This window comes from Nerophis lumbriciformis, linkage group LG13, assembly GCF_033978685.3.
Source record: "Nerophis lumbriciformis linkage group LG13, RoL_Nlum_v2.1, whole genome shotgun sequence".
In the NCBI taxonomy this organism is placed as follows: domain Eukaryota; kingdom Metazoa; phylum Chordata; class Actinopteri; order Syngnathiformes; family Syngnathidae; genus Nerophis; species Nerophis lumbriciformis.
Window position 1 is genome coordinate 25,720,682 of NC_084560.2, and position 121,896 is coordinate 25,842,577.

A 121,896-nucleotide genomic window follows, 5' to 3' on the forward strand; every position below is an offset into this window, starting at 1 on the left:
CACTTCAGAGTGTTTACAAATATATACATCATTTACTGACCTTTTTATAATAAAATAACATCTGTGAATTAGTATATACAACAGTTTTGTAATATGTAATTAATTAATTCAGTCATTAATATACTGAGATGAAGAATATCTTATTTTCAATAAGGTTGAAAGTATTTCTCATAATTCTTCTTTGTACTTTATAAGCACTATTAATTTGAACAACCTCTTAAAGTGGATCATATCAGTACAATGTTTAACTTCATTACTTAATCTATTCCATCATTTAATTCCACATACTAATGCTAAAAACTTAATAACAGACACCCTCGTCTTCACATTCAGCTAATTTCCCCCCTAAATCTATGCTGTCTGTCCCTCATTTTCCCTCCAGGACAAGGATGTGCTGTCATTCCTGGAAGAGGCCACACTGATGGACCCCAGAAGGTTTAGATACAGACTGGAGGAGGATGTCGTCAAACCTATCTGTGTGACTGTGCGCTACAGAACATGATCCTCTGCTTGTAAACCAGCAATGACACAACGTGACGACGACGGGGGTGGGGGGTACCGGTACATTACAGAGGCGGTATAGTACCGAAAATGATTCATTAGTATCGCGGTACTATACTACCGTAATACCGGTATACCGTACAACCTTAGAGGAAACCAGGCACCACTCATCACCAGGCCAATACCATCCCTACAGTGAAGCATGGTGTTGGCAGCATCATGCTGTGGGGTTATTTTTCAGCAGCAGGAACTGGGAGATTAGTCAGGACAGAGGGAAAGATGACTGCAGCAATGTACAGAGACATTCTGGATGAAAACCTGCTGTAGAGCGCTCTTGAACTAAGACTGGGGCGACGGTTTATCTTTCAGAATGACAACAACCCTAAGCACACAGTCAAAAGATGTCCAATGAATGGCTTCAGGACAACTCTGTAAATGTCTTGAGTGGCCCTGTCAGAGCCCAGACTTGAATCCAATTGAACATTTCTGGAGAGATCCAAAAATGGCTGTGCACTGATGATTTCCGCCCAACCTGATTGAGCTTAAGGCCCCGTTTACACTAAGCCGGATAAGGTTATCCAGGGTACATCTCAACTAACCTTATCCGTGTCCACACACAACAATGCCACCGATTAAGACCCCCCCCCCCCCCCCCCCCGTCCACCAGCGAACCACGACCTAATATGCATGCGCAGAAAATGCGCACGTCAGTCACCTCCAGTGTTGCTTTGTGTGCAAGTTCTTAAATTTAACTTATCTGAACAATATCCAGTGTTGTAGTAATGAATATGACCACTGTTTAATCATGTACTTGGTATCGGACTGATACCCAAATTTGCGGTATCATCCAAAACTAATGTAAAGTATCAACCAACAGAAGAATAAATGATTATTACATTTTAACAAAAGTGTAGACAGAACATGTTAAAAGAGAAAGTAAGCAGATATTAACAGTAAATGAACAAGTAGATTAATAATTAATTGTCCTTAATAATGTTGACAAAATAATAGAATGATAAATTACACCAGTGGTTCTCAACCTTTTTTCAGTGATGTACCCCCTGTGAATTTTTTTTTAATTCAAGTACCCCCTAATAAGGGCAAGGCATTTTTGGTTGAAAAAAAGAGATAAAGAAGTAAAATACAGCACTATGTCATCAGTTTCTGATTTATTAAATTGTATAACAGTGCAAAATATTTCTCATATGCAGTGATCTTTCTTGAACTATTTGGAAAAAAAGATATGTTTTTATGTATATTTATAAAGGATTTTTGAATTGTTGCTATTTTTAGAATATTAAGAAAAAAATCTCACGTACCCCTTGGCATACCTTCAAGTACCCCTAGGGGTACACGTACCCCCATTTGAGAACCACTGAATTACACAATATGTTACTGCATATGTCAGCAGACTAATTAGGAGCCTTTGTTTGTTTACTTACTACTGAAAGACAAGTTGTCTTGTATGTTCACTAATTTTATATAAGGACTAAATTGCAATAAACATGTTTAATGTAACATACAATTTTTTCTTAAAATACAGCCTTTAAAGCATTTTTTTGTGGTCCCCTTTATTTATAAAAGTACCGAAAAGTATCTAAATAATTTTGGTACCGGTACAAAAAATATTGGTATCGGGACAACACTAATACAATGTGTATTAGTCTTCAGTAATGCGGACACTGTATCGATCCGTTGTGGTGAAGAAGGAGCTGAGCCGAAAAGCAAAGCTCTCAATTTACCGGTCGATCTACGTTCCCATCCTCACCTATGGTCATGAGCTCTGGGTTATGACCGAAAGGACAAGATCACGGGTACAAGCGGCCGAAATGAGCTTCCTCCGCTGGGTGGCGGGTCTCTCCCTTAGAGATAGGGTGAGAAGCTCTGTCATCTGGGAGGAGCTCAAAGTAAAGTCACTGCTCCTCCACATCGAGAGAAGCCAGATGAGGTGGTTCGGGCATCTGGTCAGGATGTCACCCGAACGCCTCCCTAGGGAGGTGTTTAGGGCACGTCCGACCGGTAGGAGGCCACGGGGAAGACCCAGAACACGTTGGGAAGACTATCTCTCCCGGCTGGCCTAGGTACGCCTCAGGATCCCCCAGGAGGAGCTGGACGAAGTGGCTGGGGAGAGGGAAGTCTGGGCTTCCCTGCTTAGGCTGCTGCCCCCGCGACCCGACCTCGGATAAGCGGAAGAAGATGGATGGATGGACTAATACAATGTTTGATCACCTGCTGTGCCGTTTCTACTCGGTCGTTCTCCATGTGGAGCATCTGGAAACCTTTGAGCAGGACGTCTTCCGTTGAATCGGGCACAGTGGCGGTGAAAGGCGGCTGGAGAGAGCGAGATGACAGACTGCCCAGGTCCTCGATGGGTAACTGCACAACAACAGTCTCTTTTACTAAACAAACATTGACTTACAAATGAAGGGCATACAGATTAAAACGCACCACTTTTATGGACTATCACCTTTATTAAATGACTTAAGAGTGGCTTTCACACACTTGAATGTTAGTATAAAGTAAGTTAGCAACATTGCTAGCACGCTAGCTCCAGCCGAGCTACATCTCACCTCTGAGGGGATAGCAAGCGCCTCAGCAGCGGTTCGTATCTCCAACACAGAGTCCGTTTGCTTCTCCGTAAGCGGAGCCATGGCGTCCGGGCGGCAGTCCCACTGTGACAGCTTCTCGCGGGTTTCTTTATCTGACTGCTCTGTGGACGCCATCGTCAGCTTCAACGTCAGCAGCGACACGAACAGGAAGCCACTTCCTGTTCCGGGATGGTGGCGGTAGGCGGGGCTTAGTGAAATATGGCGCATGCGCAAACACAATAAATCTGCCCTAATATATTCCATTTTTACCTCTCACAACCAAAAAGCTGTGAAAACTGTGATGCTGTGCTCCAAATTTGGACTATTCACGGAACTTGTGTGAGCTAATGACTTTACACATTGCTATATATATATATACATATATATATATATATATTGCATTCTACTGCAGTTGTTTTATTGAGTTTCCAAACCCCTGGTGCTGTTTTGTACTGTTGTTGTTCATATGTTTGTTTGTAAATGTTGATGATTATAAATAAAGATTTATATATATATATAAAAAAAAAAAAATGTTTACAGGGTTTTTTGTTACTGATATTTTGATAGTGTTATGCACTCCGTGTGTACACTACTGCAAGCACATCAATCAATCAATCAATGTTTACTTATATAGCCCTATATCACGAGTGTCTCAAAGGGCTGCACAAGCCACAACGACATCCTCGGCTCAGATCCCACATCAGGGCAAGAAAAAACTCAACCCAATGGGATAACAATGAGAAACCTTGGGCGACCGGTGCAATGGACGTCGAGTGCATAATATTGTGAGAATTTTGAGAATACTTATTAATACCTCTCTGACATTGTTAATTAAAACCAAAGCATTTTGTTTGTTTGTTTTTTTATAATCATGCTGTGATCAGTAACACACTAGCATGTCCAAAGTCAGGTGCAGTGGCCATTTGCAGCCTGCAGATTCGTTATTAAATGCATTTATTATGTTGTTTATTATGTTTATGGCCTCACAGAGGGCTCTACCTGCAAATATACAGAGATGGTCCACATGAACTCAGGGGTGTCCTGAAATTCAAACATAACATGATAAATTCCACATTCAAGGCTCAAACGTTATCTATAGCGGAGGTGAAAATGTGGGACAATGTGAGCAGAGAAATTAAACTGTCTTCTAGCCTAAGAGTGTTCAACCTTGCGGTAAAAAATGTGTTTTTAGGAAACTATCAAAAACATGACTAGTTGTTTGGATTATCTCAACTGGGGGACACAGGTGCAAAAGAACTCACTGTGGAATAAGGGACATAACACACCAGACAAGGCTTCAGAAGACAAAAGATACCCAGGCAAGATGGAGCTAATCTCATGGTCACTCAATGCTATTGACAAAGTGTTTTACAGCAGGCGTATGGGCCCGGGTGAGCCGACCTGTCCTGATGGGACCTTTGGCCGGCTACACAATGGATGGCTGGAACAAGAAGAAACATGAATTGGACATCATGTGGATAAGAAACAAACAAAAAAAAAACTTGTCATTATCATCCATTATCATATTTTATACTTGTTCTGAAATTGTCATGTATCCATCAAATCTGCTGTTGAAACTCGGACTATATAACCAACATATATAACCAGCATATAAATTGATTGTAAATTAGGGCCGGCACATGGATAAGCATTCTTGCTTTTTTCCCGTCTCCCTATATGTCGTTGCATGTCTGTCAAATTACGAAGAGTGATGAAGTGTTGCTATATATGTCTGTCTGCCGGAATAAATAAATAAATAAATTAATTCATTTATTATACATATTCTAAACAAGTAAACACAGAACATGACAAGTATTTGCTTTGTCACTTACAACACAAAGTATTGTTGTGAGCTGATTGTCTATGTTAAATGCTGCATATATTTGTGGAGGATATTAGAGATGTCCGATAATATCTTTAAATGCCTTAAAATGTAATATCGGAAATTATTGGTATCGTTTTTTTTATTATCGGTATCGTTTTTATTTTTATTTTTATTTATTTATTTATTTTTATTAAATCAACATAAAAAACACAAGATACACTTACAACTAGTGCACCATCCCAAAAAACCTTCCTCCCCCAGACCAAAGGGTTATTTCTTTCTGTTATTAATATTCTGGTCCCTACATTATATATCAATATATATCAATACAGTCTGCAAGGGATACAGTCCGTAAACACACATGATTGTGCATGCTGCTGGTCCACTAATAGTACTAACCTTTAACAGTTAAGTTTACTAATTTTCATTAATTACTAGTTTCTATGTAATTGTTTTTATATTGTTTTACTTTCTTTTTTATTCAAGAAAATGTTTTTAATTTATTTATCTTATTTAATTTAATTTTTATTTTTTTAAAGTACCTTATCTTCACCATACCTGGTTGTCCAAATTAGGCATAATAATGTGTTAATTCCACGACTGGGGCTTCACGGTGGCAGAGGGGTTAGTGCATCTGCCTCACAATACGAAGGTCCTGAGTAGTCTTGGGTTCAATCCCGGGCTCGGGATCTTTCTGTGTGGAGTTTGCATGTCCTCCCCGTGACTGCGTGGGTTCCCTCCGGGTACTCCGGCTTCCTCCCACTTCCAAAGACATGCACCTGGGGATAAGTTGATTGGCAACACTAAATTGGCCCTAGTGTGTGGATGTGAGTGTGAATGTTGTCTGTCTATCTGTGTTGGCCCTGCGATGAGGTGGCGACTTGTCCAAGGTGTACCCCGCCTTCCGCCCGATTGTAGCTGAGATAGGCTCCAGCGCCCCCCGCGACCCCAAAGGGAATAAGCGGTAGAAAATGGATGGATGGATGGATTCCACGACTGTATATATTGGTTGATATCGGTATCGGTAATTAAAGAGTTGGACCATATCGGAATATCGGATATCGGCAAAAAGCCATTATCCCTAGAGGATATAATAAAATGTGACCTCCTGCACTTGCCCTCGGTGGAAGAAGCTTGGACACCCCTGTTACTGACAATGCAAATACTGTGTTGTACTGCATGAGGCATATGTGTTACTCTATTGTACAGTGCTGTAAATTATACACTATATCAAGTGGAGCTCTGGAAATCCTACATTCTTTGGCACAAGCCCAAATATTTGGACACCGGGAGTGGCCGTGCTACACAAATATAACAGAGGATGCGACATAAGTGAAATATAAAAACAATTTGATTATGATGATTTGTCCCCAGAAACGACAGGTTTAAATTGAATTATTATTATTAGCTTTCTGGTATCTTTTATTGTATTTATTTGCACCGTTTTCGCTTCACCTCGGCGAAAGCTGCGGGCACAAACAACTTTAAAGCACTAGAGGTACAAAAAAACATTGACATTTTTTCTGTGCCAACAAATTGAAGCATCACTGTAATATAAAATGAATTGTTAGAGCTTTAAGGCATGTGTTTATGGAACATTTTCTGCAGTCTATTCTTATTTTTTATTAAGTGCAAAGCAGACTCTTTCACAATTATATTAGAAGATGTTGTGTACGGGAAGACGCCTTTTCCATTAGCTGTGCTGTTCAAGTATAGTCATTAAGTTGTTTACATTTTGAACAATAGAAAAGAGACACAAGAAAAACAAAAATTGTGGGGCTTGACACAAACCTGCTCCTGACAAGTTGAGGCAATCTTTTTTTTTTTTTTTTTAGTCACAAAAATAGTCCCAACTTGTGAGTTTTAGTTAACGGCCTGTAGTATTTGTTGATACATCTTAAAGCATGTGATGCAGCGACAGCCATGTTTCTGCAGGGGGTCTCCCCAGGGAGGAGGTTACGGATAGTTCAATTTATTTAGTGTTTTGCTCTTGTCTGTTTGAGTTTAAAAGGAGACATTGTGCAGAGTTCAAGGAGCGTTACACCAGCACAAAAAGGCAATGTCAGAGCACATCACGTCACAAGCTACATGTTGGCTCACATGTCCTTGAAAACACACACACACACACACACACACACACACACACACACACACACACACACGCAACAAATGTTTGTTTAAGCTTTAATGAGAGATCCTGACTTTATTAAATGGCAAGCAGGCGTGTATAACTGTCACATTAATGAGATACGTGTGTACAACAGGACAATGGAACCTTCAAAAATGAACTTTAAAGAAAATGCACATTGCAAGAAGTTATTTAAAACGAACATTATTGGGAAAAAAAATGCCCACAGCCACCAGAACGCATCAAAAATTGTAATTCAAATAAAAAAATTGAATGTTAGTAAAATAATAAAATGATACTTGTTGCTCACAAAAATCATTCATGAAGTTTGGTTCTTGTATTAATTTATTATGGGTCTACTATAATGTGACCAAATCTGCTGGGTCAAAAGTATACATACAGCAATGTTAATATTTGGTTACATGTCCCTTGGCAAGTTTCACTGCAATAAGGCACTTTTGGTAGCCATCCACAAGCTTCTGGTTGAGTTTTTGACCACTCCTCTTGACAAAATAAGAGTAGTTCAGCTAAATTTGTTGGTTTTCTGACGTGGACTTGTTTCTTCAGCATTGTCCACAAGTTTAAGTCAGGACTTTGGGAAGGCCATTCTAAAACCTTAATTCTAGCCTGATTTAGCCATTCCTTTACCACTTTTGACGTGTGTTTGGATTCATCGTCCTGTTGGAACACCCGACTGCGCCCTAAAATCATCACCCCGGAGAATGATGATTTTAGGTTGTCCTGAATAATTTGGAGGTAATCCTCCTTTTTCATTGTTCCATTTACTCTCTGTAAAGCACCAGTCCCATTGGCAGCAAAGCAGGCCCAGAGCATAATACTACCACCACCATTCTTGATGGTAGGTATGGTGTTCCTGGGATTGAAGGCCTCACCTTTTCTCCTCCAAACATATTGCTGGGTATTGTGGCCAAACAGCTACATTTTTGTTTCATCTGACATCACATGGTCAAAGAAAAGACCTTCTGGAAGAAAGTTCTGTTTGACAGTATGTTCTTTACAAGTGTATGTAAACTTTTGACCACGACTGTATATACTTACAGCATGTATATAAAACCTTGATGGAGGTGTTTGGATGATTTTTTTAAGGGCTTTGTTTACAGAGGGCAGCACGGTGGAGGAGGGGTTAGTGCATCTGCCTCACAATACGAAGGTGCTGAGTAGTCGGGTTCAATCCCAGGCTCGGGATCTTTCTGTGTGGAGTTTGCATGTTCTCCCCGTGACTGCGTGGGTTCCCTCTGGGTACTCCGGCTTCCTCCCACCTCCAAAGACATGCACCTGGGGATAGGTTGATTGGCAACACTAAATTGGCCCTAGTGTGTGAATGTGAGTGTGAATGTTGTCTGTCTATCTGTGCTGGCCCTGCGATGTATATATGTATATATATTTCACACCATATTCATTGCACTTCTACATTTTTTATATTTTTATATATTTGCACATTGTTTTTCTAGCATGCACACATCGCACTGTATGGAATGGCCTCAATCTCGTTACCTTGCGTAATGACAATAAAGCTGATTCTGATTCTGATTCTGAGGGGGCGACTTGTCCAGGGTGTACTCCGCCTTCCGCCCGATTGTAGCTGAGATAGGCTCCAGCGCCCCCCGCCACCCCGAAGGGAATAAGCGGTAGAAAATGGATGGATGGATGTTTACAGACTAGTGCAACCTCCAGAGACTCCGTTGTAAGCGGACTTTTGCTCGCATTACAATTTATAATGCATTAAAAAAAAAACATATGCGTTCTTTTCTTACATAAGGATTGTGAATGATAGGCAAAATTCCCCCCAAAATGTTTAAGCCCAATCCACCAGGAATATGCCTGTTTGCCCACCAAGTGCTGAGTCTGTAACCCGACACGACGTCACATGCATATCAGGTACTATCAAAGTATCAAATCCGGTATCCCTACTTACGACAGTGATCAACCTTTTTTGTACACGAGTATGAAAATTAGTAATATAATTAATATTAATATGAATTCATAATTTATTTATTTTTGATTAGTTATTTGCAGTGGCGGTCCGTGCGTTTCCCACCTAGGCCTTCAGTGATGTCCGACTTCAATGATTACCTCTCAAAATACCATAATTGATGTCACCACATGACCATTGCTGGAGAAATACTATACAGAAACACATTTACGTCCTACCCGGCGTTGAAACACATCAACAGTGTACAAAACGGGTTATTTTCTGGCACATTTAAAAATCAATAAACACGCATCAGCATTTGAAACATATCTTATGTGGTACTGTCAAAATTAAAATTGTAAAAAACATTAAACGTGAAAAAATAAAGAAATAATATATTTGAACTCACAATTTGTAGCACCCATTCAGCGCCGTATAAGCCAGTGGTACCGCTCGTAGTCGGTTGATTCTCGTGTAAACGGCGGGCATTTCCCCATTTCATCGCCGGGACAGCGGAGCTAGCTTCTACGGTTGGCTGGCGTCATCTCACAAGATGTAGTTTCTCTTTAAATATCCTTCTTGAAAATGGTCTTAAAATATGTATCTGCCACCCAATCAACGTTTACTTCTCTTTCTTTGTGGGTTAAAAAAGTGAGTATTGGTGATTTCTCTGCTAGCCCGGTATGACTACGCTGCTTCAGTAAATTGCAACCTGTGATTGGATTTGGAGTGAGAAGTGAGTATCTAATCACAGTCTCGTTAACGTCAGGCTACCAACGACTTGTGATCCGATTGGCTATCGCAACTGTCTATCAACTGTATGTGTTCTGTTCGTTTACACTGTGTTGATTCAGAAGGCTACGGCTGAATTCATAAAGCTCTGGCAACAAGCAAGCTGACTTCTGATTGGATAAAAGCTCGAATGTAAAAAAACAAGCAACACTGGATGGAGCTTGACATGAAGAGAATATGATCAATACTTTTATATACAGTATCTCTGAAAAGTAATTAATCCGCTACCGGTCCCGGGTGTGGCTCTGCTTAACTGCATAGCACCGCCACGACTCAAACCAGTGAGTATCCAATCACAGGAGGCGTAAATGTCACGTTCAACAACTCGTGATTTGTTTGGCTATCGCAATTATCTATCAATTGTATGTGCCCGCATTGTTGATTCTGAAGGCCCCGGGCAGATTTCGCACAGCATGGCAACATAAGCTAGCTGACTTCTGATTGGATAAAAACTCTAACCTAAAAACAACAGCACTAGAAGGAGTATAATATGCCATGAAGAGAATATGAATACTTTTAGATATTTAGGGAGGATAAATAAAAAATCACTTTTATCTTTAATTATGATGGTTAGCAGAGAAGGCCTTGCTGGCCCTAAAGGCCCACCGCTTGTTCTTTGCTGAAAAATGTGTTTTGAAACCTGAACAAACCAGTTTAAAAAAAAGTAAGTGAAAAATTAAATTATCTTTTTCAAGCGGCTTTATTATACTTTTTATTGTGACACTCCTTGTGTCTTCCCAAAGTGCAACACACATATCAAAAATATACATTTATCACATAGCGTTCCAAAAACAGCACATACATGGATAAAAAAAATGCACAAATGAAATGTACAACACAGCAGAAATTCAAATTTTTTTTTAAGAAATGTCATAATCCCTTGAAATGATCCAGCGGAATAATGTACAACATACATGTGCAAAGTAAAACGCTTGGAAATAATGCAACGTTTGAGTTCGATTCCCCCCGAAAAGGTTTGCAACATTGTGGTCCTGTCAGTTGTTGGACTCTGTCCCCTCAAGGTGATCCGGGATGGGCAGCCCAGTGAGGATGGTGACACATCGGTTCCACACGTTGAACACGGGGCAGACGGGCTGTGCAAAGGCGATGTCAAACGTGTACAAGTGCTGGGAGCCCACGGCGTCGTAGAAAGACAGGAAGCCAGAGTCGTAGTCCAACAGCACGCCGAGACGCCGCAGGTGGGGCGAGGGCTCCACGGGGGTCTCCTTGCCGTTGTGACGGGCCACCCATGAGTTGTTACAGCGGGACAGTACCCAGGAGGCGGAGTTCTTGCCCGCCCATTCGTGTTTCGGTGCCGATTTGTAGGCGATGCCCACGGCAAACCTCCAAGGAAAAAAAGACAATGGCATGAATAGTTTTTTACTGGATGACACTTACAGGTTTACAGTGCTTGACTCGATTTGGGCAGTTTTTCCTTGCGCCATTGAACGCATCAGTCATGGTATCCTTTATTCCAGGGGTGTCAAACGTACGGCCCGAGTGCCGGATCAGGCCCTTGAACAGATTTTGTCCGACACGCGGGATGAGTTTGCTGAGTATAAAAATTAACCTGGAATTTTTGAATGAAAGAAACAGCTGTTCTAAATGTGTCCACTAGATGTCGCAATAGCAATTATTTGTATCTTTGTAGATGATGCTAAATATGTACAAAATAAACCACATGATGTTAGTACATCAGTCTAGGAAAATGATCAAACTCCCGTACATAAATAACATCCTGTAATTTGATTTTGATATAATATTTTTTATCTTGATGGATTGAAAATTAACACCAATGAGTTGACTGATGAACATTATCAAGTAATTTATTCAGAAAGTATAAATAACGGCAAATAATCATCGAGAGAATGCCAAGAGTGTGCGAAAAAGTAATCAGAGCAAAGGGTGGCTATTTTGAAGAAACTAGAATATAAAACATGTTTTCAGTTATTTCACCTTGTTTTGTGAAGTACATAACTCCACATGTGTTCATTCATAGTTTTGATGCCTTCAGTGACAATCAACAATGAAAATAGTCATGAAAATAAAGAAAACACATTGAATGAGAAGGTGTGTCCAAACTTTTGGCCTGTACTGTATATATCAGAATCAGAAATATTTTATTCATCCCCGAGGTGAAATTAAGTATACAGTGTATATATATATATATATATATATATATATATATATATATACAATTTTTCAACACATCCAAATTATGATTCATATTGCAGTTCTGAATAAATTTGAAATTTAGAAGAATGGGTTTTTAAAAACACGTTTTTTAGACCATCTCCGCACTTACTTGCTGTGCGTATACCTCATACATCAGCAGTCAAGAGGAGTTTTTGTAACCATTTAACCTGTTTTGAATAGTAATTTAAAAAAAAATATGTTAGTGTTGTCAATTGATTATTTAAAAGAAATCTGATTATTCACAATTTTAAATGTGCATTAATCATTATTAATCACAGGTTATTACTTGCTTGCATGGTCTAAATGTACGGAAAACAGATCCCAGTATTTGGACAGAAATGCAATTTTGTTGTCAGAATGTCATCGAGGGACATTTTTTTAAATGTTTTCCTTAAATGCATTTCATTTATTTACTCAAAATTGCCAACAATTTTATCCAAAGACCAGTCAGGGTTTATTTTGAAGTGAAATTTGCCAGTGAGCACACCAGGCACAGTCTCCTCACTCATCTTCGCACTGGTGTAGGCATTGATCTGACCACTGACCGTACAACCCGAGCCTTTCAGGTAACCATCTATGGTTAAAGTAAAAGCGCATGTAGCGTCAAAATAAATCTGTGTATATACATTATTGTTGCAATATTTTTTTTGTGATTAATCACATTAGTTAATTTGTTATGTTGGACATCCCTATAATTTAAATTCCAAATAACGGTAATATATTGCGAGAATTGGTTTGAGTCAGGAATCGTGTTGAATCGATTCTAAATTGAATCGTCAACCGACAAACCGGAATCGAATTGAATTGTAAGTTATTGAATCGTTCACATTCCTACCAGTGAGGTTGGCACTCAAACAGAGAGGCGCCAAACAAATTAAATTGCACATTAACATGTGAGTACATTTTCATATCGGGAAACACAACCTATGAGAGCTACTATGGTGTACTACTTTATAGGATTATAATAATAATAATAATAATAATTAGAGATGTCCGATAATATCGGACTGCCGATATTATACGCCGATAAATGCTTTAAAATGTAATATTGGAAATTATTGGTATCGGTTTCAAAAAGTAAAATTTATGACTTTTTAAAACGCCGCTGTACGGAGTGGTACACGGACGTAGGGCGAAGTACAGAGCGCCAATAAACCTTTAAGGCACTGCCTTTGCGTGCCGGCCCATTCACATAATATCTACGGCTTTTCACACACACAAGTGAATGCAATCCATACTTGGTCAACAGCCATACAGGTCACACTGAGGGTGGCCGTATAAACAACCTTAACACTGTTACAAACATGCGCCACACTGTGAACCCACATCAAACAAGAATGACAAACACATTTCGGGAGAACATCCGCACCGAAACACTATATAAACACAACAGAACAAATACCCAGAACCTCTTGCAGCACTAACTCTTCCGGGACGCTACAATATACACTCCCCGCTACATACAGTTCATCCAACAATACAGTAACAACAGTGAACAGTGCGCAGGTATATCAGTTAGCTATCCCAATATCGCACTCCTTTTTATTGCATCTGGTTATCACAGTAGTTGTCTGTTGTTAAGTGCTTTGATTGCCAGTGGGACAAAGGAAAACCTATACGTGTTGTGTTTGTATGTTGCTGTTCTGTACCATTTACCATTTGGCATCAACACAATTTCCCTATGACGTATGTGGTGTGGGTCAAGGGCATACTTGCCAACCTTGAGAACTCCGATTTCGGGAGGCGGGGGGCGCGTGGGGGGTGGGGGGGGCGTGGTTGGGGGTGTGGTTAAGAGGGGAGGAGTATATTTACGCTAGAATTCACCAAGTCAAGTATTTCATATATATATATATATATATATATATATATATATATATATATATATATATATGGATGGATGGATATATATATATATATATATATATATATATATATATATATATATATATATATATATACATACACACATATATATATAAGAAATACTTCACTTTCAGTGAATTCTAGCTATAAATATATATTTATTTTATTATATATATATATATATATATATATATATATATATATATATATAAGAAATACTTGACGAAATACTAAGTCAAGTATTTCATATATATATATATATAAGAAATACTTGACTTTCAGTGAATTCTAGCTATAAATGCATATTTACTTTATTATATATATATATATATATATATATATATATATATATATATATATATATATATATATATATATATATATATATATATATATATATATATATGAAAAAATAAATACTTGAATTTCAGTGTTCATTCATTTACACATATACACACACACACATAACACTCATCTACTCATTGTTGAGTTAAGGGCTGAATTGTCCATCCTTGTTCTATTCTCTGTCACTATTTTTCGAACCATGCTGAACACCCTCTCTGATGATGCATTGCTGTGTGGCACGCACAAAAGTGCTTTCATCAAATGCACTAGATGGCAGTATTGTCATGTTTAAGAGTGTCACAACATTGCTGTTTACGGCAGACAAACTGCTTTACGGTAGACAACAACGTGACTGTTATTGTTGGGTGTTGGGAGGACGTTAATGAAACTGCCTAACAATAAACCCACATAAGAAACCAAGAACTCGCCCTCCATCATTCTACAGTTATAACGTGATTGGGCAGGTACGCTGTTTATATTGTGGGTTAGCGGACTCAGGTCCGCCTGAATTTCGGGAGATTTTCGGGAGAAAATTTGTCCCGGGAGGTTTTCGGGAGAGGCGCTGAATTTCGGGAGTCTCCCGGAAAATCCGGGAGGGTTGGCAAGTATGGTCACGGGTGATTTTAAGACCCTGCTTCCTCATGGTCTTGTCGAATATTTCTTGAGAGGAACAAGGGGGCTGCATGCCAATTATTTTACCAGCCCTCTTGATAAGGTTTTGAAGTTGGGTTTTGAGTTTGACAGACAGATTTCCAAACTATGTGGAGATGCCGTAACGGATGACAGATTCAATGTTTGCCTTATATAACAACATCGTGATAATTCTTGCTACACCGTGGACCCTGAGCCTCCTTGGTTAATACGGGAGCAAACAGAGTCAACTTGGTTGGACCAAGTTAATCAAAACAATATATACAGGAGTAGTGGCTTTGTTGCAAAGTGATCTGGAATTTCCCATCAGACTAACACTAGAAACAGAAGTGTATTCACCATGTGCTTCCTCCTATCAGAGCCTCCCAGTAATGGCGTCCGCTGTCGATATAAACGTTCCCCGTGACGCCGTAGCTGCTGTTGCTGGTAAATCGGTCTTGACTGTGGCTCTTCTTTGACGACGTCTCATCCCTCTCCACCGTCAGATTGTCATGGGAAACCTTTAACTTCCGATGAGCGGACTTTGGATCCAGTTTGAAAGGTTGACCTTAAGACAAAACCAGTAATTAGCTTTATAGAAATGTGTATTGTGTACTTAAAGACATACTGTTGGTCTTGAGTTTCCCTGGTTCACTGCTACGGCTACCGGCCTGGTTGATGGCTTTTACGATGAAGGCATACTTGGTACCGCACTGGAGGCCGTGGACTGTGTAGTTGTTTTGTTTGATGTTCGGCACGATCATCCAGCTGTCAGCGGAATTACACAAACCTGCAGCACAGAAACATAGAAGGTGACTGACAATGAAAACAAGATTTGAGCATAACATACAAAACCCCAAACCAGTGAAGTTGTCACGTAATGTAAATCGTAAATAAAAACAGAATACAAAGATTTGCAAATTCTTTTCAACTTATATTCAATTGAATAGACTGCAAAGACAAGATATTTAATGTTGGAACTGAGAAACTAATTTTTTTTTTCTCGCAAATAATCATTAACTTAGAATTTAATGGCAGCAACACATTGCAAAGAAGTTGGCACAGGGACATTTTTACCACTGTGTTACATGGCCTTTCCTTTTAACAACACTCAGTAAATGATTGGGAACTGAGGAGACCAATTTTTGAAGCTTTTCATGTGGAACTGTTTCCCATTCTTCCTCGATGTACAGCTTAAGTTGTTCAACCATCTGGGGTGTCCATTGTGGTACCTGGACTACAGGCAGGCCAGTCTAGTACCCACACTCTTTTACTATGAAGCTGTTGTAACGCGTGGCTTGGCATCGTCTTGCTGAAATAAGCAGGGGCGTCCATGATAACATTGCTTGGATAGCAACATCTGTTGCTTCAAAACCTGTATGTACCTTTCAGCATTAATGGGGCCTTCACAGATGTGTAAGTTACCCACGCCTTGGGCATTAATACACCCCCATACCATCACAGATGCTGGCTTTTGGACTTTGCGCCTATTACAAATCCAGATGGTTATTTTCCTCTTTGTTCCGGAGAACATGACGTCCACAGTTTCCAAAAACAATTTGAAATGTGGACTCGTCAGACCACAGAACAATTTTCCACTTTGCATCACTGCATCTTAGATGAGCTCGGTTTCAGCGAAGCGGGAAGCGTTTCTGGGTGTTGTTAATAAATGTTTTTCGCTTTGCATAGTAGAGTTTTAACTTGCACTTACAGATGTAGTGACGAACTGTAGTCACTGACAGTGGTTTTCTGAAGTGTTCCTGAGCCCATGTGGTGATATCCTTTACACACTGATGTCGCTTTTTGATGCAGTACCGCCTGAGGGATCGAAGGTCACGGGCATTCAATGTTGGTTTTCAGCCTTGCTGCTTACGTGCAGTGATTTCTCCAGATTCTCTGAATCATTTAATGATATTACGGACCGTAGAAATCCCTAAATTCCTTGCAATACTGGTTGAGAAATGTTGTTCATAAACAATTTGTTCACAAATTTGTTCACAAAGTGGTGATCCTCGCCCCATCCTTGTTTGTGAATGATTGATCATTTCATGGAAGCTGCTTTTATACCCAATCATGGCACCCACCTGTTCCCAATTATCCCGTTAACCTGTGGGATGTTCCAAATAAGTGTTTGATGAGCATTCCTCAACTTTCTCAGTCTTTTTTGCCACTTGTGCCAGCTTTTTTGAAACATGTTGCAGGCATGAAATTCCAAATGAGGTAACATTTGCAAAAAATAACAACGTTTTCCAGTTCGAACGTTAAGTATCTTGTCTTTGCTGCCTATTCATTTGAATATAGGTTGAAAGGGATTTGCAAATCATTGTATTCTGTTTTTATTTACGATTTACACAATGTGCCAACTTCACTGGTTTTGGGTTTTGTAAGTATTGTGGTAAAAAGCCTCCAAAGCTCCAACTTAAAGTCCCCACTCAAATTCCTCTCATATTGTCCAGCATAAACGCCTCATTGGTTTTGCACTGCTTTCTTCAGAGGGGGCTAGTGGGTCCAAATGCAAGACACAAAGAAATACCATGCGATATATCGATCAAACCTATAACGCTACAGAAACACAAGCCAAGCAAACCTGGCTTTAAAAAAATGTATTATAAAGAAAGATTATAAAGATAGATGGCTGAAAAAAAATCAAAATAAAACTATAATAGTACACAATATAGAGCATATAAGATTGTACTAATAACAAAAATCGGGGGAAGGGGCGTGGAGGGTGGAGCTGTATTTGTATTTGACTCTTCAACCGCAATGTGGTGGTGTCAGTTTCTGCAATTGGCAATCTGTCAAGAATGAGGCAGTAGATGAATGGATCTTGCAAGTAGAAAAGCAAGGGACCACATTTGGTTCCTCACTTAAACCACATGCATCCCTATTAATATTTTACCTAACCAATCAAAAATAAGACAATAATTTATTAGTGATTGTTGTGAAAGACAAGTATATGATGCTGTTATTTTTTTTATATATATAAATGCGCTTCATAAATATAATATAGGTAGTTTTTTGGGGGGGAGAGACAACTTACCAAATAAAAAAAAAAATAAAAAAATTGGATTTCAACGAGTGCTGTATAGAAGTAAAAACAAAACATACCGCTTAAATCATAAGGTTTAACTCTTTTGTTTAATGTAACAATGCCGCATGTCGGCTGTTGGCGGGCATGCAATATTATCGTAATAATGCAGAAGTTGTAATAATAATATCATAATGCGATAATATAGTAATGATGTGTTAATGTAATAATAATGGGATAATAATTGAATGATGTATCAACGTTTTAATAAAGTAATAATAATGTCTTAATGCAAGAGTTGTAAAAACAGGTTATTAATAAAGTAATAATAATGTAATGATGCAATAATTATATAACATATGTAATAATAATGGAATAATAATGGAATGATGTTTGATACATTATTCCATTATTATTACATATTTTTATATTATTATTGCATTATCAATGTAATAATAAAACAATACTAATGCAGGAGTTGTAAAAATAGGTTATTAATAAAGTATTAATAATGTAATAATGCAATAATAATACAAAACATATGTAATAATAATGTAATTGCGAAGGAGTTTTATAATAATGTAATAATAATGTAATAATATGTTGCTCCCAAGATGCAGAGAAGGCAAGCGACGTGCAGGCAGAAGATGATTTAATTAAGTACCAGGCAGAAGCAACATAACACGGGTCGAGTAGGAAATCAGGAATCCACAAAACACTGTGGAATACGCTAGATAATGAACCAGCACTGAAGGAGGGAACAAGGTGGAACACATTAAATTAATTGACAATGAGGAACAGGTGTGCTGGCAGGCAAAGTAAAGTTGCTACAAAACAATGATACCAAACAGGAAATACTACCAAAACAAAAGCTTCAGGACATGAAATTATATACAGGAAAACAAAGAATACAATCCAAAGTGTCATCTCAGATTATGACAATTCTAATTCTAATATATTCTAATAAAAGTGAAATAAAACGTCATCTTAATGTATTTGTTTTCCATTTTTTTCTGCTTGAGATTCAGTCCTAGGCTAATTGTATTTGTTTTTAAAGGGGAACTGCACTTTTTGGGGAAATTTTGCTTATCATTCACAATCTTTATGTAAGACAAGAATCTTTTTTTTTTCTTTTTTTAATGCATTCTAAATAATAAATAAATGTGATCAAAAGTCCGCTTACACTGGAGCCTATGGAAGCAACTCTATTCTGCCTATAAAACCCCTTAAAAAACATCCGGACTGTCAGGCAGCGTCTGCGGCAGATCCACTGGAGAGGATGACGGCAACTACGGCAGACCCACTGGAGTTGCGGGTGGTGAATGCAGCAGACCCACTGGAGTTGCAGGTGGCACCTGCGGTAGACCCACTCCAGTTGCGAGAGGCGGCGGCCGGGCTGGGCGGGTAGCTGGCAGCGGAGATCTCACTGAACAAAGGACAGGAAGTGGCGGTCTTGGTGAATGTAGCTGTGCCTTCACAGTCACACAGCTACCAGCCAAAGCCGACCCTTCAGAAAGCAGATTCCAGACGCCGTCACTGGTTTGATGGAGGAGCGTTTGACTCTTGACCTTACTGGGAGAAAAAGACCAGAAAGCTACTTGGCTCCCACATCAATGTCTCTAGTACTTCAGGAGGGTACCGCTGAGTCTCTGTCTTGTTTTCAGCCCCAAAAAAACTCTCATAGTCCTTGTCTGTGAAATCATGTGGTCGGGACATTGTTGAGTATGTTGATTATTCTCTCCATGCTGAGGTCAAGTTTTGTACACAGTCATGTTGGAAGAGGAAGGGGCCAGCTTCAAATTGTTCCCACAAGGTTGGGAGCATGGACTTGTCCAAAATGTTTTGGTATCCTGGAGCATTCAAAGTTCCTTTCACTGGAACTAAGGGGCCAAGCCCAACTCCTGAAAGACAACCCCACACCATAATTCCTCCTCCACCAAATTTCACACTCGGAACAATGCAGTCCGAAATGTACCGTTCTCCTGGCAACCTCCAAACCCAGACTCGTCCATCAGATTGCCAGATGGAAAAGCGTGATTCATCACTCCAGAGAACGCGTCTCCACTGCTCTAGAGTCCAGTGGCGACGTGCTTTACACATCCCACGCTTTGCATTGGACTTGGTGATGTATGGCTTAGAAACAGCTGCTCACCCATGGAAACCCTTCCATGAAGCTCTCTGTGTACTGTACGTGGGCTAATTGGAAGGTCACATGAAGTTTGGAGCTCTGTAGAAACTGACTGTGCAGAAAGTCGGCGACCTCTTTGCACTATGCGCTTTAGCATCCGCTGACCCCTCTCTGTCAGTTAACGTGGCCTACCGCTGAGTTGCTGTTGTTCCCAAACTCTTCCATGTTCTTATAATAAAGCCGACAGTTCACTTTGGAATATTTAGGAGCGAGGAAATTTCACGACTGGATTTGTTGCACAGGTGGCATCCTATGACAGTTCCACGCTGGAAACTACTAAGCCCCTGAGCGCGGCCCATTCTTTCACAAACGTTTGTAGAAACAGTCTCCATGCCTAAGTGCTAGATTTTATAAACCTGTGGCCGGGCCAAGTGGTTAGGACACCTGATTCTGATCTTTTGGATGGGTGGCAAAATACTTTTGGCAATATAGTGTATGTGATCGCTGAGTACGGCTTAAACAGTCAACGGTTTTTGCACAGTTCCACTCCAAGGGTGGTGTGTTTTTTTTTTGTGTATTCCCTTTAACAAACAAAATGTATATCAATAAAACAATATGTCTTTCCATTACGCTTTTGCACTTGGTGGAGGCACCGGGAAATAACACAACAGCAGACTTACTGACGACATTGCAGTGACTGGTGAAGATGGCGTACTGAAGTTCATAGGACACGACGGAGAACTCATCATCTGACGTCCAGTGAACTGTGATGGTGTCGTATGAAGCCGTGCATAATTCCTCTCGGATTACCGGTGGATTTGGCGCTGTAGCCGGAAAACAAAAACAAAACAAAACAAATGTTGTTGAGAGATTAGCATCAAAGATGAGCTGGCTTTGCTCCGAGGGTAAAAATAGCAAACAAAAAACAATTAGTCACAGGGATTAGTGGTGCTTATTAGCATCAAGTCTTTTGTGTTCTTTTTAAGCAGCTAACAAGTGTAATTCAGATGCAGTTTTCAATCCCGTAAATTCAACACAGACACATAAACACATTTTACATTTACATATTTACAATTATGACCTATTTTTCAACCTCTACTAAAGTGGAGGGGTTGAGTAAAACTTGTAAACTGTCACAATATATCCGTTCAGACGTCTTATGGAAGATTTATTCCTTTGTTGCTGTGCAACAAAAAGCAGTCTGTTGCTAGTGCTAATCCATTTCAGGGTCATTGGTAAAATGGAACCTATCCCAGCTGACTTTGAGGTAGAAATACATGATTTTCAATGAGCTGCGCTACCATGGGGGATTGATGCAAAATTGGGTGCGCTACCGAGTGGGGAAGTTGGTGGATTACAGATTCATCAACCCTTTGAAAGCACTGTATATGTTACACTCAATCAGTGGCGGGCCGTGCGTTTCCCACCTAGGCTCACCCCTCAAAATACCATCAACTCCACTGGATACCCATCAAACATTGCATCCACTTTAAAATAATTCTCCTCACTTTCAAAGCCATCCATAACCTCTCTCCATAATAGCTCTCTGACCTGATCCATGTCGCCACGCCCTCACGTTCCCTAAGATCTTCTTCATCCATCCATCTCACTGTCCCTTTATTTGAACTGTCCACCATGGGTGCCCGAGCTTTCAGCCGCTCTGCCCCACACCTTTGGAACTCTTTACCACCAGACCTTCGCAACTTAGAATACATATCCCTCTTCAAATCAAGACTCAAAACACACCTATTCCTGACTGCTTATTCATTGTAATCATCTTTTCTTTTCCCTTTGTTGTTGTTGTTGTTGGGTTTTTTTTTATTATCCAATTTGATTTTATTGTTGTGATTTTGTACGGTGTCCTTGAGTGCCCAGAAAGGCGCCTTATAACTAAAATGTATTATTATTATTATTATTATTATTATCTTTGATGTCACCACATGACCATTGCTGGAGAAATACTATACAGGAACACATTTACGCACTACCTCGCATTGAAACACATCAGCAGTGTACAAAACAGGTTATTTTCCGGCGCATTAAAAAATCAATTAAAACGCAGCAGAAATGAAAACATATCTTATGTGGTACTGTCAAAATTTAAATTGCAAAAATCAAATTAAAAATGAAAAAATTTCATATTTGAACTTACTATTCAACGCCGTATAAGCCAGTGGTACCCCTCATCGTCGGCTTATTCGAGTGGAAATGGTGTGCATTTCCCCATTTCATCACCAGAACAGCCGATCTAGCTTCCGGGGTTGGCCGACATCGTCTCACAAGGTGTAGTTTGTCTTTAAATATCCTTCTTGAAATTGGCCTTGCAAATATATATCTGCCACCTAATCAATGTTTATTTCTCCTTCTCTGGTATGGCTATGGTGCAATACTTCCTGCTTCCTGCTAAATTGAAACTTGTGATTGGATACTCACTTTGGAATGACAAGTGAGTATCCAATCACAATCTCGTTAACATTAGGCTACTTGGATAGGCTACTGTCAACAACTTGTGATCTGATTGGCTATCGCAACTGTCTATCAACTGTATGTGTTCTCAGATTCATCCGTTAACAGTCCCAATGAGTATACAATCACAGGACACGTAAATGTCACGTTCAACGTGAGGCCAGCTCGAAGGACGGGCTTCACAGTGTCTTGGCTGAATGAGCGTGTATCGGACGCCTCAGTCTCCTTGGACGCATCCTCGTTCATCCATGCGGACTGGACACTGGCCTAGAGTTAGTGGGCGGCGAGGGTGGAGTAGGCTCTCTTGGTTGCTTTGTTGGGTCTGCTCCTGTCTCTGGCCATGCTCCCCTCACCCCAGCAGACGATGGCGTGGAACACCGCAGAGGCCACCACAGTGTGTGTGGGTGTTGAAATTATGTTTTTGTTTGGTTTCTTGTCTGTGCATGGTGCAATCTTGTTTGCGCAATGTATGTTATTGGTTGATTTTGTATTTTTTTTGTCGTCGCTGTTTTACTTTTGTAGCTGCGTGTCAATGTGGCACTGCTGGAGTGGCAGCTGGTTGCATCAGCTCTGCTCTTTTAATGACTTTATTGTCCTTTGTGTTCTTTGATGTTTCCCTCTTACACACATGCTTATGTGTGCCATGGCTCTGAGGTTTTTTTTCTTCCTTGGCCTCAGTCTGGACCCCCTCTCCAGAGGCCCAGGCTTAGACTGATTTTTTTTTTCTCACTCCCCCCAGCGTTTACCTGTTTCTCACCTTTTTTGTAAGGGGTGCCAGAAGTTTGCAGATCAGCGATCCTGTTCTGTCTCCCTGTAATGTTTGTCTGCTCTTGAATGGGATTGTGCTGAAAATCTTAATAAACTATTTCTGATTCTGATTCTGATTCTGATCATTTATCTACCTTTGCATTCGTTTTAAAATATTGGTTGCGCTACCCGGCTATTGCGTGTTACAATTGTTGTTGTTTACAACAAAGTCATCTGCAATATTAATGCTGACCAAGCAAGTACATGTATTACAACATTGGTTCTGTTGTTGCTGCTGTGTTACGTAATACTAAATAGTTAATAATTGACCATAATGAAGTATTAATAAAGCAACAAAAGTGTTGAACTTCACAAAGACTTACCTGTGAGATAATCTAAACCCTCTAACATTTTCTTTTCCCTTGAAAAGTCCAGGGCGAAAGTGTCAAAGGTGTCATTCAGGTTTATTTCCGGTAGCAAGATCTGAGAGGACGTTGTTGCCATGGAGACTCTGTTGTCAGTAAAAGAAGGATGCACAATAAGACATTTTAAAACTTTCCCAAGGGTGGTCTTGGCGTCCTCTCACCGCTCACAGACGCTTTTGGCCGACTGAAGGAAGCGAGTGTGGTCCGTCTCTTTGAGGGTGTGGTCAGCCTGAGTGATGAGCGAGGACGACCTCTCGATGCACTGCTTGCAGCTGCCTATTTGTTGGGCTAACTTCCTCAGGCGCACAGTCTAATTGGACAAAAGCGAATTGACAAAAATCTTGGCAAAATTAAATTGCAGATAACATATCAGCCATATATCATTTGTTCATGCAGTGTTCCAACAGAACAGTCTGTTCTGGTGTGAAGTTGCAGATTCTCATCTTGCCAGAGGGTTGCAAGGTTATCAAGATACAGACAGTGACAAACTGTACCTTTCCCTCCTTTATCTTGGTACCGATGATTTGCCGCCTCTGCTGTATGATATTGATCAGTAGGTCACACTCCTCCAGCAGCTTGTTTTCTTGCCTGGAAGCGTTTATCTAGACATGGCCAGACAAGTCCAGATAATCAACAGTCAATAATGGAGTGGAGTCAAGTCAAGTGCAGTTTAGCCTACACAAATCCCACACAAGAGACTCGGCTGGCTTAGACTACCGATAATGCAATTGAATTTCTGCTCATTCCACGGGGAAGCAAAACAAGCAAACAAGAGTTTACCTTGAGTCATTTTCACTTCAACAACATTGCTGGGAGAAGAGTTAAGGATTCTTAAGTGTGGAATGCATGGTCGATAAATCTTCTAAAGATCATCATGAAGCAACTGAATCGGGATGGAGTGCACTACTTGTCTGCACCCAGCAGAGGCATTCAGTCTCAACTAATCTGCTGTCTAAAGACGAAAAGGTGTCAAACAAACAAACCTAACGCAATAATAACTGATTAACTGAAGAACAAACTGACTGACACTGAGTAACCACCATTGATTTACTAAAAGGGAACTAACTGAAAAAACTATATATAACAAACTTACAAAGTTACTAACCTGCTTACTGACTGACTGACTGACAGGCTAACCAACTGACGAAAAACCAAACTAAACAACTACCTAGTTAACTGACTGACATACAAACTTACTGTCTGTCAATTGCATGAACAAAATAACTTACTATTCAGCTAATGAAATGAAAAACTGACTACAAATATTTACTTACCAACCAACTAACCACCCAACTAATTTTAGACAACTACTGAAACTAACAGACTGACAAACCAACTAACTGATAGAATAACTGAATAACTGACAAACTGACTAAAATATATTCTAATTGGCAAACTAATTAACCATCCAACTTACTGACTAACTTACTAATCACAAATGGGTGACAAAAAATGTACCCATTTACTGAAATTGACAAGGCAAATAAGACTAACTAACTTACCATTTAGCTAATTAAATGAGAAACTGACTGACTACAACTAATGTACTTATTACACTTATACTTATACTAACCACCTAACTGATTGACCAAGGAACAAACTAACCAACTGGGTAACAGAAAAAAATATCTGACTACTGAATCTGACTAAAGAACTAAGACTGACTAACTTATCAGGCCCATTTAGCTGATTAAATGACAAACTGACTGACTAACAACTAATTTACTAATTTACTAATTAACTAACCCCATAGCTATCTGACATAACTGACTTAGTGACAGAAAAGTATATAACTACTGAAACTGACTAGATGACTGAAACAATGACAAACAAACCAACTAACGAATATAGCTGAATGACTGACAAACTGAAAAACAAACCTACTAAGCAGCTAACTAACTAAATAAACATCAACATGACTGAGGAACTAACTAACTGTCTGAGTGACAGAAAACATATCCAACTCCTGAAACTGGCTAGATGACTGGAAAGGTAACAGACTAACCAACTAACTGATATGATAACTGAGTGACTGACTGATAAACAAACTTACTAAGCAGCAAATTAACTAACTAACCATTGAAACTGATAGTTTAATTAACTAAGTAACCGATGGAGTGACAAAGAAAGTATCTAACCACTGAAACTGACTCGATGACTGAAAAAGTAACATACTCACTAACCAACTAACTGATAGAATAACTGAGTGATTGACCAACTGAAAAACAAACTGACCAGCTGACTAACTAACTTACCAATTCTGACTCATGGTTAGTTAGTATTACATGCATTTTTATGTAACTGTATCTTTTGTTGCCTCAGGGCCAGGACTCCCTTGAAAAATATGTGTTTTAATCTACATGGGACTTTCCTGGTTAAATAAAGGTTAAATAAAATAAAAAGTAACTACACTATATTGCCAAAAATATTTTGCCACCCATCCAAATGATCAGAATCAGGTGTCCTAATCACTTGGCCCGGCCACAGGTGTATAAAATCTAGCACTTAGGCATGGGGACTGTTTCTACAAACATTTGTGAAAGAATGGGCCGCTATCAGGAGCTCAGTGATTTCCAGCGTGGAACTGTCATAGGATGCCACCTGTGCAACAAATCCAGTCGTGAAATTTCCTTGCTCCTAAATATTCCAAAATCAACTTTCAGCTTTATAATAAGAAAATGGAAGAGTTTGGGAACAACAGCAACTCAGCCACCAAGTGGTAGGCCACGTAAACTGACAGAGAGGGGTCAGCGGATGCTGAAGAGCATAGTGTAAAGAGGTCGCCAACTTTCTGCACAGTCAGTTGCTACAGAGCTCCAAACTTCATGTGACCTTCCAATTAGCCCACGTACAGTACGCAGAGAGCTTCATGGAATGGGTTTCCATGGCGGAGCAGCTGCATTTAAGCCATGCATCACCAAGTCCAATGCAAAGCATGGGATGCAGTGGTGTAAAGCACATCGCCACTGGACTCTAGAGCAGTGGAGACGCCTTCTCTGGAGTGATGAATCACACTTTTCCATCTGGCAATCTGATGGACGAGTCTTGGTTTGGAGGTTGCCAGGAGAACGGTACATTTCATACTGCATTGGTGGAGGAGGAATTATGGTGTGGGGTTGTTTTTCAGGAGTTGGGATTCCAGTGAAATTAACTTTGAATGTTTCAGGATATTAAAACTTTTTGGACAATTCCATGCTCCCAACCTTGTGGGAACAGTTCGGAGTGGGCCCCTTCCTCTTCCAACATGACTGTGCACCAGTGCACAAAGCAAGGTCCGTAAAGACATGGATGACAGAGTCTGGTGTGGATGAACTTGACTGGCCTGCACAGAGTCCTAACCTAAACCCCATAGAACACCTTTGGGAAGAATTAGAACGGAGACTGAGAGCCAGGCCTTCTCAACAAACATCAGTCTGTGACCTCACCAATGCGCTTTTGTAGGAATAGTGGAAAATTCCTATAAACACACTCTACAACCTTGTGGACAGCCTTCCCAGAAGAGTTGAAGCTGTAATAGCTGCAAAAGGTGGACCGACATCATATTGGGTTAGGAATGGGATGGCACTTCAAGTTCATATGTGAGTCAAGGCAGGTGGTCAAATACTTTTGGCAATATAGTATAACTGACAAACAAAATGACTAAGTAACATACTGACTCATGGAAACTAAGTAACTGACAAACAACTAGAATGTAATAGAATGTAATGTATGTATTGGTGTTGTACAATAACTTATTAACCAAATACAAATGATCTAACCACCCACTCACTGACAAATAGGTAATACTTAACCAATAGATAGATGTTGTAGACTAGACGAGCATGTTGTAAACATTGATGATGATACAGTAAGAGTCGGTGTGGAGTTGATAAAGAGCATCACCTCCACGTGTTGGCACGTTTGGATGAGTTTGCCCATCAGTGTTTCCAACTCGCTGGTCCTCTTGATGAGATTGCTGAGGTTGGTGTCCAGGGCGTGCTGAAAAAGAACACAAAAGATTATAGGGAATATTTAATTACGCGCTGGCACTGCCGTGATAAGCTTCGAAAGAAATAAACGTTGCGTCGTTAAATGAGCGCCAGTGTCAGCGGGCAGGAATGAGCACATTTGGCTTCCGGTCGGTCGGCGGCCTCCGGTCGTCCCCGCACGCCAAAGATCCCATCACGCCGCCTGCTGAGGCCGTGAAGCTTAGCCCAGCATCTGTCTAACTAAACCCTGGCCATGTTCATCAGCCACTCCGATCAAAGGCTTATGTCTCCAACTTAATCTCTCGCTGTAATTGGGTGCCATAATGACTCCTCCATTATGAAACATTATTGCTGCTGAATTAAAGATTTATTATGTGTCATTACATAAAATTAAATGGAGCGATGGAGTGTAGAGGAAGACTTAAATGCTAAGAAGGTGCTGCCTGCAAACCAAGCAAAGGGTGTTTTAATCAACAGGACTGAAACTAGATTAGCAGGACATTTAGATAAGGTTTGGTTTTAAATCTCAAGATTGCAAATATTGATATCAATATGACATAGAACAGAACACAGTTGTACAATCTGAAGTACAATATTTGAAGGACTCAAAAGCCACATAAGAACCAAAGTGCCATCATAGATGTGTTTTAATTTAATTTGGCTTTTTGCATTTACTTTGACACTAAATAAGAAACATGTCATGACAACCATAGAATATAAATGGAACTGATTGAAAGATGTATTAGGTAGTAGTAACTGAGTAAGCAAAGTAAAGATCTGCTGATGAATCAGCCACCGATCAGTTTCAATTAAAAAGTATGTGATCGCTATTGCCAATTAATGCATTTCCATGACGATCATTATTCATCTTCTCAATCCCCGAGTTAAAAGGCTAGCAGCTAAAAATATATCCGCATAAACAGTGTTGAGCCACTCCTTTAATCTACAAAATAATTATCTCTATTATGGAAAATAAACTGCATTTTTTAGGATCAATAGTATTATTATCAGGTAGCATAATCACTGGAGGACGAGGTTAAACATATTACACACCGAGAGCAAGTCTGGAGCAGAAATGCTCATCGCTAAACTAACTTTAAACAACACCATAGCATGTTTCGTTTAGAGGTTTATGCAGCCAATTCCAATACTAATCATCTAAGAGTGAGATTGGCCGATACCAATACCAATAATGATCTCATGCATTACCTGTACATTTTCCTATTAATTTAAGATGAGTGCTATTGACAGTTTAACAATATCAGCCAATTATTTAAACTAGTTCTTTATTAAAAACCCCAAAACCAGTAAAGTGGGCACATTGTGTAAATGGTAAATAAAAACAGAATACAATGATTTGCAAATCCTTTTCAACCTATATTCAAATGAATAGACTGCAAAGACAAGATATTTAACGGTTGAACAGGACAACTTTGTTATTGCTTGCAAATATTAGACCATTTGGAATTTGATGCCTGCAACATGTTTCAAAAAAGCTGGCACACGTGGCAAAAAAGACTGAGAAAGTTGAGGAATGCTCATCAAACACTTATTTGGAACATTCCACAGGTGAACAGGCTAATTGGGAACAGGTGGGTGCCATGATTGGGTATAAAATCAGCTTCCATGAAATGCTCAGTCACCACTTTGTGAACAAATGCGTGAGAGAATTGTTGAACAGTTTAAGAACAACATTTCTCAATAAGCTATTGCAAGGAATTTAGGGATTTCACCACCTAAGGTCTGAAAATCATCAAAAGGTTCAGAGAATCTGGAGAAATCACTGCACATAACATTGAATGCCTGTGACCTTTGATCCCTCAGGCGGTACTGCATCAAAAAGCGACATCAGTGTGTAAAGGATATCACCACATATGCTCAGAAACACTTCAGAAAACCACTGTCAGTAATTACAGTTCATTGCTACACATGTAAGTGCAAGTTAAAATTCTACTATGCAAAGTGAAAGCCATTTATCAACAACACCCAGAAACGCCGTGGGCTTCGCTGGGCCTGAGCTCATCTAAAATGGACTGATGCAAAGTGGAAAAGTGATCTGTGGTCTGAAGAGTCCACATTTCAAATTGTTTTTGGAAACTGTGGACGTTGTGTCCTCTGGAATGAAGAGGAAAATAACCATCCGTATTGTTATAGGCGCAAAGTTCAAAAGCCAGCATCTGTGATGGTATGGGGGTGTATTAGTGCCCAAGGCATGGGTAACTTACACATCTGTGAAGGCACCATTAATGCTGAAAGGTACATACAGGTTTTGGAGCAACATATGTTGCCATCCAAGCAAGGTTATCATGGACGCCCCTGCTTATTTCAGCAAGACAATGCCAAGCCACATGTTACAACAGCGTGGCTTCATATTAAAAGAGTGCGGTTACTAGACTGGCATGCCTGTAGTCCAAACCTGTCTCCCATTGAAAATGTGTGGCGCATTATGAAGCGTCAAATACCACAACAGAGACCCCGGATTGTTTGATTGATTGATTGATTTAAACTTTTATTAGTAGATTGCACAGTACAGTACATATTCCGTACAATTGACCACTAAATGGTAACACCCGAATACGTTTTTCAACTTGTTTAAGTCGGGGTCCACGTTAATCAATTTCATGGTTGAACAACTTAAGTTGTACATCAAGCAAGAATGGGAAAGCATTCCACCTGAAAAGCTTCAAAAATTGGTCTCCTCAGTTCCCAAAAGTTTACTGAGTGTTGTTAAAAAGAAAGGCCATGTAACACAGTGGTAAAAATGTCCCAACTGTTTTGCAATGTGTTGCTGCCATTAAATTATAAGTTAATGATTATTTGCAAAAAAAAATAAATAAATAATTTTCTCAGTTCGAACATTAAGTATCTTGTCTTTGCAGTCTATTCATTTGAATATAGGTTGAAAAGGATTTGCAAATCATTGTATTCTGTTTTTATTTACCATTTACACAACATGACAACTTCACTGGTTTTAGGTTTTGTACATTTGCAGTATGATGCATTGCAGTACAGCCTACCACAACAATCATAAGCCCTATAGTAAAGTGTAAAATGTAGATGAATTCAACTAATTTAATAAACTAGTGAATGTTTCGTATTTATGTACACAAAAGCACAGCAACCGACGTGCCAGATCGACTATTAGGTCGTTGCTTCGAGATTCCCCCAGAGGGCAGTGCAGCGAAGACGCAACAAATTGCTTCCCTATCAACAACACCCGGGGAGTTGAACTCTGTTCGTCGTGCCTGCAGAGCGACTCTCAGCCTAAAGATGTAACACACACACACACACACACACACACACACACACACACACACGCACGCACACACACACACACACACACACACACACACACACACACACACACACACACACACACACACACCATGGACTGCACATTTACACACACACCCCCACGGGTCTGTGCTGAAAATGAAATTTCGTTGTACTTGTGCAATGACAATAAAGTTCCTTTTTTCCTTCCTTCCTTCATTCCTATTAAGCCAGGGGTCGGCAACCCAAAATGTTGAAGGAGCCATATTGGACCAAAAATAAAATAATAAAAATCTGTCTGGAGCCTCAAAAAATTAAACGCCTTATATAAGTGTTATAATGAAGACAGCACATGATGTAAGTGTCTATATTAGTTATATTGGCCCACTATCAAAATTACTTTAAAAGTGTTATATAAGTGTTATAATGAAGACAACACATGATGTAAGTGTCTATATTTGCTATATTAGCCTACTATCAAAATGACTATGTGTCGCAGGCTGGCACAAATCTTTGCTGACAGAAATGTTGAAATGTAATATTTATTCTACACATTTTTACAACATTGGAAAACATTAGTAAAACTTCTCAGAGGGTGAGATAACTCCTGGAAATGACTGCCTTAGAATGGCCAAAGGTATAGATGTGTGTGTCCAAGTTAAAGGAAATGTCTTCTTCTCATGGATTTATTACAATCTTTGCAAGCTGGGTAACGTTTGCTGTGGTCTGGAACAACGTGGCACACAAACAACTATCAGAAATGCAGCCAATATTACATACAGATGCAAATATAAGTTAAACTAAGAGGACTTAAAGGAAATTGAATGAGCTCAAATATACCTACAAATAAGGCATAATGATGCAATATGTACATACAGCTAAACTAAATAGCATGTTAGCATTGATTAGCTAGCAGTCATGCATTGACAAAATATGCCTGATTAGCACTCCAACAAGTCAATAACATCAACAACAGCATTCACGCACAGTATAAAATGTTTGGTGGACAAAATGAGACAAAGAAGGAGTGGAAGATTTTACATGTAAACACACTGTTGCATCATTGTCCACACTAAGGTTGTATGGTATACCAGTATTAGTATAGTACCGCGATATTAATGCAGTGACCAAATATCCCTGATTAGCACTCCACACAAGTCAATAACATCAACAAAGCTCACCTTTGTGCATTCACGCACAACATTAAAAGTTTGGTGGACAAAATGAGACAAAAAAGGAGTGGCATAAAACACGTCTTAGCAAGTCAGAAAGTTGTACATGTAAACCAGGGGTCACCAACATTTTTGAAACCAACAGCTACTTCTTGGGTACTGATTAATGCGAAGGGCTACCAGTTTGATACACACTTAAATAAATAGCCAGAAATAGCCAATTTGCTCAATTTACCTTTAACTCTATGCAATTATTAATAATTAATGATATTTATCTTTGTGGAAACACTGATCATCTTAATGATTTCTCACAATAAATATATATAGAAACAGATAAATATCAATATGCAACACTTTATCTTTATATTTTCTCTAAGTGCACATTTTTCAAATTGAACATTTTCAAATGATCACTTCTAAGACAGTCTTGTGAAATCACAATATCCCATTTTAACTAGCTAGCCACTAACATTTTTTAACAAATCATGAATTACTTTGCACCATGTTTGTACAAATAATAACTCATGTAAAATACAAAAGTCAACTCTCAAATTTTTAAATAAATCATGTCACACTTTGAACTGGACACCAAATCTGTTCTCTGTTTCTTTGTCAGTTAGTGAAGACCAAGTCTTTAAAATATTTTCTTGGATTTTCAAATTCTATTTGAGTTTTGTCTCTCTTAGAATGAAAAATGTTGAGCAAAGCGAGACCAGCTTGCTAGTAAATAAATACATTTTAAAAAATAGAGGCAGCTCACTGGTAAGTGCTGCTATTTGAGCTATTTTTAGAACAGGCCAGCGGGCGACTCATCTGGTCCTTACGGGCTACCTGGTGCCCGCGGGCACCGCGTTGGTGACCCCTGATGTACACAAACTAGGGTGAGTTCAAGCACTGCCAAAATTAGTAGGGCAAAACGGCGCTCGCCAAATAGTCTCTAATCACTGAAGCATGTTTAACACAAACAGTGTGATTTATAACAAATAGGAGGTTTGTGTCATGTTTGTCCTCCTACAGAAACCATATTAAAACAAAAAATCTATTTTTATCCCTCATCTTTTTCCATTTTTGGAAAAAGTTCCAAAGAGCCACTAGGCCACCGCTGTGCGGCTCGAGAGCCGCGGGTTGCCAACCCCCGTATTAAGCTAATATAATAGTAAACGGCCAACTGTGTCATTGTTAAAATGCATGAAAGCAATAACTGAATAATGAATGGAGAAAGCTGCAAAAGAAGCAAATCCAACATTCATTGTGTGACTTCATAAAACGGGCGCAAGTGAGTGTGACCTAGAATAGCCCAGATTTGTTCTTATTACCAGACTCAAAGCGGATGATTTATTCATACCAAATGAGAAGGAGGAGGAAAATCTTAGCTGCGGGTAAAAAGGTTAGTGAGAATGTACGGGCATGAGAAAATAATATCAATCAAAGTAATGATTGGAGGCTAAAAATCAATATAAAATGGATTCAAATGAACTGAAAAAAAAAAGCAGCAAAATAAAAACACAACACTTTTTCCACTTCCTAATGCCTTTTTGTTGTTGTTTAAACAGCCGTCTGACATTAATGGACATGTCCTTTCCTAAAATCAGTTGATCCTGGCCAGCGGAAAGGACGTTTCTTTTTCAGGTCTGCACCTTTGCCGCGGCCACACTGGCTTCCTTCCTCCGTGGGCGCTGACAGGTCGCTGTCCTGCCCTGGAATTTTATCTTGTGTCAACACGTGGAATGTTTCCCATTGTCCACTTTGATTGTGCGAGCGTTGCAGCACGGCGGCTCTGAAATGCGCAGTACCTTCGCCGGCCGTAACATTAGGTACCCCTGCTCGTTCCAATGATATCAAATAATAGCTCAAAAGGTTAAGTATCTAAGTATATTATACTTTATTTATGGGACTTAATTATGGAAGCTAAGTGTTCCCCACTTCCTCCAAGGCACTATTCTCCAGAAAAAAACACTATAGTTTACTACGAAAAGACAGGTATAGTTCAGGGGTCAGCAACCCGTGGCTCTTCAGTGCCGCCCTGGAGCATTTTTTAAAAAAGGATTAAAAATGGAAAAGGATGGGGGAAAATAATTGTTTTGTTTTAGTATGTTTTTTGTTTGAGGACAAACATGACACAAACCTTCCCGATTGTTAGAAAGCCCACTGTTTGATATGTTTAATATGAGTATTTGGTGAACAACGTTTTGTTCTACTAATTTCGGGGGTTCTTGAACTCACCATAGTGTGGACTGTGACGCAACAGTTTGTTTACATGTAAAATCTTCCACTCCTTCTTTGTCTCATTTCGTCCACCAAAAGTTTCATGCTGTGTGTGAATGCACAAAGGTGCGCTTTGTTGATGTTATTGACCTGTTGGAGTGCTAATCAGGCATATTTGGTCAGTGCATGACTGCAAGCTAATCAATGCTAACATGTTTTTTAGGCTAGCTATGTGTACATATTGCATCATTATGCCTCATTTGTAGGTATATTTGAGGTCATTTTATATATTTTACTTGTATCCTCTTTGTATATAATTTAGTTTTGCATGTCTCATGACACATTTCAGATAGTTGTTTTTTGTGCCATGTTGTTCCAGACCACAGCAATGCCAAATATTGTAATATATTATATTATACATACATTTATTTCCATCATGTTATATGGTTATTTTTCATTTTTGTCTATTACCTGATTGTCTGATTATAAAACATATGGTATTGCTGCTATTGGAACCAATTTTTTCTAAAGACACACAACCAAGTCGGATCACTGAAATCTAATCTAATCTAATCGACCATTAAACTATATATTTTTCCATAGCAATGCTATTTTTTTGTACCAAAAACATGCAACAATTGCCATGAAAACAGTTTATTTTGACTTGTATTTTACATTATATTTTACTATGAAAATATTACATTTGCCATTATAGTTAGAAGTTTCCTTTGAGAATGCAATACATCCATCCATCCACTTTTTATGGCTTCTCCCTCTCGGGGTAGCTGACAAGGCGCCACCTCATCACAGGGCCAACAATAGCATGAAAACACAATTTATGTTTTGTTGTATTTGACCACAAAACATTTATTTTGCCTTGAAACTGCTGCGTTTTACCTCAAAAACACAATATTTGCCATGTAAACAATATTATTGACCATGTGAACATTATATTTTACATTGAGAAAACAAGATTAGCAAGAAAAGGGCAATATTTGTACAAACCCTGTTTCCATATAAGTTGGGAAATTGTGTTAGATGTAAATATAAACGGAATACAATGATTTGCAAATCATTTTCAACACATATTCAGTTGAACATGCTACAAAGACAACATATTTGATGTTCACACTCATACATTTTTTATTTTTTTGCAAAAAATCATTAACTTTAGAATTTGATGCCAGCAACACATGCCAAAGAAGTTGGAAAGGTGGCAATAAATACTAATAAAGTTGAGGAATGCTCATCAAACATTTATTTGGAACATCCTACAGGTGAACAGCAAATTGGGAACAGGTGGGTGCCATGATTGGGTATAAAAGTAGATTCCATGAAATGCTCAGTCATTCACAAACAAGGATGGGGCGAGGGTCACCACTTTGTCAACAAATGCGTGAGCAAATTGTTGAACAGTTTAAGAAAAACCTTTCTTTGTAATATCATCAAATGGTTCAGAGAATCTGGAGAAATCACTGCACGTAAGCAGCTAAGCCCGTGACCTTCGATCCCTCAGGCTGTACTGCATCAACAAGCGACATCAGTGTGTAAAGGATATCACCACATGGGCTCAGGAACACTTCAGAAACCCACTGTCAGTAACTACAGTTGGTCGGTACATCTGTAAGTGCAAGTTAAAACTCTCCTATGCAAGGCGAAAAGAAACCCACTGTCAGTAACTACAGTTGGTCGGTACATCTGTAAGTGCAAGTTAAAACTCTCCTATGCAAGGCGAAAACCGTTTATCAACAACACCCAGAAACGCCGTCGGCTTTGCTGGGCCTGAGCTCATCTAAGATGGACTGATACAAAGTGGAAAAGTGTTCTGTGGTCTGACGAGTCCACATTTCAAATTGTTTTTGGAAACTGTGGGCGTCGTGTCCTCCGGACCAAAGAGGAAAAGAACCATCCGGATTGTTATAGGCGCAAAGTGTAAAATCCAGCATCTGTGATGGTATGGGGGTGTATTAGTGCCTTTCCCAACTACTTTGGCACGTGTTGCAGCCATGAAATTCTAAGTTAATTATTATTTGCATTCAATTGAATATGGGTTGAAAATGATTTGCAAATCATTTTATTCCGTTTATATTTACATCCAACACAATTTCCCAACTCATATGGAAACGGGGTTTGTACTTGAAAACTCCACATTTGCCATGAAAACAATAGATTTGATCATGTGAACATTATATTCTTAGCATGAACATTTGCCACAGGAACCCTGTACCAGAGGTGTACAAAGTGTGGCCCACAGGTCATTTGCGGCCTGCAGCTATTTTTTTACCGCCTGCGGCAAATTTTTGAAATACAGTTACAAAAAAACATAAAAAGTGGAATAAAAGAGAGGTGTAATGTAACGAGAGAATGTTGCAATATTGACATTAATAACACAAAGCTGCCTGCAGGCTGTTTTTTTTTTACTTTAAAACTGTCATTACTCAAAAAATAATAATGAATCAAAATCAATATTGGTATGAATCAAAATTAATGTTGGTATGAATTATTGACCTATTCAAGGCTCCATTTACTTCACATCAAATATTTCACTTGTATTGGGAAAATACTGTATATTTTGTTTTTGTTTGCCGTATAAGTAAAACAAGGTTACCTTTGACAAAAAGAGCGTAAAACATAGAAAAATATAATGTAAAAGATTTGTTAAAAACATATAATCGACTGATAGAACTGAAGTTGATCAAGCGATTTAAACGTTGAAAGTAAACAATATATATATATATATATATACATATATATATATATATATATATATATATATATATATATATATATATATATATATATATATATATATATATATATATACATGTGACTTATTGTTTTCAACATTTAAACTATCATTGCTCAAAAAAACAATAGTGAACCAAAATCAATGTTATGAATTATTTGTCAATTTACTTCACTTTAAATATTTCACTTTGAACATTTTTTGGATGGAAAATATTGCATATTTTGTGATTTTTGCCAGAAAACTTTGACAAAAGGGTATACAACATAAAAAATAAAAAATAAAACATATGTCAACGGATAGATCTTAAGTTGATCTATAGATATTTAAACTTTGAGAGTAAAATAATATGACTGGGACCCTTTTGGACCCGGGACCTGTTAAATACACCAACATTTAGGTGAGCCCTAATGGTTCTAACAAATATTGTATTGGTTATGAAAATGAAAAAGTGGAAAGAGTTTGGACACCTCTGCTCTATAGTTTACTAAAACAATATTTTTGTTATAAAAACACAATAGCTACATTGAAAATGTGTCCATTTAGTGTATGTATAGTGCTATGAAAACACCATAATTTACCTTGCCATTACAATGATATTTTTGTATCATAAACAATCAATAGTTTACCTCTAAAACACTACAGTAGTGTACATTGACTGTGTAAACCAGGGGTGTCAAACTCATGTTAGCTCAGGGGCCGCATGGAGGAAAATCTGTAGAAAAACATCACTTATTGCTCAATGTCTGTTGTCATTAGGGTGCCGACTGCTAGAATCTTGTTATATTCCAATTTAGGTGAAGAATGACTCATAATCGTCGCGGAGACACGGGAAGGTGGAACCAAGCGGTATTTTTTGTGTCGTTCTCGCAATTTCCGGGTCTAAATTTGATGTAAAAGTTTACCAACTTGTCGGAATACTTCCTCAGCCTTCTTCTATCCAGGTGAGAGGCATGATTTATGATCTAGAACAGGGGTGTCAAACTCATTTTAGTTCAGGGGTCGCATGGAGGAAAATCTGTGCACACGCGGGCCGGACTATTAAAACTATGGCATTAAAACTAAAACAATAATGTCAACTTTAGATTGTTTTCTTTGTTTTACTTTGGTCAAAAATAAAACAAACCCATTCTGAAAATATTACAATAAAAATGTAGAAAAAAATACGCAGCAGCGGTAAAGTTTAGATCCATTTGTTTTTTTATAAATGAATACATTTACATATGCATAAAAATTAGTTTTCTTTTGTATTATTATTTGTCTTATGAATTAAGTAACGTTTATGACAACCTTTTTCCAAAAAATCATCATTTGTTTTCAAAACGCTTACAAAAAAGTGAGACCCCAAAAATTTATTGCGGGACCCCATTTTTATGACTTGATGGGGTCCCTAGCGCCAACACCGATGGAGTATTGGTGCGTGCAAAACAGCAGCAGGCGGCTGTGGCCTGTGGGCCGGCTCTAATACTAATCAAATATCATCCGGGGAAATTGGACTTCGACAACCCTGGTGTAAACATTGTATTTTGTGATGAACATTTTATATTTTACCATAAAAACACACAATCTATGGTAGCCAAGAAAATGAAAACAGCATTCATGGAAACGGAAGATTTTTGCCATTAGGACAAATCTTTGTAACAGGTTCCAACAATATTTTACCTCAAATGTAAACATTTTGTCATCTTTACACTTTTTTTTGACCATAAAAACAAAATGATGCCTTGCAAATTCTATATTTACTGATTTGATCATACTATCAAAACATATTTGTGTCACGTGGGAGTCGCATATTTATGCGGGATATCGTTCCTTCCGTGCAACATGGACACTCCGGACAAAAACGCGAGGGTAAGATATGATTTATTTACATAAATCATAGGCAAACAGAAAACAAGCAAAATAAAAGCGTGCCGAACGCACGGGAAGCTAAGGCTAACACGTAGCACAGGACTCTGGAACAAGAAACAAATCAACGTGACTGTAGCTTACCGCAAACAAGGAGGACAGGACGAGTGAACAGAAAGGCAGGCTTAAATAGTGTCAGTGATGGAAAACAGGTGCGCGTCGGGAACACAAGCGGCAGGTGAAAATAATAAGTAACCATGGTGACGAAACAAACTCACGGGTGCACAAGCAATAACAAAAGGAGTCCAAAACTAACAGAAAACCAAAAACATGATCCAGACCCCGGATCATGACAATTTGTGAATATTATTCAGGGTTTGTACACCTTTTCCATGGCCAAATTCAAGCACTTTTTAAGATTTTCAAGATCAATTTTCCAGTTTTTCCAGTACCCTTCAAAAGGCGAAAACCAGTGTGAATCAGTCCATAGCCTTGTTGTTTGAGGTCACCAAATGCTGTCTGTAGGGAAAATACGGAAAATCTGCTAAATACCTAAGCCTAACATTGAACCAGTAGTTATCATTAACTGAATGGGGCATAGAAAATGAAGCAGTGTGACTATTCAATGTCATTGGTGTTTGCTAACATGTCTCCATTTGTGTTGTTTTTCAAATTTCTTGTTCTTTTTCTTACTTACAACACTCATTGACATCGAACAGCACAGATTGATTCACACCATATTTGTGCTTGTAAACTGCATAACGTGATATAAATACATGCACCCTCAAAATGTCAATTTCACTAATTTATAACAAAACTGTTACACATTAATATAAGGATAATAAATTAAAGGAAAATATTTTGTTTGTTTCACAACACCTTAGTCACCTTTCATTAAGCACATCTAACCTTATAACTGTGGCTGTGATAAGAAATGAACAAAAAGACAAAAGTTTACTTTTTTTGCTTTCACTGAAGTTAAGTAGACAACGAAAATAATAGAGCGAGAAGTGCACACAACCATGTTGTGTAAAAACTACAAAATCATTCATAGCTCAGCTCCAAGTTGTGAAAAAGGTTCCAAATGATACATTACATCAGTGTTTTTCAACCTTTTTTGAGCCAAGGCACATTTTTTTCATAAAAAAAATACGGAGGCACACCACCAGCAGAAAAGGTTAAACAATGAAACTCCACCAGGTTGTCGTGTCTTATTTTGAGTTTGTTGTTGTTTCCTGTGTGTTGTGCTTTAGTTCTGGTCTTGTGCTGTTATTTTGGTGACCTTCCCTGTTTTGTTGGTGTTCTCCTGTAGCAGCTTCACGCCTTTCTTTGAGTGCTATTGCCCGCACCTGCTTTGTTTTCACAATCAAGACTCTTTAAGTTGTGCGTACGCTATCCTTCTATGTGGGGACATTGTTGATTGTCATGTCATGTACGGGATGTACTTTGTGGACGTCCTCTTTGCTCCACACGCTGTAAGTTTTTGCTGTCGTCCAGCATTCTGTGTTTGTTGACTTTGTAGCCAGTTCAGTTTTACTTTTGTTTTACATAGCCATTCCTATGCTTCAGTGCCTTTTCCTAGCGGGACTTGCCTTGTTATTTTTTGGTTTAAGCGTTACATACCTTTTTACCTGCACGCTGTCTCCCGCTGTGCTCTGCATATTGGGATCACGACAAACCATCCTCGATGCGTTCCAACTTCTACAAAGCAATGAACTACCTGCTGCCAGCTACTGGTATGGAGTATTACAAGATTACCCTGCCAAGCTCTACACAGCACATGCACTAGACAACGGCACATTATTATGATTATTGATTTGCAAAAAATATTTTTTGGACCAATTAGGTGAAGTTGCATAATTTCCCACGGCACACCAGACAATATCTCACGGCATACTAGTGTGCCGCGGCACAGTGGTTGAAAATCACTGCATTACATGACCTTCACAGTACAAACAAGTCCAATAATGTAACCATTTTAAAACAACAAAATGTAACTTGTTTGCTTTAACTGAGGTAGTCAGACGAAGTTAAGTAGACAACCAAAATAATGGAGCAAAAAAATACATCGAACCATGTTGGATTTCCTTTTTGCATACTTTACAGCAGGCTACACGTGGATCTGGTCCACGTTTTATCCAAAGTTTTCATTTGTCATTTTCCATCCAATGTTCATTAAAACGCATGATGGACCAATTCATCGCTGTCCTCTAGGGGGCCTGTGCATAACAACAACCTAATGTAAGGGCTCGTGCAAAGCCAACAGATCAAGTGTGTAGCTTTCATTTTTAAGGAAACTTATTCAACTTTTTCCCATTTTATAATTAGCCTATTGAGTCGGACTGCTGAGAAATATGATGAACATTTCCAAGCGAAACATGTAATTTAAAACATTTGTATGCATGTACAACAACTTAAGACCTTCAGTATATCAGTATGAGGAATTAAATTATGGAATGGATTAAGCAAAGAAATCAAACAATGTACTAATATGATCCACTTCAAGAAACTCGTCAAACTTAAAGTGTTTACAAAGTACAAAGAAGAACCATGATAAACATTCTGAATTTATTTCATTCATCCATTCATTTTCTAGATAATTTTACTCATCTCATCATATGAAATGTAACTTACTTCACCGAGTATTATTTATTTATTTATTTTTATTGTGTTTACTTATGGAGCAGTGGTTCTTAACCTGGGTTCGATTGAACCCTAGGGGTTCGGTGAGTCGGCCTCAGGGGTTCGGCGGAGCCTCCGCCGCGGAGGTCAAGACACACCTGACTCATCGTGTAAATAAAAACTTCTCCCTATCGGTGTATTATGGATACCCCCAAACAATGTTCCCTCTAATTTTCCATATACGTGAGCAAACGTAAAAACTTCTTGAGCATTCAGTGGAGCACATGTGAGCGACGTCAGACGTGCACATGCACTGTGGCCACACCTGCAGCACACCTGTCCCAAACCTGACTAAATAACAAGTTAAATGTTTTATTATTATAATCAAATGACAGCAGTCATTTCCATGAGATTGCTTTCTAATATAAGTGTTTTGGCCCACTTACAATGACAACAACAAATATATTGTTTTTCATGAGCTGTGTACTAGTATTGTATGTCTGGGTGGGGTTCCTGCTTTGGAAATAATTTGTACCCCTTTCAGATATTGCATTTAGTTCCCACTAAAACATTCACATGTTGCACAATGAGATGTAAACATGGGATCATGTCTACGTTCTTGTAACTTTCTGTTTGTAAAATATATCTTTATTAGTATTTCTTTAATATAATAAAATAATTTCATGATTAATATTTATAAATTAAGATTAAATTAAGAAAACAACATTTTATTTTTCACTAAAGAAGAGTTCGGTTAATGCGCATATGAAACTGATGGGGTTCGGTACCTCCAACAAGGTTGAGAACCAGTGTTATGGAGTATATTGTGAATAAATTGTGAACAGGAAGTGAACAAAAGTTTTAGCAACTGTTATGTAAAAGAAAAGGGTTAGGATTAAATAAGCTCTGCTTCTTCCTACTCCTTTTCAAACATATTGAATAGAGAAACTGGAAATTGTGATGTATCATGTTGTATGCTTGCATGTTCGAAATAAACTCAAACTCAAACACTTCACCCAAAACGCAAGCATTTTTCAAAACCTTAAAAACACAACATTAAAATCCAAGCATTTTCAAGGTTTTTAAGCACCCGTACGAACCCTGATTATTTGCGTGACGTTTTCTGGAGCAACTGAAATGTCCCCCGTTACTCGAGTGAAATACCCCAAATATTATTATCCGCCTGTTATGTAGGATTCAAAGATGACTTACCTTGAGTTTGTCATAGCGATCCCCCAGTGCGGCGACTTGGTGGTCCCTGTGTCGCCCCACCAGCTTGCACAAGGCACAGATCAACTGTTCGTCCGTCACGCAGTACATGTTGACCTTCTGGTCCTCGTGCTCCACGCACATGACCCCTCGGACGTGGGAGTCCAGCAGGGGCTCGATGAGGCGGTGGCCCGTGAAGGGCTTCTTGTTCGGGTGTGTGGCTTTGAGGCACTCGTCGCAGTAGGACACCTCGCACGTGACGCAGGTCTTCACGGCGTCCTGCGGCGGCTCCTGCTCGCAAAACTGACACTGCACCCTGTGGCCGGGCTGCGTCATGGCGCCGGCGTCGGGGGTGGCTCGTTCCCGCCGGGTCTGGCTGGGCGAGTTGGGTCCGCTCAGGGAAGCCTTCTGGTAGCGGTCGATGATGTTCTGCAGGGTGACGTTGCGCTTCAGTCCCTCGAGGCCTCTCTGGCTGAGGTTGATGACATAGCGGCAGGTCGGGCACGGGAAGGCGCGGATGGACTGGATGGGCTCGCTGGGGGTGCAGTGCGACACCAGGATGCGGTGGGCGCAGTTGGAACAAAGGCTGTGAGCGCAAGGCAAGAGAAGCGGGTCCTCAAAGAGCTCCAGACAAATTGGGCATGTCAGCTCGGACTCCAGCGTTTCCATTTTCAGGACAAACGAAGAGGAGTCGGCGGCAAAATCCAGGGAAGCTGCTTAGCTATCTGCAACACAATTAGGAACTGTGATGAGACCTAAAAACTAAAGGAACCTAAAACTTTTCGGGACATGACCGACATCAGAGAGAGAAGGTCCATAGAAGGAAATTATTTACATTTTCTGGAATAGAATTTATAAAATGTGGTCATTTAACAATAGTTGGTGAATTCTACTCATCTGGGGCAAACACAGCCTTGGGCTCCGTCTCACAAAACAATTATTATTGTTTTCTTCTATCTAAAACATGGGTGTCAAACTCTGGCCCACGGGCCAAATTTGGCTTCTTGCACGCACACACATGTGAATGCAATGCATACTTAATCGACAGCGATACAGGTTACACTGAGGGTGCCCATATAAACAACTTTAACATTGTTAGCAATACGCGCCACACTGTGAATCCACACTAAACAAGAATGACTAACACATTTCGGGAGAACATCCGCACCGTAACACAACATAAACACAACAGAACAAATACCCAGAATCCTTTGCAGCACTAACTCTTCCGGGACGCGACAAGGTTTGTGTGTGTGGGGGGCGGGGGGTTTGGTGGTAGCGGGGGGTGTATTTTGTAGCGTCCCGGAAGAGTTAGTGCTGCAAAGGGTTATGGGTATTTGTTCTGTTGTGTTTATGTTGTGTTACGGTGCGGATGTTCTCCCAAAATGTGTTTGTCATTCTTGTTTGGTGTGGATTCACAGTGTGGCGTATATTTCTAACAGAGTTAAAGTTGTTTATACGGGCACCCTCAGTGTAACCTGTATCGCTGTTGATTAAGTGTGCTTGCATTCACGTGTGTCTGCGCACAGAAGCCGCACATGTCTTGTGTCTGGGCCGGCACGTTGTCAGAATGGATGAAAAGCGGACGTTAAAGGCAATGCCTTCAAGGCACGCCCCCAAGACTGTGGTCCGGGTCGACCAGGAGATATAATGACTGATGAACACCTTCGTTCGATAATGAAGGTTGCCTCAGCTCAAAGCCTGAGCCCGACATTAATGAACTAGCATCCAAGAAAATATGTCAGGTATCTGGCTTGGGCACATCAGATTGGATCAGTGTGTTGCAAACTGAGCAGTTTAAAGTCCTGAATGGTTGGTTTATTCATTGTTATTTTATTTTCAAATTGATTAGCCTATGGAAAAAGTTAATGTTGATATTAACCTCAGAAGGCTGCAAATAGAAAAGAGGCATTCAAATTTTTTTTAAATTGTATTTGATATGCCGTTGATATTTTTTAATTATTTTTATTGATATTTGAAACTCGATTTTACATGTCACTATAAAGTTATATAAGCCTTGCTTGTTCAATATTCAATGCAAAACTTGTTTGGGTCCCTATTAAAAGGTTAATTTGTTCAACCTTGGCCCGCGGCTTTATTCAGTTTAAAATTTTGGCCCACTCTGTATTTGAGTTTGACACCCCTGGTCTAGACCCTCGTATAAAAGGGAACCAGTCTTTTTTCTTAGCATCTTTATACTGGGGTCAATACATTTTTGGTTACCAGACTGAGGTACATAAAACGGGGTAAATAATATGAATACCCCTCAGCACGCCACAATCCACTGCATTAGATGGCACGGGTGTACCTAGTAAAGTGTCCGGTGCAGTTTGGAACACGGGAAAGTACGCTGCCCTTTCTGCCTGTATAATCTGCCTTGACACCTTTTAATTTGGCCCAAACAGTACTTGCACCCTCCCTCTGCCAAACACACGCACACACACACACACACACACACACACACACACACACACACACACACACACACACTTGTATTTGTTACCTTCTTGAGACCTCTGAAAAATGCCTATCTCTTTAGGACCACCCTTTCTAGATATATAAAGATTTGTATTTACAACATTAATAATATATACATACTATGCAAATATAAAAAAGCTTGTTGTTAAAATTTAGTTGGAATTTTACAAGAAAAAGGTCACAATTTCACAAGAAAAACTTAGAATTTTGGCAGTATTATAATAAAAGTCGTAATTTTACTCAACGCAAGTCAAAAGTTTACAAGAAAAATTGAACATTTGTGCAATATTATGATAAAAGTTGCAATTTTACAAAAAAAGCTTGCAATTTTATAAGAAAACTGTCCAATTTTGGCAATATAGTGTTGGCCCTGTGATGAGGTGGCGACTTGTCCAGGGTGTCCTTCCGCCCGATTGTAGCTGAGATAGGCTCCAGCACCCCCGCGGCCCCCAAACGGGAAAAGCGGTAGAAAATGGATGGATGGATGGAATGATAATAATAATCTGAATTTTACTTGGCAAAATTATGACAAAAGTAATAATTTTACGAAAAAAAAATTCACTATTTTACAAGAACAACAAACAAATTGGCAATATTGTGATAAGTCAGAATTTTACATGACAAATGTCACCATTTTGCATTGAAAAGTAATACTATTACATAAAAAAGTAATAATTTTACGAGAAAATATTGCAATATTATAAAAACAGAAAGAATATGAGAAATTGTTCCCATTTTTATAAGAAAAAAGTCGGCACATTGTGAGAAATACTGTTTTAAGTTTTTATTTTTTTGTTTGTAATTGGTTTTTAATCTTCATTATTTACTTCAAGTTATTACAGTATGTCTCTATATACATATACAAAATTATTACTTTTTGTATGTACCGTAGTGTATTTGTTCATCCTATGGTCACATATGGGACGCGGGAAGTCATAAAATCTACTGTTCACCTGCCGGGTTTTTTTTCGGGGATGAATAGGGAAGTCCTTCTTTAGCTGCCGTCTTGTTTTATCCTTTATTGCTGCCTTTGCACCTGTCAATGTTTACTGTTGTATGCACATTAAATCAACAAAAAATCCTGAATTTGGAGCAATGTTCACAAACTCTAGTATTTGGCTCTTTATTAGATGCAATGGTTTTCCGTATTGGGACAATGATTTCGGTCCTAACTTGCTCATGGGTCCTCATATGAAAGGTACTTTTCAATACACAAATACAAGAACACACACACACACACACACACACACACACACACACACACACACACACACACACACACACACACACACACACACACGCACACACACGTCTTGCGTCCATATGTTCCAGCGAAGACTGACAGCTCAGCCAAGCAGAAGTGGATTGGCCCGCTTGCTGATAGCTGGGCCTCCATCCACACCATCACACACACTAAAGCTTTTGTTTCCCGAGCTGGGTCAGACACCCCAGCTGTGAGTGGACGCACCAACCCCCCCCCCCCCCCAACCCCAACCCCTTTTACATCCTTTGCTCGTTATATGTGAAGAGGGCAAAAAGCTCGTTATAAGGGAAAGTTTAAAGGCATTGAGGAAGCAACAATTATCTTCCAGCTATAGTCGCAGTCAAAAGGAGCTCATCCGAGCATGTTTCTTGTGCATTTTATCACACTTGTGGCGCCCCCTATGGGTTGCACCTACAATGTTTTGAAAGACACACTAGCACAAATAACCTTACAGTTTGATAATCAATACACAAATGCTCAATGAATTATGCTTCAAATGCCATATAATTTAAACCCGGGGGTCAGCAACCCGCTTCACTGATGAGAGTATTTGGCAAGCGCCGTTTTGTCCTACTAAATTCAGCGGCCCTTGAACTCACCGTTGTGTGGACTGCGACTCAACAATTTGTATGCATGTACAACTTTCCCTGACGCTGCCACAGAAAGACGTGTTCTATGCCACTCCTTCTTTGTCTCATTTTGTGCACCAAACATTTTCTACTGTGCGTGAATGCACAAAGGTGAGCTTCGTTGATGTTATTGACTTGTGTGGAGTGCTAATCAGGCATATTTGGTCACTGCATGACTGCAAGCTAATCGATGCTAACATGCTATTTAGGCTAGCCGGATGTACATATTGCATCATTATGCCTCGTTTGCAAGTATATTTAATGTCCTTTACTTATGTCCACTCTTATTTGTCCATGTTTCATGAGATGTAATATTGGCTGCATATCTGATAGTTGTTTGTGTGCCATGTTGTTCCAGACCACAGCAAATGTTACCCAGCTTGCAAAGATTGTAATAAATCCATTAGAAGAAGACAGCCTGCTGTTTCCTTTAACTTGGACACACATATCTATACCTTTGGCCATTTCCAGGAGTTATCTCGCCCTCTTAGAAGTTTTACTAATATTTTCCAATGTTGTAAAAATGTGTAGAATAAATATTACATTTCAACATTTTTTTCAACAAAGATTTGCGTCAGCCTGCGACACAGTCATTTTGATAGTAGGCTTATATAGCTAATTAGCTACTTACATCATGTGTTATCGTCATTACAACACTTATATAAGGCTTTTAATATTTTTGTGGCTCCAGATAGATTACTTTTTCGTATTTGTGGTCCAATATGGCTCTTTCAACATTTTGGATTGCCGTCCCCTGATATAAACCAATCCAGCACACATTTTGCACACATGTGCTTGTCAGTCCTTTGAAGGTGTGTACCAAATTTTATGGTGATTCGACAAAAGAACTAGAAGAAAAAAATAGCCCGTTTAGTACACTGTTGAGGGGATTCAATGTCCATTTTCTGTATCGTATTTCTCCAGTCGTGGTCTTGCGGTGACATAAATGATGGTATTTTGAGAGGTATTTATTGAAGTCGGACTAAGTAGGACCTCACTGAAGGGCCTAGGTCAGGGGTCTGCAACCCGCGGCTCTGGAGCCGCATGCGGCTCTTTCATGCCTCCGCCGTGGCTCCCTTTGGCTTTGAAACCGAATGTCAACAAATAATGTTTACTTGATCTATTATATTTCATTTTATTTAGTTAGTTTATTTTAATTCAACAGTTGTTATTTTAAAGAGTTCTGGGATCTTATCATATGAAAATAAAACACATTTTAATATATTGTCGATGGAAATGTATGTTACAGCCCTTATGTGACATCTCTTGCTGCCATGCAATTGTATTGTTTTTAGCGGTCAACCCCTAGCAATGGACGGATCAAAAAAGAGAAACATTTTATTTATTTACATTTTTTATTAATTTGCTGTTTTTTTTTATGACTAGGTAGTTGTTTTCAATTTTTTGTCAAATTAATATGCCACAGTCGTATGCCTTCAGAATATTGTAATGAGTGGAGTTTTATTTTTTTATTCATTAATAAGGGAAGGAACAGTGTATTTTGTTTCTAATGTTCAAAATAATTTCATGATTTGCTTTGTTATACCCAGAAATAAATCAAATAAGTGTTTGATGTCATAAATCCTATAGCACAAGTGTAACAACACTATAAGTGGTGTTATCGTCATTTTAGGAATCTAACAGAGTTTGTGGCTCTCGGTGGGTTTTATTTGGGGGGAAATGGGCTCCAATGGCTCTTTGTATGCTGAAGGTTGCCGACCCCTGGCCTAGGTCATACCTGCCAACCGTCCTAATTTTCCCGGGAGACTCCCGAATTTCAGTGCCCCTCCCGAAAATCTCCCGGGGCAACCATTCTCCCGAATTTCTCCTGATTTCCACCCGGACAACTATATAGGGGGCATGCCTTAAAGGCACTGCCTTTAGCGTCCTCTCTCACCTGAAAAGGAGACTATTATATATGTCTCCGTTATCCATAGGTTTATCTATAACCCATAAAGTAGGCAGACACGTAGCTATTTCTCAGCGTGTGTTTATTCCAGCCGGTACGTTAATACACTGACACACAACATCCGGATTCCCATCATGCATTGCTTCAAAACTACGGCAAGTAGTAATGTCCAAAAACACAACAGAGATGAAGCAGAAGAACGAAGAAGAGACATGGCGGCAACGAGTAAGAAGAAGAAGTACGCTTGCAAGTTCCAAAATGATTGGAAAAAAATAATTTCAGTTCATCCAGGACAGCTCGAAAGGGGAAGGGGTATGCCGCCTGCACATTTTGTAGATTGGACTTCTCCATTGAACACGGTGGCCGAATGGATATACTCACTCATAAACGGATTATTTATATATATATACATATATATATACATATATATATATATATATATATATATATATATATATATATATATATATATATATATATATATATATATAGCCTTAGACTTAGACTTAGACTTCCTTTTTATTGTCATTCAGATTTGAACTTTACAGCACAGATAAGAACGAAATTTCGTTACATAAGCTCATGGTAGTGCAGGATAAAAAAGCAATAAGGTGCATATATAAATAAATAAATATATATAAATAATATATAAATATATATATAAAATAAATACATATATATATAAATATATATAAATAAATAAATAGATTACTGTACAGATAAATATATTGCACTTTTTCACATGCGTCCACGTTTATGCATGTATGTTATATTGTCTTTTTTATTCCAGCGAGTTAATCCATTTTGGGGGGAGTTGAGGGGATAATTTAATTATGATGCGTTCAAGAGTCTTACGGCTTGAGGGAAGAAGCTGTTACAGAACCTGGAGGTTCTGCTTCGGAGGCTGCGGAACCTCTTTCTAGATATAAGAAATACTTGAAAATATATACACCCCCCGCTAACCTAACAACCAAACCTCAACCCCCCCCCATCTCCTGAATTCGGAGGTCTCAAGGTTGGCAAGTATGGCCTAGGTGGGAAACGCACGACCCGCCACTGTGAAGGGTATTGTTTACATTTGAACCAGATGAACACATAACCAAATTATTACTTGGAAAAAAACGTGTCGGCTTTCAAACGGAGCCTGAACAAGTACTCCAAAAAAAATGGAAAACATGGAAATTGTTGTAAAGTTGTAGAAATAAAAACGTGCTTCATTCTAATGGAATTTTATACAGAACATAGAAAATGTGCAAAAAGCGACTTTTGTAATATTGGCACTCAGTAAACATTGCTTGCTGTAAATGTCATTGGTGCATAATGAGTAGGTGCTGTGTTGTTGTTGTGGCCACTGGCTCGCTTAGCGCTGTGGTGCGAGTGGTGTTATCATGGCTGCTGTTGCCGTGTTAAGGTCAGCAATAAAGTTTAAAAAGAGCATCAGACTCTGTGTGCGTCTGTCAGGATCCTACATTACTTACAAGGCGTTGCTTGGACAATATTATCCAAGCAACTATAGCTACTTGTTTTTTCAGTCTGTTTACCACCGCTTACATTGGCACCGGTGCCATGATGGAACCGGGTTTTGGTCCCCAACCCCACTCTGAACCCTTAAATGGTAAATGGGTTATACTAGTATAGCGCTTTTCTACCTTCAAGGTACTCAAAGCGCTTTGACAGTATTTCCACATTCACCCATTCACACACACATTCACACACTGATGGCGGGAGCTGCCATGCAAGGCCCTAACCACGACCCATCAGGAGCAAGGGTGAAGTGTCTTGCTCAAGGACACAACGGACGCGACGAGGTTGGTAGAAGGTGGGGATCGAACCAGGAACCCTCAGGTTGCTGGCACGGCCATCCCCCTTAACCAAAAGTCATTCTCCCTCAGCAACACTTTTACACTACAACCCTCTGCTTTTGTCTATTGCATACGGCTGCAAAATAATTCACCACGGGGCCAACGAAAGTTGTGAGTGCCAGCACTTTCATAAAAAAGGCGAACAAAACACAAAGGTGGCGTCTGTCTAACGTTTCGCTCCGTTCCTAAATCGCAAATACATTCTCAAAAAAGTGATGTTAAGTATTGGTGTTTTCTAGGGTTGTACGGTATACCCGTAAGAGTATAGTACCGCGATACTAATGAATCATATTCGGTACTATACCGCCTCTAAAAAATACCAGTTCCCGTCCTGGTCACGTCGTGACATTGCTGGTTTACGAGCAGAGGAGCATGTTCGGCAGTGCACACAATCACAGAGTACCTACAAACAGATGCAGTGTGTAGACAGAAAAGGGAGAACGGACGCATCTTGACTTAAAAACTAACGATAAAGGTGAAGTTATAACCCTGAAACGCCCTCAGGAAGAGGGGCTTTAAGACATGGCGAGCTAGCTAGCGTCTACAGTCCAGCCCCAGTCGGCAGTGTTTTAGCTACTTCTAAATCACTAATCCTCGCCTCCATGGCGACAAATAAAGTAAGTTTCTTACAAGTATCATCCCTGCAGGACGAGGAATAGCTAAACATGCTTCACTACACACCGTAGCTCACCAGCGTCAAAATGTAAACAAACGCCATTGGTGGATCTACACCTGACATCCACTGTAATGATACCAAGTACAGGAGTGTATCTTGTCTATACTACTATGATTACATCGATATTTTTTAGCACCACAAAAACTTTTTTGTTTTTTTAATAATTTATATTATGTTTATAAACTCAGGAAATACGACCAAATGAGGACTTTGCATATGACCAATGTATGATCCTGTAACGACTTGGTATCGGATCGATACCTAAATTTGTGGTATCATCCAAAACTAATGTAAAGCATCCAAACAACAGAAGAATAAGTGATTATTACATTTTAACAGAAGTGTAGATAGAACATGTTAAAATAGAAAATAAGCAAATATTAACAGTAAATGAACAAGTAGAATTATAATCATTTTTTACAGCTTGTCCCTTATGATTTTGACAAAGTAATAGAATGATAAATGACACAATATGTTACTGCATATGTCAGCAGACTAAATTAGGAGCCTTTGTTTGCTTACTTACTAAGAAAAGAAAAGTTGTCTTGCATGTTCACTTGCAATAAGAAACATATGTTTAATGTACCGTAAGATTTTTTTTGCTAAAATAAAGCCAATAATGCAATTTTTGTGGTCCTCTTCATTTAGAAAAGTATCGAAAAGAACCGAAATACATGTTGGTACCGGTACCAAAATATTTGTATCGGGAAAACACGAATGTATACATTTCAGTAATCATTTATATTTACACTGGTCCCTCAACATAAGAGTGACCTAACTTAGGAGTGTTTTGACATAAGAGCTGTCCCTCGGTTAATTGTTACGCTTTAGTTGGCGTAGCAAATGTCACGGTTAACCCTGTAAAGATCCTCCTAAAACATCAAGTCTTACTCGTTAGCATTAGCTTATAGCTGGAAATGGACATGACTTAATTTTTTCAACTATGGGAAGGAAGAAAGTGAGTGTGAAGGACAGTGCTGAGAAGAAGAAGTGCATGGTTTTCTTTAAATTAAAGAAATAAATCATCCAAAAATTAAAATGCATAGTCGACTTGGCAAAGCAGTGCGAGGGTGTCACTGCTACTTTACACTGAGTCTAACGCCAGCTAGGAATGTTAAAATAATATCTACACGGTGGACATTTAACCAGGAAAAGATGGAAAAGTTGCTGATGGTGTGTTTGACAAAGAAGCAGCTTTAAAAGAGATACACTAGAAGTCCGCGCTCCACGGCAAATGTTGTAAATTATTATTACATTACTTCATACTGTACTTGTTTGTAGTACAGTTGTTGTTGATACAATATTTTTTTTAAGTTTGTTTTTTCTTTTTGAAATGCATGTTGCATTACACTAAATTGCACTATTTTAGGGCAGCCAAGCACCAATTAAACTGATTTCAATTCATTTCAATGGGAGACATGGATTTGAGACACAACTGTTTAAGTCGGGGGTCAGCAACCCGCGGCTCTCGAGCCGCATGCGTCTTTTTAGTGCCGCCCTAGTGGCTCCCTGTAGCATTTTTCAAAATGGGGGAAAAATACATCTGTTGTTTGAGGACCAACATGACACAAACCTTCCCAATATTTAGAAAGCCCACTGTTAAATATGTTTGTGTGTATGCTTCACTGATGAGAGTATTTGGTGACAAGGTTTGTCCTACTAATTTCGGCGGTTCTTGAACTCACCGTTGTGTGGACTGTGACGCAACAGTTTGTTTACATGTACAATCTTCCACTCCTCCTTTGTCTCATTTTGTCCACCAAACGTTTTATACTGTGCGCAAATGCTGTTGTTGATGTCATTGACTTGTTGGAGTGATAATCAGGCATATTTGGTCAGTGCATGACTGCAAGCTGATCAATGCCAACATGCTATTTAGGCTAGTTGTATGTACATATTGCATCATTATGCCTCATTTTTCTGAGAGTAGGCTAATATAGCTAATATAGACACTTACATCATGTGTTGCCTTCATTATAACACGTATATAACACATTTTTAAAGTCATTTTGATAGTAGGCTAATATAGCTAATATAGACACTTACATCATGTGTTGTCTTCATTATAACACTTATATAAGACTTTTAAAGTCATTTTGATAGTAGGCTAATATAGCTAATATAGACACTTACATCATGTGTTGCCTTCATTATAACACGTATATAACACATTTTTAAAGTCATTTTGATAGTAGGCTATTATAGCTAATAGAGACACTTACATCATGTGTTGTCTTCATTATAACACTTATAAAGTCATTTTGATAGTAGGCTAATATAGCTAATATAGACACTTACATCATGTGTTGTCTTCATTATAACACTTATAAAGTCATTTTGATAGTCGGCTAATATAGCTAATATAGACACTTACATCATGTGTTGTCTTCATTATAACACGTATATAAAACTTTTTTAAAGTAATTTTGATAGTAGGCTATTATAGCTAATATAGACACTTACATCATGTGTTGTCTTCATTATAACACTTATAAAGTCATTTTGATAGTAGGCTAATATAGCTAATATAGACACTTACATCATGTGTTGTCTTCATTATAACACTTATATAAGACTTTTAAAGTCATTTTGATAGTAGGCTAATATAGCTATGGACGGCTCCAGACAGATTTGTTTTTTGTTATGTTGGTCCAATATGGATCTTTCATCGTTTTGGGTTGCCGACCCCTGGTATTTCACATTGCTTTCTACATGTAAACTACAAATCTATAAACTTTTATATTTTGGGTGTCCGGAACCAATTGACATTATTTCTTATGGGAGCAGTTTTTGGACAGACCTTACGGAGAAAATCACAATAGAAAACTGATGCCATGTCTCAAGGTTTGTTTACATCAGGGGTGTCGAATGTACGGCCCGCAGGCCGGATCAAGAACAGGTTTTATCCACGTGATGAGTTTGCTAAGTATAAAAAGGAGCCGAATTTTTGAATGAAAGAAACTGCTTTTCTAAATGTGTCCACTAGATGTCGCAATAGCATTTCTTTGTATCTTTATAGATGACGCTACACATGGAAATGATCAAACTACATAAATAACATCCTGTAATTTGATTTTAATATTATTATTTTTTTCTTGATAGATTGAAAATGAACACCAATGAGTTGACTGATGAACATTATCACATCATTTATTCAGAAAGTACAAATAACAACAAATAAAGATAAATGTAAGTGTAAAAAAACCCCAACATCATCATGATTTGTACATTTTCAGAATGTGCTTGTTCTATTTTTAAACAAAGAAAACAATCTGAAGTTGTCTTTATTTTTAAGTTACCGTGCCGTGATTTTACCAGTCCGGCCCACTTCTGAGTAGATTTTTCTCCATGTGGCTGCCGATCTAAAAATGAGTTTGACACCCTTGTATTACATAGTTGTGCTGCACAAACACAGAAAGGCGAATGTGCTGTTTTGTTGCAAAGACTGAAGCCAGCTCAGGTGACCTTGAGGCGGTTTTCAAAATAAAAGAGACAGATTAGCAAACGAGCTATTTATCAAATTAATTGCATCGGTTTTAGCTGAAACAAACTGGCAAACACTCTGACGACGCCAACAGACATTTTACCCACCGGTGGATTTCGCCCCGCTTCGCTCTGCTGCTGCTGGCGACACATTACTGCAGAGGGAACACGACCTTTGACCCAAACTGGGAACTTCATATCCTCAAGAGCAGAGGAGGCATCGGGAAAAATCGCTGCAGCTTGCAAAATGTTCCCCGTTAATCCCGCGACAGGCAGAGCCTGATTGAGCGAGACTGGAGCCGGCACAACAGGAAAAGTTGCCCGACAATTCCAGGAAAGCTTCAGCTCCACCTACAGCCGGAGGCATGGTCGGCACTGAAAGAGTGTGTGTGTGTGTGTGTGTGTGTGTGTGTGTGTGTGTGTGTGTGTGTGTGTTTGTGTGTGTGTGTGTGTGTGTGTGTGTGTGTGTGTGTTTTCTTGTATTGCTACCCTTCTTGAGACATCAACAAGGAAAAGTACCTTCCATATGAGGACCGGTGAACAAGTTTTTCAAATTGACTGTGTGTCGGTTTTAAAAGTAAACATTTGAAGTGCTCCTCCTCTGGCCAACATATGTAATAACAAGTGTGTGTAAGAAATTGAAATGTGCCCCCTTTGGCAGAAAAAATAAATAAATACAAAATAAATAAATATGTATATAGAGACATACTGTAATAACATGAAGTAAATAATGAAGATTAAAAACCAATTACAAACAAAAAATTCAGAAAAATAAAACATTATCTAAAAGCAGTCTTTTTCTTACAAAATTGGGAACAATTTCTCATATCCTTTCCGTTTCTGTAATATTGTAATATTTTCTCGTGAAATTATTACTTTCTTATGTAAACGTATTACTTTTTAAATGCAAAATGGTGACATTTGTTGTATAAAATTCTGATTTTTATCACAATTTTTTTTGTTTTCCTTGTAAAATAGTGACATATTTGGAGTAAAATTATGACTTTTGTCATAATTTTGCCAAGTAAAATTCCGAATATTATTATAACATTGCCAACATTTGAAAGTTTTCTTATAAAATTGTGACTTTTGTCGAGTAAAATTACGACTCTTTCCATAAAATTGCCAACATTTTAAGCGTTTCTTGTAAAATTGCGACTGCTATTGAGTAAAATTCCAACTTTTATCATAATATTGCACAAATGTTCAGTTTTTCTTGTAAAATTTTGACTTGCGTTCAGTAAAAATACGACTTTTAAATTTTATAACACTAGAGGTAGGCATTTTTCGGAGGTCTCAAGAAGGTAACACATATAAGACAATGTGTGTGTGTGTGTGTGTGTGTGTGTGTGTGTGTGTGTGTGTGTGTGTGTGTGTGTGTGTGTGTGTGTTCTTGTATTTCTACCCTTCTTGAGACATCAAGAAGGAAAAGTACCTTTCATATGAGGACCGGTGAATAAGTTAGGACATAAATCATGGTCCCAATACGGAAAACCATTGCATCTAATAGAGAATGTCTCATTTGCACCCTTGGTGGTGAAATCTATCAAAAATATCAAAAAGTGTGCCCCCTCTGGCCAACATATGTAATAACAAGTGTGTGTACGAAATTGAAATGCACCCCCTTTGGCCAAAATAAATAAAAATAAATAAATAATTATGTATATAAAGACGTGCCGTAATATCTTGAAGTAAATAATGAAGATTAAAAATCAATTACAAACAAAAAAATTCTAAAAAAAATAACTAAAAGCAGTCTTTTTCTCACAATGTGTCGACTTGTTTCTTATAAAATTGGGAGCAATTTCTTATATTCCTTTTCGTGAAATTATTACTTTTTTTTAATGTAAAATTATTACTTTTTAAATGCAAAATGGTGACATTTGTCATATTTTTTTTTTTGTTGTTCATGTAAAATAGTGACATTTTTGGAGTCAAATTATGACTTTTGTCATAATTTTGCCAAGTAAAATTCCGATTATTATTATAATATTGCCAACATTTGAAAGTTTTCTTATAAAATGGTGACTTTTGTCGAGTACAATTACGACTCTTTCCATAAAATTGCCAACATTTTAAGCGTTTCTTGTAAAATTGCGACTGCTATTGAGTAAAATTCCAACTTTTATCATAATATTGCACAAATGTTCAGTTTTTCTTGTAAAATTTTGACTTGCGTTGAGTAAAATTACAACTTTTATTATAACACTAGAGGTAGGCATTTTTCGGAGGTCTCAAGAAGGTAACATATAAGACAATGTGTGTGTGTGTGTGTGTGTGTGTGTGTGTGTGTGTGTGTGTGTGTGTGTGTGTGTGTGTGTGTGTGTGTGTTCTTGTATTTCTACCCTTCTTGAGACATCAAGAAGTAAAAGTACCTTCCATATGAGGACCGGTGAACAAGTTAGGACATAAATCATTGTCTCAATGCAGAAAACCATTGCATCTAATAGAGAATGTCTCATTTGCACCCCTGGTGGTGAAATCTATCAAAAAGTGTCCCCCCTCTGATCAACATATGAAATAACAAGTGTGTGTAAAATTTTAAGTGCTCCCCCTCTGGCCAACATATGTAATAACAAGTGTGTGTAAGAAATTGAAATGCGCCCATTTTGGCCAAAATAAATAACAATAAATAAATAATTATGTATATAAAGACACACTGTAATATCTTGAAGTAAATAATGAATATTAAAAATCAATTACAAACAAAAAAATGTAAAAAAAATTAACTAAAAGCAGTCTTTTTCTCACAATGTGTCGACTTGTTTCTTAAAAAATTGGGAACAATTTCTTATATTCTTTCTCGTGAAATTATTCCTTTTTTTTAATGTAAAATTATTACTTTTTAAATGCAAAATGGTGACATTTGTCATATAATTTTGCTGAGTAAAATTCAGATTATTATTATTATAATATTGCCAGAATTTTAAGGTTTTCTTATAAAATTGTGACTTTTGTCGAGTAAAATGACGACTTTTACCTAAAATTGCCAAAATGTTAAGCTTTTCTTGTAAAATTGCAACTGCTATTGAATAAAATTCCAACTTTTATCATAATGTTGCACAAATGTTCAGTTTTTCTTGTAAAATTTTGACTTGTGTTGAGTAAAATTACGACTTTTATTATAATATTAGAGGGAGGTCTCAAGAAGGTAACAAATATAAGAATGTGTGTGTGTGTGTGTGTGTGTGTGTGTGTGTGTACTCACGCACAGGTACATTTACGTGCTATCATCTACCAACTCAGATCACTTTCACACAGTCTTTTGTGTGTCTGTGTGTCCCTTTTGCACAACAACACAATGTCGCGCCAGCCTCTGGAGACTCCAACATGGGAGCATGTCGGACAAATGCAAACACAATCCAGAGCGGAGGAACAAACACCAACATGCACCTCCGGCTCCTCTCTCTCCATCTCTCTGCCGTGATAGACAACGAGCCAAAGCAGACGTGACGCGACATCATCTGCCGCATCCCGGTCGGCGGCCCTCGAGTGGAAGGCGCCGTCAGCTTTTTCTCGCGACTCGTGTCCCTTCACTCATCGAGAGTCCCCGGAGTGACTCCTCTTCCGGAGCGACAGACAGAAGGTCGATATTAAAAAGGCGCGCAGAATTCTTACAAAACAAGCACAGTTGCACCAGGCCATATATTTTTAAAAGGAATAAATATTTTTACATACAGTATTTTCCGGACCATAGGGCCCACCGGATTATAAGGTGCACTGCCAATGAATGGTCTATTTTTCATATATAATGCACACCGGATTATAGGGCGCATTAAAGGAGTCATATTATTATTAGTTTTTTTCGAAATGTAAAACACTTCCTTGTGGTCTACATAACATGTAATGGTGGTTCTTTGGTCAAAATGTTGCATAGATGATGTTTTACAGATCATCTTCAAGTCGCTTTCTGACAGTCGCTTCCGAATGCGCAGTTTTGTGGGCGGTCTTATTTACGTGGCTCACCTTCGGCGGCGTCTTCTCCCCGTCATCTTTGTTGTAGCGTGCAAGGACAGGAGTGGAAGAAGTGTCAAAAGATGGTGCTAACTGTTTTAATGGCATTCAGACTTTACTTCAATCAATAACGGAGCAGCATCTACTCATCCGGAAACAACAACGTGTCCCGTGAAAAACCAACCGACCGGAACTCTCTAATAACTAAAGTTTCTTGGGTGAATAATGTAAACTCACTACACCGGTATGTTTTAGCGCTTTCATGGCGAGTTTACTGACAGATATAAGTAAGAACTTTACATAACTTTATATTAGAAATGGCAACATAGGAGGATGAATGTCACATAACAAGAAGATAGACAAAAAGAAGAAGCCTATCGACTACGTCGTCGGCACGGACTACAAAGGCGGACTCGCACAATTTTTCAGGATTTATGCAGAGCCCAAATACAGATCAGCAGGTACCAGAAAGTAAGAAAAGTTGCTTTTGCATAACATTGCGAAACAAAACGCCAGATAATATGTCTTACCTTATACACACCTTACACACAAAACAGGACATACTTTTTCAACCCACAGCACCTACAGTAAGCAAACTTGCCAAAAAGATGGCGCCATAACACAAACTATAACCCCCTTTCAGTGTTTCTGCCGGTGTTGAAAACTATTTGTTGAATACAAAACATTATGGCTGTTAGCGAAGAAAAACCCAGAAGTAAGCCCCATCTTTTTATAAGCCGCAGGGTACGAAGCGTAGGAAAAAAAGTAGCAACTTTTAGTCCGAAAAATATGCAGTGAAAATGTACAATAAATGGATCTATTACTTCACGTAGCTGAAGTCGTGTCGTACTTCTTTGGACAGCACACTCTGAGACTAATGTGATCTTGTTTTATTTTAGACCTGGGATTGTTAGGAATGGGTAACGAATTCGGTACTTTTATAGGCACGTCGGTACTACCGGGTACCATTTTACGTAAAAACAAAACGGTGCCAAATTTCAATATCTTTGCTGCACGTGACCATCCTTTCGAGAGTAACGATCCTGCAGCCGTGCGTGGAACTGTCAGTTTGCACTTACTTTTCAGAGGTGCTGAATAAAACAAAAAATAGTGCTCGCGAAACGGTCATGAGTGTTGATAAATCACGTTGCGAGTGCCGTGTAATATATTTGCATTTTTTCCTGCCAGCATTGTGGCCGTTTTGCTGATCAGAATATATTCTGCATATTAATGAAGACAGAGACAAAACGCCAGATCATATGTCTTACCTTATACACGCCTTATACACAAAACAGGAAGTACATTTTCAACCCACAGCACCTGCAATAACCGAACTTGCCAAATAACGGCACCATAACACAGACAATAACACCTTTTCAGTGTTTCTGCCGGTATTGAAAACTATTTGTTGAATACAAAACATTATGGTTGTTAGCTAAGAAAAACCCATAAATAAGCCCCATCGTTTTATAAGCCGCAGGGTACGTAGCGGAGGAAAAATGTAGCAACTTATAGTCCGAAAAATATGCAGTGAAAATACGCAATCCACTTTGCACACGTTTAGTGGATCAGCTTTGCGTGTGCTATCAAGTTTGCTCGTGTTTTAGTACACACAGACCTTTAGTAAATCAGGCCCCAAGGCTCCACATTTCCAAATTGCACTAGTTCGGTGCTAATTATAATGGATTTTCCATGAACGTGCTATTGATTAGAGTTAGCGATTTTACATGGTGATTTTAACACCCCCAAATTTGGTAATCACGACTGAAACTAAGAAGCACGTTACAATCAAACAGCTGGTGTGTAATAGGTACAATACTCACAGTACAAACCCATGTTATGGCTCAGCATGGGACTAGATTCAGTTTAAAGGCAAAGACTACTTCCTGGCTAGGCAACACACCGTAATCTATTCACCACATGCTATCAAAGTCTATTATAATACAAAACCTAAAACCAATGAAGTTGTCACGTTGTGTAAATGGTAAATAAAAACAAAATACAATGATTTGCAAATCCTTTTCAACTTATATTCAATTGAATAGACTGCCAAAACAAGATATTTAATGTTTGAACTGGAAAATTTAATTTTTTGCAAATATTAACTCTTTTGCAATTTCCTGCCTGCATCATGTTTCAAAAAAGCTGGCACAAGTGGCAAAAAAGACTGAGAACGTTGAGGGATGCTCATCAAACACTTATTTGGAACATCCCACAGGTGAACAGGCTAATTGGGAACAGGTGGGTGCCATGATTGGGTATAAAAGCAGCTTCCATGAAATGCTCAGTCATTCACAAACAAGGATGGGGTGAGGGTCACCACTTTGTCAACAAATGCGTGAGCAAATTTTCCAACAGATTAAGAACAACATTTCTCAAGGAGCTGTTGCAAGGAATTTTGGGATTTCACCATCTACGGTCTGTAATATCATCAAAAGGTTCAGAGAATCTGGGAAAATCACTGCACGTAAGCGATTAATTACGGACCTTCGATCCCTCAGGCCGTAGTGCATCAAAAAGCGACATCAGTGTGTAAAGGACATCACCACATGGGCTTAGGAACACTTAAGAAAACCACTGTCAGTAACTACAGTTTGTCGCTTCATCTGTAAGTGCAAGTTAAAACTCTACTATGCTAAGCCAAGGCCGTTTATCAACAACACCCAGAAACGCCGCCGGCTTTGCTGGACCCGAGCTCATCTAAGATGGACTGATGTAAAGTGGAAAAGTGTTCTGTGGTCTGACGAGTCCACATTTCAAATTGTTTTTGGAAACTGTGGACGTTGTGTCCTTCGGAACAAAGGAGAAAATAACTATCTGGTTTGTTATGGACGCAAAATTCAAAAGCCAGCATCTGTGATGGTATGGGGGTGTATTAGTGCCCAAGGCATGGGTAACGTACACATCTGTGAAGGCACCATTAATGCTGAAAGGTACATACAGGTTTTGGAGCAACATATGTTGCCATCCATGCAACATAATCATGGACGCCCCTGCTTATTTCAGCAAGACAATGCCAAGCCACATGTTACAACAGCGTGGCTTCATAGCAAAAGAGTGCGGGTACTAGACTGGCCTGCCTGTAGTCCAGACCTGTCTCCCATTGAAAATGTGTGGCGCATTATGAAGCCTAAAATACCACAACGGAGACCCCCGGACTGTTGAACAACTTAAGTTGTACATCAAGCAAGAATGGGAAAGAATTCCACCTGAAAAGCTTAAAAAATTGGTTTCCTCAGTTCCCAAACGTTTACTGAGTGTTGTTAAAAGGAAAGGCGCAGTGGTAAAAATGCCCCTGTGCCAACTTATTTGCAACTAAATTCTAAGTTAATGATTATTTGCAAAAAAAAAAAGTTTTTCTGTTCGAACATCAAATATCTTGTCTTTGCAGTCTATTCGATTGAATATAAGTTGAAAAGGATTTGCAAATCATCGTATTCTGTTTTTATTTACGAATTACACAAAGTGCCAATTTCACTGGTTTTAGGTTTTGTACTAGCAAATGAGACTTAGTGTAAGAAATTAAGATATTATTATCAGGTTATTATTAAACATTATATTAAAAAAAATTGTATTAATAAAAAAATGAACATTTAATAACACATGAACTCACACAGAATTTTGGTACCGCTCTCAATTCTCAGGTACGGGGAACGGGTACCATCCCAACTCAAGTGGTCGCCATGACGACAGAGCGGCCTGACATGTTAAATAACAGTCCTGCTCCAGGCATGACATCACCAGGAGATGTTTTGGCGTACAATTAAGCTCGCCGACGCCTGACGCTGCGAGCGAGACGTAGCACGACTCAACAGAACCGCGTGAGGGCTTTGTCAAAGGAACGAACTTATCACTCGCGGTTTGATTTGATTAGCGAGTAATGGCTCGTTTAGAGATGAAACGACGACAATGTCAAAGATAGGAAAGACAATTTCTCGCTCAAGCACTTCCTAATCCGTTTGGCTACGGCCTTTTATCAGCCTTAATGACGGCCGCCCAGCACAGACCCGGGGAGATGCTTTCTTTCCCCGGAGGAAGACATCTAACGTCATTATCCTCCGTGCAGCCGTGACTGACGTGGACGGCGGCCTGCAGGTGCTTGTCTGAAGTCGCCATGCTCGACTGCGGCCCGCTCATGCCCGTAATGTGATTTACAGCTTTGGCCCCCGCAAAGCCCTCGATTAGACGGACACGATCTACCCGATCTGCAGCTCGACACAACACTCGGATTAAGATGCACGCGTCCTGCTTCTGGACCAGTGCATGGTTTGTATTGCAGCTACAGATTAATTCGCCAAATCAACCATTTTGCATGCATGTGGCACAGGCAGAAGATATAGGCATGTTGGTGCAGATCTGGATAAAGGTGCAATCCAATGATTTTTACAAGCTTCTGTCATTGAGCTGTGCACAAACTGATTTAGCACAAAGCTGTTTTTTTTTAATTATTTCGCTCTGTATTCTTGCTGTGTTGTTGAGGTCAGCAGCAAACTTTCATTTCCTCCATGCGGCTTGGGGGGGGGGGGGAAACCACCAACAACCTCTCCAAGACCGAGAAGGGACTTTTGTCGTCGTTGTTGTTTTAACAGAGACGCACACAGCAAAAAAATGTGTGTATATATATATAAAAAAAACTAACCACTTCAAATAAAGCTAATGTCAGTGTTTGTCTTTGAAGCAGACTAGTCATTTGTAGAAGCCAAATATGGGCAAGGTTTCCGTTGTGGACAACAGTCAAAGTGCACCACCATGTGGCTGATTTAATTACTGCATTTACTAGGATTGGAAGAATGGATTAAAATATTTAATTCACTGAGTGCTGAGGAAGCAAAGCTAACATTCAAACTAATATTTGTGTATGTCAAATGATAGAAAAAATTCAAATATATAACATAACTATAAAAAGAGTGATAACTACAAACTATGTAATACAATGAATTAAATTATTGTAAATAAATAAATACAATTAAGAAACAAAAAAGATGGCAAGTAATAAAAAGCGCTCCTATATCACTACAAGATAATCACAGCATAATGTAGTAAGTTGGCATGTCGTGTAAATTGTAAATAAAAACACAATACAATGATTTCCGTATCCTTTTTCAACCTATATTTAATTTAATAGACTGCAAAGACAAGATACTTAACGTTGGAACTGGAAAATGTTATTTTCTGCAAATATTAGATCATTTGGAATTTGATGCCTGCAACAGGTTTAAAAAAAAGCTGGCACAAGTGGCAAAAAAGACTGAGAAAGTTGAGGAATGCTCATCAAACACTTAATTTGGAACATCCCACAGGTGAACAGGCTAATTGGGAACAGGTGGGTGCCATGATTGGGTATAAAAGCGGCTTTCATGAAATGCTCAGTCGTTCACAAACAAGGATGGGGCGAGGGTCACCACTTTGTGAACAAATGCGTGAGCAAATTGCCAAACAGTTTAAGAACAACATTTCTCAACGAGCTATTGCAAGGAATTTAGGGACTTCACCATCTACGGTCCGTAATATCATCAAAAGGTTCAGAGAATCTGGAGAAATCACTGCACGTAAGCGATGATATTACGGACCTTGGATCCCTCAAGCGGTACTGCATCAAAAAACGATATCAGTGGGTAAAGGATATCACCACATGGGCTCAGGAACAGTTCAGAAAACAACTGTCAGTAACTAAAGTTCTTTGTTACATCTGTTAGTGCAAGTTAAAACTCTACTATGCAAAGCCAAAGCCATTTATCAACAACACCCAGAAACGCTGTCGGCTTCGCTGGGCCCAAGCTCATCTAATATGGGCTGATGCAAAGTGGAAAAGTGTTCTGTGGTCTGACAAGTCCACCTTGTTTTTGGAAACTGTGGACGTGGTGTGCTCTGGAACAAAGAGGAAAAGAACCATCCGGATTGTTATAGGCGCAACGTTCAAAAGCCAGCATCTGTGATGGTATGGGTGTATTAGTGCCCAAGACATGGGTAACTTACACATCTGTGAAGGCGCCATTAATGCTGAAAGGTACATACAGGTTTTGGAGCAACATATGTTGCCATCCAAGCAACGTTCTCATGGACACCCCTGCTTATTTCAGCAAGACAATGCCAGGCCAAGTGTTACAACAGCGTGGCTTCATAGTTAAAGTGTGCGGGTACTAGACTGGCCTGCCTGTAGTCCAGACCTGTCTCCCATTGAAAATGTGTGGCGCAATATGAAGCCTAAAAGACCCCGGACTGTTGAACAACTTAAGCTGTATATCAAGCAAGAATGGGAAAGAATTCCACCTGAAAAGCTTCAAAAATGGGTCTCCTCAGTTCCCAAATGTTTACTGAGTGTTGTTAAAAGGAAAGGCCATGTAACACAGTGGTAAAAATGCCCCTGTGCCAACTTTTTGTAATGTGTTGTTGCCATTAAATTTTAAGTTAATGATTATTTGCAAAAATTAAGTTTCTCAGTTTGAACATTAAATATCTTGTCTTTGCAGTCTATTCAAAGTTGAGAAGGATTTGCAAATCATTGTATTCTGTTTTTATTTATGAATTACACAACATGCCAACTTCACTGGTTTTGAGTTTTGTATATAAAGCATCTTTGAGTTTAATGAAAACTGCTTTAAAAAATGATAATTTATTGATATTTAATGAGATTATCCCTTATTGCTGTATTATACTAAGGTGTATGTATGTTTGTAATACAGGTTAATTAATTTTTATTCCGTCAGTGATTATGTATATACATAAATATTCAAACGCTTAATTACATTTCAAAACGTCTCCCAGTTGCCAAATTGTGAGGACAAAACGATCCCCATGATCATGAAAAATGGCAAAAACCATATATTCCTTAATAACATTGACTCTCTAAAAGGCCCTCCCTCCTGTTTCCATGGCGACACCTCCACCTTTGTTTGTCCCAGTGGCAATCAAGGGCAACAACACCCTCTCGTGGGAAGATGTCAAACATTCCTTCTTACAGGAGCAAGATAAGTAACCAATTAGCTGGAAACGCACCTTTTGTGGTATCCACAGGCAGCTAACGGAAACATTAGCTCTGCAGCAGATGAACGTGCACACGCTGAAATAAGTGTTTTGGCATTTCGAAGGTCACGAGGTGAGCAGGTAGTGGATGGAAGGCGGCGTTACCGCTCTCCGAGAGCAATAAACAACTTTCATGACTCACAGTGTTTGAATAAAAAACTAAATATAAGAAGTTCAACTCCTCCCTTTGATGCTACCTTCCAGTTTAGTCGTCCCGCCCCTTTCGGGACTGGAGGGATCCACACCGAAAGGATTCGAGAAGGCCCCCTAAAGAGTGCTGGAGGTGCACAAAGCGACTTACCCGCCGCATAGTGACGTCCATCGCTGAGCAAGAAGGGAGCGTTTAAAGTGGTGCACGTGCAGGCCGACGCCGCGACTGAGCGAGTCAGTGGAGTGAACTTTGGCCACAGTCGCTCCTCCTCGCCCACTGACATGCACCAGCAGGAGGAGGAGGAGGAGGAGGATCGAAACTTTCCGCCCTGGCCTAGCCTCCACTTTTTAAGCACGCACGCATGCAGCCCCACTCGCCGATTGCGGAGAGGAGGGGCGGAGCGTGGAAAGAGGCCAGAACTCTCCACAAACATATTCTCATAGACATAAGCGATGAGTGCATCAAGATCACACATATTGTCTGTATTTATTGCCTGGATTATTGCTGTTGGGAAAGTGAAATGATAGGGTAGAGTATTTGGGTAATAATAGTTTACAGTAGTATAATCTTGATGTGTCTGCTGTCTGTTTTATGTTCATATTTGATGTTTTTCTCCCACTATCTGCCTGGTTGCATTGGTTTCTAATCTGGTGCCCATAGTACTGTATAAAGCAGGGTTGTCCAAAGTGCGGCCCACGGGTTCTTTTTTTTAATGGCCCGCTGCACATTCTACCAAAAAAATTACACACGTCCCCGTCAGTGACGTGCAGTCAGGGGAGGCACGTGAGGCGGGGCCTCACGTGCCATCATGGAAAGAAAAAAAAATGTAAAAAGAAAAAAAAAAAATTAAATTGTTATATGTATCCAGTGATTATACTATAAAGTTATTTTCCATTTAACTTCACCAGTTTTAGATTATTTTTTATTCAAAATTGCTGAATATTCACATTTGCCGTTCAAATACTGAGAAGAGACGTGCGGTGAGTCAGCAGCCAGTTGAGCCTCACATGGATTGCACAATGACTCGGCTAACTGCTGGCCTGCTGTGCAGTGAGACCGTATTGCTATATGAATTATATTATACATTTCCATAGTTTAGTTAGCTGAGGTATATAATGTACAGTGTATTTGGTCAACAACTGTATGTGTGTAACGTATTTCTTGTGCTGAGCAATCATAAAACGGCTGCGAAGACGCACTGTGTGAGGCTCGCTGTAATCCCGCCTCCTGGTGGTAGAGGGCGCTAGTGATCCCAGAGATCATTCATGCGACTACTCGGCTGCAGAAGAAGTGACAACAAGCAGCAACAGTTAGCAGCGATCGTTTATTTTTTCCTCTCGCCTGGACTTTTAACATGGAGGATTACATATCTAAAATAATAGTTTTCTAAACTGGACTTTCAATCGAAGCAGGAGGCAATACTTATAGGAAGATCTCCATCGAGACAGAGAGACTTTTAAAACTGAAGAAAGATAAGGAAGACTTCTATAAACAAGTTATCGATGCTTTTGTTCAAAAGGAGCAGCGCATGGACTTCATTTATAAGTAAAGGTAAGACCATAATAACGTTTTTTTTAATTAAATGTGCTTTTTTGTGTGCTACAGTTTGTATGTGTAAAGTTAAAGTAAGTTAAAGTACCAATGATTGTCACACACACACTAGGTGTTGTGAAATTTGTCCTCTGCATTTGACCCATCCCTTGATCACCCCCTGGGAGGTGAGGGGAGCAGTGGGCAGCAGCGGCACCGCGCCCGGGAATCATTTTTGGTGATTTAACCCCCAATTCCAACCCTTGATGCTGAGTGCCAAGCAGGGAAGAATACTGGTATGAGCTTATAAACATAACCCGTTAACTGCTGCCAATCAAATGGTGAATAAGACACTCTTTAGGGTTCATATGTTTGTAAATCTGAATGTGATGAAGTCAGTGCCTCACCAGTCATGAACCTCACCGCACGTCACTGCGTCCCGTATAGAACCAGCCTAACGGCGTGTCGTGGTTGGGAGAGCGGCCCTGCCAGCAACATGAGGGGTTCCTGGTTCGATCCCCGGCTTCTACCACCCTAGTCACGTTCATTGTGTCCAAGAGCGAGACACCTCACCCTTGCTCCTGATGGGTCGTGGTAAGCGCCTTGCAGTGTGTGGATGTTTGTGTGGATGGAAATAGTGTCAAAGCGCCTTGAGTGCCTTGAAGATAGAAAAGCGCTTTAACCTGTTTACCATTTACTAGGGATGTCCGATAATGGCTTTTTTGCCGGTATCCGATATTCCGATATTGTCCAACTCTTAATTACCGATTCCGATATCAACCGATACCGATATATACAGTCGTGGAATTAACACATTATTGTGCCTAATTTTGTTGTAATGCCCCGCTGGATGCATCAAACAATGTAACAAGGTTTTCCAAAATAAATCAACTGAAGTTATGGAAAAAAATGCCAACATGGCACTGCCATATTTATTATTGAAGTCACAAAGTGCATTTTTTTTTTTTTAACAGGTCTCAAAACAGCAGCTTGGAATTTGGGACATGCTCTCCCTGAGAGAGCATGAGGAGGTTGAGGTGAGCGGGTTTGGGGGGGGGGGGGGGGGGGGGGGTAAGGGGGAGGGGGGGTTAGGGGGTAGCGGGGGGTGTATATTGTAGCATCCCGGAAGAGTTAGTGCTGCAAGGGGTTCTGGGTATTTGTTCTGTTGTGTTTATGTTGTGTTACGGTGCGGATGTTCTCCCGAAATGTGTTTGTCATTCTTGTTTGGTGTGGATTCACAGTGTGGCGCATATTTGTAACAGTGTTAAAGTTGTTTATATGGCCACCCTCAGTGTGACCTGTATGGCTGTTGACCAAGTATGTTTTGCATTCACTTGTGTGTGTGAAAAGCCGTAGATATTATGTGACTGGGCCGGCACGCAAGCCTTTAAGGTTTATTGGCGCTCTGTACCTCTCCCTACGTCCGTGTACACAGCGGCGTTTTAAAAAGTCATAAATGTTACTTTTTGAAACCGATACCGATAATTTCCGATATTACATTTTAAAGCATTTATCGGCCGATAATATCGGACATCTCTACCATTTACCATTAAAAACGTTACGGCTCAAGCACCTGCCGCCTCTCATTCTTCTGTGTGCTCCTCTGAGGGCGCCTCTAGACACGCCCTTGGGCATTCCTCTCCTGCTGCGGCCGCGTCTCCACTGCACGCAATCTACAATCAACACACTTGACGCTGATGAAGCTCCACTCTTCTTAAGCCAGCGCAACCTGCGTTCCAGTGCCAGAACGTAGCTACCTGTATTGTACAGTAAGCCCACACGTCTCTAGCTCATTTTCCATGTGCCTATTTGCTCTCTGTGTTTCCCCTTGTCTTGTCCTGTGTCGTCATCCCCTGGTTTCGAGCTGTGTGTCTCGTTTCCCTGGATCCCCTCTGGACTCTCTGCTGCCTTCCTGGATCTCGACCTCACACCTGCCCTCGGACAACGTCGCCGCCCTCCTTTCTGTCCCTGGACCTAGACATCGGAGCCGGCCTTGCCATTTCTGGACTTCCGCCTCTTCCTCAACCAGCTCCTTCAACACCTTCCGGTAACACTCAACATATAATCGCTTCACATAGTCACACCACATGTATTTGGATTACTTACACGCGCCATTCTATCAAATTAATAAACATGGCTAAGGCTAAGCGACGTCCCTGTCTCAGTGCCGTCTCTTTATGACCCATTACAAAATTCCTCCAAAAAATGGGACCCGAAAACCAAAAATGGGCTACAACCGGTTTGTCTTCCCGTATATGGTCTTTGATTATTTATGCATGTAGTGTCATGATGTCTACACATTTCTTGCAAGATATGGTCAGTTTAAAAAATAAGAAAAGATTTTAGTTTTGGACTAAAGTTAAAGTTAAAGTAGCAATGATTGTCACACACACACTGGGTGTGGTGAAATATTTGTCCTCTGCATTTGACCCATCCCCTTGTTCCACCCCTTGGGAGGTGAGGGGAGCAGTGGGCAGCAGCAGTGCCACACCCGGGAATCATTTTTGGTGATTTAATCCCCAATTCCAACCCTTGATGCTGAGTGCCAAGCAGGGAGGTAATGGGTCCAATTTTTATAGTCTTTGGTATGACTCAGCCGGGGTTTGAACTCCCAACCTACCGATCTCAGGGCGGACACTCTAACCACTAGGCCACTGAGTAAGTAGGACTAATAATAATATTGGTAAATAATAACAGGGATACCAAATTAGATATCTAAAAATGTATGTGTGTTGTTACCTCCAACACAAAGCTTAGCTTATAATACATAGTTTAGCATACAAAACCCAAAACCAGTGAAGTTGGCACGTTGTGTAAATCGTAAATATAAACAGAATACAATGATTTGCAAACCCTTTTCAACTTATATTCAATTGAATAGACTGCAAAGACAAGATATTTAATGTTCGACTTAACTTAATTTTTTTTTTTGCAAATTATCATTAACTTAGAATTTAATGGCAGCAACACATTGCAAAAAAGTTGGCACGGGGGAATTTTTACCACTGTGTTACATGGCCTTTCCTTTTAACAACACTCAGTAAACATTTGGGAACTGAGGAGACCAATTTTTGAAGCTTTTCAGGTGGAACACCGTTTGCTAGCAAGGTTAACATTTTTAAATGCAAGGATCCGCCAATGTGTTTACGGTGGTCCCAGTTCGTGTATGCAACAGGAACACTACTGTTTTTAGGAATTTGCTAAAAAAAACGTTTGTCTCCCAGGTTTGGAACTAAACTCGGTGGATGTTATTCCGAGGCTGTAATATCGCTTAAAAAATATTTTTAAGACCCTATTTTTGTAAGAGGTTTATGTGCACTGTCACTGTATCTTACAAAAGTAAGTGCTCCTCTCAATTTATGATGTAATATTTTTATGATGCTATATTTTTAAGCGAAGTCAGGGTGTTGAGGGGATCCGGTTTGGTGGCTGCAGGATTGGAGCTCTGCTTTTTGCAGATGACCAAGTCCTGCTGGCTTCATCGGACCGTGATCTTCAGCTCTTACTGGATCGGTTCAAAGCAGAGTGTGAAGCGACTGAAATGAGAATCAGCGCCTCCAAGTCGGAGTCCGTGGTTCTTGCAGGGTGGAGAGCCATCTATAGGTTCTGGACGAGAACCTGCCCCAGGTTGAGGAGTTCAAGTATCTCAGATCTTGTTCACTAGTGAGGAAAGAATCAGTGCAGTGTCTGCATCGGTCCATCATGGTGAATCGGGAGCTGAGCTGGGAGGCGAAGCTCTCAATTTACCGGTTGATATAAGTTCCTACACTCATGAGCTTTAGGTAGTGACCGAAAACAAAGAACCGCGATAGGTGGACTAGCCATTTCATTCAGGAGTAAATTTGAGAAGAACCAGATGAGGTGGCCCGGGTATCTGGTCAAGTTGGCCCCCACGACACCTCCCTGGTGAGGTATTCAGGCTATGTCCGACTGGTAAGAGGCCTTGTTGGATAGACTATGGGCCTGATCTATCCATCCATCCATCCATCCATACTAAGATCCAAACACCACACGCTAAACAGTGTGTGAAATGGTGTGTACTGCTAGTGGGTGTGTTGCGGGTGATCTACTAAGACTGCATGTACAAACCTGTGTTGCTTCCTTATGTTGTGGAATATGCAACAATCACCACCTTTCTAGGCAATATACTGTAGAAGTTCCAAGAGAAACCATTTTTAGCACGCATTAAATGACACTTGTTAAATGACGTGGTGAACTACATTGAATGACATGGCGGGCCACAGTAAATGGCGTGACGGACCACATTAAATGATGTGGTGTACAACAATAAATGATTTGGTAGGCCAGCTTGCATGACGTGGCAGACCACGTTAATGATGTGGCAGACCACATTGAATGATATGGTGGGCCACATTGAATGATGTGGCTGACCAAATGATGTGGCAGACCACATTAATTGATGTGGGAGACCACATTGAATGATGTGGCAGACCACTTTAAATGATGTGGAAGATCACATTGAATGATGTGGGAGACCACATTGAATGATATGGCGGGCCAATTTGAATGATGTGACAGACCACATTGAATGACATGGCGGACCAAATTAAATGATGTGGTGTACAACAATAAATGATTTGGTAGGCCAGATTGAATGAAGTGGCAGACAACATTACGTGATGTGGCAGACCACATTAAATGATGTGGCGGACCACATCGAATGACGTGGGAGATTACATTGAATGATATGGCAGGTCACTTTGAATGACGTGGCGGACCCCGTTAAATGATGTGGCAGACCACTTGAATGATGTGACGGGCCACTTTGAATAATGCGACTGACCAAATGATGTGGCAGGCCACATTGAATGATATGGCGGGCCACATTGAATGATTCGGCTGACCTAATGAGGTGGCAGACCACATTGAATGACGTGGCGGACCACATTAAATAATGTGGTGTACAACAATAAATCGTTTGGTAGGCCATATTGAATGAAGTGGCAGACAACATTACGTGATGTGGCAGACCACATTAAATGATGTGGCGGACCACATCGAATGATGTGGGAGACTACGGTACATTGAATGATATGGCAGGTCACTTTGAATGACGTGGCGGACCCCGTTAAATGATGTGGCAGACCACTTGAATGATGTGACGGGCCACTTTGAATAATGCGGCTGACCAAATGATGTGGCAGACCACATTAAATGATGTGGCAAGCCACATTGAATGATATGGCGGGCCACTTTGAATGAATCGGCTGACCGAATGACGTGGCAGACCACATTAAATGATGTGGCAGACCACGTTAAATGATGTGGCAGACCACGTTGAATGATGTGGCAGACCACGTTGAATGATGTGGCAGACCACATTGAATGATGTGGCGGACCCCGTTAAATGATGTGACAGACCACTTTAAGGATGTGGCGGGCCACTTTGAATGATGCAGCTGACCAAATGATGCGACAGACCACACTGAATGATGCGGCTGACCAAATGATGTGGCAGACCACATTAATTGATGTGGCAGATCACTTTAAATGATGTGGGAGACCACTTTAAATGATGTGGGAGACCACTTTAAATGATGTGAGAGACCACATTGAATGATGTGAGAGACCACATTGAATGATATGGCGGACCACATTGAATGACGTGGAGGACCACATTAAATGATGTGGTGTACAACAATAAATGATTTGGTAGGCCAGATTGAATGAAGTGGCAGACAACATTACGTGATGTGGCAGACCACATTAAATGATGTGGCGGACCACATCAAATGATGTGGGAGACCACATTGAATGATATGGCAGGCCACTTGAATGATGTGGCGGACCCCGTTAAATGATGTGGCAGAACACTTGAATGATGTGACGGGCCACTTTGAATAATGCGGCTGACCAAATGATGTGGCAGACCACATTAAATGATGTGGCAGGCCACATTGAATGATATGGCGGGCCAAATTTTTTATTTTTTTTTGTGTGTCCTGTCCAGCTTCTCAGGCAAATCATATAGTTGATGTAGATGCCCATGTCAGCTGTTCAGATTTACTTTACAAAAGAGAAGTGTAGGATACTTCTCTTGTTGCCTTATTTGTATTTGACTTTAATTAAATGTATTTATATTATCATTTAGTGCAGCCGGGCCGGAGCAGGAGGGGATAGAAAGAGAAAAAAAAAGAAGACAGAGGGGGAAATTGTGGGGACAAGAGGGGGATTAGACAGAGAGACAAAAACAACAACAGCAAACAACAACAACAACAACAACAATAGAGCAACATCAGCAAATATGACATGTACAAATATGATGGTAAAAGTAATAGCAAATAAGCAGTTAGCGAAAAATAAAAAATAATACAGAAATGACAATGAGCATTATTACACTACAAATGGATCAATACAAATACCAATAGAAATAGCGCTATTGATAATGAACAATACCAATAATTTACCTTTATTATCAACAATACAGTTGTTTAAATGCAACAATACATATACGTAATGATAACTTGAGATACGAAAGAATGCAGAAAAATGGAGGGGGAGAAAGAGAAGCAACCTACATTAACCTTGTAGATTGTTATAGTCACAATAGGTTAAGCTTTGTCAGTGTGCCATGTGTTACACCCAGTTTACCCTAGGGCAACAACGTTAATATATGTTTGATGAAACGTGATTATGTGCATGAGTGTAAGTATGCATATGTACTTGTATATGTACAGAATGTGTATATGTGTTTGTACAATGAATGTATATGTACAGAATGTGTATATGTGTTTGTACAGTGAATGTATATGTACAGTATGTGTATGTGTATGTTTGTATATTGAATGTGCGTGTGGATGTACGAACATTAGGTAGGTAAATATGTACTGTATTTGTGTATGTATGTGGGAGCGTAGGTACCTATGTACGTATGTGAGCATATGTGAATTTGCATGTACAATACATTCGACTCCCAGAGTGCGTGGGAGCCAGAGCACGGCCCCATCACCCCCGAGAGCCCAACCCACAAACAGGAGGCGTGGTGCCCAGGGAACCAGGGACCACCGCCCCCACGCAGCCAAGCCGGCCAGCGACAGGAACCCCAGAGCCCGACCCACCGTACCGCCCACAAGGGCCAGCAGCAGGCCGCAGACAGACGCACCCGGCAGAGGACAGGGCACGAGAAAAGCAGGGGACAGCCAGACCCCAAGCCAGCGAGAGACCACACCCCACACGGGCAGAAAGGCGAGACGCCCCGCCCGAGGGACCCAGAGACTCCCCGCAACCGGACGGGAAGACCGCCCCCGCCCCACCGGCAACCGGGCCCCCACGAGCCCACCCCCCACCCCCGGAGAGCGCGGCGAGGCCATCCCCCGGCCACCCCACCCAAACCGGCCGCCGCAGGACCACCCAGGCACAGGGCCACGGGAACCACCCACCCCACCCGCAGGGACCCCAACGATGGAGATGGAACAACCAGCAACCGCCCCGCCGAGCCCCCCCCTGAGGGAGGGGAAAAATTAAAAAATAATATTAATAAAATATATTAAAAAATAAAAATAAATAAATAAATAAATTAATTAATTAATTAAAAAAAAAAAAAAAAAAAAAGAATTAAAAGAAGATCACAGACATGCTGACAAACAAGGTCACTACCCCAGCAACTGGCCGACTCGCAGCACCTCGGAATACTTTGCAGCACCAAGCTACCACAATAGACGCAGGGACTAGGCCCAACAGGCCCCAACCAAGACGGGCACCCGGAAGGGATGGACAGCGGGACCCAGGAGCTCCAGACACGCAGTTTGGATGCAGTAGCCTGAGGCGTCGACCCCCGTCTGACAGGCAGGCCCAGAGCGTACCCCCAGAAATATACATACATACATACATATATACATACACACACACACATACATGTATACATACCCACACATACACATATATACATATACATACACATATGTACACATACACATATATAAACATACATACATACACACACATATACATACATATACACAGTTCGTCAGCCCCGACAGCCATCACGCGCGTGCGCTGCCACCAGTCACAACATCAGCCACACCCCTGCACCAGACCCAGCAGCCACGGGCGCCCACACCACAAACAAACGGCAGCAGAAACAGCAGCCGCAATAACCCCAGACAGCCAGCACCAGCCAATCAAATCAAAGCGATCAAAAAAAAACTGCGACCAGCAACCACACGCCACCAGGACCACGGAGACCAGCCGGCGCCAGTCAGCCCGAACGCCAACACGCAAACAAGAGACACCAACAACCCCCCCAACCAAAAGGCCCCCCACCCCAACCCAAACCCGCACAAACACACCACCGCCCAAACAACCGAGACACAGCATCCAGACCAGACACGGGGGCTGCGCCGCCACCACACCAAGTCACCAACAGAGACCCCACAGCGCAAGGTCGGGCCACACGGGCACGGACCCCACCCAACAGGAAGTGAGACCCGCGCGACGCCACACACAAATAAATAATAAGATTAAAAAAATAAAAATAAATAAATAAATAAATAAAATAAAATAAAATAAAATAAAAAATAAAATTTAAAAAATAAAATAAAATAAAAATAAGTAAATAAAAATAATAAAAATAATAAATACATTAAAAATTAAAAAAAATATATAACAATAATAAATGAATAAAAGCCTGGCAGGCCACCAGACCGCAGTCCCCGCCGGCCGACGAGGCAATGAGGGGTGCGCCGAACCCCAAACCCCCCATGCATGTGTACAAGGCCCCCAGAGTGTCTACTGTGTAGTTAAAATTAGGAGGTCAGCCGTTACAGCCGACCTCCAGTCCCTATTGATGTGTGTACTGTAGCGTGAGTGAGATATGTATGCTTGTGGGAACTAATAATGCGATTAAAATTGGGGGACATCAATGTCATGGTGGGTCCCAACCAAACCAAGCCCCCCAAATCCCAAGTGTCTAATATGCAGCTAAGATTGAGGGATGGACGAGCAGGGGACAAGACAGGAGGACTGGAGCCCCATTGGAGGCATCCTCAACCCCCCGCCATGCCTCCCCGCAGGACAATCCCCAAAGTCCTATATATGTGTGACTGTGTGCGCTATAAGTAGGAGGAGTAGAGGGCCCGGACATCCCCCCAGTCCACGCGGCCGACAACCAGGAACTACGGCCAGGAGGCCGCCACCCCCCGCCACAGCCCGTGACCCACACCAAACCACTTTAACGTGACGCCATGCGAGCCCTCCCCCCGCCAAACAAAGCCAGCCCCCGCCCGCCCCAACCCAACCCTGCAGAGCCCATACCGGCAACCAAACGCAGAAAAACCGCACAGCCCCCACGCCCAATGCAAACACCGCATCCCGGCCATCCACACAGCAACGTGCCCATACGAGTCCCGGCCAGCCAATGCATCCCGTCCGCCCGCCAGCCCCCAAACCAGCCGGCAAGCCAACGCCAGCCAGCCCCACAACCCCACAAGCGCACAGACACCAGCCACAGTCCCCCTACCACTCCAACCCAACACAGCGATGCCAACCGCTGGTATCACCGCAGCAACCATCACCACCACCGCCCGTCCGCAGCGTAAACACCCGCGGCCGCCGAAACCAAAACAAAAAAAGCGACCAACCCCGTAAACCACAACAACGCACACCCCCGGCTACCACCGAGGCCACCAACCCACCTACCCCAACTCATCCACAGCCAGGCCAATTGAGCCACCGGACATCCACACCCATGCACACACCTACACATTCATATACACATACATACACACATACATATATGCATATACATATACATACACATACACACATATACACACGCATGCATATACATATAAACATACACATCCACACATATATACACATTAATACACCCACACACATATACATAAGCCCACAAATACACAACACACACAAAAAAAAAAAAAAAAAAAAAAAAAAAAATATATAAAAAAAAAATAGAAAGAAAATTAAAAAAAATAAAAATAAACCCTTTAAATAAAATAAAATAAATAAAAATAAACAAGAGGCCTGGTCGCCAACAGTGCCCAACGCCACCAAACCCCGCAGCCCCTCCCGCACGTCCAGGCCCCCCCCGCCCACCACCCACCAGGCATCCCATCCGGCAAAAAGCCATAAGGGCCCAGCCCTGCGCCCACAGCCGGCATGCCACGGCACCTCAGCAGACCCGGCGCCGCGATCAGCAATGCACACCGGGGCAGCGACACATACATATGTACCTACATACATACACACAGATTCCACCATACATATATACAAACGTACACACACCCACATACACGCGTACCCATATATAATTTAACAGAATAAGTTAAATATATTAAATAGATAAAAAAATAAAAAATAAAAATAATAATAATAATAATATATATATATATATATATATATATATACATACACACATACATATATATATATACACATACATACATACATACATATATACATACATACATATACATATATACACAAACACATACATACATATATATATATATATATATATATACACATAAAATAAATTAAAATAAATAAATAAAATTAATAAAAAAATAAGGGCAGAGTAAAACACAGGAGGGGGACTCCCGCAGGGCAGTCGGGCAGCACCGCCGGGGCCCCAACAAGGGAGGCAAGCAGTCCCCCCAACCCGGCACCAGGCAGGCCCGCACAGCCGCAGCGCAGGGCGACCCCGGGCAGACCCCGCCCCGCGCCCCAGGGGAAGGAGGAAGCCCACGGACACCTGGAGCCAAAGGGGCACGAGCCGACCCCCGCCCGACAGCGGCAAGACCCCAGCCCCACTGGCGCAACCCCCCGCCCAACCACCCACGGGAGGGACAGCCCCCCCAACCAACCCAAGGCGGCCGCCCACAGCCCCACCTGCACCCCAACACCCGCCCAGGCACCTCCACCCACCCCCAGCCACCAGACCACCCACGGATCGGCCCGCCAGGCCGGAACCAGGAAACACACCCCAGGCCCACCCGACCCCGCGGCACACGGCCCCCCCGGCACCCAGGACCCCCCACCCACGGAGCAAGACCCCCGGGACAGAGCCCCAGCCCCGGCCCCCAAGGGAGTCAGGTCAGAAAATTAATTAGCGGTGCCCAAAGAGATCGGAATTCTGTCAGTTGTTGGTTTGATTCAGCAGACATTCTTTCCATAACTACATAATCTAATAAAATGTTTTTGTAAAGATTTATACATAAATTATTTTTTGATTTCCAATTTATGAGAATAGTTTTCTTGGCGATGCCTAACGCATTTATAAGGAGGTATGTTTTGTTTATATCAAGATCAGTTGCGGAGAGATCACCCAACAGGCAGAGTGCGGGGGAGATGGGAATAGGAATCTCTAACGCTAATGATAGGTTCTCGCACACTCCAAGCCAAAAGTTACTCACGGGAGCACAGGACCACATTGAATGCAAGTAATTATCTATCTTATTATCTGAGCAGTGTACACAGATGTTAGAATCAGCTAAACCCATTTTATACATTCTTAGACCGGTGTAATGTATTCTGTAAAGTATTTTGAGCTGAATCAGTCGTACATTTGGATTCTTAATCAAACGAGTAGTATTGAGGCATATTTGTTTCCAGAATTCTGGGTCACAGCTTGTTGATACGTCTGAGTGCCATTTAGAAGTTGGAATACTTATTGTGTTATCTATTTTTGATAAGAGAGCATATAATTTGGATAAAGCTTTGGGGGCAGATGTTTTGAAGAATTTAACGGTCGTAGGATTACTTTCCCATGTTGTTTTGTTGAATCTTGCGCTGATTACAGATTTGATTTGTATATATTCTAGAAATTTATTAGGATTGATTGCATATTGTGTTATTAAACTTTTAAAAGAGATAAAACTGTTTGCATTGATGATATCCCCAAGGCATCCGACTCCCTTATCATATCATGTTGGAAAGTTCAATGGCTTCTTGTTTAAAAGAAAATCAGGATTATTCCAAATAGGCGTAAATTGGCATGGAGTGAGCGGGGACCCAGTTATTTTCAAAAACTCCCACCAAGCTGTTAAGGTAGTGCGTATATTAATACTTTTAAAGCAGTTGTGTTTTCGGAGAATTTGGCTAATAAAGGGCAAGTTAGAAATTGGGATCTCCTGGCTAAGTGATTGTTCAATCTCTAACCATAAACTATCTAATAAAGTGGGATTGATCCATTTTAATATATATTGTAGTTTATTTGCAAGGAAATAATAGGAAAAGTTTGGGAGTTCTAGACCCCCATGTTCTTTGGGTTTTTGTAAAGTTTTAAGGCTGATTCGTGCTGGTTTACTCTTCCAAAGAAACTGATTGATGTGTGAGTCTAGTGACTTAAACCAGATTTGAGAAGGTTTGGTTGGAATCATTGAAAATAGATAATTAACCCTAGGCAAGACCATCATTTTCACTGTAGAAACCCTTCCCATAAGTGAGATTGGCAGTGTTTTCCAACGCGCCAGATCATCCTCAATCGATTTTAAGATTGGGGAGTAATTCAAGCGATTCAGATCTGACAATGTGGAGGAAATATTGATTCCCAGGTATTTAATGTTCCCTTTATGCAGTGGAATCGATGAGGTGCTCTGAAAGTCAAAATTAATTGGTAACACAGTAGATTTGGACCAGTTGATGGAGTAATCTGAAATAGAACTGAATTTATTGATAAGTGAGATTGTATCTTGAAGAGAAGAATGTGGATTTTGTAAGAAAAGTAATACATCATCAGCATAAAGGCTTATTTTATGATGAACGGTTGCGGTATGGATGCCTTTAATATTTGCATGCTGTCGAATAGCGGTTGCAAGAGGTTCAATAAATATAGCAAACAGTGACGGAGAAAGTGGACACCCTTGCCTTGTGCCCCTCATAAGATTAAACCTTGGAGATATTTGGCTGTTCGTTCTAACCGAAGCTGTAGGAAAACTATATAGGACCTTAATCCATTCTATAAATGAGTCTCCAAATCCAAATTTCTGTAGAGTAGCTAGAAGAAAATTCCAGTTCACTCTATCAAATGCTTTTTCAGCATCTAATGAAACAACAGCTGTTTTTAGATTATGAATAACAGAATAGTCTATCACATTGAGTAGACGGAGAACATTGTTGGACGATTGTCTCTCTTTGATGAAACCTGTTTGATCAGGATGTACTATATATGGAGTGACTTTTTCTAATCTTTGAGCTAATACTTTGCAGATAATTTTAAGATCAGCATTAATCAGGGAGATTGGCCGGTAACTGGATGGAAGTGTTGGGTCTTTATCAGGTTTTAGCAAGAGACTGATCGTGGCAGAGTTCATATTTGGAGGAAGGAATGAGTTTTCTTTAATCTCTAAAGCCATTTTCGTAAATATCGGAGCTAGCAGTGACCAGAATGTTTTGTAGAACTCCACAGGGAACCCATCAGGCCCTAGTGCTTTATTGTTTGGCATCTGTTGAAGAGCATCGTGTAGTTCGCCTACAGAAATAGCAAGATCTAAATTTGATACCTGCCTTGTATTCAATTTAGGTAAGTCTATACCATTGAGAAATGTCTCAATGTCTGAAAGAGATGGGTCAATCTGGGGTGTATACAAGTTTCTGTAAAAGTCTCTAAATATGGAGTTAATTTCCTCAGGAACGTGTGTAATGTTCCCAGCTGAATCCTTGATGGATGGTATAGAGTTTTTTTCTTTGTTTAATTTTAGTTGGTTAGCCAAATATTTGCTTGGTTTATTGTCATGTTCAAATTTTTCTAAGCGTAACCTCTGGAGCAGGAATTGACTTTTCTTATCAATTATCAATTATCTTAAATCTAATTTGAGTTTTCTCAGTTTGTTCAGAGTGTGATCATGTTGTGAATTCGCATAAGCTAATTCTAATATTTTTATTTCATTTTCAAGTTCCTGCTCTAGTAAACGTTCCTTTTTTTTCTTGTATGATGAATAAGAAATAATTTTTCCTCGCATAACTACTTTTGCCGTCTCCCAGAGAACGCACGCCGTGATTTCTGGTTGATCATTAAAATCTAAAAAATCTGTCCATTCTTTCTCAAAATAGTTTAGGAAGTCTGGGTCCTTTAGTAATGATGTATTAAGTCTCCATTGTTTGATAGGTGCAGTGATAGTTTTGTTGGTGAGGGAAAGTGAGACAGGTGCATGGTCACTGATGATGATAGGATGGATGTGAATGTTTGAGATGTCAGATAAAATTGAGCTACTAGTTAAAAAGTAATCAATGCGAGAGAATGAGTGGTGAACTGGAGAAAAATAAGTGTATTCCCTAAGAGTGCGGTGATAAGAACGCCAGGCATCGCAAAGACCATAATCCTTCATATATTGCTTAAGTATTACCACTGACTGAGACTCACGGTGACTCCCAGTCACTCTGGACCGATCTATATTTGGATTAAATACTAAATTGAGGTCCCCTCCTAGAATCAAGCAGTGGTTTGAGTGAGGAGAAAGTGAAGAGAAGAAAGTGTGAAAAAGGAGGGGTCATCAACATTTGGACCATAAATGTTGGCGATACATAAGTTTCTCCCGTCAACAGAAATATTAAGAATGATGTATCTTCCCTCTATGTCAGTAATGGAGTTATGGACTGTAAAGTTGACCTTTCTACTTATGAGAATGGCTACGCCTCTATGTTTGGAGTTGTAACTAGCAAGGTATGTGTGTGGGTATTGCGATGAATGCAGTTTTGAGGTATCGGACTTGGAGAGGTGAGTCTCTTGTAGTAAAGCAATGTCTGCTTGCATGCTCTTCAAATGATTAAGAATTTTTATATTTTTTTCCTTTGACCCGACACCACGCACATTCCAAGTGACAAACTGTATAGTGGACATACTAAACTAGACTGTAACTAAGTGTGTGGATGTATGTGTGTACTTTATGTGTAAATAATGCATGTCTGTATCTAAATGTAAACCTATCATGCATATATGTAGGTGTGCAGAGTGTGTATAGTTGTGCATGTATTAGCTGTGAGTGTAAATGCTGATGACAACAAGGGGACACACAACAGGTGGAGAAATAGAAAGAGAAAAACAAAACAAAAAGCATAACATAAAAAGAAAAGAAGAAAGTGGTGGATTAAACAGGTAGTGAAATAAGTGACATAAAAAGGAAAACAAGAAAGTAAAATAGTAAACATGTTGGTTTACCGAAAGAAAGAGAGAGAGAGAGCGTATGGTGTTTACGTGAGCGCTATGTGACGCACAGGTGTATTGTGAGCAAGAGGGGGGAAAAAAAAGAGAGGGATTGAAGCATAATGGAATAACAAAACAAAACAAAAATACAACATTTACCGTGTTTCAGACGCTAATAATACAGCCACGGCGTGGCTTCTGGATCACGGTAAAGTTGGCCGTTGATGAAAAGTTTATCCACCGCGATGACTGCACGGCATCCTTCGGTGATAAACTTCTTGCGAAGCGGGAACAGATGGCGGCGCCTGTCGAGAATTTCCTTTGGAAACTGGTCGTTGATGCTGAAGTTGGATCCTTTCAGCTCTCGGCCCTGGTTCCTCACCCGCTCCTTCTGCTTGAAGTGTTCGAATTTGGCCACGATGGGTCTCGGCCTCCTGTTCTCCGGCTTTTTGGCTCCAAGCCGGTGGACGCGATGGAATGTGATGTTCCTGATGGTGTCCGCTGGAAGCTTGAGCTGGTGTTCCATGAAGGACTTGATGGTTTCCTCTGGATCTTCCTCGGTCTTTTCCGGTATTCCCGCGAAGACCAGATTGTCCCTCATGCTTCTCGCCTGGAGGTCCAACATCGTCTCCTTCATGCTCCTGTTTTCTCGAGTGAGTTGCGTCACTCCGTCGGTGAGGGATTTTGCGGACTCACGAAGAGCGGCGTTCTCCTTGGCGAGAGAAATGACCTGCTGTTGTCCGAATTCCAAACTCTCTCGGATGGCTTGGAATTCCTTGTGGAGCACCTCAACAAGTGCGAGGCGGCCATCCAAACAAGTCAGCCTTTTGTCGATGGAATCCAGGATGTCGGTGAAGTTTGTGCCCGGTGGTGACACATGGCCAGGTGAGTCCTCCGGGCGGCTTCTTTTAGACGTTGGCGTCTTAGATGGTTTCCCCATGACGAGACGATCGTAGCACTCTTCGATGTAGCCTTCAAGTGCCTCCAGATTTTGATATTTAAGTTTTATTTGCTTTATTTTCTGAATGAATCTGAATTGTTTGGCAGCTGCGTGTGCCACTTGATTCTATTTTTTTTTCCCGCGTCACGTATGCTCTCTCTCGCGAGACTACAGCATTACTGACGCATCCTGGCAGACCACGTTAAATGATGTGGCAGACCACATTAAATGACGTGACAGACCCCGTTAAATGATGTGGCAGACCACTTGAATGATGTAACGGGCCACTTTGAATAATGCGGCTGACCAAATGATGTGGCAGACCACGTTAAATGATGTGGCAAGCCACATTGAATGATATGGCGGGCCACTTTGAATGAATCGGCTGACCGAATGAGGTGGCAGACCACATTAAATGATGTGGCAGACCACATTAAATGACGTGACAGACCACGTTAAATGATGTGGCAGACCACGTTGAATGATGTGGCAGACCACATTGAATGATGTGGCGGACCCCGTTAAATGATGTGACAGACCACTTTAAGGATGTGGCGGGCCACTTTGAATGATGCAGCTGACCAAATGATGCGACAGACCACACTGAATGATGCGGCTGACCAAATGATGTGGCAGACCACATTAATTGATGTGGCAGATCACTTTAAATGATGTGGGAGACCACTTTAAATGATGTGGGAGACCACTTTAAATGATGTGAGAGACCACATTGAATGATGTGGGAGACCACATTGAATGATATGGCGGACCACATTGAATGACGTGGCGGACCACATTAAATGATGTGGTGTACAACAATAAATGATTTGGTAGGCCAGATTGAATGAAGTGGCAGACAACATTACGTGATGTGGCAGACCACATTAAATGATGTGGCGGACCACATCAAATGATGTGGGAGACCACATTGAATGATATGGCAGGCCACTTGAATGATGTGGCGGACCACGTTAAATGATGTGGCAGAACACTTTGATGTGACGGGCCACTTTGAATAATGCGGCTGACCAAATGATGTGGCAGACCACATTAAATGATGTGGCAGGCCACATTGAATGATATGGCGGGCCACTTTGAATGAATCGGCTGACCGAATGATGTGGCAGACCACATTAAATGATGTGGCAGACCACATTAAATGACGTGACAGACCACGTTAAATGATGTGGCAGACCACGTTGAATGATGTGGCAGACCACGTTGAATGACGTGGCGGACCCCGTTAAATGATGTGACAGACCACTTTAAGGACGTGGCGGGCCAATTTGAATGATGCAGCTGACCAAATGATGCGACAGACCACATTGAATGATATGGCGGGCCACTTTGAATGATGCAGCTGACCAAATAATGTGGCAGACCACATTTCATGAAGTGGCAGGCCACATTAAATGATGTGGCGGACCACATTGAATGATATGGCGGGCCACATTGAATGAATCGGCTGACCGAATGATGTGGCAGACCACATTAAATGATGTGGCAGACCACATTAAATGACGTGACAGACCACGTTAAATGATGTGGCAGACCACGTTAAATGATGTGGCAGACCACGTTGAATGATGTGGCAGACCACATTGAATGACGTGGCAGACCCCGTTAAATGATGTGACAGACCACTTTAAGGATGTGGCGGGCCACTTTGAATGATGCAGCTGACCAAATGATGCGACAGACCACGTTGAATGATATGGCGGGCCACTTTGAATGATGCAGCTGACCAAATAATGTGGCAGACCACATTTCATGAAGTGGCAGGCCACTTTAAATGATGTGGCGGACCACATTGAATGATATGGCGGGCCACTTTGAATGAATCGGCTGACCGAATGATGTGGCAGACCACATTAAATGATGTGGCAGACTACATTAAATGATGTGGCAGACCACGTTGAATGATGTGGCAGACCACATTGAATGACGTGGCGGACCCCGTTAAATGATGTGACAGACCACTTTAAGGACGTGGCGGGCCAATTTGAATGATGCAGCTGACCAAATGATGCGACAGACCACGTTGAATGATATGGCGGGCCACTTTGAATGATGCAGCTGACCAAATAATGTGGCAGACCACATTTCATGAAGTGGCAGGCCACTTTAAATGATGTGGCGGACCACATTGAATGATATGGTGGGCCACTTTGAATGAATCGGCTGACCGAATGATGTGGCAGACCACATTAAATGATGTGGCAGACCACGTTGAATGATGTGGCAGACCACGTTGAATGATGTGGCAGACCACATTGAATGACGTGGCGGACCCCGTTAAATGATGTGACAGACCACTTTAAGGATGTGGCGGGCCACTTTGAATGATGCAGCTGACCAAATGATGCGACAGACCACGTTGAATGATATGGCGGGCCACTTTGAATGATGCAGCTGACCAAATAATGTGGCAGACCACATTTCATGAAGTGGCAGGCCACATTAAATGATGTGGCAGGCCACATTAAATGATGTGGCGGACCACATTGAATGATGTGGCGAGCCACTTTGAATGATATGGCGAACTAATTTGAATGATGCGGCTGATCGAATGATGTGGCAGATCACATTGAATAATATGGCGGGCCACTTTGAATGATGCAGCTGACCAAATGATGTGGCAGACCACATTACATGACGTGGCAGACCAAATTAAATGATGTGGCGCGCCACGTAAAAGAAAGTGATCTGGCTGCCGGCCTTGAGTTTGACTTAAGGGATATAGTAAGACTCCATACCAGTGAAAAATTGAGTCGGACCACAGCCTTTATATGGTAGCTTCTTTTTTCCATTTTTGTAATGTAATCAAGCTGTCACCATTGATGGCAACACATCAGCAACATAATGTACAGCAGCCCAATTTCCTCATCCATCCATCCAACCATCAATAATCAATACAGTTAATCTAGTGCAAGGTCAAAGGAAGCTGCAGGCAGCTGACACTGGTCAGGAGGCGGAGTCTCTCCGGACCCCAATCAATCACAGGGCCGACTCTTCTAATGAATAATTGGAAACCAGCCTAACGGGAAGTCAATATGAACACACGTACTGTGTGACTGGAGAATAACATCATCTGTATGATTTGCGACTAAATGGTCACGTGCCCGGCCCTCAGTGCACATATGAATGAAATAAGCGATTGAGATCTATGGGTTCCCATTGTAAAAGAAACACGCAGGAACCAATTACAGCAGAGACACTTTGTCTGAACGTTGTTTCGGATTGTTGCCAAAGAGGGGAAAAAAAGCACCATGGCACCATGAGAAGATTGGGAGAAGTTTCTCAACACCGGCTTGGAGCTTTTGCACCATCTGTCTTTGTCTCTAACAAGTCGGGGTTGACCTCCTGGTCATGTCCGCCTACAGCAGGGGTGTCAAACTCGTTTTCATTGAGGGCCACATGGCAGTTATGGTAGCCCTATATATGAATATACATGTACTGTATATATAGTACATTAAACAATATATTTTTTTACATAAGCTGCAAAAAAAATATTAAAATTTGATTTTAAAAACTGGCAGCTCAGTCACCAGAAGTAGTGTGTTTTGTTTTTTTACAGCATATAAAAAAATATAATAATAAATGGAATGGAATGGAGAAACAAAACCACTGTTTTTAGCGGTAAAATTCAAGCAAAAGAGCTGCAAGTTTGTTTTTTGTTTCTTGCATAAAATCTTGTTTTAATGGGTTTTTTTTGTTGTTTTTTTAATGTTTTAGTGTCTTACTGGACTGTAAACCCGAATGCTCAAAATAATTAATTAGAATAAGTAGTGTAAACTTAAAACATTGTTAAAAGTTGTATTTACTTAAAAATGTTGAGTGTAACATTTTCCTTTTTTTTAAGTTTATTAAACTTGTTATTTTTAATTCATATTAACTTGTTTGCAGATTATGTAACTGCTATTTAAAATAATTAACCCTGTTACTTTAAACCCAGTGGATTAAACATAATGTTGTCTTATTTTGAAAGAACAAATCATTAAATCAAATACATTAAGAATGAATCAATCGCATTATAGATTTGTATTGTTATTATACTCTATGTGTGTATGTATATATAAATTATTACATGCACACATTCACAGACACACACGCGCACACACACACACACACACAGAGGAAGTGCTTTTATTTTGTAGCATTTGCGCGCACTTCCTCTTCAGGCAGCAGTCACGAGGAGGAACATTTTTGAGTTGGCTTAATTGGTAAGTTTAATTCAATTATAATTTAAAAGTACATCTAACATAAACTCCAAATATTTACGATCTGATGTACTCAAATATTTGAGTTTATGAACTCAAAAAATATGTGGCAACTGATTGCCTCACTTTTTTTTTTTAGTTCTGCTTACTTTTTCGGGTTTACAGTGTATATATGGAAAAAAAACAGTACCCAAGTTGATTTTACGGTGGAATTTAACCGTAAAAACTATTGTCAATTTTACAGTTTGCAATTTGATTGATAATTTGTTGTGAAATCATAAGTCTAGCGGATCTTTATGTGCGGTATTTATCTTTATTTTAACAAAAAAATATTTTTGGAATACATGATGATAATATTTAGATTTTTATAATATTGAATTTTTAAAATATATGCAATTGCATGCAGATCATGATTTTTAATGTCCAAAGGGAAAGAAGAAATATATTTAGTAAAAAAAGATTAAGCATTTGGTAACACTTTAGTATAGGGAACACATATTCACCATTAATTAGTTGCTTATTAACATGCAAATTAGTAACATATTGGCTGTTAACTAGTCATTATTAAGTACTTATTAATGCCTTATTCTGCATGGCTTTATTATACAACCAGTAAGCCATTAACTAAGTCTTCCCTACCCCTAAACCTGACTCCGACCCTAACCCTTACCCTAACCCTATGTTAATAAGCAACTAATTAATGGTTCATATGTTCCCCATACTAAAGTGTTACCAAGCATTTTATCAACGCGTATTATTTCCAGGCTTTCGCGGGCCACATAAAAATAATGTGGCGGGCCAATTTTGGCCCCCGGGCCTTGAGTTCGACCCCTGTGGCCTACAGCATCCGTGTACTGCGAATGACGCAGAATAAAACCCTGGAACACGTAAATGAGCGCACTGAAAACAAGTGAGATTGTTGTGTCAGTTATAACACGCCGGCATGATAATCAAGGTCAAACAAGGTGAAAGCATTTCCATGAGTTATGATGAGTGTCATTGAAATAAAGAGCGCCTTACCTCGCCACCATGCAGCACAGAAAGAGAAGATTCCCGCTCACCAAACACCAGCTTGCCTCCTCTAAGCTCAAAGTACCTCCACAGTCTCGGCTCTATCTCCCGAAAAAGGCTCTTCACACAGCCTCTAATCCTCTCTAAAGGAAGCCGGGGCCGCTCCAAATGCTTCAACCGGACTTTTTTTTTTTTTGTGCTATTATTTTGTTGGCTGGGATCATTAACTTTGTCCCATGAGAAAATCACAGCACCTCCTTCCTGTGGGAGGCTGTCCATCACACGTGATGATGAGGTGCCCCGCATGATGAATGCGGCGGGCACACAGCTGAGCCTCTTGTAATAGCATTCCTAATAGACCTGTGTGCTCTAAATAGGGGGAACGGGTATGTAAAAATGTCCAAATGTGCCTTTTTTAAATAATTGATCGTCTTTCAGTGGTTTTTAGTGCAGTCTGGACACTCAGCAGGGGGCCTGGGAGGAGAGCGCATAAAGCATTGGTTGCCATGGCATCGCGGCGAGAGCGCAGACGCATCCTGGCACCGGCGCCAAATGCCACTCTGATCTTTTCACTGGCACGACCTTCAGCTCCGTCACGGCTGCTTGTTTGTTTCTCGGCGCTGACCCCCGCTGTCTGTCACCGGCCGCCTCCTTGCAGCATCCCCCGGGCCAATCTTAACCCGCTAAAGCAACGTTTGTGTAGGCACTTTTAGCAGGAGCACAAAAACCTGAAGAGGGGGTCACTGTGCTCCCAGCGAGCGCGGCTAAACTCCGCCGTAGGAAAACAATGAATGAATTACGACTAGGCCGCCCCTGCTGATTTGACTCCTCAAACGCCTTAGCATGGTGGTGAATTTTCAAACAGAATGAGAAACAAGAGCTTGAGAGGAGCTGTGCAGCTCTGGATCCTGCAGATGGCACTGTGTTGAAAAAAGTAAAACAGCTATTAATCAGCATGCTAACCTTAAGATGCTAACAGTTAGCATATGTCAGTGTTTCCCACTATATTGCCAAAAGTATTTGGCCACCCATCCAAATGATCAGAATCAGGTGTCCTAATAACTTGGCCCGGCCACAGGTGTATACAATCAAGCACTTAGTCATGGAGACTGTTTCTACAAACATTTGTGAAAGAATGGGCCGCTCTCAGTGATTTCCAGCGTGGAACTGTCATAGGATACCACCTGTGCAACAAATCCAGTCGTGAAATTTCCTCGCTCCTACATATTCCAAAGTCAACTGTCGGCTTTATTATAAGAACATGAAAGAGTTTGGGAACAACAGCAACTCAGCCACCAAGTGGTAGGCCACGTAAACTGACAGAGAGGGGTCAGCGGAGGAATTATGGTGTGGGGTGGTTTTTCAGGAGTTGGGCTTGGCACCTTAGTTCCAGTGAAAGGAACTTTGAATGCTCTGGGATACCAAAACATTTTGGACAATTCCATGCTCCCAACCTTGTGGGAACAGTTCGGAGCGGGCCCCTTCCTCTTCCAACATGACTGTGCACCAGTGCACAAAGCAAGGTCCATAAAGACATGGATGACAGAGTCTGGTGTGGATGAACCTGACTGGCCTGCACAGAGTCCTGACCTGAACCCGATAGAACACCTTTGAGATGAATTAGAACGGCGACTGAGAGCCAGGCCTTCTCGACCAACATCAGTGTGTGACCTCACCAATGCGCTTTTGGAAGAATGGTCAAAGATTCCTATAAACACACTCCACAACCTTGTGGACAGCCTTCCCAGAAGAGTTGAAGCTGTAATAGCTGCAAAAGGTGGACCGACATCATATTGAACCCTATGGGTTAGGAATGGGATGGCACTTCAAGTTCATATGCGAGTCAAGGCAGGTGGCCAAATACTTTTTAAATATATATATATATATATATATATACATATATATATATATATATATATATATATATATATATATATACATACATACAGTATATACCGTATTTTACGGACCATAGGGCGCACTGCCGATGAATGGTATATTTTTGATCTTTTTTCATATATAAGGCGCATCGGATTATAAGGCGCATTAAAGGAGTCATATTATTTATTCATCATTTATTTTCTAAATGGAAAACACTTCCTTGTGGTGTACCTAACATGTAATGGTGGTTATTTGGTCAAAAGGTTGCATAGATTATGTTTTACAGATCATCATCAAGCCGCTTTCTGACAGTCGCTTCCGGATGCACCATTTTGTGGGCGGTCTTATTTACATGACTTTAATAAAATAAGTAATATTAGTTAAAAGCCAAATCAAAAAGGTGGGTCATAAAGGCCTACTGAAACCCACTACTACCGACCACGCAGTCTGATAGTTTACACATCAATGATGAAATCTTAACATTGCAACACATGCCAATACGGCTGGGTTAGCTTACTAAAGTGCAATTTTAAATTTCGCACAAAATATCCTGCTGAAAACGTCTCGGTATGATGACGTCAGCGCGTGACGTCAAGGATTGTAGAGGGCATTTTGGGACAGCATGGTGGCCAGCTATTAAGTCGTCTGTTTTCATCGCAAAAATTCCACAGTATTCTGGACATCTGTGTTGGTGAATCTTTTGCAATTTGTTCAATGAACAATGGAGACAGCAAAGAAGAAAGCTGTAGGTGGGAAGCGGTGTATTGCGGGCGGCTGCAGCAACACAAACACAGCCGGTGTTTCATTGTTTACATTCCTGAAAGATGACAGTCAAGCTTTATCATTGGCCTGTGGAGAACTGGGACAACAGAAACTCTTACCAGGAGGACTTTGAGTTGGATATGCAGACATGGTACCGTGAGTACCGTATTTTCCGCACTATAAGGCGCATCGGATTATAAGGCGCACCTTCAATGAATGGCATATTTCAAAACTTTGTTCATATATAAGGCGCACCGGATTATAAGGCGCACCTATGTCAACAAAACAGTCAGATAGGTCAGTCAAATTTTATTAATAGATAACAAACCAGCGTTCTGACAACTCTGTTCACTCCCAAAATGAATAAACAGCTGATTTACTCGTGTTACGTAAATCAAACGTGCAATCACAATATAGTAACACGTGAAATAGTGCAGAGCAATAACAATATATCAATAACTCAACGTTGCTCAAACGTTAATGTCACACAACACAACACACTAAATAAAAATGTAAAGCTCACTTTATGAAGTTATAGCTCATTCACAAATCCCTCGAATTCTTCCTCTTCAGTGTCCGAATTAAACAGTTGAGCGAATACGGCATCCAACATGGACGTCTCGTCGAAGTCGTCATTAATGGAGTCAGTGTCGTTGCCGTTTATAAGTTCAGTGACAATTCCTGCCTTCCTGAAAGCTCGGACCACAGATGAGACTGAATCAGCCCAGGCATTTACGATCCACTGGCAGATAGTGTCTCCCTGTCTTGGTGAACGTCACGTGTGTTCGCCTTCTGTCATCCACTGTTCCCACGCAGTTAGCAGTCTAGCTTCGAATGCCCTGTTGACACCAATATCTAGCGGCTGGAGGTCTTTTGTCAATCCACCCGGAATGACGGCGAGTATTGAATTAAGCACGTAAGCGTGTCTCTTAATGTGATGTTATGAGCTAGCAAATATAACAACTACACTACCCAGCATGCAACGATAGTGACGAGCATGCGCGGTAGCCCTGAGAAGCGTTGTTGTATGCTGGGAGTTAGAATGTGGTTATGAGCACGCTGTGAGTAAACGTTGAGAACTCAGTTAACACGCCTCGTCTGCATTATTTATAATTAGACAGACAACACACTTAATAGGAGCCATTTTGGGGTCTTTACATAAACACACAAATGGAAATGAAACGTCACATATCCCAGCATGCACCGCGCGCTTCTTCTTCTTCTACGGGCGGCTGTTTACCGTAGTTGCGAGACCGAAACTTTATGAAAATTAATATTAATATTAACCCATATATAAGGCGCACCGGTTTATAAGGCGCACTGTCAGCTTTTGAGAAAATTTGTGGTTTTTAGGTGCGCCTTATAGTGCGGAAAATACGGTACGCATGCAGCTGCGGCTTCCAAACATTTGATCGCTTGCCCGTACGTGCGTGCCGCTATGTGCATGTCACATACGTAACTTTGGGGACTTTGGGGAAATATATGTGCTGTATGAACTTTGGGGAGGTGAACGGTACTTTGGGCTGTGTGATTGAGTGTGTTGTGCAGGTGTTTGAGTTGTATTGGCGGGTTATATGGACGGGAGGGGGGAGGTGTTTGTTATGCGGGATTAATTTGTGGCATATTAAATATAAGCCTGGTTGTGTTGTGGCTAATAGAGTATATATATGTCTTGTGTTTATTTACTGTTTTAGTCATTTCCAGCTGAATATCAGGTCCCACTCGCCTCTCACAGCATCTTCCCTATCTGAATCACTCCCACTGCCCTCTAGTCCTTCACTCTCACTTTCCTCATCCACAAATCTTTCATCCTCGCTCAAATTAATGGGGAAATTGTCGCTTTCTCGGTCCGAATCGCTCTCGCTGCTGGTGGCCATGATTGTAAACAATGTGCGGATGTGAGGAGCTCCACAACCTGTGACGTCACGCTACTCGTCTGCAAGGTTTTTCTCATTGTCATCCCATTGGGTTGAGTTTTTTCTTGCCCTGGTGTGGGATCTGAGCCGAGGGTGTCGTTGTGGCTTGTGCAGCCCTTTGAGACACTCGTGATTTAGGGCTGTACAAGTAAACATTGATTGATTGATTGGCAGGATCATAGATCACTTTCTTAAAGGGGAACATTATCACCAGACCTATGTAAGCGTCAATATATACCTTGATGTTGCAGAAAAAAATACTTTTTTTAACCGATTTCCGAACTCTAAATGGGTGAATTTTGGCGAATTAAACGCCTTTCTATTATTCGCTCTCGGAGCGATGACGTCACAACGTGACGTCACATCGGGAAACAATCCGCAATTTTCTCAAACACATTACAAACACCGAGTCAAATCAGCTCTGTTATTTTCCGTTTTTTCGACTGTTTTCCGTACCTTGGAGACATCATGCCTCGTCGGTGTGTTGTCGGAGGGTGTAACAACACAAACAGGGACGGATTCAATTTGCACCAGTGGCCCAAAGATGCGAAAGTGGCAAGAAATTGGACGTTTGTTCCGCACACTTTACCAACGAAAGCTATGCTACGACACAGATGGCAAGAATGTGTGGATATCCTGCGACACTCAAAGCAGATGCATTTCCAACGATAAAGTCAAAGAAATCTGACGCCAAAAAAGAAAGCGGATGAGGGTATGTCTACAGAATATATTCATTGATGAAAACTGGGCTGTCTGCACTCTCAAAGTGCATGTTGTTGCCAAATGTATTTCATATGCTGTAAACCTAGTTCATAGTTGTTAGTTTCTTTTAATGCCAAACAAACACATACCAATCGTTGGTTAGAAGGCGATCGCCGAAATCGTCCTCGCTTTCTCCCGTGTCGCTGGCTGCCGTGTCGTTTTCGTCGGTTTCGCTTGAATACGGTTCAAACCGATATGGCTCAATAGCTCCACACTACAACCATCCGTTTCAATACATGCGTAATCTGTTGAATCGCTTAAGCCGCTGAAATCCGAGTATGAATCCGAGCTAATGTCGCTATATCTTGCTGTTCTATCCACCATGTTTGTTTGTATCGACATCACTATGTGACGTCACAGGAAAATGGACGGGTGTTTATAACGATGGTTAAAATCAGGCACTTTCAAGCTTTTTTTATGGATATTGCGTGATGGATAAAATTTTGAAAAAAACTTCGAAAAATAAAATAAGCCACTGGGAACTGACTTTTAATGGTTTTAACCATTCTGAAATTGTGATAATGTTCCCCTTTAAAAAGGAACAGAGGGTAGAATTTCCGTAAAAATAAACCAACACATTTTATGATGTAAGCCGAAATTGAGCTTCCCCAGCATCCGCCACTGGTGCAGTTGTAGTTGATGCTTCCAATATTTTTTAATCATACACAAACACCCCTGTCATCTCCTTATGTAAAACACCCCCGTTCAAATTCGTCACTTCTCATTCGTGTCACCTCCTGAGATAATTTACAGCCAGGAAATCGACTTGAAAGTGTCAGCGCTCCCGCCCCGCAGCTATAAACACCCATAAATTGTTTGTGAAGTAATGACTTTGCGGTGAATCTCATAGCCAGATTCATTTTGGTGCAATAAAGTGCAATAAAACTGCTGACATTTACATTTTGACCACGCTGACATTTGAGGCCGCGGGAGGGGGGGGATGCGGAAAGGTCAAAACGTCTCGCCTAGTCTGGGGGTCGACCCAAAGTGAGGTTCCATTTCAGAGCGAAATATGAAAATGTTGCTTTGAAAGACGTCCCCGCCTCACCCTCGCGGAGCGGTTCTAAAACCAGACTGACGTGAGAATATCGTCTGGCATGAGAACTTTCACTCTCTCGCATTCCGAGGCTGCAATTGCCGAACCAAACCAAAACAAACGTGATATACTCAGCGCCACCAAATACTCCACGTTGACTGTGTCACATTACAGCGAGCGTCGACAAAGGAGAAATTGTTTTCCCAACGACGAGTATCAACCTCATAATCCCCCCCCCCTAATCAAGTCCAGGGCTCACAAAGCTGACAGAAACAATTCCGTCTTGTATTTATACAAACCACAATCCCAGTGCTGACATCCTTGTTATTATAATCCCCATAAAGTCAGGAGGGGAAAAAAATAAAAAAATCGCAGTTGTGAGCGCTCAAAAATGCTCCTAAATCAATAAGCAACATGGCTGTCAAAGTAGTTATAGTGCTGAAAACAAATGAATATTCATGGGGCTTAAATAAGGCCATTTGCAGCCTCAAGGAAAAATAAGCTGCGCTTGCCAGGTGGCGCGTGAGGACTGGAAAAGAGCCACGGAAGTCCTCGGAAAAGGAGCTGATAAGAAGCGAAAAGGATGAAATAGGATTTTGATCCATGAGGGCTGAACGGACTTGGATCAGCACCTCCAAGTCCGAGTCCATGGTCCCCGGAAAAGGGTGGAGTGCCATCTCCGGGTTGGGGAGGAGACCCTGCCCCAAGTGGAGGAGTCTTGTTCACGAGTGAGGGAAGAGTGGATCGTGAGATCAACAGGCGGATCGGTGCGGCGTCTTCAGTAATGCGGACGCTGTATCGATCCGTTGTGGTGAAGAATGAGCTGAGCCGGAAGGCAAAGCTCTCAATTTACCGGTCCATCTACGTTCCCATCCTCACCTATGGTCATGAGCTTTGGGTTATGACCGAAAGGACAAGGTCACGGGTACAAGCGGCCGAAATGAGTTTCCTCCGCCGGGTGGCGGGGCTCTCCCTTAGAGATAGGGTGAGAAGCTCTGTGATCCGGGAGGAACTCAAAGTAAAGCCGCTGCTCCTCCACATCGAGAGGAGCCAGATGAGGTGGTTCGGGCATCTGGTCAGGATGCCACCCAAACACCTCCCTAGGGCATGTCCGACTGGTAGGAGGCCATGGGGAAGACCCAGAACACGTTGGGTAGACTATGTCTCCCGGCTGGCCTGGGAACGCCTCGGGATCCCCCGGGAGGAGCTGGACGAAGTGGCTGGGGAGAGGGAAGTCTGGGCTTCCCTGCTTAGGCTCCTGCCCCCGCGACCCGACCACGGATAAGCGGAAGAAGATGGATGGATGAATAGATGTGATGAACGGAAATGAAGATATCACAAAGGATCAAATGGAATCCTGAGGTGCCCAAAGATTCCCAACTCTAATGGCAGCGTAGATTTACTATCCAATGATAACGACACAAATAGCCATTATCGTCGAAAAAGTGACTCCGAATTTCACCGTGTACCGTATTTTCCGCACTATAAGGCGCACCTAAAAACCTCCAATTTTGTCAAAAGCTGACAGTGCGCCTTATAATCCGGTGCGCCTTATATATGGATGAATATTGAGCCACAACAACAAACTCATTTTCATAAAGTTTAGGTCTCGCAACTACGGTAAGCAGCCACCAACTTCATTTCCCCCCGTAGAAGAAGAACTTCTTCTTCTACGGTAAGCAGCCGCCCCCGTAGAAGAAGAAGCGCGCGGTGCATGCTGGGATATATGACTGCGCAAGGCGTGCCCTTTTGATTTCCATTTGTTTGTTTATGTAAAGACCCCAAAATGGCTCCTATTAAGAGACACGCTTACGACGCAGAGTTTAAACTTAAGACGATCAGTCACGCAGTAGAACACGACTCCAGTAATGACGACTTTACTGCCGTATTTTCGCCCAACTGTTTAATTCGGACACTGAAGAAGAAGAATTTGAGGGATTCGTGGATGAGGAATAACTTCATAAAGTGAGCTTTACATGTTTATTTTGTGTGTTGTGTTGTGTTGTGTGACATTAACGTTTGAGCATCGTTGAGTTATTGATATATTGTTATTGCTCTGCACTATTTAGAGTGTTACTATATTGTGATTGCACTAACGTTTGATTTACAGTAACAGTATCACTGTTTTTACGTGTTTATTAAATCGAGGAAAAGTTCCCCTCCACTATGTGATATACATGTTGCAGTGCATGTTATACCTTGCTGTTGTTAAAAGAAAAAAAAACACCACGTCACTGTAAAAATACATACATTTAAATAAACATGATGGAGCCTAATTGACCTGTTGTAGCTAAAAACAAAGGTCATCATAGTACTAATTAAAAAAAAAAAAAAAAAAAAGTATTACGCGCCTTATAATCCGGTGCGCCCTATGGTCCAGAAAATACGGTACTGTATAAATAATGGAAAATGTACGTCATGCAAAGTTACAGACATCTAAATAAACATGATGGAGCCTAATTGCCCCAGGGATCAATAAAGTACTTTCTATTCTATTCTAATTGACCTCTTCGAGCTAACAACAAAGATAGTGTAGATTCGAGGCCATCATAGTACTATTTTAAAAATGTATTTTATTATGTATTACGCGCCTTATAATCTGGTGCGCCCTATGGTCCAGGAAAAACGGTACAGTAAAAATAATGGAAAGTGTACGTGATGTAAAGTTACAGACATCTAAATAAACATGATGGAGCCTAATTGACCTCTTCTAGCGAACAACAAAGGCCATCATAGTACTATTTAAAAAAATGTATTTTATTATGTATTACGCGCCTTTTAATCCGGTGCGCCCTATGGTCCAGAAACTACGGTACTGTATAAATAATGGAAAGTGTACGTGATGTAAAGTTACAGACATCTAAATAAACATGATGGAGCCTAATTGACCTCTTCTAGCTAACAACAAAGATAGTGTAGATTTAAGGCCTTCATAGTAGTATTTTTTTAAATGTATTTAGTTATGTATTACAAGCCTTATAATTAAAAAGTTTAAGTACAAATGATTGTCACACACACACACACGCACACACTAGGTGTGGTGAGAATTATCCTCTGCATTTGACCCATCACCCTCACCCCCCTGGGAGGTGAGGGGAGCAGTGAGCAGCAGCGGTGGCCGCGCCCGGGAATCATAATCCGGTGCGCCCTATGGTCTAGAAAATAGGGTACTGCAAAAATAATGCAAAGTGTACGTGATTTAATATTACAGACATCTAAATGAACATGATGGAGCCTAATTGACCTCTTCTAGCTAACAACAAAGATAGTGTAGATTCAAAGCCATCATAGTCCTATTTAAAAAAATGTATTTTATTATTCATTATGCTCCTTATAATCTGGTGCGCCCTATGGTCCAGAAAATACAGTACTGTATAAATAATGCAAAGTGTATGTGATGTAAAGTTACAGACATCTAAATAAACATGATGGAGCCTAATTGACCTCTTCTATCTAAAAACAAAGGTCATCATAGTACTAATTTAAAAAAGGTATTTTATTATGTATTACGCGCCTTATAATCTGGTGCGCCCTATGGTCCACAAAATACGGTACTGTATAAAATATGGAAAGTGTATGTGATGTAAACACGATGGAGCCTAATTGACCTCTTCGAGCTAACAACAAAGATAGTATAGATTCAAGGCCATCATAGTCCTATTTTTAAAAAATTATTTTATTATGTATTACGCGCCTTATAATCCGGTGCGCCCTATGGTCCGGAAAATACGGTACTGTAAAAATAATGAAAATGTACGTGATGTAAAGTTACAGACATCTAAATAAACATGATGGAGCCTAATTGACCTCTTCCAGCTAACAACAAAAATAGTGTAGATTCATGGCCATCATAGTACTATTTTTAAAAATTTATTTTATTATTCATTATGCTCCTTATAATCTGGTGCGCCCTATGGTCCAGAAAATACGGTACTGTATAAATAATGCAAAGTGTACGTGATGTAAAGCTACAGACATCTAAATAAACATGATGGAGCCTAATTGACCTCTTCTAGCTAACAACAAAGGTCATCATTGCACTAATTTAAAAAAAATATTTTATTATGTATTACGCACCTTATAATTCGGTGCGCCCTATGGTCCACAAAATACTGTACTGTATAAAATATGGAAAGTGTATCTGATGTAAACACGATGGAGCCTAATTGACCTCTTCGAGCTAACAACAAATATAGTATAGATTGAAGGCCATCATAGTCCTATTTTTAAAAATGTATTTTATTATGTATTACGCGCCTTATTATCCGGTGCGCCCTATGGTCCAGAAAATACGTTACTGTAAAAACAATGGAAAGTGTATGTGATGTAAACATGATGGAGCCTAATTGACCTCTTCTAGCTAACAACAAAGGCCATCATAGTACTAATTTTAAAAATGTATTTTATCATGTATTACAAGCCTTATAATTAAAAAGTTAAAGTACCAGTGATTGTCACACACACACACTATGTGTGGAGAGATTATCCTCTGCATTTGACCCATCACCCTCACCCCCTGGGAGGTGAGGGGAGCAGTGAGCAGCAGCGGTGGCCACGCCCAGGAATCATAATCTGGTGCGCCCTATGATCTAGAAAATAGGGTACTGTAAAAATAATGCAAAGTGTACGTGATGTAATACTACAGACATCTAAATAAACATGATGGAGCCTAATTGACCTCTTCTAGCTATCAACACAGATAGTGTAGATTCAAAGCCATCATAGTCCTAATTTTAAAAATTAATTGTATTATGTATTATGCACCTTATAATCCTGCGCCCTATGGTCCAGAAAATAAGGTACTGTAAAAATAATGCAAAGTGTACATAATGTAAAGTTACAGACATCTAAATAAATGTGATGGATCGTAATTGACCCCTTCTAGCTAACAACAAAGATAGAGTAGATTCAAGGTCATCATAGTACTATTTTTTTAAATTTATTTTTTAATGTATTATCCATCCATCCATTTTCTACCGCTTGTCCCTTTTGGGGTTGCGGGGGGGTGCTGGAGCCTATCTCAGCTGCACTTGGGCGGAGGCGGTGTACACCCTGGACATGTCGTCACCTCATCGTATTACGCGCCTTATAATCCGGTGCGCCCTATGGTCCGGAAAATACGGTACTGTAAAAATAATGCAAAGTGTACGTGATGTAAAGTTACAGACATCTAAATAAACATCATGGAGCCTAATCGACCTCTTCCAGCTACCAACAAGGATGGTGTAGATGCAGTCCTGCACTCACACTACAAGTCCACATTATGCCGAGCGGGCCCAACAATCGCAGCATAGTCACGTTCAACCAAGCAGACATGCAGAAACACAAAAGTTAGCCTGACTTACATGTGATCCACAGAGGATGAGATGTGCATCTCCCACTAAAGCCTCGGCATCAGCATCTAGTCCAAAAGACTAAAAGAAGACCCCGCCTTTAATGCCCCACCCTGGACCCCCAGCCTGCCTCAAGGCCACAGCCGGAGGCTCATGCAAGCGTAAAATGTGCCTTGGAAGCGTCACTTCCGCAGGCAAGCTCCATGGATGTCGCATCCTTTACCCCTCCACCCCCCCACCTCTCAGGGATAAGACAAAGAGGTAGCAAATCAGGAGCCACAGCTCCAGGGGAGGAGGGGAGGGTGCATAGGGCCCAAACAGATGGTATCAGTCTCCAGGGCCGGGGACTGCATGGTCACATGTGAGCATCATATGGGCCCGCACTAAACAGTCATCATCAGAGCATGGGCTCGCACATGCTCAGAAGCCTAATTGACCCAACGCCGACTTTATTTTTTTTTGCCATCGACAGTGTCTTTTTAAGCCTGGACGCTGACAATTAGTAATGGCGGTGGCCGGACTTCAACGTTTTAATTGCTTCTTTCCCTCCGGGGGCGGGTTATGGGGCGGGGGCTGGGGGGGTCGTGCGCTCATAAAGATGCAATCAAAGCAAACAATCCAAATTAAATGAGCGAGATAAAAAACGAGCCAATTTGTTCTCGCTGTAATTTACTTTTCCCTTTTGAGGAAAATGAAGGTGAGACTCTACACAACAACAGCGAGTGTGTCTCAGCGTGTCATTTGGCTGGGACTTTGGTAGATAAACCTGCATTCATCATGTGTTTTTATTTGTATTACTTGCTTCTCATAAATTATTATTATTATTATTTGTAGTGTAGATGCCATTGCTATATTTGTATTTGTTTTGTCATTGGATCAATTGAAATAAATACAATTCTTTATTTGCTGCTTATTACTTTATTCTTAGTTCTTATGTTTTGCTTTTATCAATTTGGATTACAATTAGCAGTAGTATAATTGTCATTGCTATCATACTATTTTTTTAAATGTAATTTAATTTGTAAAATGTTCAATTAGATTAATCAAAATAATTCAAACTCCTTATTTGAATTTATTGTTTTATTTTTAAAGAATTTGTTTTATTTATATGATTAAACTATTAGTACTGGTGTAATTGTCATAGTTATCATTTTACCATCTTGAAAAACATTTAAATGTATTGTTTTATTTTTAAATAATTTGTTTTATTCATATAATACAACTATTAGTACTTTCTCACATAGTTAACATCTTGAAGCATATATTTATATTTGTAAAATTTTGAATTAAATGTATTTGAATTATTTATTTTTATTTTGTTTATTATTTGTATTATTATTTTTTATATTAAAATATATTTCACATTTTTCAATGCATTTAATTCATTTATTTTTAAATGTATAGGTTTTGTTGCAGTTTCAGTGGTTTTCTCAAAAATAGTTTCAAGGCAATTTTAGGACACATATCAATTTCTACATTAAATAATATTTTAGTATTATCATACTGAGAGCTTTCCTCCCAACAAATTTATTACAGCAATGCAAACTGTACACATCAATGCCAGAATAATGCCATCATGTGTTATTAAAAATGCACCTAATGTTAATAAGATTGGGTGAAAAAAATCAGCGATAAAGGTACTGTATTTTCCGGACCATAGGGCGCACCGGATTATAGAGCGCACTGCCGATGAATGGTCTATTTTTGATCTTTTTTCACATATAAGGCGCACTGGATTACAGGGCGCATTAAAGGAGTCATATCATTATTATTTATTTTCTAAATGTAAAACACTTCCTTGTGGTCTACATCAGTGGTCCCCAACCTTTTTGTAGCTGCGGACCGGTCAACGCTTGAAAATTTGTCCCGCGGACCGGGAGGGGAGGGGGGGGAATTTTTATTTTTATTTATTTATTTATTTTTATAAAGAAATACAATCATGTTTGCTTACGGACTGTATCCCTGCAGACTGTATTGATATACATTGATATTTAGTGTATATTTTGTGTTTTTATGTTGATTTAATAAAAAATAAAAAAATATATATATATACAGTATATATATATATATTTTTTTTTCTTGTACGGCCCGGTACCAATCGTTCCGCGGACCGGTGGTTGGGGACCACTGGTCTACATAACATGTAATGGTGGTTCTTTGGTCAAAATGTTGCATAGATTATGTTTTACAGATCATCTGGAGCGGTATAGCTTGGTTGGTAGAGCGGCTGTGCCAGCAACTTGAGGGTTCCAAGTTCGATCCCCGCTTCCGCCATCCTAGTCACTGCCGTTGTGTCCTTGGGCAAGACACTTTACCCACCTGCTCCCAGTGCCACCCACACTGGTTTAAATGTAACTTATATTGGGTTTTACTATGTAAAAGCGCTTTGAGTCACTAGAGAAAAGCGCTATATAAATATAATTCACTTCACTTCACTTCAAGCCGCTTTCTGACAGTCACTTCCGGATGCGCCGTTTTGTGGACGATCATATTTACCTGGCTCACCTTTACTTAAATCAATAACGGAGCAGCATCTCCTTACCCGGAAACATGTGAAAAACGTCCGACCGGAACACTTCAATAACTAAAGTTCCTTGGGTGAATAATGTAAACTCACTACACCGGTATGTTTTAGCGCTTTCATGGCGAGTTTACTGACAGATATAAGTAAGAACTTTACACTACTTTATATTAGAAATGGCAACAGCAGAGGATGAATGTCACATAACAAGAAGATAGAGAAAAAGAAGAAGCTTATTGACTACGGAGTCGGCACAGACTACAAAGGGGGATGCGCGCAATTTTCCAGGACTTATGCAGATCCCAAATACAGATCAGCAGGTACCAAAAGGTAAGGAAAGTTGATTTTGTATAATATGGCGAAATAAAACGCCACTTAATACGTCTTACCTTATACCATAATAATACTCGTATGTTGAAGCACAGTACAATCCATCAAGCAGTGCGGCTTCATAGCTTACCAAAGTCGTACTAAAACATTTTGATAGAATTTGGAGCGCCGTGTATAATGTTCTATATTTTCAATGGAACATATAAAATGTTGGTGTTGTTTACTTGAGTCATATTGCAGCCTACACGTATCTCTTGTGTGTGATTGCAATCATATTGCAGTCTACACATATCCATTATGTTTGACTGCCATCTACTGGTCATACTTATCATGACACCATGTATCAAATAAAAATACCTTCGAGGTCGGTAAGCAAAACCAGAATTATTCCGTACATTAGGCGCACCGGGTTATACGGCGCACTGTCGAGTTTTGAGAAGAAAAAAACATATTTTAAATGCGCCTTATAGTCCGGAAAGTACAGTAAGTTTATTTATAGAGCACAATTAATTCAGCAATTATCAGTACTATTCAAAATTAAATAGGTTGATCATACCCACTTAAGTCGCTTTTGTATAATCAAAGCAAATAAAAAGATTATTTGTGTAATCTTACACGCCACAACATTTTATCACATCCTGGTTTCATGAACGCCTGCTAGCACAAACACAAATTAAATCACACGCATGTTAATTATTTCCCCACCTTGGCAGAGGCAATTCATTCTTGTATCACTGTGTGAACGCTCCAAAGCAGTCACACATATGGTTTTCTTTCAACTTCTTCTTTTTCTTCTCCAGATTTTGGCGCGCTCTACCTTCCACATGTTTCACCCAATTCAAACCGTTCAGCCTATTCGGGAACCGCGGGCTTTCCCTTGACAAATTCCCCAAAAATCCCTGATTTCCCAGAATTCCAGTTCTTTTCTGGGACTTTTTTTTCCATTCAAAATTAATTGGCCATTTTTCAACTGTTTCAAACCATTCCACTCATCCTGGACATTTAAACTGTTGTTTTTCCAACTTCCAAAAAATTCCAGGAATTTCCAGAATTCTCGTTTTTTCCAAACCCTTTTTTCTGGCGACTACTCCTACCACATTTTTCAACCCACTTGAACCGTTCCACCATCAAAACATTTGTCTTAATCATGACAAAAAACTAAGTGGTTTTTCGAACTGTAAAAATTCCTGGTTTTCCCGAAATTCCAGGAATTCCTTAATACCATTTCTCAATAAAAAATGTTACTACTTTAACATTTCTCGACCCATTTGAAAAATTCTAACACTAACCAGTTCAACTCATTCAGAACATTCAAGTCTTAACATTTACCAACAAATTCCCACTTTTCCCAAAATTTCCATGAAATTCCCATTGAAATGAATGGGAAATTTTTCAAAGTTTCACAATTCCCACATTTTTCATCCGATTCAAACCCTTCCAACTCCAAAATATTCAGCCTGTTCGAAATTGTGTGCTCTCTTTCAACAATATCAAAAAATTCCCGGATTTCCAAGAATTCTCAGTTTTCATGGACATTTTCCCCATCCAAAATGGTTTGTCCATTTTTCAAACTTCGACAATTCCCACATTTTTCAACCGATTCAAACCCTTCCACATTCAAAATATTCCACTCATTCTGGACATTTCAACTATTATTTTTTCCAACTTCAAAAAAATTCCAGAAATTTCCAGAATTCACGTTTTTTTCAATCCCCTTTTTCTGGCGACTAATTCTTCCACATTTTTCAACCCACTTCAACCGTTCCGCCGTCCAAACATTTCTCTTAATCACGACAAAAAACTAAGTTGTTTTTCGAACTGGAAAAATTCCCGGTTTTCCCGAAATTCCAGGAATTCCTTAATACCATTTCTCAATAAAAAATGTTACTACTTTAACATTTCTCGACCCATTTGAAAAATTCTAACACTAACCAGTTCAACTCATTCAGAACATTCAAGTCTTAACATTTACCAACAAATTCCCACTTTTCCCAAAATTTCCATGAAATTCCCATTGAAATGAATGGAAATTTTTCAAAGTTTCACAATTCCCACATTTTTCATCCGATTCAAACCCTTCCAACTCCAAAATATTCAGCCTGTTCGAAATTGTGTGCTCTCTTTCAACAATATCAAAAAATTCCCGGATTTCCAAGAATTCTCAGTTTTCAGGGACATTTTCCCCATCCAAAATGGTTTGTCCATTTTTCAAACTTCGACAATTCCCACATTTTTCAACCGATTCAAACCCTTCCACATTCAACATATTCCACTCATTCTGGACATTTCAACTATTATTTTTTCCAACTTCAAAAAAATTCCAGAAATTTCCAGAATTCCCGTTTTTTTCAATCCCCTTTTTCTGGCAACTAATTCTTCCACATTTTTCAACCCACTTCAACCGTTCCGCCGTCCAAACATTTCTCTTAATCACGACAAAAAACAAAGTTGTTTTTCGAACTGGAAAAATTCCCGGTTTTCCCGAAATTCCAGGAATTCCTTAATACTATTTCTCAATTAAAAATGTTACTACTTCAACATTTCTCGACCGATTTGAAAAATTCCAACACCAACCATTTCAACTCATTCAGAACATTTAAGTCTTAACATTTACCAAAAAATTCCCACTTTTCCCAAAATGTCCATGAAATTCCCATTGAAATTAAAGGGAAATTTTTCAAAGTTTTACAATTCCCACATTTTTCATCCGATTCAAACCCTTCCAACTCCAAAATATTCAGCCTGTTCAAAATTATGTGCTCTCTTTCAACAATAAAAAAAAAAATTCCGGGATTTCCAAGAATTCCCAGTTTTCAGGGACATTTTCCCCATTCAAAATGGTTTGTCCATTTTTCAAACTTCGACAATTCCCACATTTTTCAACTGATTCAAACCATTCCACCTTCAACATATTCCACTCATTCTGGACATTTCAACTATTATTTTTTCCAACTTCAAAAATATTCCAGGAATTTCCAGAATTCCCGTTTTTTCAAATTCCTTTTTCTGGCTACTAATTCTTCCACATTTTTCAACCCACTTCAACCGTTCCGCCGTCCAAACATTTCTCTTAATCACGACAAAAAACAAAGTTGTTTTTCGAACTGGAAAAATTCCCGGTTTTCCCGAAATTCCAGGAATTCCTTAATACTATTTCTCAATTAAAAATGTTACTACTTCAACATTTCTCGACCGATTTGAAAAATTCCAACACCAACCATTTCAACTCATTCAGAACATTTAAGTCTTAACATTTACCAAAAAATTCCCACTTTTCCCAAAATGTCCATGAAATTCCCATTGAAATTAAAGGGAAATTTTTCAAAGTTTTACAATTCCCACATTTTTCATCCGATTCAAACCCTTCCAACTCCAAAATATTCAGCCTGTTCAAAAATGTAATCGCTATCAACAATTTCAAAAAATTCCTGGATTTCCAAGAATTCCCAGTTTTCAGGGACATTTTCCTAATTCAAAATGAATTGTCCATTTTTCTAACTTCCACAATTCCCACATTTTTCAACCGATTGAAAATTCCACCTTCAACACATTTAACTCATCCTAGACATTCAAACTACTTCAAACCATTCCAACATTCAGACTATTGTTACATTCTTATAACATTCTGTCAGCATTTTAGTTCATTCATTGGAGCATTCACATGCAATTCCTTCAGGAATTGCCTCATCTAGTTCTAATGATCCTACGTATATTCATAATGCACTATAGTTCTTCTGTTGGATCCACTAAGACTGTGCATGTGTGCCTAATAAAATGGCCAATGAACAAATCCACTTGTGTGAGTTTGCCTTTAAGAAGAAAACAGTCTTCAGTGTCAGACTTATTTAAATTTACGAAACGAGAGCAGCTAAAAGAGGGGCAGGAATAAGAACATGTTTGTTTATATTCACAAAGAAAAGCGGTTATACGCTCAATTAGGGTTAAAGCCACTTGCATGTATTTTTACATTGCTTAACAACACAGTTTTGGGAACCACAGGCGGGAGAAAAAGAGATTTTGTGTTTGAAAGGCGCCTGTCGCATTCTTTGCTGCTTGGATAACTTTCTAATTGGTTCCAGCCTCTCAGGGGCGGTAACGAAGGAGAAGAGTCGCGCCTTTATCGCAAATCTCCCCTCCAGAGGGATGAACTCGTCACAGAAGATTGTAGGGAAGATGAGGCAGTGTGCCAAATGCATACACTATTTATATTTATAGAGCACTCATTGAAATCATGTATCAGAATGTCGTCTAAAGGCCCTTATTGAAACACAGACTTTATTTCTTTTTTCAAAAAAATTTGAAATAAAGATTTAAAAGGCTTTCTCAGAATTTTTTTAACTTAGTTTTATTTAATGCAATACTGCGTTTTTAAAAATCCGTATTTTATACTTAATTATTATCGCACACTACAACAAAAAATAAATATCCTGGAAATTATTAGTCAATAGTTTTTAAAAACCGTTTTAAAAGCATTTAATTAAAAACATAATTTGATTTAAAAAAAATAAGAATTGTCATATTCATAGATATGAACTCCTTTCTGAGTTGCCACCTTATTTTGCGTGTCCCAATGCTCCTAGGACAGGGGTATCAAACTCATTTTAGATCGGGGGCCACATGGAGAAAAATCTACTCCCAATTGGGCCGGACTGGTGAAATCACAGCACGATAACTTAAAAATAAAGACAACTTCAGATTGTTTTCCTTGTTTAAAAATAGAACAAGCACATTCTGAAAATGTACAAATCATAATGTTGTTGTTTGTTTTTTTACACTTACATGTTGCGGTTAATAGTATTCTATACTTTCTGAATAAATTAAGTGATAATGTTCATCACTCAACTCATTGGTGTTAATTTTCAATCTATCAAGATAAAAAAATTACATCAAAATCAAATTACAAGATGTTATTTATGTAGTGTGCTCATTTTATTCGACTGGTGCACTAACGTGTGTTTTTTTTTTGTTTTTTTTTTACATATGTAGCATAATCTACAAAGATAGAAATAATTGCTGTTTCGACATCTAGTGGACACATATAGAACAGCTGTTTCATTCAAAAATGTTGGCTCATTTTTATACTTAGCAAACTCATCCCGCAGGCCAGATAAAACTTTTTCGCGGGCCTGATACGGCCCACGGGACGTACGTTTGACATCCCTGTCCTAGGAGCTATGTTGGGGCTTCTATGCTTCTATGGTCATCAGGTCCTAGGTGAGAACCAGACAAAGATCAGCTCGAAGACCTTTATCAAGAAAAAAAACATGAGGACTCAGATTTCCCTCGCCCAGACGCGGGTCACCGGGGCCTTCCTCTGGAACCAGGCCCGGAGGTGGGGCTTGATGGCGAGCTCCTGGTGGCCGGGCACAGCGCGAAGAGGCAACGTGGGTCCGCCCTCCAATGAGCTCACCCCTCATAGGAGGGGGCATAGAGGTCGGGTGACGTGTGAGCTGGGCAACAGCCGAAGGCATGGCCTTTGGGGGTCCGATCCTTGGGGGCGGTGTGGCTCGGTTGGTAGAGCTGCTGTGCCAGCAACTTGAGGGTTCCTAGATAGATCCCCAGCTTCCGCCATCCTAGTCACTTCTGTTGTGTTCTTGAGCAAGACACTTCACCCTTGCTCCTGATGGTTCAAGGTTAAGGCCTTGCATGGCAGCTACCGCCATCGATGTGTGAACATGTGCGTGTGAATGGGTGAATGTGGAAATTGTGTCAATGGTGGAGAAGTTCTGGCTAAATATAGTCGGACTCACTTTGACGCACAGCAATCAGTCCTCTCGAGAGGTGATGGACTGATGGACTGCGTGGAGGAGACTCCACACAGTAAGAGGCGGGCTGGGGTGGCAATTCTTGTTGCCCCCCCGGCTCAAAGCCTGTATGTTGGACTTTAAGTAAACGAGAGGGTAGCTTCGAGTCCTGACTGTTGTCAAACAGCAGCTAAGAGTACCCGCCCTTTTTGGATTCCCTTCAGGTGATTCCCTTGTTCTGCTGGGTGACTTCAACACTCACATTGGCAACGACAGTGAAACCTGGAGAGGCGTGAATGAGAGGAACGGCCGCTAGGATCTGAACCCGAGTGGTGTTTTGTTATTGGACATTTGTGCTTGTCAGAGATTGTCGGACCAGTTTTCAGAGAGGGTTGGACTCCGCCAGGGATGCCCTTTGTCATCAATTCTGTTCATAACTTTTATGGACAAATTTTCTGGGCGCAGTCAGGGCGTGGTCCTGATGGCTTCATCTGGCCAAGAGCTTCAGCTCTCATTGGATCGGTTCGCGGCAGAGTGTGAAGCAACTGGGATGAGAATCTGCACCTCCGTGTCCGAGTCCATGGCTCTCGCCTAGAAAAGGGTGGAGTTCCATCTCAAGGTTGGGGAAGAAATCTTGCCACAAGTAGAGGAGTTCAAGTACCTCTGAGTCTTGTTCACGAGTGAGGGAAGTGTGGATTGTGAAATCGACAGGCAGCTCAGTGCGGCGTTTGCAGTCATGCGGACACTGTATCGATCCGTTGTGGTAAAGAAGGAGCTGAGCCGGAAGGCAAAGCTCTCAATTTACTGGTTGATGTACGTACCCATCCTCACCTATGGTCATCAGCTTTGGGTTATGACCGAATGACCTAATGTTCGTCCTAATACAAGACGTTGCAACACGAAACATTGTAACACAAAACGTAACACGAAACGTAACAAATCATTGTAACACAAAACGTCTTAACACAAAGCCACGTAACACACACTTTGTGGCACAAAATGTAAAAGAAAACGTCGTAACACAAAACGTCGTAACACAAAACGTCGTAACACAAAATGTAACATGAATCTTCATCACACAAAACTTAGTAACAAGAAACGTCACAACGTGAAGCGTCACAATACTAAACATTGTAGTACAAAACGTAATACGAAACGTCGTAATACGAAACGTCGTAATACGAAACGTCGTAATACGAAACGTCGTAATACACCAGGACCGCATATATAATGTAAAGCAGGGCTATTCAGCTACATAATGAAGAGGGTCGCATATTCGAGGGCCAAAAGGGCTAAGGGACCGGACATAGAACATTAGGTTGTTTTGTCAGAAAGTGCCTTCGCATGAGATTTGAAATTTTGTTTGCTTAATTGCAAAGTAAACACATCAGCTGTCACACAGCACTGTCAATAAATTCAATATTCTGCTCTCACTACTTGTTTCCAGCATGTGAAGCTAGACAGTTAACAGTTACCGTGAAGAAACAGAAGCTACAGAAGTTTTGTTGAGGACTGATGTTCTTTCTTTTAAATTATTTTCCTTCCTGAGCTTTATTTCTTTACACTTCTTCCTTAATTTAGATTTGTAAGAATGAAAAGACAAACATAAAATAAACATGACAAAAGGACTCCATTGTGTATTTTACATAAACAAAAACAGAGGGTTTAGTGTTAATACATTCACACAATAAACTACAGATGTTGATGTATAGAGAAATTACACAACATCCACAGCAAAGGTGTAGCGTCATTGCCCTCTACTGGTTAAATTTGGCACTACATGTATTAAATGAGCTTTGATCGCCAATCATTGACTCAGCCAAAAAACACGACAGGAAAAAATGACTCGAGCACTGGCTCGGGGAAGAACGTTTATACTTAGTGGTCCAGTCGCTGTTAAAAGTCAGATTTTTGCAATTTATTTAAAGATAGTGCCATTTTTGGTTGTAATTAGTAGTCTTCATCTACTCACTCCACTGCTGCTTCATTGTGACACATATGCCTCGCTGTTGCCCCCTGCGGGGTGGCGGGAGTACTGAATACAGGAGCAACCTTAGTTTGAATGGTTTCATCAAGCATATTTGGGGCTTGTTTGGCGGGCCAAATGAAAAGCACTGGCGGGCGGGATGTGGCACGCGGGCCGCCAGTTGAATAACTTTGCTGTAAATGGCTGCCATTGCTTTTTCTTCACTGACATATTTTGCCCAAACATGAAAAGAAGGCCTTGTGGGGGTGTGTCATGGGTAAAATTGACAGTCAACATGATCTGTGCTGTGGATTAGCATACAAACATCTTCTCCATGGCAACAAAATATTTCTTCGAGGCAGCTGTTAATTTTTTTTTTTTACATAATTTCTCCAACATTGGTCTCTGTCTGTGAGGGATTATTTTTCATTTAACAAACATTAGCAGTTACAGATATGTGTCATTGATAAAAAAATGTTCTTGAGCTGGACAGCTGGTGAGTCAACACACACACACACACACACACACACACACACACACACACACACACACACACACACACACTCCTGAATTTGTTACCTTCTTGAGACCGCCAAAATATGCCTCCCTCTTTAGGACCACCCTTTCTAGATATAGAAATATTTGTTTATACAACATTAATAATATATAAATACCATGCAAATATAAAAAAGCTTGTTGTGAAAAATGAGTTGGAATTTCACAACAAAATTGGTCACAATTTCACAAGAAAAAGGTAGAATTTTGGCAGTATTATAATAAAAGTCGTCATTCTACTCAATGCAAGTCAAAATTGTACGAGAAAAACTGAACATTTGTGCAATATTATGATAAAAGTTGGAATTTTACTCACTAGCAGTCACAATTTTACAAGAAAAGTAGGTATGTCTGATAATGGCTTTTTTGCCGATATCCGATATTGTCCAACTCTTAATTACCGATACCGATATCAACCGATACAGATACATACAGTCGTGGAATTAACACATTATTATGCCTAATTTGGACAACCAGGTATGGTGAAGATAAGGTCCTTTAAAAAAAAAAAAAAAAAATTAAATAAGATAAATAAATTAAAAACATTTTCTTGAATAAAAAAGAAAGTAAAACAATATAAAAAACAGTTACATAGAAACTAGTAGGCCTAATTAATGAAAATTAGTAAAATTAACTGTTAAAGTTTAGTTCTATAAGTGGACCAGCAGCACGCACTATCGTGTGTGCTTACGGACTGTATCCCTTGCAGACTGTATTGATATATATTGATATATAATGTAGGAACCAGAATATTAATAACAGAAAGAAACAACCCTTTTGTGTGAATGAGTGTGAATGAGTGTAAATGGGAGAGGGAGGTTTTCTGGATTGGTGCATTAATTGTAAATGTATCTTGTGTTTTTTGTGTTGATTTAATAAAAAAATAAAAACGATACCGATTATAAAAAAAACGATACCGATAATTACCGATATTACATTTTAAAGCATTTATCAGCTGATAATATCGGCAGGCCGATATTATCGGACATCTCTGAAGAAAAGCTTAACGTTTTGGCAATTTTATGAAAAGAGTCGTAATTTTACTCGACAAAAGTCACAATTTTATAAGAAAACCTGAACATTTTCGTAATATTATAATAATAATCGGAATTTTACTTGGCAAAATTATGACAAAAATCATAATTTTACTCAAAAAATTTCACTGTTTTACAAGAACAAAAACACTTAGTAAAAAAAAAAATTCAGTGTAAGGCTGGACTCCCAGGGAGGAGGTCCAGACTGAGATCAGGGGGAAAAAAAACCTCAATAGCCATGGCATACAAAAAAACAAGTTACAAAGAATACACAAGACTTGCAACAGAGTCTATTTGAAAAATTCCTCCTTTTTGGGACCACCCTAATTTTGTTATATTTCACCACCAGGGGTGCAAATGAGACATTCTCTATTAGATGCTATGGTTTTCCATATTGGGACCATGATTTATGTCCTAACTTGTTCACCGGTCCTCATATGGAAGGTACTTTTCCTTGTTGATGTTTCAAGATGGGTAGAAATACAAGATCACACACACACACACACACGGTCAATTTCCATCCGCACTTATTGGTTCTGACAATGAGAGTAAGTGAGCATCCGCTCCCGCCCTCGTCAAAACAAGCAGAACTCAGAGAGCTCTACCAGCTGCCGATGGAGACGCTTTTTCTACTTTAATTTGAATTTGGGAGTGAGATTAAAAACAACACATCCATGCAAATGATAATATATTCAAATGAGCCATCTTCCCAGCACCACCAGAAAAAGGGTTACAGTCTGGTTCAATTTGAGGTATAATCTACACCCTGAAGGTAACTATGGTTTACCTTTCTGAGGTGCAAAATGGCCAAGCAATAAAAGGTCAAAAGGTGCAAATAAAGTCATTTTGCTGTGTTATTGACAAGCTAATGCAGCCCAGAAAGGGGGAATAATATACTGCAGTGATCTTATTAAGGGTGTTTATTGATCTACTGTAAGACGCAAGGAGGATGTGAATTAGAGGCAGGCCATAGTTGGAGAGAGGCTGTTATAACAAGTACATTTTCTTAACTCAAATAATGATGCAGAGTGCATGACAAAGTAGAAAGGAAGATGTAACTATCTTTGACCACATGATTATAAACAAGGATATTGCACAACAGACCTGATGCTGTTTTTGTATTCCCTGGGGTTTGTCTGTCTGCCAGTTAGTTACAGCTCAAAAAGTTAAGGGCGGATTATGATGAAATTTTTCAGGAAATGTCAGAAATGAGACCAGGGATTGGATTTTAGGGCTGATCCAGGTCATCTCACGTTACAAGGTTGAACTTCTCTGTATGTATATCTCAGAGCACCGTCCTCCATTCGCGGAGGCAAAGACAGTGGATGACTGACAAGAGGTTTCACTCTATTTAAATCCATTCTACAAAACCCAAAACCAGTGAAGTTGGCACGTTGTGTAAATGGTAAATAAAAACAGAATACAAATATTTGCAAATCCCTTTTCAACCTATACTCAATTGAATAGACTGCAAAGACAAGATACTTAACGTTCGAACTGAAAAACTTTATTTTTTGCAAATATTAGCTCATTTGGAATTTCATGCCTGCAACATGTTTCAAAAAAGCTGGCACAAGTGGCAAAAAAGACTGAGAAAGTTGAAATATGCTCATCAAACACTTATTTGGAACATCCCACTGGTGAACAGGCTAATTGGGAACAGGTGGATGCCATGATTGGGTATAAAAGCAGCTTCCATGAAATGCTCAGTCATTCACAAACAAGGATGGGGCAATGGTCACCACTTTGTGAACACATGCGTGAGCAAATTGTTTAAGAACAACATTTCCCAAACAGCTATTGCAAGGACTTTAGGGATTTCACCATCTACGGTCTGTAATATCATCAAAAGGTTCATAGAATCTGGAGAAATCACTGCACGTAACCAGCAAGGCTGAAAACCAACATTGAATGCCCATGACCTTCGATCCCTCAGGCGGTACTGCATCAAAAAGTGACATCAGTGTGTAAAGGATATCACCACATGGGTTCAGGAACACTTCAGAAAACCACTGTCAGTAACTACAGTTGGTCGCTACATCTGTAAGTGCAAGTTAAAACTCTTGCATAGTCTAAAACTATGCAAAGCGAAACACCCAGAAGGCTGGGCCTGAGCTCATCTAAGATGGACTGATGCAAAGTGGAAAAGTGTTTTGTGATCTGACGGGTCCACATTTCAAATTGTTTTTAGAAACTGTGGACGTTGTGTCCTCCGGTACAAAGAGGAAAATAACCATCCGGATTGTTATAGGCGCAACGTTCAAAAGCCAGCATCTGTGATGGTATGGGGGTGTATTAGTGCCCAAGACATGGGTAACTTACACATCTGTGAAGGCACCATTAATGCTGAAAGGTACATACAGGTTTTGGAGCAATATATGTTGCCATTCAAGCAACGTTATCATAGACACCCCTGCTTATTTCAGCAAGACAATGCCAAGCCACGTGTTACAACAGCGTGGCTTCCTAGTAAAAGAGTGCGGGTACTAGACTGGCCTGCCTGTAGTCCAGATCTGTCTCCCATTGAAAATGTGTGGTGCATTATGAAGCCTAAAATACAACTGAGACTGTTGAACAACTTAAGCTGTACATCAAGCACGAACGGGAAATAATTCCACCTGAAAAGCTTCGAAATTTGGTCTCCTCAGTTGCCAAACATTTACTGAGTGTTGTTAAAAGGAAAGGCCATGTAACACAGTGGTAAAAATGCCCCTGTGCCAACTTTTTTGCAATGTGTTGCTGCCATTCAATTCTAAGTTAATGATTATTTGCAAAACAAAAAAGTTCCTCAGTTTGAACATTAAATATCTTGTCTTTGCAGTCTATTCAATTGAATATAAGTTGAAAAGGATTTGCAAATCATTGTATTCTGTTTTTATTTACGAATTACACAACGTGCCAACTTCACTGGTTTTGGGTTTTTTATGAAGTATATGATAAAATAGAAAGCTACTTGTTTAGTAAGTGTCATAATGTTCCCAAGATAAGACACGTTAATTACGTGACATGACAAGCACATCCCGGCTGTTTAAGACAACTGGTGAATAGAAACCTCCTAAAACAATTGAATAAAATAGCAATTTTTTTGTGTGCTTTGATGTTCATAATAACCACAAGTGTCACATGAAACAAAATAAAAGTGGAAATTTGTACTTATTTGTTAAATCCGGAGCTGGAAAGTTACTAGCAATAGCCTTTTAGCATGTAGCATTCTCGTCTTCTACTGTATTTACATAACCACATAATTAAACAAGCTGAAATAACCACAATCGCCCCCTAGTGCACGAGAGGCACACTGCGTATGGCCAAAAGCAGTGGCGGGCCGTGCGTTTTCCACCTAGGCCTTCAGTGATGTCCGACTTCAATACCATCTTTGATGTCACCACATGACCATTGCTGGAGAAATAATATACAGGAACACATTAACTGCGTAATGAACCACAACGGGTTATTTTCTGGCGCATTTAAAAATCAATAAACCCGCATCAGCAATTAAAACATATCTTATGAGGTACTGTCAAAATTAGAATTGCAAAAAACATATTAAACGTGAAAAAAATAAAGAAATACAATATTTGGAACCAACAATTTGTAGAACCCATTCGACGCCGTAAAAGCCAGTGGTGGAATTGTCCAACATGTTTTGGTATCCTGGAGCATTCAAAGTTCCTTTCTCTGGAACTAAGGGGCCATGCCCAACTCCTGAAAAACAACCCCACACCATAATTCCTCCTCCACCAAATTTCACACTCGGGATAGCTGAGCTAGCTTCTGGGGTTGGCCGACATCGTCTCACAAGATGTAGTTTCTCTTTAAATATCCTTCTTGAAAATTGGCCTCGCAGATATATGTGTTGTCTTGACTAATCATAAAAGATGCAGACGAGGCATGTTGGCTGAGTTCTAAAAGTTTACTCCACAGCGTGCTCATCAAAAACATCCCGCTGCCAGCATGTCTACATTCAACAACCTAAACAGGGCTACTTTGGATGCTCTTCAATAATGCTGGGTAATGGAGTTCTTATGTTACCTAGCTCATAACATCACAATATATATCTGCCTTAGGCCAGCTAGAAGGCCTTACTGACAACAACTCGTGATCTGATTGGCTATCCCAACTGTCTATCAACTGTATGTGTCCGTTCACTTACAGTGCACGGACGCCCGCATTGTTAATTCTGAAGGCCTCGGGCAGATTTGGAACAGCATGGCAACATAAGCTAGCTGAATTCTGATTGGATAAAAACTCTATAACCTAAAAACAACAGCACTGGAAGGAGCATAAAATGACATGAAGAGAATATGAATACTTTTAGATATTTAGGGAAAGTAAATTAAAAATGACTTTTATCTTTAATTATGATCATGATTTCTGGTTATGTTAGGCCAGCAGAGAAAGCCTTGCTGGCCCTGAAGGCACACCACTGGCCAAAAGTCACATTAGATAAGAGCATGGAAACTACAACTTCACATGTGTGTGTGGAAATACAAGGAATGGAATTATTTGTCAAATAAGACTAATTTAGTGCATAGAAGCACACTGCCTGTAAAAAGTGACAAGGCAGCACAAATCTTCCATGATTACATTCAAACTAGTAAAAATAACATTTATATCATGTTTTGTCATCTGAGTCAGTGGAAATGTTCATAAATTCCACTTCCAATGAGAGAAAAAAAAACTGTATGATTTTTATGTTTTACACTCACGCTCACACCAATAACCGTTAAACAAAAGCCACTCAATAAATCTGAAGTTACTCACAAGTTACTTACTCAAGTAATTATTTTGATATTACGGACCGTAGATGGTGAAATCCCTAAATTCCTTGCAATAGTTAGTTGAGAAATGTTGTTCTTAAACTGTTCGACAATTTGCTCACGCATTTGTTCACAAAGTGGCGACCCTCGCCCCATCCTTGTTTGGATGGCAACATATGTTGCTCCAAAACCTGTATGTACCTTTCAGCATTACCTTACAGATGTGTAAGTTACCCATGTCTTGGGCACTAATACACCCCCATACCATCACAGATGCTGGCTTTTGAACTTTGCGCCTATAACTATTCATATGATTATTTTCCTCTTTGTTCCGGAGAACACAACGTCCACAGTTTCCAAAAACAATTTGAAATGTGGACTCGTCAGACCACAGAACACTTTTCCACTTTGCATCAGTCCATCTTAGATGAGCTCAGGTCCAGCGAAGCCAGCAGCGTTTCTGGGTGTTGTTGATAAATGGCTGTCGCTCTGCATAGTATAGTTTTAACTTGCACTTGCAGATGTAGCGACGAACTGTAGTTACTGACAGTGGTTTTCTGAAGTGTTCCTGAGGCCATGTGGTGATATCCTTTACACACTGATGTCGCTAAGGGATCGAAGGTCCGTAATATCATCGCTTACGTGCAGTGATTTCTCCAGATTCTCTGAACCTTTTGATGATATTACGGACCGTAGATGGTGAAATCCCTAAATTCCTTGCAATAGCTCGTTGAGAAATGTTGTTCTTAAACTGTTGGACAATTTGCTCACGCATTTGTTCACAAAGTGGTGACCCTCGCCCCATCCTTGTTTGTGAATGACTGAGCATTTAATGGAAGTTGTTTTTTATACCCAATCATGGCACTCACCTGTTCCCAATTAGCCTGTTCACCTGTGGGATGTTCAAAATAAGTGTTTGATGAGCATTCCTCAACTTCCTCAGTCTTTTTTGCCACTTGTGCCAGCTTTTTTGAAACATGTTGCAAGCATCAATTTCCAAATGTTTGCAAAAAATAACGTTTTCCAGTTCAAACGTCAAGTATCTTATTTTTGCAGTCTATTCAATTGAATATAAGTTGAAAAGGATTTGCAAATCATTGTATTCTGTTTTTATTTACGATTTACTCAAAGTGCCAACTTCACTGGTTTTGGGTTTTGTACTTGAGTCATATTATTCTAAAGTAACCGTACTCTTACTTGAGTACAATATTTTGGTACTCTACCCACCTCTGCTTATTGATAGTCATTTTTGTGACTGAGAAACTATAAAAACAAGAGATAAAATGTGAAATATAAATGTGGACGGAAATATGTACTCTTTGCAGTTAAAATTGTTGATGCCCACCATGTCAACAGTCATCAGCAACTATTTCCCACAAGATTCATGACTACACTACAAATGGAGTACATGCATTGATGTATTTTTTTATAGTAGTGAATCGGTGTACCTAAAGGAGTTCCTTGTGAGTGAATCAACTTTTTAAGTACAGCTTCAGACCTGGAGCCAAGAACAACATATTCAAAATGAGGAGTGGATCAGGGGTGAGTCAGAGCAGATTGTGGAGTGAAAACAAGCATCATTTCTGTCCAAAACAAAGCTTCTTGACCTATGCGGCGCATTTATGCAACTTTAATTGCAAAGCAGCACTTTTCAGCCGCCAGCGGAGGTGCAAACAAGACTGAGCTTGTTTTTTTAAAGACAGCACATCCAACTTCCTCTTACTCCAAATCGATTACCCTTCCTGCTCCTACAACCCCCTTCACACACATACACCCAGCACTCTCACGATTAATACTTTGCTCCTTCTCTGGCAAACATATGTAAGAAATGTAAATGCGCCCCCTTTGGCCAAAATTAATACAAATAAATAAATATGTATACAGAGACATACTGTAATAATGAAGTAAATAAGGAAGATTACAAACCAATTACAAACAAAAAATTTTAAAAAATTAAATTGAACTAAAAGCAGGTTTTTTTCACAATATGTCGACTTTTTTCTTATAAAATTTTAACAATTTCTCATATTCTTCCTGTTTCTCTAAAATTGCAATATTTTCTGGTAAAATTATTACTTTTTTATGTTAAATTATTACTTTTCACTGAAAAATGGTGACATTTGTCATATAAAATTCTGACTTGTATCACAATATAGCAATTTTTTGTGTTGTTTTTGTAAAATTGTGGCTTTTTTGTTACAAATTATGATTTTTGTCATAATTTTGCCAAGTAAAATTCCAATTATTTTTATTATAATATTGCCAAAATGTTTAAGTTTTTTTATAAAATTGTGACTTTTGTCGAGTTAAACTACTACTTTTCGTAAAATTGACAGAATTTTAAGCTTTTCTTGTAAAATTGCGTCTGTTATTGAGTAAAATTCCAACTTCTATCATAATATTGCACAAATGTTCAGTTTTTCTCGTAAATTTTTGCCCTGCGTTGAGTAAAATGACGACTTTTATTATAATACTGCCAAACTTCTACGTTTTTCTTATGAAATTCCGACATTTTTCACAACAAGCTTGTTTATATTTGCATTATAGTATATATATATTATTAATGTTGTAAATACAAATCTTTATATATCTAGAAAGGGTGGTCCTAAAGAGGTAGGCATTTTTCGGAGGTCTCAAGAAGGTAACAAATACAATAATGAATGTATGTGTGTATGTGTGTGTGTGTGTGTTATTGTATTTCTATACTTCTTGAGAAATCAAGAAGGAAAAGTACCTTCCATATGCGAACCGGTGAACAAGTTAGGACATAAATCATGGTCCCAAAACGGAAAACCATTGCATCCAATAGAGAATGTCTCATTTGCACCCATCCATCCATCCATCCATCCATTTTCTACCGCTTATTCCCTTTGGGGTCGCGGGGGGTGCTGGAGCCTATCTCAGCTACAATCGGGCGGAAGGCGGGGTACACCCTGGACAAGTCGCCACCTCATCGCAGGGCCAACACAGATAGACAGACAACATTCACACTCACATCCACACACTAGGGCCAATTTAGTGTTGGCAATCAACTTATCCCCAGGTGCATGTCTTTGGAGGTGGGAGGAAGCCGGAGTACCCGGAGGGAACCCACGCAGTCACGGGGAGAACATGCAAACTCCACACAGAAAGATCCCGAGCCCGGGATTGAACCCAAGACTACTCAGGACCTTCGTATTGTGAGGCAGATGCACTAACCCCTCTGCCACCGTGAAGCTCATTTGCACCCATGGTGGTGAAATCTATCAAAATGAGGGTGGTCCAAAAAAGGAGGGGTTTTGTGTGTCGGTTTTAAAAATGTGCCCCCTCTGGTCAACATATGAAATAATACGTGTGTAAAAATATTACGTGCTACTTCTCTGGCCAACATATGTAATAAGTGTGTTTAAGAAATTTAAAGGCACCCACTTTGGCCAAAGTTAATTACAAAAATTTAATAAATATGTATATAGAGACATACTGTAATAACTTGAAGTAAATAATGAAGATTAAAAAACAATTACAAACAAAACAAAAAATTTACTAAAAGCTTACCTTTTTTATATTTGCATAGTATGTATATATTATTAATGTTGTAAATACACATCTTTATATATCTACAAGGGATGGTCCTAAAGAGGTAAGCATTTGTCAGCAGTCTCAAGAAGATAAATAATACAAGAATGTGTGTATGTGTGTGTGTGTGTGTGTGTGTGTGTGTGTGTGTGTGTGTGTGTGTGTGTGTGTGTGTGTGTGTGTGTGTGTGTGTGTGTGTGTGCGTGTGTGTGTGTGCGTGTATCAATGCATTTGTTCATTTAAAGTGTTTATGTGGGCTGTGCAGTGCTGGGCACTATCTTCATTTCCATAAATTAGCATCCAAGTATTAGTAGAGGATATAAAAAGACTTGAAGTGTGGCTGCAGCTTTATTTGGGTTTATGCATGAGGATTTATGCCCTGGGAGTCACCTCAGCCTCACAAGCTTGGCTAGTCTGTAAAATGCAGATAAAAGACCTGCAACTAATTTGTATAAACTACCCACGCCCTGCCCCAGTGCTGCCAGTGGGTATTTCTCTCTTTTCCGCTATCAGATCTTACCTGCTTCCCCATGGCTGCGGTGCTAAGTGTTCCTCCCTGGTGGGTTGTAGGCCGGAGCCGAGTGCAAAGCGTCAGGCAGCTGCTGTGATTCCCGGAGGTAAACAAGGCAGGAGGCTGGAGGTGGAAGGTGTTCTGTCTCTGCTGTACACTCCCATTATCAGGGTGTGTGCACACATACTTCACTGACACGGACTGGCTGTCATCTCTGCTGCAGGTTTACACAGGAGCATGAAGAGCCTCTGGGGGGGGGGAGAAAGTATTTTAACCCTTCAGACCAGCATCAGCTAAAATCCAACAGACAGAAATGGTGTAGTATCAGCACAGGCCCTGGT

General features: G+C 40.1%; 2 protein-coding genes across 6 annotated transcripts in view; both read right to left on the bottom strand.

The window, feature by feature from the left end:
* The window catches only part of cog3 (component of oligomeric golgi complex 3), a 32,841-nt gene extending 29,568 nt beyond the window's left edge, over window positions 1-3,273 (bottom strand). The window contains exons 1-2 of one of the 2 annotated variants that reach the window (XM_061971428.2): window positions 3,072-3,273; window positions 2,731-2,877 (exon numbers count right to left, since the gene is read on the bottom strand). In XM_061971428.2, the coding sequence (XP_061827412.2) occupies window positions 2,731-2,877; window positions 3,072-3,224 (300 nt within the window). In that variant the 5' untranslated portion in view covers window positions 3,225-3,273. The remainder of the gene's footprint in view (window positions 1-2,730; window positions 2,878-3,071) is intronic. The other variant, XM_061971427.2, reaches the window with a different exon arrangement.
* A 7,184-nt stretch (window positions 3,274-10,457) lies between these two features.
* On the bottom strand, window positions 10,458-121,687 carry mid1 (midline 1). 4 transcript variants are annotated; one of them, XM_061971425.2, is made up of 10 exons: window positions 121,565-121,687; window positions 42,642-43,363; window positions 27,478-27,573; window positions 24,090-24,197; window positions 23,757-23,905; window positions 23,554-23,681; window positions 20,638-20,781; window positions 15,430-15,591; window positions 15,162-15,369; window positions 10,458-11,111 (listed from the first exon to the last, which is right to left on the bottom strand). In XM_061971425.2, exons 2-10 carry the CDS (start codon window positions 43,305-43,307, stop codon window positions 10,763-10,765), a joined length of 2,010 nt encoding a protein of 669 aa, XP_061827409.2. In that variant the 5' UTR covers window positions 43,308-43,363; window positions 121,565-121,687; the 3' UTR covers window positions 10,458-10,762. The 4 variants fall into 4 exon arrangements, with proteins under 4 accessions (XP_061827409.2, XP_061827408.2, XP_061827406.2 ...); XM_061971424.2 differs by lacking the exon at window positions 121,565-121,687 and adding an exon at window positions 88,902-89,066; XM_061971422.2 differs by lacking the exon at window positions 121,565-121,687 and adding an exon at window positions 66,218-66,558.
* Window positions 121,688-121,896: the final 209 nt, after the last annotated feature.

Coding starts and splice junctions, on each gene's coding strand:
- mid1 (XM_061971425.2), bottom strand. CDS start 43,307: ATGGAAACGCTGGAGTCCGAGCTGACATGCCCAATTTGTCTGGAGCTC. Junction 27,574..42,641: donor ATCGCTATGACAAACTCAAG/GTAAGTCATCTT, acceptor GTTCTTTTTCAG/CACGCCCTGGACACCAACCT. Junction 20,782..23,553: donor GGGTTTAGATTATCTCACAG/GTAAGTCTTTGT, acceptor TTCCGGCTACAG/CGCCAAATCCACCGGTAATC.